Genomic DNA, 144179 nt, shown 5'->3' on the forward strand with positions numbered 1-144179 from the left:
GATTTGTCTGTTTACATTTTCTATTTCTTCATGGTTCAGTCTCAGAAGGTTGTGCTTTTCTGATTATTTGTCCATTTCTTCCAGGTTGTCCATTTTATTGGCATATACTTACTTGTAGTAATCTCTCATGATTCTTTGTATTTCTGCAGTGTCAGTTGTTACTTCTCCTTTTTCATTGGTAATTCTGTTGATTTTAATCTTTTCCCTGTTTTTCTTGATGGCTCTTGCTAGTGGTTTATCAATTTTGTTTATCTTCTGAAAGAACCACCTTTTAGCTTTACTGATCTTTGCTATCATTTCCTTCATTTCTTTTACATTTATTTCCGATCTGATTTCTATGATTTCTTTCCTTCCGCTAACTTTGGTGTTTTGTTTTTTTGTTCTTCTTTCTCTAAATGCTTTAGGTTTAAGGTAAGATTGTTTATTTGAGATTTTTCTTGTTTCTTGATGTAGGATTATATTACTATAAATTTCCCTCTAAGAACTGGTTTTGCTGCATCCTATAGGTGTTGGGTCATCGTGTTTTCATTGTCTTTTATCTCTAGGTATTTTTTGATTTCCTCTTTGGGTTCTTCAGTGATCTCTTTGTTATTTAGTAGTGTATTGTTTAGCCTCCATGTGTTTGTATTTTTTACTTTTTTTCCCCTGTAATTGATATCTAGTCTCATAGCATTGTGGTCGGAAAAGATACTTGATCTGATTTCAATTTTCTTAAATTTACCAGGGCTTGATTTGTGACCCATGATATGATCTGTCCTAAAGAATGTTCCATGAGCACTTGAGAAGACAGTGTATTTGGTTGTTTTTGGATGGAATTTCCTATAAATATCAATTAAGTCCATCTTGTTTAATGTGTCATTTAAAGTTTCCATTTCCTTATCTATTCTCATTTTGGTTGATCTGTGCATCAGTGAAAGTGGGGTGCTAAACTCCCCTTCTATTATTGTGTTACTATTGATTTCCCCTTTTATGGCTGTTAGTATTTGCCTTATGTATTGAAGTGCTCCTATGTTGGGTGCATAAATATTTACAATTGTTATATCTTCTTCTTGGATTGATCCCTTGATCATTTTGTAGTGTCCTTCTTTGTCTCATATAATAGTCTTTATTTTAAAGTCTATTTTGTCTGATACGAGAATTGCTACTCCAGCTTTCTTTTGATTTCCATTTGCATGGAATACCTTTTTCCATCCCCTCACTTTCAGTCTGTATGTGTCCCTAGGTCTGAAGTGGGTCTCTTGTAGACAGCATATATACAGGTCTTGTTGTTGTATCCATTCAACCACTCTATGTCTTTTGGTTGGAGCATTTAATCCATTTACATTTAAGGTAATTATTGATATGTATGTTCCTATGACCATTTTCTTAATTGTTTTGGGTTTGTTATTATAAGTCTTTTCCTTCTCTTGTGTTTCCTGCCTAAAGAAGTTCCTTTAGCAGTTGTTGTAAAGCTGGTTTGGTGGTGCTGAATTCTCTTAGCTTTTGCTTGTCTGTAAAGGTTTTAATTTCTCTATAGAATCTGAATGAAATCCTTGCTGGGTAAAGTAATCTTGGTTGTAGGTTTTTCCCTTTCATCACTTTAAGTATCTCCTTGCCACTCCCTTCTGGCTTGCAGAGTTTCTACTGAAAGATCAGCTGTTAACCTTATGGGAATTCCCTTGTGTATTATTTGTTGCTTTTTCCTTGCGACTTTTCATATTTTTTTCTTTGTATTTAATTTTTGATAGTTTGATAAATATGTGTCTTGGCATGTTTCTCCCTGGATTTATCCTGCATGGGACTCTCCACTTCCTGGACTTGATTGACTGTTTCCTTTCCCATATTAGGGAAGTTTTGAACTATAATCTCTTCAGATATTTTATCAGTCCCTTTTTTTTTCTCTTCTTCTTCTGGGACCCCCATAATTCGAATGTTGGTGCATTTAATGTTGTCCCAAAAGTCTCTGAGACTGTCCTCATTCTTTTCATTCTTTTTTCTTTTTTGTACTCTGTGGTAGTTATTTCCACTATTTTACCTTCCAGGTCACTTATCCGTTCTTGTGCCTCAGTTTTTCTGCTATTGATTCCTTCTAGATAATTTTTCATTTCATTTATTGTGTTGTTCATCATTGTTTGCTCTTTAGTTCTTCTAGGTCCTTGTTAAACGTTTCTTGTTTTTTCTCTATTCTATTTCCAAGATTTTGTATCATCTTCACTATTATTACTCTGAATTCTTTTTCAGGTAGACTGCCTATTTCCTCTTCGTTTGTCTGGTCTCTTGGGTTTTGACCTTGATCCTTCATCTGCTGCATATTTCTCTGTCATTTCATTTTGCTTAGCTTACTGTGTTTGGGGTCTCCTTTTTGCAGGTTACAAGTTCTTAGTTCCCGTTGCTTTTGGTATCTGCCCCCATTGGGTAAGGTTGGTTCAGTGGGTTGTGTAGGCTTCCTGGTGGAGGGGACTTGTGCCTGTGTTCTGGTGGATGAGCCTGGATCTTGTCTTTCTGGGGGGCAGGACCACGTCTGATGTTGTGTTTTGATGTGTCTGTGAACTTATTGTGACTTTAGGCAGCCTCTCTGCTAATGGGTGGTGTTGTGTTCCTGTCTTGCTAGCTGTTTGGCATGGGGTGTCCAGCACTGGAGCTTGCTGTTTGTTGAATGGAGCTGGGTCTTAACATTGAGGTGGAGATCTCTGGGAGAGCTCTCACCCATTGATATTACATGGGACCAAGAGATCTCTGCTGGTCCAATGTCCTGAACTTGGCTCTCCCTCCTCAGAGGCTCAGGCCTGACACCCAGCCAGAGCACCAAGACCCTGTCAGCCACACAGCCAGGTACATGGGGAGTTTCTTGCCTTTTGGGAATTCTGAGCTCTTCTGCCAGCATTCAGTAGGTGTTCTGTAGGAGTTTTCCCACATCTAGATGTATTTTTGATGTATCTGTGAGGAGGAAGGTGATCTCCATGTCTTACTCCTCCACTATCTTGAAGGTCCTCCCAGGAAATAGATCTTTGATAAATGAATTCTTGAACAAGGGACCTATTACTGGATGCAGAAAACAGATAAAAGTTTTCCAGAATATTTAGTAGAAATGGTGATTGATGAAAGTTATTCCTGGCATGATTCAAGTATCTCTAGGCTTTATTAGGTACCCCAGAGGCTGCTCTTGGGCTATATTTAAAAGTAGTGCTACAAAGTAGTTCTGGTTTGTCTAGGACTTTCCTGCTTTTAGTAGTTAAGTTCTGTGTTCCAGGAATGCCCTCACTCCCAGGCAAATAAGGATGATTGGTCACTCTCAGAGAGGTAAAATGTAGCTCTATTCTGGGGAAGGGGGAAGTAGGACTTTTAGAAATTTTGGAATACCTGAAGTTGATCTTTGCTTGAAAAGCCTAGCAGCAATATCAGGGTCATCAGGTGTCAGTGAAAAAACCACTTTGTCCTATTCTGTCCCATCTATTAGAAGGGGTGTGTGTGGGGGGGTGTTTATTTATGTGTAGGGGGGCTTCGTTCCATTTTTCAAGGTCCGTTGTCTAGGCAAGCTAAATAGGCAACCTTTCTTTTTGGTTAGCAGCAAAATTAATATTTACAAAATCAGTGTACCAGCCTCCCTCAAGGAGTATCATGACTGAATTTGGTTTGGAGTACAGTAATTTAAGATGAACATCTGATACATGTTAATATACTAATACATGTTTTAGGGCTACTGTTGTTTTTATTAGAGGTGCAGGAATCATTATTCATCATGCTCATTATTTTGTATATATTGAATTAGATTTTGGGGTTTGATTATGATCACACTCTTCCATTTTGTATAATTAAAATTGTTTTTCAATATAAAAGAAGAATCCTATTAACCACCTCATATTTGACTTTGCTTGTTTATATTTGGTAAGCTTCTCACCAGTATCCTGGCTTTGAAAGTTCATCAGAAATTTAAGTGATAAATCCAATTAGCAAAGAAAATCTCTACCAAATGTTGTTTGATGGAAGACAATAAATAATAGTGCTTGAATTAGAGTATAAGGAATGAAAACACAAAGCCAAAATTCACTTTAAGTCTTTAGGAAGAGGCACAGTAGCCATTTTGTTTTTCAAAATAGTTGAAGCAAATAATTTGGGAAATGAATTTCTCTAGTGTTTGGCATTTTGAGTTTAATTGTTATCAATAAATCCATATATTACTTGAAAGCTGCTGAAAAATTGACAGTTACGCACTAAATAAAAATAGATCAAGAATGTGGGGAGTTACATGTGGCATCATCAGTTTACTTTGAGATATCCCAAGTACTTTCAATGATCAGTTCTCAGATTCTTTGAAATTATTTTAGTTTTGGTTAGTTAGTATATTTAAGTGAGCAGAAAAAGAGTTATATTTTAGTGTGGATGTATGCACTTATGTTTGGCTGTGCGTTTCCTTATTTACTTAGTAGAAGTGGGCAGACGTAGCCATGGACAAGATTAAAAAGATGTATTTTGGTGTGAATATTATGTGCTGAGTTTATTGACATGATGTCTTAGGCCAAAACCACATACTGGGTCAAATGCTAATATGTATCCTAGTGACTTTAAATTGTATACTGAAAACCCAAATTTCTCTATAAGTACCTCAGCGATCAAAAAGTTACGTGGGAGGTGAAGGATCAGAGGTGGAGAGAAAAGACCACGTATGGATCTGTCATATTTCCCTATTTCTATCAAAGAAACACTAGTTTTTATTATGGTAATTACTAACATTTTATTTAGCACAAAGTTGTGTGGTTAAAAAAGAAAAAATAAAGATTTCTACTGTAGAATAATGGGCCTTCAGACACAAGGTATTAGTTTAATCTTGACTTCCTAGCACTGTAGTACTTAAACAAGACATATTTCTCTAATCTTCTAGGAGATAAATAAAAGTAATAATACATGTCATATTTGAAAATTAATTATTTGCAAAATTTACTGAAAACAGTTTAAACTCTTCTTGCAGTTTACATACATCACCTTACTTGTATTTCCGAACCTCTTATCTAATTGTTTCTAACCACTCTTCAGCCAACGAGACACCCTGCCATTGCCAGCATTTTTCATATTCCCCCATCTTTGAAATCTTCTCAGATGTGTGTCCTTAGAGGGGACTGGCATTTTGTTTTCCCTCCTTTCTATCCACCTTTCAAAATCCTGCACATCTTTTCAATTTGACCTTAAATATCATCCCTTTTCTGAAGCTTCTCTGATCACTCTACACGTGATATTTTCCTCCTCTGATAATCGTGCAGAATTTATACGTCTCATGTGGTGTGTTTTTCTCTTTGTTCTATGTTATTTGCATTTGCATAGTTTACTTTTCTAACCTACAATTGTAAGCAAGTTAAGGACCTTAAGGTAGGGACTTTAAGTAAGGACAAATTTGCATTAAAATGTTTTCGTCTGTCTCCTCTTGAAATTGTCAACAACTGTGAAAGATTTGAGGTTCTTACCTTACTTGCAAATTAGCCATTTAGGCTGTAACTTTCTGGCCAACGACATGAGATGCCTGATTCAGAGACAAGAGAGAGTTTACTCTAAAAATAGAACTACCATACAATCCAGCAATCCCACTACTGGACATATACCCTGAGAAAACCATAATTCAAAAAGAGTCATGTACCACAATGTTCATTGCAGCTCTATTTACAATAGCCAGGACATGGAAGCAACCTAAGTGTCCATTGACAGAAAAATGGATAAAGAAGATGTGGCACATATATACAATGGAATATTACTCATCCATAAAAAGAAATTGAGTTATTTGTAATGAGGTAGATAGACCTAGAGTCTGTCATACAGAGTGAAGTAAGTCAGAAAGAGAAAAACAAATACTGTATGCTAACACAAATATATGGAATCTAAAAAAAAAATGGTTCTGAAGAACCTAAGGACAGGACAGGAATAAAGATGCAGATGTGGAGAATGGACTTGAGGACACGGGGAGGGGGAAGGGTAAGCTGGGATGAAGTGAGAGAGTGGCAGGACATATATACACTACCAAATGTAAAATAGATAGCTAGTGGGAAGCAGCCGCATAGCACAGGGAGATCAGCTTGGTGCTTTGTGACCACCTAGAGGGGTGGGATAGGGAGGGTGGGAGGGAGACGCAAGAGGGAGGAGATATGGGGATATATGTATATGTATAGCTGATTCACTTTGTTCTAAAGCAGAAGCTAACACACCATTGTGAAGCAATTATACTCCAATAAAAATGTTAAGGAAAAAAAAAGAGTTTACTACTCAAAGTAATAGCAGTAGCAAGACCATCAGGATTTTCTTGTACATGTTCCCTAATTCCAAATTTCCCCAGGAAAAGGTAAAGAGGCTCAGATGTCTGGTGAACAGTCAGTTGTAATACAGGAGAGGAACCTTGAGCTTAGGGAACTTGATCTTTTATGTTGAATGGTAAGCACGCCATCCCATCGCTCCTAAGGGAGCCACTATCTGTACTAATAGTTTGAAGCAAAGATACTCAGTGCCTCTGCTCATAAGACAAGACAAAGTATGAGAAGCCCAAGGAGGATTGTCTCACAAAAGAAATATTCATTCAGTGAAGTATCTTGTGAGCACCTCATATATGCCATAGTTCTAGGGACCAAGAAAGGTTACAAGGCAAACAGTAAGCCTTTGTTCCCAGAAATCTAACTGGAAAAAATATGAATGGATGGGAGCTTTGGGATATCACATTAACAGTTCAGTGCATCTTTCTGAATGTAGGAATGATTTTTTTCTGTTTAATTTTAGCCTTGTATTATATTTTCCTCTGTGATGGTCACAACCCTCTTGTCTTATTAACTCCTACAGTTACATATTAAGAACACATTATTAGAAAGTGTTATGCAATTTTTAACTACAGCGGTCATGTTTAGCAAGTAGTTAGTACAAATATTACTATACATTTCACTTTAAGTATTTAGATTTTGATCTGGGATATTTGATAAATTTATTTCACTTTATATATGAAAAAATGATTCTCATTATTGAATAAACTAATTAGTGACAAAAATCTGAGGAGCCAACTCTCTCCCCATTTTAGTAGGAAGTTGAACCTGCTTACTACTGCCATAACTGCTACTATTACTACTACTACGAATTTTAAAATTAAAACTTAAAAAAAATTCATTAAAAGGTATTGCTAATTGTTATTGCATACTGTCACAAAATAAAAGATTGAATTTTTTATCTAAATTATGAACTTAGTGTTCCATGTCAGAAGCAAAGCGTCACAATTTACATTATCAACAGAAACATTGAAAATATCTTATTTCCCCATCAATATCTCTCCTTTGTAATGGTGAGACATGGGGCATGACTAATTTGACTGCTTCTCACAAAGTGATCTCCCTTTGTTTCATAGATTCCTTTATTATGGTTGATTGTTAAGGGAGGTGTGATTGCATTTCAGGAAAACAATGCTGCTTCCCCAACAGAAGTATGACCTAGTCAGAGGGTTCAAAAGGTAAAAATCAGTTATTTTGTTTAGCCTGTACTGGGCTGTTCTCTGCTCTTCGAAAGTTTTGCAGGAAGCGAATTAATGTAATAGTTTTTACAGTCTGTATAGTATAAAATAGACTCAGATTAAGCTAGCAGACTTGTTATTTGACAGTTTATAAAATATTTTAGTATCTTTTTGGCAGTAGCAGTTTGAATGTTGGCAAATGTACACATTGCTTGCAGTTTCAAAACCTTGTAATGACTATTTTCCACTGTAAGAGCAGAGAGCTAAAATTTGGATAAACCACTTAGACTTGTGAACTCTGACATGCATGGCAACAATGTCTTTGTAAAAGAATTTTGTCAAGTATTGGAGCTCCTACTAATAGCACATCCATCTTTCTGCACACCATAAATCTTAAGAAAATTTCTATTACTCTGCAATTTGTCTGGCTTATGCTATTTATTAGCCATTTTATTCTGCTGCTTTAAGAAGTAATGTGATGTTCATTTTATTGCTGGTTCAATAAATTGTTAATTATAATGCAGTGATTGCAGCTGACGTGATTTAAAAGCCACATTAGCACTATAGCATTAAGTTTTAACTATTTTACCCTTCAATTCCCTGTTTATACAACAGTAAAAGGAAAATAGCCTTAGACTAATTTAAAAAATGAAGGTACTTCTATCTATTGATCACATGACACATTAGAAACTTTCTTTTTTTTAATAAAGGTTACACTTGAGTCTTGAAAAAGAGGGGGGAAATGAATGAAGAATACACAGTTGAACACTTAAGAGAAGCGTATGATTCGAAGATAGGTAGAACATGAAGAAGTTAGCTATAGTATATTTACGTCCTCGTAAGACATTTGGTCCTGCCCAAAACATCCATAAGATATTTGGTCCATGCCAAGAGGTCCTTGAAATTTGGTCCTGTCAAAAACATCCATGAGCATATTTTGTCCGTTCCAAGTGGTTTTTGACAGGACAAAAAGGACGTTTTGGCATGAGCTAGACGTCTGCTATCTACTCCAAATGGTCAAACATAAAGCATCATGAGCAGCCCTGTTGTATTCCTCTTCAGGCTCAAACTAACCTAGAACTTTACTGCTTGCCTAAAATAATGAATCACAGCCTCGTATTCTACATCTTCAATGATTTGTTAAATCACATTCTCCTAAACACGGAAATTGTGGTATTTGCTATACCACACACATTATGTTCTTCTCAATGTAATTTCAGAGTGTAAATTCTGTCTTTTCATCTAAAGTATGGCTTTTACTCACTAGCTTCAGTTCACTGAAGTCAAGGATTTTGCTCCATGCTTGTTGGCCTCCCCTCTTCCCCACTACCTCACTCAGAATCCTACAAAATCCCAGGCATAATATCAACTCTTCAAATAAATATATTGGTTCCAGAGCCTTTCTCTAAGCCTTTATTTGTGCATTTTGAATCTTGGATGATCTATGATGTATTGACCATATTGAACATGCCATTAATGCCAGTAAATAAGCTCGACTTTCTTTGAATTTGGGGATTCAGTTTGCAAAACAGGGAAAGGAACAAGGAGTTGGATGATTTGAGTGTCTTTGTGCTTCCTCCCTATCCCCCCTCCCTTGACACTGTGGGCACCTGGGCAAATTGATTAACTCTTCTATGATTTGTGTTCAACATTGTGATGTTTTATTCAACAGCCGCATACAAAGGAAGTACCATGTGCCAGGCACTCTTCTAGGTGTGACTTGTGGATACCCTTGGAAAGATTACCTTCTAGTTGGGGTGGTAGGCAAGTAGATACCTAGATTCCTTTGATTTTTTTCCCCCTGCAATAAAACATTGATCCAGACAATTTATAAATCATTATTCTGTGCTTTCTGTAGCATTGAGTTCTCTTTCTTTTTAGTGCCTTGTCATATTATATATATATATATAAAATAACGTGGATGCAATCTATGTGTTCTTGCTTAAATAGAGAATTAAATAATTATTTATAGGGCTGTAAAGTATTGGAGATAAAAAAAGGACATTTAAGGCCATTTAGTTTGTAACTCTACTACATTAGGATAATTTGAGATTTCAAATCATACAGCTCTTTTGGCCCTCCCTTCCAAAATTCTGATTCAATACCTTGGGGTGAGACCTTGGAGTCTGTATTATCTGAACTCTCCCTAGGTAAAAGCCATTGACCTAGCTCACCTCTTCCATTTTACTCCATAGAAAAACTGAGGCCCAGGTTAGGGTTTTCTTGTTCAGCATGTGGCAAGCCTTCCCCCTCTGGATCTTAGCGCTTGCCGTCCTCCCTGCGTGGAAAGCTCTTCCCCTAGCTTGCCCGTGGACTGGCTTTTCCTTCTCCCTCAGATCTCACCTCCTCAGAGAGGCTTCCCACAAAGTGCTCCCTTCCATTCACTGCCTTTTAAAAATTTGTCCAAATTGGTAATTACCTTGTTTAATTGTTGGTTAATATCTCTCCCCTACTGCAATGTACACACTGCTAGGGCATAGCAGGAGACCGCACGACTGCACATACCTGTGGAAAGAATGAATGCATGCATGCATGCATGCTTGTGTGTTTTGCTCAAAGTGGGATAAATTGTTAACAGTGGTAGAGGTAAGACTATAGGCTTAGTGTCCTCACCAACAAGGCCATGATGCCTCCCTTTCGCAATCTCCTGTTGTCTTTTACAGTTGGATGAGATTTTTTAAGTTGCTTGGTCCAAAGTGGTTATTTTTTAGTTGAGAAAATTGTGCCCCAGGCCACAGGGTTTGAATGTCTTGTATATATAATTAGTGGCTTAATTAGGAACAAGAACTTAGGTACTTTATCTGTTGATCCAGTGGTCTCTTTTATGTAATTTAGCCTGTGTTTTATAAAAATATGTTGTTTTGGCAGAATTATTCAGATTTTCCCAATCACTTTATTGAATATAAGGATATAGCTTTTGTCCATAGAGAAGATATGTCTAGTAACACTCTGTTTAATCGTTTCTGTGCGTATGTGACTGTTGAAAAAAAGTCATCTGTCAACTTTTTTTTAGCTTTCAGCACATCTGTGGTCATGATCATGCACTTGTGACCTGCAGATATAAAGCAATAGGTGCTTATTCCTCTCTTTCTTTAAAAGAAGAAACTTCCCTGCAGCTCTGGATTGACAAAGTGAAATGGCATTTCTCTCTCAATAGTGCATTACTCTTTGTAAAATAATCAGTCTCTCTGAAGATTCTGCTAACTCTATATTACTTAACTGTAGATTCAATCTTAAAATTTCTTTTTCAGTAATCCATTTGGAGAAGTCAACCACCCATCTGATAATTTGAATTTTTTTTTTTTTTTTTTTGCGGTACGCGGGCCTCTCACTGTTGTGGCCTCTCCCATTGCGGAGCACAGGCTCCGGCCGCGCAGGCTCAGCGGCCATGACTCACGGGCCCAGCCGCTCCGCGGCATGTGGGATCTTCCTGGACCGGGGCACAACCCCATGTCCCCCGCATCGGCAGGCGGCCTCTCAGCCACTGTGCCACCAGGGAAGCCTGATAATTTGAATTTTTACGTTGATTTAGGAAGCCCTCCTTTTTACACAGTCTTTTAACAGTATCTTCAATATAAAAGCAATATTTATTTGTGTTTTTGCACCTCTGCTTAGGTTTTTCTGTTCCTCTTGGTCAAGTTATACTATTTCCAACTTCTTGTCTATGTAGCATTGGGAAAAGGAGGCAAGAAGAGTACGAAGAAGAAAAGAATTTCCTTTCCTTCATCCCTTGCTCACAACCCAGATCTGGGTTTTAGAATCTGTTTATTCATTTATGATCCCACTTAACCTGGCTAGTATACTCCAGATCATGCAGCTGGCACGTTAAAACAAACCTCCAGGGTTAATACGTGTTAAGATTGTAGACATTTAATTCTAAAATTGGAGATAGTACACAGTGCAGGCAAGAAAGAACACTTCAAAATTCTTTCTTATACAACCATTTTTTATAAGGTGTTTGAATTATATTAGGACAAAATGTCTTAAATGACCAGAAATCTGCATAGACTCTTCTTTTATTTCATTAATCCATTTAAGGAGTTTTTAGCCATAGTGGTATGTCTCAGGGTGATTTACTCAGATTCCGTATAGGTGGAACCCAATACCCATGTTTTTTAAAAGATTCCCAGTTGACACTAATCTCATTATTTTAGGGCATCATCCTGCAGCTTTACCAGATTAGAACCTTTGTTTCTCTCTTACATGTAATTTTAAAGAATCTTTAACTCCACAAACCATAGTCCTGTGTGCTACATAAACCCAGATCAAAATACATCCCTTTGGTTTTGTTTTTTTGTTAAATAGTATTTGTTTGTTTGTTTGTTTGTTTATGCCACACCGCCGGGCATGTAGGATCTTAGTTGCCGACCAGGTATTGAACCTGTGCCCCTTGGCAGTTGAAGCGCGGAGTCTTAACCACTGGACTGCCAGGGAAGCCCCAAAATACAGCCGTTTGAAATGAGCTTGAGGAAGGGTATGGGCATTATTCAGTTAATGGATGTTCCCAAATTACTATGAACAGGCTTTATGTTTTCTAGCTTCCTGTAGCCGCACAAATGGCCATGACTGCTAGGGCGGAAGGCAGGTGTGTGTCAAAGCTATAATAGCCAGTGTCCTACTGCTGTTCATGTGATCTGTACAGAGTATTCACTATGATTTCTTCTTCTTTCTGGATTCTAATTTTATTTTTTCTGTTTGTGATTTCATCTCCTCTCCTAAGTGTGATATGTGTTATCATTTAACTGATTCTGATCTCCAAGTTCCCTCAAGTGTAATACTTCACCCCTCCTTCAAAATTGCTTACATTATTTTCAGTTACTTAAGATGAATAACTCATTTGTTCTTATATAGGCCTCAGAATCCTAAACCTTGGTGGAAACCTCTTGTTATTATCAGCATTATCATGTTCTAATAGGAGCTATGACCGTATCTGGGGTAGATCAGGAAATACACCGGGTACATTATTGGCCTTACATGTTATCTAACTGAAGCCTTATATATATATATATTTTAGAATGATCATTTTGTTTTGCCTTATAGTTGACTGTGTCAGTTTCACTTGCTAGATTGTTACCTTAAAACCATTCACCATGCATTAGTTTTCTTTGTTTAATTGTAAGGTTTTTTTCCTAAGAAATGCAATTTGAGTTTCAAATTTTGGTTGTTAATAATTACTATATATCATCTTGATAATTACCCCCAAGCTCTGCATGTCACCTCTGCATATGCTCAGAACCTAACCAGCACATTTCTTGGTTCTTCTGTTTACCTGGTAATAGGATTGTACCAGGATGCTATGGAAATCAGAGGGAAAGTTATTCACTCTTCACTTTTATGACATTTCAACTGAATGTCTCACAGTATCTCGACTTTAATGTGTTTGGCCCTGGAACTTGGATCTGTAATGTTCCCACTCTGAAATCTTTCTCTGTTTCCATAATCGGCACTAATATTCTCCCAGTTGCTCAAGCCAGAACTATAGTAGTCATTCTCAGTTGTTCCCTAACACCCCATGTTCAGTCCACCACAGAACTCTGTTTATTCTCCAAAGTATATCTAAATTCCAGGCATTTTTCCTTTTTTCAACATCCATAACCTTTTCTTTGATATCGTCATCTCTTACCTGCTAACTAATTCCACTTAATTTCTTGCCCTTTCCTCGTTCATAATCCATTTTCTTCCTGGTAACAAGAGTGATATCTTAAGGTAATAAATAAGATTATGATACTACAATGCTCTGTACAAACTGGCCCCTCATTTCATTGCTCACTTCACGTTGAGTCATTTTCCCCACTTCTCAGTGCACATCAACAACATTTTCCCTTCTTCTGTTCTGAAAACACATTGACACTTTTGCCAGTTTAGATCCTAACAAATGCTGTCTCTTCTGCTTGAAATGTTTTCCTTTTTACTCTTTCTACAGGTAGCTGTTTTCAATTGTTTAGGAAGATTTTGACTAATGTGCGTAGAATGGATTGTGTTGGCTGGCGGGGGAGGAGAAATGGTGGTGTTCTAGCTAAGGGTGGTATTAGCAGATAAGAAAATCACTGAACAAATTCAGAATAAATTCTAAAGCTAAAGTTGATAGGATTTGATAAGAATTAGTTACGTAAGAGAGAAAGAAAAGTTTAAGGATGTTTCCTAATGTTTTGGCTAAAGTTGGTGATAACATTCACTGAGCAAGGAGAACTTGAAGGAAAAGATTTAGGCGATGCTAGTGGTAAAACAAAAGGAGCAAACTCATTGTGAGGAAAATCAACATTGAATTTTGACCTGTTGAATGGGGGAGGTGTGGGTGATGGAGAATTCAAGAGTGAATCCCATGTCTGGCTGCAATAAGATACTGTGTCATGGAGGAAATATTGAGCCAAGGGACACTGGAAGAGGAGCAGTTCTGGGAGAAAGTGATCAATCAAGCAGCAGTGGAAACTTGGCACTGAAGAAAAAGGTTAAGGTTAGGACTATAGGTTGGAGAACGTTCAGCTTATTGATAATAACTGAAGCCCAGGAAATAGGCAATCTTACCTAGAATGCAATGAAGCTTAGGATAAAACCAGAAGGGTTGAGTAGAGAGGAGCCTAGCAAACAAGACCTAAAATCAGGATCCAAGAATTACTAGGATAGTATGCTGATGTTGTGGAATAACGATTAAAACAAAAAGAGTTTTGAGAACATAGACTATAAATGGAATGAAGTCTTCCCTAAAGCAATTCCACCCTAGTTAGGTTTGGATAAATCACAATATAAGAGATGTGATGAAAGGGCTTTCTTTCCTATGATACATGGCAGATAAGGTGCTATTTATGATCCACAGTGTTGATAAAATTTGTTTCCTTTAGTGGAAATGCCCTACAGATTCTGAATGGCATCCATATGGAAGCAAGGTATTGTGACTCTTAATAGGTCATAAAAATGTTCATTAAAAAATATTGGCTGTTTAAGTGAAGTACCTTAAATAAAAAGACAGATTTGGGAGCCAGCTCTGTGTTAGATACTGGGTTTAGATAATAAATAACTCAAACTTCCTTTTCTTCAAGAGTTCAGTATAATGGGAAAAGCTAGCAGATAGCATCTCCATGAACCAACTAAAAATAAATTGTAATAACTTTTATAATAAAGTTATGAACAAATAGCTATCTAAATATATAGGAAAATAATTTTGTCTATGGTAGGGAAAAGCAATTTTGATAGTGGAAGTAATATTCTAGCTGGCATTCTACACACTGGCATATCTTCTTTTGTTTTAAAGTTTTGTTTAATTTACACAGATGTTCCTAAATTGTTTGGGGTAATAATTTCCTTGAGAATCTGTCAAAACATATACCCTCTCTCCATAGGAAATGGACATTTGCAGCCATTCACAAAATTTCCAATATATAAGGACTTCCTGGGCCAATTATGATATTACAAAAATAAATGGAGACCTTCAATGTGTGGTTTTAATTTTTCATTAATTCTAGACTTTAAAGTCTAGAACATTGTGTAACAATGATAAAGTATGGTAGTTGGCAATATTCCTTTATCTACTTATAGAATCTCATCCCTATTGTTGTAAGTTATACATCACTTCAGACTAATATTCCAAAAGGTTCACTTTGATTATATCATGACATTCGTCTATTTTATTGCTATTAATACATGAAGTCTGAAATTCTACATCTTGCTTTTATAGCTCACCATAATTTTCGCCTTCCCTGTAATTCAAAGGTTATTAAATTTTGCTTGTCCTTATTCATTATCACCTTCATTATAATTCATCAAACTGTTATTGAGCCTGGCATTCCATGCCAGGCATTGTGCTGCTATTGGAAATTAAGTAGGAAATAAGACAGAAATTGTACCTGGGCTCAGAGAATATATTTTCCAGTTAATGATACACACACACAGTATGTTCTTGAGGTAATTATGACAACTTGTTATTCTTCAAATCCCCTTGATTCTACTGTGTGACTCTATGCCTGAAATGAGTCCTAACATGGACCTTCTCCATGCCCTTCCTTACATGATTTCAAATTCTGAGCCTATTCAAGTTTCCTTTCACAATGTTTTAGGAAGTCTTCTTTAATTATCCTAGGTGGATCTAGGGCTTCTCTTCTTTACATCTTAGAGCTTTTTATACTATCAGATATTGCTTATACCAATAACCACAGGACAAGTCAATATTTTATAATTTTCCCAAAGTTTATAATATTATAATGTGTAATTATAATATTTTGAGAGGTAAGAATGGCATTTTGTACTCCATTACAATAACTATTCTTGGGCATTAAGCCAAAATATAAATTAATGAATTTGTGAACATGAGATAGTCATAGCTGTCATTTTCAAAATCTTGGTCCATAAAAATTTCCACTAGAGGGCTTCCGTGGTGGCGCAGTGGTTGAGAATCTGCCTGCTAATACAGGGGACACGGGTTCGAGCCCTGGTCTGGGAGGATCCCACATGCCGCGGAGCAACTGGGCCCGTGAGCCACAACTACTGAGCCTGCGCATCTGGAGCCTGTGCTCCGCAACAAGAGAGGCCGCGATAGTGAGAGGCCCGTGCACCGCGATGAAGAGTGGCCCCCGCTCGCCGCAACTGGCGAAAGCTCTCGCACAGAAGCAAAGACCCAACACAGCCAAAAATAATAAATAAATAAATTTATTTTAAAAGACAGAAATTTCCACTAGAAAATGAGTTGTTTGAGTAGAGACAGCATGGCATCCACTTCCATACTATCCACATTACCTTGTACAGGTGCTAAGTAAATATTGACTGAATGGTTGAATGAATGAATGAACACTTTACTCTTTAAAAGATCGTAGGCTGTTAATTTCTGCTTAACTAGATTCCACCCGATGCTTCTATGAGAAAAAATATTCTCCTTTTTCGAACTTCTTGTTCCATTCATCATAACTTTTTGATGTTTTTAAAGTAATCCTTCCAAATATGTTTCTTCCTTCTTCCCTTCTTAGTTTATGAAGACCAGAGGAGTGGAATGGTGGAAGCTGTTTCCCTCCCAGTTTTAATTTAAGCCTGAGGCAAAAAAAAAAAAAGCACAAAATAACGAAAAGCCTCTTGGTCCAGCTGCAATCCAATCTGGTATCTCTAATATTTGTAATAAAACACTTACCACAAAGTAGTCTATTTTATGGGAAAAGTGAGTCGTGTGTCTACTCCCCTGGATCTTTTTATGCTCCCTCATGCTGCCCTGTTCTGTTCTTGACATTGCACAGGATGAGACATGGAATGTAAAGGAAGAATCCAGCTATTTCTTTAGAGTGCTAATATGCTTTCTGTAGAAACTTATATCATTATTATAATTCACTTTTTTAATACGTTTGTAAAGGAACGAATTGCTCTATTGTCTTGATGTGTCCTTTTTTGACAAGAAGATTGTGTATTTTTCTTTTCCCTATTTCCCCTGTCAATAAATTGCCCAGCTTGGCATATTTTCAATAGGAAATTTGTTTGGAGAAATATCTGGAAATTTGATGGTTATTGGAATTTCTTCAGTATACAAAATGTGGAAAGGAAGTTTCCAAGAATGGACTGCTATAAGATTCCTGATCCTCCCCTTCTCTATGCTAAAAGGAAAAAGCACAGTCTTGAAGAGGTGCAGCCCTGCCAGGCATGTCATTGTTCTGTTGGGAGAAACTAACTCGTTCAAAAGTAGAAAATAAAATTGGTATTAATTCTGAAAAACCTGTAAAGTTGCCCTTCAGCCCTTGGCTAAGAAACCTATTCCTGAGATAATTAAGTAACATTGTTATTTTTTCTGTGTTTTCTTCTGCCTAAAGTTAGAAACTAGACACACATGGAGAGTTGAGGGGCAAACGAAACAAGCATGAGGTTTGTTAAATGTAGGTAAGGATAATGTATGCCTAAGGATGGTAAAAGTGAAAGGCATCTGTTTATTCATAACAATATATGAGGGAAGCAGTATTAGGTAGAAGCTAAGAGTTCTAGAATCAGACTACCAGGATTCACATTTTGGTTCTACTTGTTATTGAATTATCACGGACACTTACTTAACCTGTTTGCACCTCAGTTTCTTCTCCAGTGAAAGGCAATACTACTATCTAACTCATAAGTTTATATTAAGGATTAAATGAGAAGCTCTATGAACAAGAGCTCTATGAAGCTCTTGATGAACAACGTTCATCAAGGCCAGTGTGTTGAATGACTCCAAGGGTCACCATGAATATTTTATTTAGGTAGACGATATAATACATAGAATAAAATGTAAATAAGTGTTTCCTGGAACTGTGAAACATGGCAGTCCTAAAAGCACTTAGCAAAATGCCTCGCATACAGTTTTGAGAAATTAGGGCATAATTTAAAAGCTGGTAATAGCAATAAGTATTATTCTTACCTACATACTGTGAACCAGAAAATGTACTAGATGTCAGTGATACAGTGATTAATAAGACAAATGCAGTTCCTGTTCTCATAGGGCTTATAGTTTAGCAGGGAAGACCCATAATTTCAAAAGCAACAGCATAAAATGTAAGCTCTCCAGTAGGAGCTGTGAGAGCAAGTAAGATAAGTCGGGCGTGATATACCTGCTGATAAAATAACTTCTAATTCTGTATTGCTGTATTCTTTAGATATAAATAAGGCTGTAATGAACAACATTCATAACAAGTTTAGAGCCATAAAAATATTTTAGTTAAACATATTTATTTTACAAAACGAAGGAGAAAAGGACCAGAAGTGACCTATCCAGTAGTGCACAGTTGACAGAGGCATAACACTGTTCTTTCTGTAGAAGTAAAATGATTACTTATTGTTTATAATCAATATTTGTAAGCATTTATGATTGGAAATTTCATACTCCTTATACTTCATTGCATTAAAGGCAAAACGTTAAAAAGATTTCCCAGTTTTCTAGAAACCAATGCTCTTCTTAGGTAAACAAAGATGACAGGGAGAGCTATTCAGAACTATAAGAGTTAAATAAGTCATGGAATAGACACATGCATAATTTGATTACTATGAATTAAAAGTTATGCCCTAAAATATTATATTCTTTTAAAATTACCTTGAGGAAAAGGTAGATACAATTGGCATATTACTCATAATAGTAAGTCAAACATTAACAGGAACAATAATTAACATCTTATCCTACTTCACTGTAAGAAAGAAAGAGAGCAAGAGTGAGAGAGAGAAAGAATAAATGTTACCCAGTCCAAGCTCACACTGCTCGCTGCATGATAGGCCAATAAATTGAGAGTTGATGGGGTAAGGGATAGCGGCTTTACTCGGAAAGCCAGCAGACCAAGAAGAAGGTGGACTAGTGTCCCAAAGAAACATTTGCCCAGGGTTTGGATGCTAGTTTTTTTTAATGGAACAAAGAGGGGGAAGTAAGGAGGAGGTAAAGTAAAAAAGGAGAGAAGTTGTCACAAATATTCCTGGTTCTGGCCAGACTCCAGAGGAGATGTGTTAATTTCTTTTTCCTGCAGCCATTCACAGGTGGGCCTGGTCAGGATGTTTCCTGTGAGCTAAACAAAGGTATTTTAGCTGAATGCTCAGGCATGGGAGGCAAGGTTCCTAGAAATGGGCCATTTTGTATGCTTTAAGCTACAGGCAACATACCTTTAGTGATTAACTTGGAGCAAAAACAGCAGAATACAAATATTAAAGTAAAAGAAATAGATCCAATATGGAGTCAAATTTGTTCTTCCTTATTATAGAAGAAGGAGAAAAAAAGAATGAGAAGGAGGAGGAGAGAGTGGAGGGGGAGGTTACATATACCATTTAATTCATACGCTTATCAAAATATAGAATTTTTTTATCAACCAGAAAAATGCCTTTTGTGTTTTCTGGTCAATCCATTCCAAGCCCCCAAAAGAGGCAACCAGTTTAACATTTCATCAGTAGGTTAATGTTTTTGTCTTTTCTAAATAGTTCTGACAACTTTCTAGGTCATCTAGATCATCATATAATAGTTAATCTATTTCTAGGTCATCAAATAAATAAAACCATATTGTATTTGCTCTCTGTCTTCTTTTACTCAGCATAACATTTTTGAGTTTCATCTATGGTGTTTCATGTTTTGGCAATTTATTTATTTTTTTGCTGAATATATATCACAAATGTTTTATTTCTTCTGTTGAGGGACATTTGAGTTGTTTCTTGTTTGGGGCCTTTATAAATAAACTACTAGTATGAGCATTCTTTACAATATTTTTGTGAACATATGTTTTCCTTTATCTTGGGGAGCCACATGATGGAATTGCTAGGATAAGTGTATGATTTACTTTACAAGATGTCATACAAATTTCCAAAGAGTTTGTGTTATTTTATGCTCCCAATTCTCACCAACATTTGGTGTGGTGAAACTCTTTTTAATTTTAGCTATTCTAGTGTGAGTGTAATAAAATCTCCTGGTTTTCATTTGCATATCCCTGATGACTAATGATATTCAGCACTATTTCTTGTGACCAATTATATATATATATATATATTATTTTATGAACTGTCTGTTCATGTTTTTGCCTTCTTAATACTATTCTCCCATGTCTCCCCTCCCATCTTTTGTCTTATCACATTATACATTTTCCTTCTTATTTTGTTTTAAACCTCATAGGGTAGTGTTATTTTTGCTCTCAACAGCCAATTAGCTTTGAAAGAACTTAAGAAACTACAGGGAAAAATATTTATCTTTCAACTTAGCCATCTATTTGTGCTTTTCATTTCTTTGTGTTTTCTCAGACTTCTGTCTGGAATTATTTCTCTTCTGTCTAAATCCCTACTTTTAGCATTTCTTACTGTGTTCGTCTGCCAGTGACCCATGGTTTTGTTTTTTGTTTAGATAATTATTCTTATTTGAAGTGTTTATTTTTTTGTCAAATTTAGATATTTAGAGTAATTTTTTTTTTTCAGCACTGTAAAGTTGCCATTCTGTTATCATCTAGCTTGCATTGTCTCTGAGGAAAAGTCTTTGGTTTTCTTACTGTTGTTCCCCTGTAAGATATGTGTCTTTTATTCACTGTCTGCTTTTATGATTTTCTTTTTGGATTTCATGTTTTCTTTCAATTGATGTATAGTAAATATACAATATTATATAAGTTTCAGGTGTACAACATAGTGATTCACAATCTTTAAAGGTTATACTCCATTTATAGTTATTATAAAATATTGGCCATATTCCCTGTGTTGTACAATATATGCTTGTAGCTTATTTATTTTATACATAGTAGTTTGTACCTCCCACTCCCCCCATATTAACCCTCCCCCTTCCCTCCCCCCACTGATAACCACTAGTTTGTTGTCTATATCTGTGAGTGTATTTCTTTTTTGTTATGTTCACTAGTTTGTTTTAATTTTTAGACAAATACTATATCATATCACTTATATGTGGAATCTAAAAAATAAAACAATCTAGTGAATGTTAAAAAAAGGTTTTTCTTCCTTTTTATTGATTTTCAAAAATTTGTTTGGTATATTATTCTTTGTGATTATCCCAGTTACATTCATTAAGATTTTTGGGTTTATAGTTTTTATCATATCTAAAACATTTTCAAGTATTATTTTTTTAAATATGTTTTATTCCTTAACTCTTTTTCTCCTCTCCTCTAGTACTTCAATTACATGGGTTTTTAACCTGGTTTTCATTGCTAATTTCTTTCAGCCTCTCTGTTTTCTCCTCCTAAGTTTGGATAGTTTCTTTGTTGTTTTACTTAAATGTACCCACTTTTTTTTTTTTTTTTTTTTGCGGTACGCGGGCCTCTCACCGTTGTGGCCTCTCCCGTTGCGGAGCACAGGCTCCGGACGCGCAGGCCCAGCGGCCATGGCTCACGGGCCCAGCCGCTCCGCGGCATGTGGGATCCTCCCAGACCGGGGCACGAACCCGTGTCCCCTGCATCGGCAGACGGACCCCCAACCACTGCGCCACCAGGGAAGCCCTGTACCCACTTTTTATTCTGCGATCAAACTTGATGTTAAGCTGATCCAATGACATTTTCATTACAGATATTTTAGTGTGAAATTTTAGAATTTTCATTCTATTCCTTGTTACAGTTTATGTTTCTCTATTGCTATTTGTGATTTTTCTATTATGTTAGTATTTAACTTTAAATCCTTGCATATATTTATAACAATTATTTTAAAACCCTTATGTTCTAATTTTGTCATCTCTGACATTTACAGTTGGCTTTTATTGATTGATTTTTCTACCTGGTTGTCATGTTTTCCTGTCCTTTTTATATCTAGTAACTTTTGATTTGATGTTGGTTATTATAGATTCTATATTATCATGTCTGGATTGTCTTCCTTAATGAAGTGTTGAATGTTATTACAGCGTATAGTAAACTTACTTGCAGATTAGCCTGATCCTTTTGAAACCTTTTTTTTTCTTTATTATAGTTCATCCAGACTAGCCTTTCTCTTTGGACTAAATTGCCCTGCTGCTTCTAGTATGTGACATTTCTAGGATCTCTACCGAAGGTCCAGAGTGCGTAAGAAGGTCTCTCCCTTTGGCCTTTGGAACTAAGTGTTTCCAAGCATGTGTGAATCCATTATTTATTCAGCTCATGATGTCCTAGAAGTTGTTCATTCTCCGGTGGCATTTCTTTCACCAGTAATGATTCTTTGGTTGGTCTTGTGGAATTTTACCCTGAACATGCAAGGCTTAGTAGTTAGCCAAAGTTGTAAGGGCAGCCTCTGCAGATTTCTGGAGTTCCTTTTCTCCAGAGCTCCCTTCTCTGAAGTACACTGCACCACAAAACCCAGCCACCTCAGTAACCTCAAACTCTGATCTCTATGTCTTCTCACCTCCTGGATACTAATGTGCCCTGTTGGCTTTCCTTATTCTCTATTCCATGGGCCAGAAAGTGTCACCACGCAAAAAGCTAGGGCAATTGTGGGGCTCCCCCTAATGATTTCCCTTCTCTAAGAAATCATAATCCTGCACTGCCCCCTAATGAAACTCATAATTATTTCATATGTTTTGTCCAATTATGTAGTTTATGGCAGGAGGGCTACTCCTTCATGGCTGAGAGTAGAAAATAAAATAGATTGAGTGCTAATATTTTGATTTGACTGTTGGAAAAAAGACATGTTTTCTTTTCCTTCTTCTCTTCCTCCCTTCCCTCCCTTTCTTCCTTCCTTCCTTCCTTCTCTGGATTTGAACCTAGTATATTATAGGCCTAGAGGTGTTATTATCCATCTTTCTGCCACATTAAGTTTGAGAACGATACATCACGGAAGAAGTCAGAACCAAAAAATGAAAGGAGTCAGTGACCTGATGATTTCATTAAACCCAGTTCTACTTGACTTAGATTATCTGGTCTAATAAATTGCTGCCTATCTCAGTCATATTTTAGTCTGTTCAGTTTACTTGCAACCCAAAGAATCTTGATATATCTTATAAAGGACAATGTTTTTGACTAGTGCCCCATGTAAGATTTTACCACTTCAATTAATATCAATTGAGTAGGTATCATAGGTCAAATGCTGTGATAGTAATTAGAGTAAGTTACAATACTAGGCTAGGTGGATCATTTGATTTGATCCAGTGTGGTAATTTGTATCGTTTGGATTTATAATAATAAGTTATTCAACTATTAATAAATAAGCTTTATTTTCTAAAATCGATGGTTATAAACTAATTAGGAAAGCAAAGACTTTAATGCAATTTGATATTATATATCCATTTGAGGTAATTTCTAATGTATTTTCTAATCAAATTTAAAATCTTAATATATTATTTTATCTTAGATTAGCATCAGCAAAGGAAATGAACTCTTACATTGAGGTATAAAAATTGACACTTGTAACATCAATTATTATTTGGTTCATTATTAAAAATTTAGCTTGATACGTATATATGTATATATGTATGTATGTATACACATAATATATTTACTATATATAATATGTACTTTAACATATGTAGTATGTTTGTATAGAATTTCCACATCAATTTCCAGAAGTTTCTTGTTAATGGGTAGATAAGAGCTGCAATGCAGATATTGCAAGTAGAAAACAATGAGAATCTAAAAAGTCTTTGGTACAACATGTCTTTGTTCTTGTATAGATGTAGTTTTGAAGGATGCACTTAAAACTACTATATTTAATCCTTAGAATCAATCTACCTGTAACATGAATCTGATCTAGAAATGGATATAAGCAATGAACTTTTCACGGTAAATATGATACTAGGGGAAAAATTTAGAAATTCTGAGTACAGGTTTAAGAATCTTAGTTGCCTAGAGTGAGTGTTCAAAAGAATAAAAAAAAAGAAAAAAAGAAAAAAAAGAGAGGCAGGCCAAAGACAAGAACAGACTAGGCTTCACTAGAAATGAAAAATATCTTATTCAGTAGAAACATATTCAATACATCTTCTATGAAAGGCACAAGAAGCAGAAATTGTTTATTGAAATACATATGAATATAAATTGTGTATTAGAAAGCTACCAAAAATTGTTTATGTGGCGAACACTTCATTATCCTTCGATTTTCTGTTTAGTTATTTACTTCTTACAATTCCTAGCTAAGGTGCTTTCTTAGGCACACACAGATGACATATGCCATTATCTGACACTAAATTTTAACATTGACTTACTATTTACTCCTTTATTAAAAGAATCTACAAAAGAACTTACATTTTTTCCCCTTTATTTAGAACCAGTAATTAATTGCTCTTTTCCCCTGAAATTATAATGTGAGAGAAAAAGCAACCCATCACAACAGATTTGTAGATTTTTACTATTAAAAAATCAAAAAACATAGGAAATATTAAAATATGAAAATCAGCCACCTGATAAGTTTAACATGGAAAATAATTGAGAAAACTTCATTACTATAGCATATTCATTATACAAGAATGCAGACTTACGTGAGCATATGTTGAAATGATCACCTTTATGTAAACACCTTATGTTTTTTTATGCCTACCAGAGAATGGGGATAGACGCTTTGTGGGGATAATTAGGCATCAAAAAGTTTTATGGTTTATGCAGTGATTTTCTGTAGGAATTGTGAACTCAACTTGTGTTTCTTTCCTTTAAAACTAGAAGTCTTTAATTTATCCAGTCAGTGGATATTTGAATGCCCACTATACGTAAGATGCTACAAATAAAGCAGCATAATGCCTCCCCTCATGGACATTCAGTCTAGTGTGAGAGATTCTCACTAAAAAAATATGAAGAGACAAAAAGTAATTACAACCTATGGCAAGAGCTATGATAAAAATAAATGAAGTTGAATAATATTTTATTGTATGTATATACTACTCTTTCTTTATCCATTCATTCATCAATGGACACCTAGGTTTTTTCTACCTCTTGGCTAGTGTGAATACAACTGCGGTGGCTGTGGGGAGTACTAATATCTCTTTGAGAGCCTGATTTCAGATCTTTTGGGTAAATATCCAGAAGTGGGAGTGCTGGATCATAAGGTAGTCTATTTTTTAGTTTTTGAGGAACTCACGTATTGTTTAAAAATCCTGCTACATGCAACAACGTGGATGAAACTTGAGGACATTATACTAAATGAAATAATCCAGTCACAGAAAGTGGGATAAATATTGTATTTATTCCACTTGCATGAGGTATCTAAAATAGTCAAACTCATAGAAGCAGAGAGTAGAATGGTGGTTGCCAGAGGCTGGGGTAGGGGGAAATGGGGAGTTGCTAACCAGTGGGTATAAAGTTTCAGTTATGCAAGATGAGTAAGTTCTAGAGATCTACTGTACAACATCGGGCCCATAGATGACAGCACTGTATTGTACACTGAACTATCTGTTATGATCTATGTTAACTGTTCTGATCCCAATAAAAATAATTTTTTAAAAGTTGAAAAAAAATTTTTTAAATAGGGTGTTTGATAATAAGGTGATCAGGGAAGGCCTTAATAATAAAATGATGTTAACTAAGACTTGCAAGGTAAGAAACTATCTGAAGGACAAAAATTGAGGGGAAGAGTGTTCTGGCAGAGGAAATACCATTTGCAAAGGCCCGTGACTGTGTTTGTGTTAATTTGTGGTCCCTAGAAGCTGACCTGGAGAAGAGGGTTAATGTGCAAGTGATTTATTAAGGAAATGCTCCTAGGAGAACCCAGTATGGTAATGACAGGGGCAGGAAAGGAAAAGGAAGAAGCCAAACAAGGGTGGGAGAATTAGGAATTCTCACTTAATGGCTTCTAAAAAGAGTAGGATAGCAGTGATCCTGGGGAAGGGAGATTGAGAGAGTTAAAGCTCTGAATTTGCTTGTGGCGAATGGGAGAAGAGGTTGACCAAAGGGAAACAGCGAGACTTGCGGGCAACTCTGGAGGTCAGCTGAATGTGAGACTGCACACATGCAGTGAACCCGTCTCCATGACTGAGTCCTCCAATGAGCTAACCCACAGCTCACTCTTCTCCAGGGTACATGGACACTTCCCAGTCATGTATACCATCATCCTTCCAACTTCCTCTGCTTGAAACTTCCTTGCTGAGTTCCACTTATATTAGAAGCAGGCTTGGTTTCTCATGCCTCCGAAGTCAAATAAACTAACTGAATAAACAATCTATGTTAGCAGATTAATGAAAGCAGGATAGAAGTATTTCTTCTTCGCCAGTGGACTGCTGGAGATAATATATTACAAGTTGTCTACTTTACAGCTGCCTATGTTTTAAACACCCCGAAACTAATACATTAAGGGAAAAGATGCAGTATAGATGGAGATAATCTGTTCTCCATTTTCAAGTCAGTGTTAATACTTGTTCTCTGGGGAGTTGAGGTTTCTGGTCTGTCGTGTAAGAAATGGCAAAAGCAGAGAAGCACAATACTACACTTCGGGGGCCACTTTCCCTTAATGAGTTTAATTGCCTCTTATAACAGAAAACATTTTGGAAAAACAGCACTTGTTTCTCTTTGCAGATCAGCATAGAAATTCACAAGAGTACAGTGAACAAGTTAGTCATGAGCAGTTCTGAAGGACATACTGGCACCTATATGATGCCAGACATCTGGAGGCAAATTTTCATATGAAAGGTGGATGGGGCTTTATATTGTGGAAACATAATGCCAAACACCTGGATATTTGGAAATCAACTCATTGCCTAGCTTTGTGAGGTTGATAGAAATATTTTGTCTTCAGTAGATATAGTCACAGACTCTTTACCCTTAAAATGGATATTGTGATTTATTCTGATGTTTTCTCTAATAAATTTTGAAACTGTGCAACACAGACAATACTGTTAGATAGCTCTTTCTCAAACTTTAAAAGTGCCTTAGAATCAGCTGGAGAACTTGTTCATCCGTATTCTGATTCAGAGCCCCCTGATCCCTGATTCTGCGTTTCTAACAGGCTCCCTGGAGATCGTGGTGTTGCTGGTCCTCAGATCACTTACTGAGTTGCAAGGCTCTAGATCTACGCTGTCCAATATGGTATCCACTTGCCACATGTGGCTATTTCAATGAAATTCGTTCAACTAAATAAGATTAGCAAATCCGTTCCTCAGTTCCGCTAGCCACCTTTCAAGTGTTCAGTAGTCAGATAGAGACCATGTAAATATAGAACATGTCCACTGTTGCAGAAAGCCCTATCGGAGAGTGCTGCTCTAAAAGTATTTTTCAGTAACTTTTTCCACTCACAAAAACTTGGATTTTGCCTGTAATTATATCCTACTTAAAATCACAGAAGAACTCCTACAAAAGTAGAATTCAAGGTTGAATACAAGAGATCACAGTTCTGAGGTCTAGCATTTTACTTTGAAAACTTTTTTTTTTTTTTTTTTTTTTGCGGTACGAGGGCCTCTCACTGCTGTGGCCCCTCCCGCTGCGGAGCACAGGCTCCGGACGCACAGGCTCAGCGGCCATGGCTCACGGGCCCAGCTCCGCGGCACGTGGGATCTTCCCGGACCGAGGCACGAACCCGCGTCCCCTGCATCGGCAGGTGGACTCTCAACCACTGCGCCACCTGGGAAGCCCTGAAAACATTTTTAGTAGCCATGGACACTGAGGTTTGCCTGAATTAGAATAGGTATTTTTTGAAAGTGTTGCAAAATTCAACTAGTATATTTAAATATAATACATCAGAGTGAAAGCTCTGGTATACTTCTGTCCTGATTTATCTTTTGTACTTTTCCTTTGTTTATTTTTTTAAATTAATTAATTAACTTACTTTTGGCTGCGTTGGGTCTTCGTTGCTACGTGTGGGCTTTCTCTAGTTGTGGTGAGCAGGGGCTACTCTTCATTGTGGTGCGAGGGCTTCTCATTGCGGTGGCTTCTCTTGTTGCAGAGCATGGCCTCTAGGCGTGTGGGCTTCAGTAGTTGTGGCATGCGGGCTCTAGAGCACAGGCTCAGTTGCTCCGCAGCATGTGGGATCTTCCCGGACAAGGGCTTGAACCTGTGTCCCCTACATTATCAGGTGGATTCTTAACCACTGCACCACCAGGGAAGTCCCTGTACTTCTCCTTTGCTTTACATCACTACCACTTGTTCTTTTTTTAATTATTATTATTGTTGTTTTGCTTCTATTAGGTGCTTGTATACATACCTGTTAATATTGCTCTACTTAGATTCCCAGGCATGAACAGGCCCCCAAATAAATAAACAAATGCAAACTTATGTAATGAGATAATTAGTGAGGTATCTAGATTTTACACATAAAGCCAGATTACAAGTCTCTGGCCTGACTCCTTCCAGCTCTATGAGTATCACAGGGTCTCTCCAAGGCTCAGTTTCTTCATCTGTGGAGGATAGATGATTCACAAAGATTAAATGAAATAACAAATGTAAATGTCTCTCTAATACTGAATCATATGTACCACATCTTTATCCATTCCTCTTGATGGACATTTAGGTTGCTTCCATGTCCGGCTATTGTAAATAGTGCTACAATGAACATTGGGGTATTATATTACACATACATTAGTGGCCTTTTGTTTCTCGGTTCTCTCACTCTCTGCTTCCACAGACAATGTGTTGTAAAGTTTCAGTGCAACTTAACCTCCCGCCTAAGGTAAGCTTTTTAGGTACGAACTCAGTTGGTCTAAATTTTGCTTGTAAGTATATCCACAGAAGAACCCCTGAAAGTGGATTTCAGGGTGGTATATGCTATAGAAGATCACAGTTTTTTGAGATCTAGCACAAATTAAATGGTAGCCCTGATCACCATTTATATAAATGCACACTGATTATCTTTTTTTTTTTTTTTTTTTTTTTTTGAGGTACGCGGGACTCTCAGTGTTGTGGCTTCTTCCGTTGCGGAGCACAGGCTCCGGACGCGCAGGCGCAGCGGCCATGGCTCACGGGCTCAGCCGCTCTGCGGCATGTGGGATCCCCCCAGACCGGGTCACGAGCCCGTGTCCCCTGCGTCGGCAGGCGGACTCTCAACCACTGCGCCACCAGGGAAGCCCACACTGACTATCTTTTAAACAGATCCTCATGAACATTATTATCAAAATATAGCAGTCCATGTAGAATGATCAGTTGACAATTCATACTTTCTGAAAATTATTTTCAGTGCCGACTAAAAGTTTTTCATGAAACGTGAATGAGTTTGAAACATTATTCATTCTTAAGATTCAGACAAGTTTTTGTTGAAATATTAGAAAACTTCTGTTTAAGATATTGTGACCTTTCTCCCTTCCCTCCCAGTTTTGATTTTTGATTTGATTTGTTTTTGTGGTATTTGCATTAGCATGAAATCTTTATGTTGGGTGTTTAACATGTGAAGGACACTAATGATCTAAAAATATGACAGGGCTTCCCTGGTGGCACAGTGGTTGAGAGTCCACCTGCCGATGCAGGGGACACGAGTTCGTGCCCCGGTTTGGGAAGATCCCACATGCCGCGGAGCGGCTAGGCCTGTGAGACATGGCCGCTGAGCCTGCGCGTCCGGAGCCTGTGCTCCGCAACGGGAGAGACCACAACAGTGAGAGGCCGTGTACCACAAAAAAAAAAAAAAAAAAAAAAAAAAAATGACAGGGATTTTAAATAGATTAATTTGTCTATTTCTCAACGCTGCTTGAAAGACCCTTTTATAGGTCTTAATTTTCCTTCTAGACTTGCCTCAAGCTTTGATCAGAAGATGAGTTTGAATAGAATCCTATCTTATTCTTTTAACCAATACTGGTGAAACTTGGGACATTCAACCCAATACATTTAAATATTACACACAGAGAAAGTGGTATAGGTTTTTACAAAATCTGGAATTTCCTCAAGTATATGTAATCTTTAATCCAAACAGCAGTGAAGTTTATCTTCCAGGAGGTGGTTTGGTCATTTTAACCCAAGCAATTAGTGGATTGAGTTAAAATCCAAGCCTGAAGGTGGTGACTGCATTGGTTCCCATGGAACTAAGTGTGGCCCTTGGTCCAAGAAGCTGGTGATGGATACAAGTCATGTAAGATTCACCATCCCACAAACAGGAGTTTGAGCCCAGAGATCCTTGAGTGTAATCTGAGACTGAATATAGGTCATAGGATATATCTCTGTACACAGGACAAAAAGGAGGATGAGGGATCTGAAAGCAGGTTGAGGGAGCATGGGCTTCAGATGAACCCTGATTCTCTGATGTTGGAAATCACTGAAACTGAGGTGCTAGAGATGGAGAATGAACTAGCCTCTTCTTCCAACCTAAGAACGCATTTTATTTTCTAAAAAATCATCTTCTTAGCACATATCACCTTGTTCTTATCTCCATTCCACTGATACTGCTGTGGTTGGTATAGCTCAACTCTGATTCAGCTGCACAAACAGATTTTGGGAGTTGACTTTTCAGTGCCATCTCCTACTATGTTTAAGTACCAGATCTTGGTAAACAGTGCTTCTATGTCTAGTTGTACCTGAGTGAATGTGGTGCTCTCCTGTCCTGTTTCCTATGAGTGGAGGAGTGATGGCCAGATTCAGGCATTTAAGATGAGACATCATGCTAAGGGGTGGAGGAGTGAAGTCAGCTTAAATGGGGGAACCAAGGCAGAAGGGCTTGCTTCACAGTGGATAGACATATTCAGGATCCTTGGTAAGTGAATTTGGGGTGATGGATTGCAAAAGAAATAGGTAGGCAGGCAGGTAAAAAGACAGGCAGATGTAAAATCCTGAAGGCTAGCACAGGGCTTTTAGAAATTCTTAAGTAAAATTAGAATCACAACAGTCTCTTAATGACAGGTCCCTGAATTTCTGAGAGGAAAAGGTACACAATTATAGTACAAGTCTGCTTCCCAGTTCGTTTTGAAGTATGGAAGCTGAAGATCCTGCACGAGATTTCCAATTTTCAGAAGGTTGGGTTTGTAGCAGCTGCAGCGGAGTTCCCTGCTTTCTCTAGCTGCTTATTCACTCTTAACAAATTGATTTTTAGTAGTTGAGCAGGGTGAGTAAAAACATAAGGTTAAAAAAAAAATCTAGTGAGTATTTTTTCATGTAATCTAATATTAAAATTCTATAAATTCTCAAGAAAAATTATAGCAACTGTAGAAGTTTAGGCAGCCACCTATTAATGAAAAATGAAGAACTGCATACAATGTAATGTGGTTAATAATTTACACATTTCGAATTAGGGTCTGGCAGAAAAACCTAATGGAACTATATAAATGATGGTTTCATTTATTTTAAATTAAATTATTTTTAGATTTATGTTTTGACATTTTATTGACATTAGATTTTTTTGTCTTAGTTGTTGACATTACATAGTTCTCCTAATGCCCCCCAAAAAGGATCAGAGTGGAGAATTTATTATTAAGAATACATTTTGGAGACCATGACCCTTTTAAAAGTTATATAATCCCTTCATTTTGAAAAAAACACTTTTTGAATGGCATTTATGATCTTTACTGCAAAAGTTAGAATTATTTAGATACAAATGCATTTCTCCATGCCCCTCACTTGTAGTTGTTCATACAGGATTAGGGTAATCATGTGACTCATTCTTCAAACTTGGACCCTTTGGGAATGATAGAAAATGCATTGCTGGGACAGATGGCATAAACTGGGACTGTCCTGGCAACTGGGCCATATGGGTACCCTCTTTAGTAGATTGTTTTTGAATACACATCAACAGGCTGAATGCTTGAGTATTTAATCTTGTTTGCTGCTCATTTCAGGAGTAAGGGAGAAAGGGAGAAAGTTGTGAAAGGAAAAAGAAGCATTTGAAAAGCGACTAACCTGATTTCTAAAGAAGTGGCTGGCTTGCTCGTTTGTAACAAAGATAAGATAGTGTTTCTCCACATCAGAATGACAAACAGTTCCCATTAAAAGTTCAAGTCTGCACACTTTTTATAGACCTACGAAACTATGATGACTGAGACTTAGAACCAAAGGGTCTGCCTTTTTATACACTCCCCAGGTGCTACTCTGCACACTTAAGTGCTAGCTAAAGTAGAAGACAGGAATTTGTCCAACCAAGAATATGTCTGAATCAGAATCTGACTCCTTATATCACATAGTCAATCAAGTTAAAAATTTTACTACAGTGCACAAACATGTGAACAATGAAAATCCAGCTAGATTTAATGTGAAAATTTCCGACATACTTCATTTTTGTTTCTGGATGATGAGTTTAGTAAGTTTGCATGCTTTCCTTTTGCCACTGAAGGGAAGGGTAAATTGAATGAAGTCTTGCTGTTAAGAAGGATACCCTTCATCCTACTTAGTCTTGTTCTCTCCCCACCTCATCTGGCCCTTAAGCTAGGCTAGCCAAGATCCTGGCTGCTCTGCCTTTAGAAAACCACAGCATCCACTCGACTTCAAGGTAAATTGTCCAGGATTCTTCTTAATTTTCTCAATCTGATTTTGAGAAGGATTTACTGTCTGAAATAACAGTGAATGCCCAAGATTGATGCCAAAGCATACAGGGAGTGTCCAGAGTAGCAAGTAAGAGTTTACTTGGGGATGGGTAAAAAGAAAAGCAGGCCAGTAACAGAGGTACAAAAATTACATTTAGCCCTTGAATGCTTCCACAGTTGCTAGTTAAATCAATAGCTATGTTCTCCCTTCATGGCATTCTTGCAGCCTTCTCCAAAGAACTCTAGGAAGAGTGGGATTATTAGTACTCTTGAGCACAACTGCACAAAATAGAGAACAATAGAAACCCATCGTCTTCACTGTAGCCTCCAGTTCCAGGTGTCTGGTTTCTCATGCTGTCCTTTATTACATGTTCTTCTCAGCTCTTTTATTCAAGCCTTTATTAGACAGACACTGTGTTAAAAAAACTGACAGTGATGCAAAGAATTATATGCTGTGGCTGCTCCCTTGAAAGATCTTGCAATCTGGTTCATGCTGTAGGATTAGATACACATAAGCATATTTAGACAGTCCTACACAAGCAATTAACCCTACCTAGCACTGTGATAAAGAAAATCAGTATAGAAAAAGTGGTCCAAACCAGATAGGATTTTGCTTTGGGGCTTCTAAAGAGTGAGAATTCCTTCCAACTGAGTTGCCTGAAGAAGATCTCAAAGAGGAAAAGGACCACAAACAGCTTTGAAAGACTGGTATAATTTAGAAAGATGAAGTGGAATTTAATTAGGGCATATTTTAGCTGTAATAAGAGTTCTATCCTCAAAGAAAAGAGTTTACACCTAGCAGAATATCAAGAATTTACCACCAGGAGATTATTTGAGAGATCATGCAGCCTTTCCTATCTCCCAAACAGTCTCCCTAGGTGTGTATTTCCTGTGCTTAGATATCGAGTTACCCCTATCTGGATTTTGAGATCAAGAGCCTCTTATGATGTATACTCCTTCCTGTGTGTCTACGACAGTTAGCATGGCATCTTCCATGTAGCGGGGAAATATTCCTAGTCAGAATAGATCTATAATGATCTACTATGAAAAAGTTTCTCAAATGTTGATGTACATATGAACTACATGGAATCTTATAGGAATGCAAATTGTGATAGATGTAGGGTGGGGCCTACAGGTTTGCATTTCTGACAAGTTGCCGAGTGAACCAGATGCTGCTGGGCCACAGATCACACTTTGAATAGAAAATTCCCACACTGTAATTCAAAACACTGACTCTTAATGGTGTTATTATTCAACTTTTCACTTATGTAGTTCCCTGTTCCCCAATTAGCATTTAAGTTCATTATGAAAGAGCCCATTCCTTATGTTGGTCCCTTCCTCTCAAAAAGAAACTCATTTAGTCTGGTGTTAAGCGATGTAAAATTATCTCACCTATATGAGAAATATCACCTATCAAAAAAGAAACTAATAATTTCAAAAGAGTAAATATGAAAACAAGTTTGACAAATCAACCAGTTATCAGAACTTAGTGCTGCTTTAAATTCTGATAGATTTTTAATTATAATTCATGTATTCTAATTTCTGTGTTTTCCAGATAATGACCTCTCTTTTTTATTAAGATAAGTCAAATTAGTAATATATCACACACACATACACACACACAAAATGATTGGTTCAAAGCAATTTCGCCATCTCTATATATTTTAAAGAGAAGACCCAAGGATCCTTACCCAAAGGTCTATCTATGCTTAGTTTACACTTAATTCTAATGAGATTGGTTTTACTTTCCAAGATCGCATTAATTTAGTCTAATAACTACAAAGAGAGGAGATACTTTTATCTGCTGCAGAAATGGCAATGAAAACTAAAAGCTTTCAATATGATGAGAAGGAAGAGATGGGAAAATAAGCTAAGAAAAGCAGGCTCTCAAATCTTTAAAGCTGAGCAGCTCAGTGTGATTTTAGGTAGAGGCACATGGCCCTTCATAGCCCACAGGCCCTGAGGTCTTCATGCTAATGTAGCTCCGTTAAATAATTGGCATTATTAATACGAACCTGGGGCACCAATACAAGATTGAAATGTATTTCAATATTTTTTCAGAGAAAATAGGAGATTTGTGGTGAAAGTCTGTGGCTTAGTGTTCACATAGTTTAAATTACCATTAAGAAGATAAGTGAATTTTATATTTTGGTGTGATTTTAATTTCAAATGCTTATTTTTGTTTTATGCTTAAAAGATATACATTCCATTATCCAGAATTTGTCATTATGAAAAACATAGGTTTTGATAAAATGCTAGTAAGTACTGGCTAAAGAAATTAAAGCAATTTTTTTTTTTTCATATTGGACTAGCTCTCTTTAAAGGCAGTCATCTCTGTTTGTTAGACAGGATTTATGAATCATTTACCAAAATATCATATGGTTTACAGAACTTAATTTGATATCATTTACACTAAATGGTACATACACCATGTACAGTATAATCTAGAAGTTTTTCAATGAAAAAAAAATCAAACCTTAGGAAAAGAGACAATACAAGTGAAGTGCCTTGAACTCTATTATTTCACATTCATCCTTACAGTAATATCAAATTAAAGTACAATTATTCTCATTTTGCAGTTAGCAAGCACATTTCCTCGTAGACCTTTGTCTTTCACTCTTCTTAATGTAAAACTTGATATACCCAAAATACATATTCCTTTTAAGGAATTGCTTTTAAGGATCTATTGCATAAAGCAAATTACAATGATGTGCCTAAGAAAATCGAATATTGAGGTAATTAAACAGATTCTTAAATATAATTTGGGGAACAGAAGTTACCCAAATTATTATGACTTCTATGTAACATCAGTTTTTAAACGAAACCTTCATGACAGCACAGAGTGAAAAGTTCAGCCTTCTTTTAACATATTTTCTGTACTATCAACCCATTTATCCTCAATTTGTACTTTGGTTCTCTCCAGTGTGCTGCATATTCTGAGTCCCAACCCTTCTCCCTGCGGGTGCTCAACATGAATCTAATGATGATACTTACAGTGATTGCCTTGTGGGGGGGGGGGGAAAGTGTTAATTTGTTCTGACATCCCCAGATCTGAATCTAATGAAATGAAAATGTAGACTAGAGTGGGTTAAGCTCTCTGGTGCTTTCCTTCTCAGAACTAGGGTAGTTCCCTTTTGCATGATTGAAATCATGCCTATATCATCCCCTTAATGTCTGTAGTACAGTGCTTAATGGCTTCATCAGGATATATCACTTTCTTTAGCACAGAGCTGCCAGTGGAGCACAAATCATTTAAAGAGAGAAATTGTTAGAGAAAGATAGGCTGCAGTAGCTGAAGAATCACAGATAAAAGTAAAGAACATAGAGAGAAGCCTATAGTATTTGGAAAATTAAGAAAAATTCCGTGAAAGCATGTTAAAAGTTTTAAGGTTGAAATGGGAAACATAGGGAAATCTTTATATGACTACCTTGACACCAATTTATAGGTAGCATTTATTACTAACAGAAAACCCTCTATATTTTACTTTATTTATCTTTATTATTATCTGTTATCACCACTAAATATTATACAAGCCCTGTGCAGCTGGAGATTTTTGTTTGTATCCCTAAAGAATCAGATCTAGATCACAGCAAATACTATTTGATAAGTAAAATGAATAAAGAGAATTCTGAAATCTGTATAAAGAGAAAAAAAGGAAAAAATTATTATGATTAACCCATAAAATAAAAATTCATATCCTAAAAGGATATGTTAAATGTCCTGTCTTTCCCAGAGCTGCAGGGAATTTGTAATAGATTACTTTTTATTTTTTCCTGAATATTTTCAATGTTTTTATGTCCTATTTGATAATGCACAAGTTATCCTACCTGTTTGTCACATCCTCATAGAATCTGCCCACATCTGAGATAAAATCAAGGTCATAAATAAAAACCAAGTGTCAACATTTTTGAAATAATGAAAATAAAAATTTCCAGGACATGTTCAAATGCATTTATGGATGTCTGCAGGGCACTCATCTTTTCATAAACAAACTAGATTAATATAGATTATAATTGAAGGCTTTGGACAGCCAATTGGCACAAGAGGGAATAGAAGTTGAAGCACAGAGAAAGACTTTGTATAAAAAATAGTAAAGATACACACTTAACTCATAACCAAATAAAATAATCCACTTAAAATACCCACCCCTCTCACTGCAATTTCTTGCTCCGGAAATTGCTGAGCATCTGCTATAGATGATGGTCCCTTAGAACAGTAAGTGCTAAATTATTCATTCTGTTTTGAGAGTGATGCTTTTTGGAGCTCCTTTTGGGAAGCCAGCATATGAGGAGTTTGGGGCTGCAGGAAGAGGGTTAAGCATTGGAGCTCTGTACTGCTTGGAATTTTTTTGTTTTCCTTAATGATGTGAGATTCCAAAGTTTGCTTATACAGTGTTTGAGCTGAAAAACAATGATGTATAAAAATTCACAAGTTAAATATTCATGACAAGTTTAGAAGGCTATCTTCAGATCCATAAATGCTTAATATATATTGGTTATTTTGTAAATATTTTGTAAAATGTAGTTCTGAGACATATGCCAGATTTTCTAGGGATAATCAATTATTTGTTACCCAAATACAAGCTTATAATATATTATTAGGTTTGAAATACACATTGAAAAATAAGCAGTAATCAGCACCTTCGACATAAAGTTCTATGCACAATAAGAAGCCATTGGTTTTCTCCATAGTTTCTTATTTTAATTAAAGTCAATCAACCTTTATTTTGTACCTCTATGTGTCAGACCAAGAGGACTCCATATAATTCATTCATAATTCATTCCTTTACTCAATAAATCAACATGATAACTGCTTCTTATTTTTCCAGAGGAGAGTTTACAAAGGTAACTCACAAGTTAACAAGACCCAAGACTCCAAGGAGCTGCCCAGGTAGTGGGAAAACATAGCCCTTATTGTTTATATAAAACTATAGACAAGTGGGTACAGTATGATTGGAAAAGGGCAGTAATCTAAATTTGTCAAAACCACTATTATAGAGAACAAAGAGAGATAAAACTAATTTTGCTTGTGAGATATCATGAAGGCTTTCCAAAATAGAAAATCTTTTATACTTCAGTTATCTTGGAGGGATGAATAGGGCTTATCACCTACAAAGAAAAGGGAGCAATATATTTAGTGAAATGGAAGAGCGAACGGTGGCTCTGGTCCGTAGGGTATTCCCAAGACGAAGATGAGAGAGAAACTACATGGAGTCTTCTATATTTCAATTTTACTTGGCAGATTACGGAAAGGCATTGTGAAAAGAATAAAAATCTGGGAAACATTTCTGATGACTCATTCACAGGAAGTATATCATGGGTGCTGAGGTGATGATTGAAATTGTGACGTGGATGGGTGACAGGAAAAGATAAATCAGAGATGGGACTGGGACAAGCTGATAATCGAGTGAAAAGGGGACAAAGAGGAGAGTGTTTCTGAAATGTTTTGCTGACTGAGAAAATGGTACTTCCAACAACTGAGATGCAGACTAGAGAGAGAAGAGCAGGTTTGGGGAGTGACAATCTGACCATTACTGCGCTTTAGGATATGACAATTTTGAGGTGCCTTCTGACATTTAGAGATGATAGCTGGAAATAAGGAGCTAAAGATCATAAGAGATGTGGTGTTAGGAGAGAGATGTTTGTATTGGGGACTTAGGCCTTTACTGGTAATGGAAATCATGGAAATATATGAGATTTTCTGGGAGTAAATGCAGAATGAGTAAAAAACAGGATTAAGAAATTCTAAAAGACTGGTAGAAATTTTCAGGAATATTATCATTAAAGAAGTGGAGATGGGAAAGCATCCAGAGAAGAATGTTAAAATGATAAAGGATATGTGAAAAATAAAGGAAAATTAATTGAGCATCTAGTATTTGTGAATATACATATTCTCATTTAATCTAAACATCAATCATTTCTACAGAGCAAAGTTCAATATTCTTATTTTACTCATAAGAAAAGTATGTCTCAGAGTGGATCAGCAATATGGCCAATATCAATTAACCAGAAAATGTTGGAATTGATATTTAAGTGTATCTTGATGATCCCCAAACCCATACTTTAGTATTCCAAATTAGAAATCAGTTTGACAGTCAGTGAGCTAAAATTGGTGTCAAGGATAAGAATTTTATATCATTTATTTCTAACTCTGGAAACTTTATTTTACCTCTACATCATTAGATAAAAAACAGGCAATATTGTAAAACCTTTTGAACAATTAAACAACAGATTTCTATAGATATTAAAACAAAAATTGGCCAAAATATTTAAGGTGTCAGTTCAGAAACAGTTTTAGACATATCATTCATCTTTCAGTTGATACTTTTCTCACTTATCTCTCTCTTTAGCTTTGGAACCTTCCAGACTTTTCTCCTCCAAGTATTTCACCTGAACAAATATAAGATTTTACTAGTAACACATTGGAAAAAAATAATAGGGCTTATAAATCTTCCTAAGGCTTAATTGTATATTCAAAAGAAATGGTAATAGCAACATTACCTAATGGTGTTTAATACATATATTATAATGTTTTTGCTTTTATTGTAAATCATTAATAGGTGACAATGAAGTTTACCTTATAATGTCTCCATCAGGTATGGCTTCTACACAGTCCTACTTTATACTTAAGCTCTTTTCATAAAGTTATGATGGATCTCACTTGCAGACATTCTTGTCATAGCTCTTACTAAGTCAAAATTTTTTACATGACAATATTTGTCAAAATTGCCTAAATGAAACTATGTGCAATATTATCAGGGTTTTTTTTCTTGGAGTATATATATACTTACATGCAAAGTATTTTCTTTTTTTATTATTTGAATAAGAGAAAATATTTTTGCGAAGAATAAAGAGTTACTTTGGGACTTTTGTATCCTGTTTTGCTAAAAAATGAACTTGCTTATAACCTAAGTGCTTGTTAGGACTTCAGTTTCTACATCTTCACAAGGATTATTGAGAAAAATAAAGATGCTTATACAATTTGTAAGTGATCCTTGGGATAAAGCAATGGGTGCTTTATAAATGCAGCATAGACTAGGAATAGAATTAATGGCTGGTGAACACAATTGGCATCTTCCTCCAATTTTTTACTGAATTATGATGTTACAATCATTCCAATTTCAAATGGCCCTGATTTCAGACACAAAAGATGATGTCAAGAAACAACTAAGTAGCAGGGCAGATGAAGTCTTAATAGCTAAAGAGGCTGCTGTGATGCAAATCATTTTTCCAAGGGATGGTAAATATTTCTGAAGTCAACAATTGAATCGAAAATACACTGTCAATAAAAGGCAGATAAAATAAACACAGAAATCATATGCAGTCCTGGAGAATTGTTTTTGAATAAAATGCTTTTCAAAGTCTTCACAAAGTTGTCAGAAGCTCTTTTAAAAATCAAGTAAATGCATTTGGAGCAATTGTTTGAGACAAGACTGGTTGGTAAACGATTCTGAAACTCCATCCAGCTGTTAATTTTACATAGCTATTCACAAAGTATGCAAGTTTTACAAATAATACTTTCAAAACACTGTAACATGATAGGGTTCTTGTAAAGCGTTATGATTCTCTGCATATTTAAATAGTTGCCCCCTTAACTTAAATGTTTCATTTATGGTGCATTTTTTTCCATACATTGATCGACATGATCGTATAATGTTCACTGCCTATTGCTAGTGAATAATAGAGTGTTTATTAATAAAAATAGCCATTATGAAAATTTTGGCAGGACACTGAATTGATTGAGAGTTCCTCTTTAAAAAAGAAAAAGAAAAAAAAAAAACAACCCTGGTTTTAAATAGAACATTGAAATTGGATTAGGGAAATCTATCAGATAACCTCAAAAGAGACCAATTTTGGATTCTAAAGAGTAGAGAAGAAAGAGTAAAACAGGGAAAATAATACAACTAAGTCCCTACCTTTTTAGAGCGTAATTTCTGGTAGAGGAGACAGATCAAAATAAAGTAAAAAAAAGAAAACATGCATCAAAAATTAAGGTAGGGGCTTCCCTGGTGGCGCAGTGGTTGAGAGTCTGCCTGCCGATGCAGGGGACACGGGTTTGTGCCCCTGTCCGGGGGAGGATCCGACAGGCCGTGGAGTGGCTGGGCCCGTGAGCCATGGCCGCTGAGCCTGCGCGTCCCGAGCCTGTGCTCCGCAACGGGAGAGGCCACGACAGTGAGAGGCCCAGGTACCGGAAAAAAAAAAAAATTAAGGTAGATTAAAAATTATGGAAACCAAGAACAGGTTACTGGTCGTCAAGAGTTAGAGATGGTGTGGGGGGATATTGAGGGGGTAGGTGTGACTGTAAGGGGGTATCATAAGGGAGATCTTTGTGGTGATGGAATAGTTCTGTATCTTGATAGCAGTGGTGGTTACATGACTCTCTACTTGTAATAGAGTGGCGTAGAACTATGTACACATTGTATCAGTGCCACGGTTTTGTTATTTTACTGTAGTTATATAAGATGTAACCACTGAAAGAAAGTGGGTAAAGGACACATGGTGACTCTCTGCACCTTTCACAACTCGCTGTGAATTTATAATCATTCAAAATAAAAAGTTAAAAAATAATGTGGATTAACTGATGGACAGACTGATAGATATTTGATAAAGAAAATATATCGAGATGTTAGCAATTGTAAGGTGGCTGCAAGTTATAATAAATGCTGTGAAGGGAACAAAGACAGAGAATAACAGGGGAATTCAATGCAGACTCCTTTGAAGAAGTGACTTCAAGGTAAAAAGAGAACTAGTCCTGCAAGAGTCCAGCTCATTTTAGATTGTGGGACCAGCACGTTCAAATAGGGAAATAATTAATTGTTTCTGACGATAGTAAGAATACAAACATGGTTGGAACTTAGTGAGTGAAGGGTAGATTGGAAAAATAAGCAGATGCCTGATAATATAGGGCAATTGTCAGCAAACTTTTCCTGTAAAGAGCCAAATAGTAAATATTTCAGTCTTAGTGAAGACCTAGGGTCTCTGTCGCAACTACTCAATCAATGTACATAGTGGAAGGCAGTCCTAGACAATACATACATAAGCACAGCTGTGTTCCAATAAAATTTTATTTACAAAATGAGACAGCAAGCTAGATTTGTCCAGGGGACTGTAGTTTGATGACTTCTGAGGTAGAGCTGTAAAGTTAGACATTTGAATTTTATTTTGATGCCAAAGAGAACTAATCGAGTGGTTTCAAGCAGGAGAATTAAGGTCACCTTTGATACTTTGTGAAAAATAGAAGGTGGGGATGCAAAATATGAAATAGTAATTTAAGTGAGGATGAAAGGTGATTAAAGGAATTCATTTGAAAAAGTTTTAGAAAATTTCCGTATTTTTCTTAAATGCTCACACATTTCCTATGAATACTGTGTGTACCCTAACACAGGTAGAACATAATAATCTGTCAGATGGAGTAGTATACAGGCAGACCTCAGAGATATTGTGGGTTCAGTTCCAGACCACCACAATTAAGTAAATATCACAATAAAGCAAGTCACACAAGTTTTTTGGTTTCCCAGTGCATGTAACAGTTATGTTTACACTGTACCATAGTGTTAATAAGTGTTCAATAGCATTATGTATAAAAATAATGTATATACCTTAAATAAAATAAAGAAATACTTTATTGCTAAAAAATGCTAACCATCATCTGAGCCTTCAGTGAGTCATAATCTTTCGGCTGGTGGAGAGTTTTAAATACGAAAGAATTACCAAAATGTGACACAGAGACAAACAGTGAACAAATGGTGTTGGAAAAAATGGCACCAATAGACTTATTCGACTCAGGGTTGCCACTAACCTTCAGTTTGTAAAACAAAACAAAACAAAACAAACCACAATAACTGAGAAGTACAATAAAACAAGGTCTGCCTGTAGTGGTAATGTGGATGGTGTCTGAAGTAAAACTACCTGTATTCAAAGCGTGGAGCCAGGTACCACCTGTGTCACTACACAGTTCATTGGCCTCTCTGTACCAATTTGTACTATTGAAAACGTCCAGAAAGTGTCTTTGTCCTTTGTCGTTGTAATACATTTTCGAATATGATAACCCTAGAAGCAGGACTTCTGTCAGATATTTGTGTAACTTACATGTTTTTCTTGCCATTTAACAAAATGTTGGTTTTGGCTTTCCATGACTATGCTTCACTATCTGTGTGTACTTCATCTCTGATATTTTCCTCTTTCACATTTTCTATAAGTTTTCTAGGTCAATGATTATTTTTAAAGTCTGAAAAAGCTCTGTGGGAATACATTGAATGTGTGGATGGTTAAAAAAATAATTTCAACACAGAATATACAATTTAAAGAATGATTAGCTAATTGAGTTTCTTTTAGGATCACATAGAAATATATACCTAATACAGAAAAATTTTTATGTGTTTATTACTAGAACCCCAAATGCATGATAAACCATTCTTTCATTGTATTAGGTACAGTAAATTGGCTTTAGACCTGTCCTATTTCTTTCTGATTTGCCTTTCTTGCTATACATTCTTGAAAGATGGAATCTGCATCTCCCAGCCTCTCTCGCGGCTATGGTCTGAATATGATCAGGTCCTTTCCAAACAAAGCACTCCCATGAGATTTTATTTGTAACTGGGTACAGTGGGAATATCCATTTGTTTGGCTCATATGATTTGACTCCGGAGCCAACAGCATCATTAGAAGCTTTGTGATCCTTAGGTTACAGCTTAGGTAGCCTGTTCCTGGAGCCACAAGTTGAAGCTGAAATATTTGATTCTCCAGGTTCCTCATCGTGGTAGAATTTCCACTCTCCATGGGGATCACTTTAGTCCCAGTGTTGTGGGAATCATTTCCATACTCTCAGCATATAGCCTGCTCTTCTATTCCTTCTACTTATTTTGTAAATATTCAATTGGCTGGATCTTAAGTGCTTTTCTGAATAAGATACCTGCAGTATCTATGTCATCTGAAAGCGAACTTTGGTTGATATAGTATTTAATACAGATGTGGTTGCAGATAAAAGCTCCTCAAGGATAGGGATTTGGAGTTGGTTAGCTGGCCTGGTTGGGTCATGGCATGTGCAACTTACTGCTCACCAGGTCCTATCAACATGGTGTCACATAGTAGATTGATATGATGCCCTAGTGAGACATTTCTGTGCCATAGGGTGGGAGGTAAGCCCTATGAAAATTAAGGGGCATGCCACTTTTGTGAGATTTCTTGCATCTAGTGGGCTAGGTCATATTGGAATTCCTGCCACAGAGAGAAAAATAAATTACTGAACCTCACACATTCTACCTCTAAGAAAGAAGTATAGCACTTGGTGGATTTGGAGGAGACATTTTGTATCAGCTTTACAGCTGTCATCTTTGAGAAAAGCACAGACTAAGGAAGGTTATCTAACTGACCTAGGCTGCAGTTCAAATAGGTCTGCCCTTTAGCCTTTATGGTATATCAGAACACAGGCCTAGATAAGAAAACACATTTTATGTGTAAGATTGATTGGGCTATGAATGCCCAGATAGCTGGTAAAACATTATTTTAGGTGTATCTGTGAGGATGTTTCCAGAAGAGATTAGCATTTGAATTGGTAGACTGAGTTAAAAAATAAATCACTTTTTTCAGTGTGTGTAAATAGCTGCAGGAGATCCATGGTCAATACAAATGATGGAGGAAAATTGAAAAGAATGTTAAGAGAAAATTTAACAGGGTGTGAAACCATTAAGGATAGTGTGAGCTTGCAGGGCCTGGTCCTCCCGGAGTCAGATCGCTTGGGAATGCTGACCAAGGAGAGGAGTAAACTCCATCGAAGGCTGTATGTAATCTGAATCAGCATACAATATATAGTGTTCTTTCTCCAGTAGCCCAGATTCATGGGTCCAGGAATTAAGGGGTGGAAATAAGAGTGGCCCCACTCACTATTACCGCTAGTGATCCACTAGTACAAGTTTTGCTCTCTGTTGCCTCAAATGTATGGTTTGTTGGCTCAGAAGTCTTAGTGCTGAGAGAGGAGTTCTTCCACCCGGAGACACAGCAATGATTCCATTAAACTGAAAATTAAGACTGCCACCCGGCCACTTTGGGCTTCTCATGCCTCCGAATCAGTAGACTGAGTAAAGAAGTGCACTGTCACTAATGCGGGTGGGCATCATCCAATCCACTGAGGGCCTGAATGGAACAAAAAGGTAAAGAAAGAGTGAATTCGCTCTCTCTGTTTGAGCTGAGCCATCCACCTTCAGGCTCAGACTAAATTACACCACTGATTTTCCTGGTCTCTAGCTTGCGGACAGCAGATTGTGGGACTTCCATAATCGCATGAACCAATTCCTATAATAAATCTTCTCTTATCTGTATCTATATCATCTATATCTATGTGATCTGTATCTATCTCCTATTGGTTCTGTTTCTCGAGGGAACTCTTACTGCACTCTCCTAGAGCATGTATCCAGTTCCATACTATAGTTGTTATATCTCGTTGGCTTCGCGTCTAATTCCAGTTACCAAGGTGCCAGGAATCTTCCATAACATTTAGTACTAAGACTACAGTGACCAATCAGTCCTGCTGCTCAGTACTATCCTGGTTTTGTCTGGCATCCTGGTAAGTCCCTCAGTCTTGGGAATACTAGGATAGTCACTCTACTTCACACACATTCGATGCCTGAAAGAGGTCTAGAAAATGTGTGTTAAATATATTGCTTCAAACATGTTTGAACATAAAACTGGTAATGCAGCACCGTTGTGGTTTTTTCAACATATAGATTAATACATTTTATTCTTCCTCCTACCCCAGCATAGCAACCCAAATAATTACCCCAAACATGCCAGAAGGCTACCCACAGAAATTCCCTGTATTTACATAGAAGACAAGATGGTTTAACCATGTACAACAAATACTCCTTCTTTCCCCCAAAGCATTTCTTGCAGAATCTAACTTTATTGCAAACACACTTTATTTTTATTAACATGGACCTTATCTAGATTCTGAAACACAAGCTGGATAAAAAGTACACTTAGAATTTTGCTATTTTCAAATTAAAAATAAGTTCCCCTAAGATAGTTTTGTCAATTGCTTCTTATAAGAAATATGACACTAAAGACTGTAGTTTTGTTTTTTTTTAATTTGTATGTCAGAGTTTTTTTCTAATTATAAAAATAAGCTCATTACTCTGTTTGGTCTATTGAATTATCCAGATATCTTACTTTCAAATATTGTACAATCCTATGTTCAATTTTGAGCTAGTATTGCTGTAGATTTTACAACAAATCTCACAAAAACATGCATTGATAAACAGTACTGGGGATTCCATTCATATGTCACAAGCCATTTGTTTTTCAGTTGCCTGGTTTTATCACTTTTTAATGATTTGTCACGTGTCCTAAAAGACCATGAAATTAATCTTATGTAGGTTCACTAAATTAGCCTGTAAATAATGTAACAAATCATTAAATTGAAAAGCAAACTCAGAGCATTTAAAAATAAATCTATCATATTGCATTAAAAACCCTAAAGTGTGAATGGCAGCAAAGTGCAGCAAGAACGGAAGCCATTTCCCATTTTGGAAAGGGAAAATAATAAGCATGAAGTACGTGGACTCCCTGAGATTGAGCAGGGGAAATTTTGTTGTTGGTTAAAGCTCAAGCCTTAACTTTGGCTTAGAGAATAAGAGATTTTAATCGTTGCATGGGGAAAGCAAGGGCTCACTGATGTCTCCCAGTCTTAGACCGTACTCCATCTAACTTCATTCTTGTCCCGAGTTCTGAGAGGCAATTCTCATTGGTATTTTGTCTGAATGGTGATATATGTGTGTATGTATGTTCTACTCCATTGATGCACTTTTTCCCAAGACACCGTAATTTCTTTGTGGAAAATTTTGTGTACAACTAAATATTGACTTGACCAGTAGTCTTTGTTTAGGCCAGGGTTTCTCAACCTCGGCAACTAGTGACATTTTGTGTGAGATAATTCGTTGATGTGAGGGCTGTCCTGTGCACTGTAGGATATTTAGCAGCATCTCTAGTCTCTACCCACTAGATTCTATTAGTACTTTATAGTAGTGACAACCAAAAAATCTCCAACATTGGCGTGTTTTTGAGCGAGGGGGGAGGGAGTGGCAAAATCATACCTGGTTCAGCACCACTGGTTTATAACACTTGCAATGTTATATTTTTGAAAATACAGTTGACCCTTAAACAATGTGGGCATTAGGGGTGCTGACCCTCTGCACGTAGTTGAAAATCCATGAATAACTGTACAGTCAGCTCTCCCTTCTGGACTGTGATTCTGCATCTTCAGATTCAACCAATCGCAGATCGTGTGATACTGTTGTACCTAATTAGTGGAAAAACCCCACATATAAGTAGACCCTTGCAGTTCAAACTCCTGTTGTTCAAGGGTCAACTGTATATGCTATAATTGGATTAATTTACTTTTCTCTATATTTAAAAAAATATTACAGAGTTACCTGTGGGAAGCTGTCATAAATACAACCACATCATCCTTTCAAATTATTTAGAAATGTTAGACGTGGTCCTCATACGATTTTGATTATTGATCTAGTATCTAGTTTTTATGGTCCGGCTGGTAAAATACAGTATTCAGATGCTACAGTATTCAGTAATTATTTAGTGTTTACCCTAACTAGGACAGTCTTTCTAGCATGAATATATTTTGGACCATTAAAGGCAAAACTGTGTGGATTTCCCACAAATCCCTGAATTCCTTAGACTCTGTTATGAAGTGATCATCTATGAGTTTGTCTAGATACTTAATGATGTATTCTAAATTGTTTTCAACTTATTTTAAGGATTCCACTTTTTCCTGTTTGCAGCATGTTATAAACTTTTAAGAGAAAGTTTATTTTTCCGTCTAGTTGCTTTCCACAGTCTGTTTCAAAACCATAAATTTTACCATTCAAAAGTTGCGATGGCCTGACTTATTACAGAGCTTTGAACTGATTTTTAAAACAATCTGAGCATATGGAGCTGAAAGAAAAGATCATGGTTTCATCCACACCTCCCTCTAAATGTTTAATGTTACATTTATTCATATTTAAAGTGCTATCTGTATGTATTGTGGTAAAGGAAGTGGAAATCAAATGTTAGTTTCTTGGTGTAATATCTTCATAATCTCTTGGATGACAAGATAGGTCTTTAAAAGAGAGTTGCAAATTGGATAACTCCTTTACAGTACTCTACAAAGGTTTCATTTTGTCCTTATTCTGATCTCAAGAAACAAGGCATCTATAATTTCTGTATCATCTCTGAATATAAATAAAATGAGAAAAAAATTTCTGTACCTAAGAAGTAATCTCAGTTATGGGAATAACTTATTTGACTTGCTTTTTTAAAGGTGTAATGAGGCTGGATTTGGTCTTTTGAGAACTCGAGTAATACAGTATGTACAGTGAAGTTTTTATAATTTCCGTGATATTCAGTATCTTGACTCACATAATTAAACCAACGATTTGTTATCTTACAAAAGTTACCTTCATGTATTCACGTTTAAAACCATTGTTTTAAATCAGATTCATGTAATTATAAAAAAGAATTGGTTAACTACCCTATAGGTTGTTAAAGTAAACATGCCTAAATCAAACATTGACACTAAGTAACACAATTTTATTGACAGAAAAAGCACTAAGATTTATAGTGCTTTGAAGCATATTACTAATTACCTGTTGTATCAGGGTGACTGGGAAACATTCACATATTCAAAACTGGTTGCAAAAAAGCCAGTCCACAATAAACCTATAAATTTTCTCAATGAGAAAAAATATATATATATACACATATGTATAAATATGTAATGTATAAATACATATAATGTGTGTACATATGAAATGCGTATATATTTATATGTAACTATATAGTTATATATCATGTATATACATACATAAATGTGTGTATCTATTGTTCTGTATCTATCTACATCTATATCGTTGATGTGACATATCATTGATGTGGAGGGTAGGGGAGGGTGGTCCACAAGAGTAGAGATTCTCGTATAGCATTCATCAATCAAGAGTTTTCTTTAACTTTGGTTAACTTTGGTTTTAGAGATCCTCAGAGTAAAAGTTCCCTTGATCGTTATAACTTGAAGAAGCACTGCATGAAATATGTATGTCTATCTATCTATCTGTCTAAATATCTATATCTATGTATCCTTTCCTTTCCCCTTTAATTGACAACTTTTAGTATCTTAGAAAACTGGTTTTTTGCAGAGCAAACTGGGGGAAAGTGATGACTTCTATCCTTGATAGATTAGAATATCATAATATTTTCTATTAGTTTGTATGGATTAAGATAGTCTTGAATTTGGAATCAAAATACCTGGATTTTAGTTCTCTATTTTCAACACGATTGACTTTCTGAGACTTGTAATTTTTTGTAAGGATGTCTAGGAAATGAGATACTATTTGTGAAAACCCTTTATAATCTTAACTGTGCTTTACTGGTGTTCATTCTTTTTATTAGCTATTATCAAGCTCAGTCTAAGAACCTCTAAAATGTTACCTACATCACTCAGATTGCTTAAACGATATAATGACACATTCCTTAATTCCCTTCTGTTAATGCTTTGGCTCCCCTCTTGCAAAATAGCAAGAAATGGTTAAATGTTCTAGTTCCTAAGAGGTTGAACACTTCTACAAACAACAGTCAGAATAGGGAAAAAAGAAAATTAACGGTTTTCGGCTAATGACTCATATTAGACCTCTTTGGTGGTCTAAAGCAATGGATTACATCTTTTATCATTTCTTCCATCTGCCTGTCACAGGACTACTGGGGTGATTGCTAGTTTTGTTGTTAAAAATGTCACCCCCATTTTTTCAGAATCTTTAAAAGTAAACACAGGAAAAGTGGTATATACCTGTCATTTAGATCAAATAAAACAAAGGTTGATGGAAACACATTTCTTGTTTGAAGAGGCTCCCCTGCTGATTTTGTTTATCAGGAAATGGCAAGTTTTTGTTCCTAATGGACTGAAATTTAGATAAAATCTGACCCTGGAAATAAAAGCAGCCATTATGACAAAATAAAATTATATACTTTGGAGGAGAAATTGAATTAGAATGCTGACTTTCTTTGGTTAAATTCTTTTACATAAGGAAATGAGCAAGAGAGAGAAAACTGTTGGATAAAGTGAGCTTTTTAAAAATCAATAATTGCTTCTAATTTACTTTTAAAAACTTTATTCCAGACTTCATAGAGTATCATGAATTATACTGAAATTTGTATATTTCCTTTATACAAGAGTTTAACCAAAGCCAAGAGGGCAAACTGATTTGCATTTTGGTAGTTCTTTTTAGCAAAGAGAATTCTCAAAAGAACCAGTATTTTGATTTCTTAAGTCTAATCATTCTTTAAAAACTGGAGTCAGCCTCCCACTAGCTAGCTATTTTACATTTGGTAGTGTATATATGTCCATGTCACTAGCACAGGGAGATCAGATTGGATCTTTGTGTCCACCTAGAGGGGTGGGATAGGGAGGGTGGGAGGGAGACACAAGAGGGAGGAGATATGGGGATATATGTATATGTATAGCTGACTCACTTTGTTATAAAGCAGAAACTAACACACCATTGTAAAGCAATTATACTCCAATAAAGATGTTAATAAATAAATATTTTTTAAAACCCCAAAAAACTGGAGTCATTAAAAGATCAAACAGCATTGGAAAAAACAGACTTGGAAAATGAAGAAAATAGTACAGCTCTTATAGGATTACATTTGATTTCAACTAAAATTCATCTGAGAGGACAAAAGAATAGGCTCTGACATTCATATAATTTCAGAAAGAGTTTTCCTTAAAAGTGTGATGCTGAGTCTCTCAGAATCATTGCCTCCTCTTCTTAGTCTGCTTGTTTTGACAAAATTTATTTTAATTTTAGTCATGTTCAGAAGAATAGTTCTGAATTGACAAAATTTAATACAGTGAGACAATTTTTATATTAAAACACTTTACATTTAATACATTTTGAAAAAATCAAAGTGTATGTCTGCACTTTGAATAGGTACGTTTGTCCCTTAGAAAATAAATGTATGATAGTTGTCATGAAGAACATAGGAATAATAAAGTCATGGAGTTCTGCAGTTATTGGAGAGCGTAAAAGAATGTCTAGTCCAAAGCCTTCCTTTTTTGAATAAATAACTAATATTTGGCCACAATAAATTATTTATCTAAGGCTACCTTTATAATTTGGCACAGATCAGAATAGAGTCAACAGCATGTAGTGGAAAGAAACAGTCTTTGTAGTAGGACAGGTCTGAAAACTAAGCCCATCTCCTCTATTTATTAGCTATGCCAATTTGGACACAATGCTCACCTCCTCGGAGTCTCAGCCTCCTTTTACAGTACAATAGTCCCCACCTTATGTGCAGGGGATACCTTCCAAGACCCCCAGTGGAAGCCTGAAACTTTGGATAGTACCAAACCATATATATACTAGGTTTTTTCCTATTCATGCATACCTAAGGTAAAGTTTAATTCATAAATTAGGCACAATAAGAGTTTAACAACAATAGCTAATAATAAAATAGAACAATTATAACAATACGCTACAATAAAAGTTATGTGAACGTTGTCTCTCTCTCTCTCAAAATACCTTGTACCAATTTAATGCCTTTTCCATCTTAACTAAGCACTTATGATGCACTGTGGCCATAACTTGTGCGGTTTGAGGTACAATAGCAAAACTAGCAAAATTTCTTTTTCCCTTCTTCACAATTTCACAGATAGGAGGTTTGTTCTTACCAAGGATTTTAGCCACCTCACCATACAGTTTTATTTTCTTATTAGGTCGAGAACTTTCACTTTTTCACTTAGTGGAAGCACTTTATGGCTTTTCTTTGGCATATCCGAACTGCTGGATCTCTGTTCTTGTGCTTTCCGGCCAGTATTAAGTAAAATAAGGGTGACTTGAACAGAGGCACTGCGATACCACAACAGTGGATCTAAAAACTGAGAAGGCTACTAAGTGACTAATGTGCAGGAAACACTGGCCAAAAAGGTAATTCATGTCCAGGGCGAGAAGGAGTGGGATGGTATGAGATTTCATCACACTACTCAGAATGGCATACAATTTAAAATTTATGAATTTTTTATTTCTGAAATTTTCCATTCAATATTTTTGGATCACAGTTGACCATGGGTACCTCAAACTGTGGAAAGTGAAATAATGGATAAAGGGGGACTACTGTATTTTCCCATGAGTTTGTGTTGAGGATTTGATGAGATAATGTTTTAAAAATTACCTGGAGTGTATTAGATGTTCAATGGAGTCATTAAACAAATATTCATGGAGTAAATAAAATGTATCAGGCTTTGTTCTAGGTGGTGAGGGTGTTGCAAGAAAAAAGTATTAATTTTGCTTTTATTCTTATGGAACTTCTTGTCATTTGGATGATCCAAGACAAAACAATAAAAATAGACAATTTGAGAACCAGAAAAGTACTGGGAATACTATGGAACTAGATGTAGTGATAGTAAGAATATAGGGGCAGGGAGGCTACTTTCCATGTGGTGGTCAGGAAGATGTCTCTCAGTGGAGATTCATGCATGGGATGCAAATGGTAAAAAGTATTAATTGAATTTGAGTTGAGCATGGATTGGAATAAGGTACAATGGTAGCCATTAGTATTTTCATAGACTTTAGATCTATACATTCCCAGAACAGTGTTGTCTATCATTCCATTATGCCCTTATAAAAGAGTACTAATGGAAGTATTTGTGCATTCAATACTTGTTTCAGATTTGTTTTTTTCTTTTGAGATAAATCAGGCAGTGAAATTAGAAAAATAGCATTCTGATGACCTGTAAATTCACTTATATTTAATTAATATAGTTAGATGAATAAGATTTGATGTTGTGGGTAGTAAAGTACTTTTGAGTCCTCATCTGAAAAGACATATCCTCTAGGAGGATGGATTACAAAATATATTTACATAAAGTCACTACAAAAAGGTATTTATATAATACACTGAGTATTTCAAAGGCAAGGAGTATTAAAACACCATTCAGTTTCTCCCTTTTTTATTTTCAATGATTTAATTGACACAGTGTATCTGTGACTTGCTTAGGCAAATCCAAAAACCACCTAAATGATATCTGAGGAGTCCAAAGTAAACTCCCACTGTGGAATTTGAGAGTGTTTAGAATCAGGTATTTTTGGACCCCAGCCCATATCATTTTTGGAGTTCATGCCCCCAACCTGTTCTACTCCTATATCCTAAGGGATCTAGTGATTCATAATCTTTGGTATGTTTCCAAGGGTTGCATCTGGCCCTGCAGGAATCTTCAAATCCTTATTTTTGCATGGCAGAGAGAGAAGACTGCTAAATAGGGTTATCCTGCAGAGGAAATGGCTTGAGAAACAAGGAAACTGATTATACCCCATTGTTTCCTGCAGAGAGGAAGTTACACAATTCTGGGAGAACAGGCAATCTTTGTTCTACCACAGTGAAGGATTCAAAATTATGATTTGTTTTCTCCAAGGATTTTTGTTTACAAAATGCAGGAGAAAAAAGACAAACACTCCAAACTCCATGGAATATATTCCATCTGCTTTAGAGGAAGTAGAGAGCTGAATATACTTATAGTCTACAGGACTGAGTGTTTACTCACACAAGGAAAAAGTTTCCTCACCTCTGTGACCAGAGTTGTGTGATGATTTTAATCTATAGCTTATAAATTCCTTAGGATCCACAGAAAACACCACAGCTAATCCAATTAGCTAATGCCTAAAATGCTTTCCCTGCGAATTCCGCTGGTTTCGAAAGTACTTTCTGAAAACCCAATTTTTCATCTACTTGTGTATCAGTCAATTCTTGTGTGCATCCAAACTGGGTATGCTCAGATTGCTTCAAAATGGACCGTTTTTTCTCCCCACTCTCACTCACATGACCCATTCTTAATGATTAGATTCCTAGGGCCAACATTCTAAAGGGCCACCCTTCTGTGTGTGCAGTTAACACATTTTCAAATGCCAATTGGCATATGTGCCTTCCTGTGGGGTAGTTAGGCATATAAATATAGTAATTGCATATGCAAATTTCCCAGCCCCCCAAAGTTGGGAGGTTTCAGAATTCTATCCCAGAGTAGTCTCTCAACATTTTGGGGGGAATTCCCTTCATTTAAAGCCAAGACTCATGATGGGATTCCAACTAATGTTTATCTGTGACAACTTTTGTGACTTTTGTATTTTTATATTTCAGAATTTTAAACGATGAATTCCAATTTAAAAATGTGTACTTTTCTCCATCCTCCACATTGAAAATCTTTCAGTATAAGCCACAGGGAGTGGGGACGTAGCTAAGGGGTAGTTGTACTCAGTGATCAGGATTTGTGTGAGGTGTGTGCTCTTAAGATAAGGAATTGCCGTAGAAGCTAAGTAATTCTGCAGTGAGTGTCAAGAGACCAGAGTTCACATCTCAGCTCTGTCACTAACTGTATGACCTTGAACAAGACACCCTAATCTCTCTGAGTTACAGTTTTCTTATTGTTATAGGGGGAGTTTTGTGGTTGTCTTGTTTTGTTTTACATTATCTTGCAGTCCCCTTACACTTTAAAAAATTCTATAGACTGTAAAAATAAAGGTCAAGTTTTTCAGTCATTTTTCTTTAAACACAGAGGGCTGAGATTTCCTGGTGGCATTATCAGCATGTCTTCTAAGTGGCTGAGGTACTGAGGCTCTTCAAGTATTTCAAATGCTCTTTCATTCAAGCATCATCTCATAATCCCTGGATTCTATCCATTTTCTGTTCTTTGAGGCTTTACTCATTTGCTTTTTTTACCCATTTGGTTGTCCTAGAGAAGAACCTTCATATAACGTTTTGGTGAGTCAGTTGGTAACTGTGCTTGGGGGTCACGTACACACCTGTACCAGACAGGACCTTAAGAACTATTTAGTCCCAATTTGTTGTTTCGTGGAAAGATAAATAAGGGCTCAATTAACTAGTTAATTTAATTATCTTTCTCTTTTATTGGTTGACTTGTTCTTATCTCAGAAGGCAACTACTTCTATGGCTCATATTTCTTTTAGTGGGTTTAAGTTTTTCCCAATGTTTATTTTTATTATTTCAGCATTAATACAGATTTTTAGTCATTTTGTCCTATTATGCCTCCTTCATCATCATTAGTTTCACAAAGTTAGTCCATCCTGGATCAGAGCTGCCTAAATATACTATCTTTGCCAAGATTATAGCCTGTATCATAAATGTATGTGTAATATTAATGCAGAAACTGTTATTTTAATATACATAAATTTTTGTTGCTTTAAGCAGTCGTATCTCTCATGGTTATGGGCCATCCAAATTTACCATTGAAAAATACTTTTTTTTGTTTTTTTGTTTTTTTTTGCGGTACGCGGGCCTCTCACTGTTGTGGCCTCTCCCGTTGAGCACAGACTCCGGACGCGCAGGCTCAGTGGCCATGGCTCACGGACCCAGCCACTCCGCGGCATGTGGGATCTTCCCAGACCGGGGCACGAACCCGTGTCCCCTGCATCAGCAGGCGGACTCTCAACCACTGCGCCACCAGGGAAGCCCCTGAAAAATACTTTAAAATTTTTACTTTTAAAAATATATTCAAGATATTAGACACCTCTACTTCGAACATTCAAGGAATATTAACATTAATGTCACTCTAGAGTTTTGTCCTTTGTCCTGATATAACATGCTGCTATGATATATACTTACTGAATGTGGAAAGCCCACGCCAAAGTAGCTGTTTCTGTCATATTTGTTTAAAACTAATGCCATCTAATCCAAGGTGTTCTATTGCAAACCATCTCCAGCTAACTCTGGTGAATAAAGGGGTTTACTAGTGGGTAATCTGAAAGATACACATTGTGGAAAGTGTTGCCAGGAGTCACAGAAGCATCCCCTCTTTGGGGTCACGAGGTCCTAACCTCTCTCTGCAAATCAGTTTCATTCTCCTTTTTCCCAAATATTTTTCTCTGCAGTCTCATAATCTCGATTTATATGAGGAATATTTTGTCATGATTTTACACAGAACGTCTTAGATGCTCAAGTCCTCCACTTTCTCCCTGTTTCATCATTGCAATTTCCTGCTTGCTTTCTCCACTTACATTACCCTGGACTCCTTGCTGATGATATTCCTGGAAAATGCCAGCCTGACTTTTATTGTTGGGAGTTCCTTCTGCCTGAAGCTCTTTCCATTATATATTTGCTTGGATAAAACTTTCTTATATCTTTCAAAGTCTTTGTTCTTGTGTCATCTTGCCAGATTAAAACTGACTCACCTCATCCCCACCCCAGCAATCATGTCACCCCTTATTCAGTTTGTATTTTCTTTGTTTCATAGGATTTATCACTTTCTCATGTATATTGCATCGTCTTATTTATTAAGTTTATGGTTTATTATCTGTATCTCCCCTAGATCATAAGCTCCTAAGGGTTGGATCTTCACCTCTTTTATATGCTGATGTGTCCCATTTGCTTCAAAGAGTGCCTAGCACATAGCAGGCTCTCAACAAACGTTTGCTGAGTTAATGAATAAATGATGCCGTCTCTCTGTTTAACTCCACACGACCTTCGAAGTCCTGAACAGGACTGTCATCTCCGTTTAAGTTATCAATTAAAAAAAATACAATTCACTCTGCCTAGCCAGTAAAACTTTCTTTCCTTAAGTGTCCACTCGTGATCAAATCTGTTGAGGCCAAAATAACTGAATTCCCTAGCCCAGCTCCCATGCAGAAGGTGCTGAGGGCAAGGACATATCCTCTGAGAAGCAGGTTGTGAGGAACTGAGGACTTCCCTCCTGCTGCCATTCCTCTTATGTCAAATATCTGTTATATTAATATACTTCCACAAAAAAAAGATCATATTTGACCTAAGATATTAAGACAGGGATGAAGATTCATCAAATGAGTGCTTTATTTTAATGATAGAGCCAAAATAGATAGTCCATGAAAGAACCTGAAATGATTTAGTTGCAGTAATATGTCTATTGTATTGAATTCATTCCTAAAAATGTTCTAAACATCTTCAAAGAATATTCACTTGGAAATAGAGAACTCTAGGTTCTAACCTTTGTTTCACCCCATTGTGTGACCTTGTACAAGTCCTCCTGTCACTTTGCTGGCTTTCAGTTCTTCATATGTAAAATGTGAGTGTTAGACTAGGTGATGTTATCATTCTACATATGAGTCTATGATTTACACCATTCCTACGAAAGGAGAATATAATTGGTTCAGGGAATTTTATGACCTATAATTTGTTAGATATCTATTTCCAAAATGAGAGTTGTCATCCATCATCACCATTTTATTATATGATAAAATAAAGTATAGCAATGGTACCACTTGGATAACTGGTCAAATACTAATTTCAGTGGTGATATCCATACTGTTCTGATACTTATGCAGTTGGCTTTGATAAAGTTGACATTGACCACAATTAACTGAACAAATGCATATAGAGTGAAATGGAAAAGGATATAAGCATAGAAAAAAGAGATACATATATTCTTAATTTTTCTTTAATAATATTTCATCCAACTTGGCTTCTTAATATAAATATCAATGAATATATATTGCTTCTCCAGCTAGATTATAATATTTCTTAGACTTCTGACTTTACGACGTCTCCCTCAAGTGTGTCATTCACTGAAGATATTAATAAGATTAGTGATGGAATAATATTCCATGAATTAATCGTAACTCCCAATGTGCTTTTGCTATTCCCGGATCCTTAATTGTTGTTAAAAATATTATTTGTGTATATCTTTGACATTCTTTTATTCAGTCTTCCAGTGAATATTTATTAAGGCCTAAGTGCTAAACATTGGGAAACTACATGAATAACACAAAATTCTTACCTTCAGAGAATTTGCATTCCAGTAGATAGGTCTGAATGGTAAACAAATATCAACTCTAGACATAGCTAAACAAATTTCTAGGAACAGTAAAGGGGGGATGGATGATTAAACTTTTCCTTAACCATATGCCAAACATAGGAGATGATGCTTTCTCAGAGTCAACCCTATAGATCAAAGAAGCAAGGACTGGCTGGCTAATCAAGGCAGAGGGAAGGGTTGTTTGGAGGTGATGACAGGAAGCAGGCTCAGTGCTCAGCATTTCAATGCGTGGAGTTTATATGTGTGCATGACAAGGTTGTGCGAAAGGGTGGGAGGCACGCACTGACAAGAGAGGCGTTAGCAGAGGGCTTACAATGATTTTGCAGAAGGGAAATTCTAATCAGTGGATTAGCTTCTTCAGGTTTACATTTTTTAAATATCACTTCGTCAGGGTGTTAAGAGTACCCACTTAGAGCACTCACCCACCTCTTAAGGACACTGATGAACCCAAGCTTTGTTCACTAAAAGGCTAGCTGAAACCAGTGTGCTTTTTGTTAAACACCAGAGAATGCAAAAGTTCTGAATAATCCCATCTCCATCACCCTGCCATCCCTATGCATTCACATGTTATGCTTAACTATTTAAATTGATTGTGTTAGATGGTCTCTGTTTCTTAAGACTAATAAATCATTATCACTGTAATTATTAATAGAGTTTAGTAACTATTTATAAAGTTTTAAAGTATATAAGGTATATCATTTTCATCACGATGCCTATTATATCTCATAATATGAAAAAAGCCTTAAAAACCTATTATTTTTTAATTGAAGTTTAGTGGATTTACAATGCTGTGCCAATCTCTGCTGTGCAGCAAAGTGACTGAGTCTTACACCTATATATACATTCTTTTTTTAATATTCTTTTCCATTATGGTTTATCCCAGGAGATTGGATATAGTTCGCTGTGCTGTACAATAAGACCTTGCTGTTTAACCATTCTAAATGTAATAGTTTGCATCTACCAACCCCAGCTTTGCAGTCTGTCACTCTCCCTCCCCCACTTCCCCTTGGCAACCACAAATCTGATCTCTATGTCTGTGAGTCTGTTTCCGAAAAACCTTTCTATTATCTTATTACTAGAATTCCTACTCTTGATTCTCTCTTACCGATGGTGTCAATAACAGAGTGATTACCTCTTACTTTATGTGATTCAAGTTGCAGAACAAGAGTGAAAAAGAGGCAGACCTACCACTCACCTGAAAAAGCTCCAAAGGAGTTCTGGGTGCCACTCAGGGGAAGGTAGGGGAAATACCTTAGCTGCACACTCTAGTAAATTCAAAATCCAACAAATTTTCTTCTTCTTCACCATTCTGGTTATTTCCTTCATGTGGTTACTAAAAAAGCAGGCTAGCTTTAAAATTTAAGAAGTATTTTGTGAAACCTCCTGCAGGTGATTGTAACGTGTATCTAAAAATGAGACCAATCCCTGTGCCAGTTCAATGGGTCTCTGTCTCTCAACCTGAATAAAACTTCTAGCCCCTCTAAAAAGCAAACATGCAAGGAAAAATCAGGTACATTTCACACTACCACATTTTTTTTTGGCTCAGTGACATTCAGTAATTGCTAGTGATGATAACGATGATGATGTTCTTGATGATGGTGATAGTGATGATGGCAATTATGACGAAGATGATATTGCCATCGTAATGGCAAAAGTTGACCTTTCTACTTGATTTTGGGCATATATCTTTTTCAAAATACAATTTAGTGAGCCCCCATGAGCATGCTTAAACAATCCTACAGCTAATTATGATAACCTTTCTTTTTGAACCATAATCGTAGCTGGAACAACATAGTGCTAAAATACCAGTTGAAAGCTTCCAACTTTTAAACCCAGTGTATATTATCTCAGGTTACTATTTTTGATGATGTCTTAATTTGCACCTACCATAAATGGGGCACACAAAGTCAAGGTAATATTTCCTGCGAGACCAAATATTTCCCACTGAGTGCGTTTTCCACCCAGAGTTATGTGTGTTATGCCTGTGTGTGCACTTGCATGTTGGTTTTAGTTTGGTAATTCTTTTTACATCTTTATTTCCCTCCTATTGATTCCCTCTACTTATTGGAATCAAACCCTCTTAACAGACATGGGACCTCCCACGGAGCCTGGAATGGTTTGACAAAAAAAATCCCAGCTTGTTGTTCAATAGGGCTTTGCCAAGCCAACACAGCTCTAATTGCATCTTTCCACTGGTTTACCCCAACCACTCCCCTCCCCACACTGCCTCTCCCTTCTTCCCAATAGTCTTTTGTGTGTACTGAAAAAATATTATAATGAGTACTGTATGTTTACAGTGAGTTTCAGTGGATTTGGTAGCCAAAAATATGTAGTTTTTTTATTAGCAGTAGCTCTCCAATGGAGATAATATTTATAGAATGACCTTGCTTGTTTGTACTTTCAAAGATAAATAAAATGAATAATATCCAAACATGATAATCAACAAGTGAGTTTCCAAGTACATTGGCATTTAGCATGAATGCTTGTTACATACTTATTCTGTAAAGAGTAAAGGATAGGCATTAGTACCAACTCCCTGGGGAATGGTATTTTCAGCATTATTTCAATATGAACAATTTTCTCTTGTTTATAGCAGATATAATAAAACCATAGGAGGAAAATGAAGAATTACAAATGCATGTAAAGTTTTTATCAAATCCTTCTGGCATGAGAATAGTTTTGTATGTTTTTTGTTTCCTGTCATTTAATCCTCTGAGTCATAGAATATATTTGAAGGTGAATTCTTTAGCATTTCTCTCATCTTCTGCATTCTCCAGAAGCTTTGAGTATTTGTTCATTACTTAATCTGTTTTTGTTTCTTTCTTGAGAAGGACACATGATGTCTGCCCCCTCCTGATTTTTCAGATGCATACATACATGTGTGTTCAAATTCTCTAAGATAGCATGAGGATTTTAGGTTACTGATTTCCTAGGTCTTGAACTTTGATGAGAGTCAAGTACCCTGAGCTTCTGTGTGTGGCTTGTGGAAAAGAGTTACTGCTCAAGAAGTCTGTCCTAGTTGAGGATCCAGACTCTACCACTTCTCAGCTGGATGACCGTCAGAATAACATAAGCCTTTATAAACTGCAATGTATGCATTTGTAAAATGGGAATATGCCACGTCTGATTGTAGTGAGGCTTGATGGAGATGATGTAAGTGGAGCAGCTTTCACATAGCGAGCTCTATATACACACTAGATCTCTCTACTCATCAACCCTTCATCCGTGGTTGCTTGAAAGAGGTTGCACATGACCTTGTACTGATGATGTCAGTGTTATCATCACAGGTAATATTTAAAGTCTTTTGATGTTCTATCCCTAGGTAAGTTATTGTACAAAGCAGTTTGCCATGGTGTGCTGGTAAATCTTTAACAAGAGGCTGTGGGGAAGGGGGTGGAGGATGGGTGCTCTGTTTTGCAATGTTAGCTGATTTTTGTCATGTAAATGCACCCACCTCAGTCAATTACAAGCTATTAATGTGACATCACTGAACACAGAGCTGGTAAGTGGTGCCTAGTAGCATATCATTTTACAGCATTTCCACCATACAGATAAAATACACTTAAATAATCTCAAGAATATAGATAATAGTGAAATGTAGTAAAATAATTAGGAATTGATGAATTGTATTTATTACTTTTGTTTTTAATATAATTTATTTAAGTAAATGTTTATGTAATCAGTTAGTTAATAATGGTGGTATCTAAAAATTGGCTTACAAAATTCCTGAAAATTTCAGTTTCTACTCTCACAAGCCAGCACAAGCAGAATTCACCGTACCTCTGCCTATTTACCAGCAAGTTCCTAGTCCTTTGAGGTTAACTATATGCGATAGAATTAAAGCCAAGCATCCCTCTAAGGAGAGAGTGCACTGATGCAAAAGCTAAGTAAATCATTTACGTGTACAAACAGTTAAGGAAATGTGAGTGGCGTGGTGTTAAGAATTGAAAGTTTGTGTGTAGATACAATGACCCCCGTGGGAAATCACTACCTCTCAACTAATTAGTTGAGGACAGATCCCACTGGCCAGAGTGCATCCCCAGTGAACTGGCCTTCTTGAGAAGACCCTTATGGAATATTCTGACCACGCTGCCCTGGAAGAATCCAAGGGAAGAGTGTATAGCCCACTTGTTTAAATTGATCTGTCTCCAAGGGGTTATGTCTTAGGATAGTGGCTCTTGAAGATGGTATTTTAATTTGTTGTTTTAATGAATTTAATTTTTCTTGTTGTATATATCTCTGAAAGTTATTTTGCTTGTTTTATCTGTTTGTTTGGCCTTAAAATTGTGCTTGCATGTGTATTTATAATGCAGGTTATACCTATTTATAGATCAATAAAGGCAACCTAACTAAGCAAATTATCTTTTTTTAAATACATATCAACGTGAATAAATCTTGTTTTGGTGTACAAGAAGTAAGTACTGATTAAGGGCATTTAAACAATTCCACTTCTCAGAGGATGGAGTGTTAGTTTTCATTATCTAATTCTTCTGAGACATTTTCCTGTACCATATTGGACACTCAAACCACCTGTCTTCCATGATGATGTTGCTTAATCCCTTAGAAAGGTAATGTATCTTTTTCTGGGCGTGAGTTTCACCTCCCAGGGTTTCAAAGTATGTCCAGGCCAAGATAATTGATGACCTTATTACCGCTATTTGAGCTCTGCTGGTGGCATGCTGAGACTTATTTCCTTCAGGCAGAAAACCTAATGACCCTCCCCTTCTATCCTGAATCCAGTGGAGACTTAAAACTCTGTAAATCATAATAATAAAAAAAATAGTTACAAAATGATTCTCTAAAAAAGAAATATACATTTGCATATACCCATTTGCTGGACTGGTAAACTGTGGCAGAGGAGATCACTTGAATAAGATTCTGAAGCTTGATTTTCATATTCTGCTCCAAATATTTGTACAACATTACTTTTTTGCTCTGATTATGAGAGAATATATTCCCAAATTCTCTTTAATTTTAATTACTTGTTAATTGTTTCTCACATTCTTAAACTTGGTTTGGTTGGGTGGCAAGTCAGAATGCTTTTTTAATTCGGTTCTTATTTTCACTGTGAGACAAAAACAAACTGTTTTTCCTTTCTACATGTTCTGAATTTCTTTAAAGTACACAGAGCTCCCTTCAGTTAAATCTAAGAAAAAACATCTACACCAAATTTCCATTATTTTACTGAATCCTTCTGATCACAGCTGCAATGACTATGTTTTTAGTAGATTTTATTAGGTTAGAGATGACAAACTATTTTATAGAATAGAAGATATTTTATTTTTTAATCTCAAGGAATCGTTGAGATTATCTAGTACCTTGTTCTCAATATGTATGGGATAAAATTGAGACTCATAAGAGGTTCAACATTCCAGCCAAGATCACAAAACTTTTTAGTATAAAAATCTGAAATTGCACAAATCTCTTCACACCATCCTCCTTCACATTGCTCAAGCCTCCAATTTCTTCCCTTCACAGAATCTTCACAGGGACTGTTCCTTTTGACTGGAGTACTCCTTCCCCTGGCTGCTTGTCACACTCAAGTCCTATCTGGAGGAGTCTACTCCGTTGTTCTACATCTCTGTCCCTTATATTTTTCCTTGACAATACTAATCATAATATCTGATTGCTTTCCTTTGCATTTGCTTGTTTAGCTCTTTATTTTCTTACCATATCCACTCTAAGCTTCATGTCTACTAGGCCAAGGTCTGGTTAGTTCATAACCCCATATCAGGCTTCCCTCATAGTACAATAAATAATTGTTAAGTGAATGAAGGAATGAATAAATGAAAGAAAGGAAGGAAAGAGGAAGGGAAGAAGGAAGGAAGGAAGGGTGGGAGGGAGTATGGAAGGAAGGAGGGAAGGAAGGAAGGAAATCATAACTTTCATCAAATTACTGGTTAAGAATTTATTGGATACATTCCTACATGGAAGTAGGGAATGTCTAGGGAGAGTTTGTTAAGTGATTACTTTTAAACTGTTTGATTTCAGTCATATAATTGCGTACAATAAAGATGGTAATGCCTGGCAGATGCAATGCCTCTTTCTCTCTCTCCACCAAGGGCAGACATTCCTAACCTATTAATAAGAGATTTTGTTCCCAAACACAGACTTGAACCAGAGTCTGTCTCAAAACAGAACTCTAGGCAGTCATTCTAAGTGGATCTATGAAAGCTATTTGACATTTTTGATCTATGTGATATTACTGAATAGTTTTGTTTGTTGACTTTATTTTTGTTTTCTGTCTTTTCATTTTTAGTAAGATGATCAACTATAATGTAGACAGAAAGATCTGGAGATTTTTACATCTGGATGTCTTTGATAATTGTCATTAAATGAGATAAATGAAACGTATTGAATGAATAACCATGAGTTTTAGAGACATGCATATTCCTAATCACTTATTTATTCTGTTCATGTACACATTCTTCTATGGGTGGGAAGAAAGAAAACTCTAATGCAGGCAATAAATGAATTTTAGACAGTTCAAAATTATAGTAACCTGAATCTGTTTATAAAACACATTTGCACATGTGCAATCAGGCTGAATTATAAATCTATGGTACTTCGCTCTTTTATACCTCTGATTTCCTGAATAAGCAAAAATCTTGGGTATTTCTCCTGTGGTGCCTTACTTCCCCTTTTGACAGCGAGCAACCTCTGTAAGATTTGTGCTTCCTCATCCCTCTTCCAAAGCCCTAGTAGAATTCAAGGAAGTGTCCTAAATCCAGCTTTCTAAGAGTAGTACTGCATTTGCCATACCACGCTTCCTACTAAAACAGTTTTGGGAGGTACTGCTGTCTTCCTGACAATTTGTTCTTTCTTTAAATAATACCATTCTGTCATATGATCCATCCCTAGAAGGTTATTTAATCTTTTTCTTTAGTTCCCTATTTCTTTATTGTTTCTCACTGTTAAATGTATCATATGTACAAAAGAATATATATAGCATAGCCCTGCAGCATAATATTTAGAATAAACATACAAATGAATAAATGAAAATAAATAAATGAGTTAATATGTACCCAGTACCCAGATGCATATACAGAAAATTACCAAGACTTGCGAAGAACTCTATTTGTCCCTCTTCCATCCCAGTTACCATTATTCTGCATTTGTGTTAATCAGTACCCTGCGTCCTTCATAATTTTGTTAGATATATGTGTGTTCAAACACAACAAAAATTGTTACTTTTTAATCAGCTTTATGAAGGTATAATTTACATAGCCTCTCAATTTATGTTTATACTTTGTTGAATTTTGATTAGTGTATTCAATATGTCTCTATGTCAAGATGTAGAATTTATCCTTAACCATGAAAAGTTCCCCTGAGCCTCTTTGCCAATAATCTTCTGCCTCCACCATAGACCCCAGCAACCTTTGATCAACTTTCTGTCATTTTAGTTTTGCTGTATCTAGAATATCATATGCATGGACTAATACAGTATATAGTCTTCCATGTCTGACTTCTTTTGTTTAACATAACACTAATGAGATTCATCCATTTGTGTTTATCGGTAGCTCATTTTTGAAAGTGTTCAGTAGTATTCCATTGTGTGAATATACTGTAATTCATTTTTCCATTTTCCATTCAGTTGGCAGCCTCTTTGGTTGTTGCAGCTGTTTGGCTATCATGTATAAAAATGCTGTGACCATTTGCGTACTATTTTTTGTAGGGACATATGTTTTTATTCCTCTTGGGTAAATACCTCAGAGTGGGTTTGATGAGTAGCTTGGTAAATATATGATTAACATTAAAAAAATTGAAACTGTAAAATTGTTTTCCAAAAGGACTATACCACTTTTCCTTCCCATCAACAATGTGAGTGTATCAGTAACTCCAAATTCTTGCCAGCAGTTAGTATGATCTTAGTAGTCTTTTTTTTTTTTAAAGACATCAATTGTACTCGAACATTTGTTACTTTTTTTTTTCTTTTTTTAATTAATTAATTTATTTATGGATGTCTTGGGTCTTCGTTTCTGTGCGAGGGCTTTCTCTAGTTGTGGCAAGCAGGGGCCACTCTTCATCGTGGTGTGCAGGCCTCTCACTATCGCGGCCTCTCTTGTTGTGGAGCACAGGCTCCAGACGCACAGGCTCAGTAGTTGTGGCTCACGGGCCTAGTTGTTCCGCGGCATGTGGGATCCTCCCAGACCAGGGCTTGAACCCGTGTCCCCTGCATTAGCAGGCAGATTCTCAACCACTGTGCCACCAGGGAAGCTCTTAGTAGTCTTTTTTATTTTGACCATTCTAGTGACTTTGTGATGTTATCTAATTGAGAATTTTATTTGCATTTTACCAACCTGAAATGATATTAAGCATATTTTATGATGTTTATGTACAATTTATATATCTGCTTTATAAATTTTACATCTTTTGCACATTTTATTTTTAGTCATGTTGTTTGTCTTTTTATTACTGAGTTTTAAGAGTTCTTTATATATTCTGGAAAGAAGTCACTTATCAGATATGTGTTCTGCAAATATTTTCCCCCAGTCTTTTTCTTGCCTTTTCATGTTCTAAATAATACCCTTCAAAGAGTAGAATTTTTTACTTTTGAGAAAGTCCTATTTGACTTTTTTCTTTTATGGCTAATATTCTATATCTTATCTTAGAAATATTTGCTTTCTTTAAGGTCATAAGATATTCTTCCCTGTTTTCTTCCAGAAGTTATATAAGTTTAGCATTTTGGTTTAGATCTAAATATGATCCATTTTGAGGAAATTCTTTTACATGGATCAAAGTAAGTGTCAATATTTATTTCCTTTTTTATATGAATATTCAGGTCTTCCATGCACCCTTAATTTTCCTTTTTCTTTGAATTTACTATCATTTCTCCATTGAATTACCTGGCTTCTTTAGTTAGAAATCTATATCTAGACTCTCTCTTCTGCTTCAGTGATTTATATGTTTATCTTTATACCAATACCACCTTAGCTTGATTATTGTAGCTTTATAGTAAATCTGTAAATCAAATACTCCAAATTTACTCTTCTTTACTGAAATTGTTTTGACTGCTCTAGATTTTGCATTTTCTTGCTAATTTTAGAATAAGCTTTTCAATTTCTACCAAAAGATCCTATATGGATATGATTGGAATTGTATTGAATCTAAGATTGATTTTTTTATGTTAGTAAGATATACAATCATAAACTTTGTCATTTTAACCATTTTATGTGTACAGTGCAGTGACATTAAGTACATTCACGTTGTTGTGCAACCAGCACCACCATCCAGAACTTTTTCATCTTCCCAAACTGAAACTCTGTACCCATTTAACAATAACTCTCCATTCTTTCCACTTCCAGTCTTTGGCAGCCACCATTCTACTTTCTGTCTCTATAAATTTGACTATTCTAAGTACCTCATATAAGTGGATTTATGCAGTTTGTGTACTTTTGTGTCAGACTTATTTCACTTAGAATAATGTCTGAGGATTCATCCGTGTTATAGAATATGTCAGAATTTCATTCTTTTCAAGGCAGAATAATATTCCATTGTATGTATAAATCACATTTGATTTATCTATTCATCTGTTGATGAACTTTTGGGTTGTTTCCACCTTTTGACTGTTACGAATAATGATACTATTAGCCTGGGTGTACAGATACTTGCTTCAGTTCTTGCTTTCAATTCTTTTGGGTGTGTGCCCAGAAATTGCTGGATTGAATGGTAATTCTGTGTTTAACATTTTGAGGAACTGTCATGTTGCTTTACATAGTGACTACATCGTTTTACATTCCCACTAGCAATGCAGAAGGGCTGCAATTTCTCCACATCCTTGCCATGCTTATTTCCTATTTTTCTCTTTTTTTAATAGCACAAAATATTTTTTTTCTTTTTCAGTAAAATTTTTATTTTAGATCAGTTTTAGATTAACAGAAACATTGCAAAGATAGTACAGAGTTTCCACAGGCCTCAAACTCAGTTTCCCCTAGTATTAACATCTTACTTTAGTACAGTACATTTGTTGTAATTAATAAACCACTATTGATATCTTGTACTTAATGACCTTTTTTTTTTTTGTTACAGGATCCCATTTGGGATACCACATTACATTTAGTTTACATGGCTTCTTAAGCTCCTTTTAGGTGTGACAGTTTCTCAGGCTTTCCTAGTTTTTAATGATCTTAACAATTTTGAGGAGTAATGGACAGGTATTATGTAGATGGTATCTCATTTGGGATAGGTCTGTTGTTTTTCTCATAATTAGACTAGGAATATATGGTTTTGGGAAGGAAGACCACAGCAGTAAGTATCATTTTCATCACATCATCTATTGTTTTACACTCTTATTCTAATAAACTATACTGATATTTTTTGGATTCCTGCAATAAAACCTGATTTATTATTATATATTACACTTTTAAATATATATTTCTGGATTTGATTATGAAAATTAGGTTACAAATATTTGCACCTATATTCATGAGGAATATTGATCTGTAATTTCCTTTCTTTGTGAAATCTTTGCCTGAATTTTGAATAAGGGTATTGATGGTCTCATAAAATCAGTTTTGAAGTGTTCTCATTTCTGTTTTCTGGAAGAATTTGGGTAGAATTACTATTATCACTTCCTTTTATCTTTGGTAGAATTCACCAGTGTAGCCATCTAAGCCAGGTAGTTTCTTTGTAATAAGGTTTATAACCAGAAATTCAATTTCATTAATATACATAGGGCTATTCAAATTATTTGTTTCTTCTTTAGTCAGGTTTGATCATTTGTGTCTTTCAAGGAGTTTCCATTTCATATAAGTTATCACATTTATTGTATAAAAATTTTACGCTAGTTTCTTAGTATCATTTGCAATTCTGCAGAATCTGAAGTGATGTCAGATCTTTCGTTCCTGATGTTTTGTTGTCTCTCTTTTCTTTCTTCTTAATTTTAATTTATCCATCTGTTTAGAGGTTTATCAATTTTGCTGATCTCCTGACATATTCAGACTTCTGTTTCATTGATTTTTTTGTCCTATTTTTTTGTTTTCAGTTGTGTTAATTTCTATGCTTACCTTTATTATTTTCTTCCCTCTGCTTATTTGCTTTTGATATGCTCTTCCTTTCCTAATTTCTTAAGATGGAAGCTCATGTCATTGCTATAAGGCAGTTTTGTTTTTTATAAAAGCATTGTATTATGAGCTGAAATGTCTTCCCTCTACCATCCCTGTGAAATTAATACGTTGAAGTCTTAACCCCCAGTACTTCAGAATGTGACTGTGTTTTGAGATAGGGCCTTTAAAGTAGTTACTAAGATAAAATGAAATCATAAGGTGGTTCCTAATCCAATATGACTGGTGTTCTTATAAGAAGAGGAAGTTTGGACATAGTCCCTGTGATACTATGATTTATACTAAGAATGTACATTTGGTTTTCATCCCTGTTCCTGGCACAGAGATCTTAAAAACCTTGGAATTTCCTGAGATGAGAGTAATAAAGGTGTCTTTTGTTGTTAGTGAGATGACTTTTGGAAAACACATAAGGTTGGAGGCTGGCTGGTTGCTAGGGGAGCCAACCATGTGATTAGAGGGTTGGCACTGTCAGTCCCACACCCTTGAGCTCCAGGGAGGGGAAAGGGGCTGGAGATTGAGTTTAATCACCAATGGTCAAAGATATAATCAATCATGCCTATGTAATGAAGCCTCCATAAAATCCCCAAAAGATGAGGTTCACAGAACTTATGGGTTGGTGGGTTCATGGCGATTCTGAGAGAGTGATACACTAAGAAAGAGCATAGAAGCTCCTCACCCTTTCCTCATACCTTGCCCTATGCATCTTTTCCAACTAGCTGTTCCTGAGATATATTCATTTATAGCAAACTGGTAATCTAGTAAGCAAAATGCTTCTCTGAGCTCTATGAGCCAATCTAGCAAATTAGTCAAACTCACGGAGGGGGTTGTTGGAAATTCTGAAGCCAGTCTTTCAGAAGAACAGGTGACAACCTGAACTTGTGATTAGTGTTTAGGGATGGGGAGGAGTCTTGTGGGATTGAGCCCTTAACTTGTGGGATCTGACACTAACTCTCTAGATAGTGTTGGAATTGAGTTGAATTGTAGGACACCTAGCTGGTGTTCAAGAATTGCTTGGTGGTATGGAAAAAAACACACATTGTAATTGGTGCCAGAAAGGAGGACAAGCACAGAGAAAATAGTACATGAACATAAAAATGGCCATCCACAAGCCAAGGAGAGAGACCTCCTTGAAACAATCCTGCCAACCCTTTGATCTCAGACCTCTAACCTCCAGAACTGTGAGAAAATGAGTATCTGTTGTTTAAGCCACCCAGTCTGTGGTACTTAAGGAAGACCTAGCAAACGAATTATTTGTTATATTGTGTTTTCATTTTCATTTAGTTTAAAATATTTAATTTCCTTTTCAGTTTTTCCTTGACCCATGATTTTTTGGTTTGTTTAGAAGTGTGTTATACAATTACCATATATTTGTGGGTTGTCTTGATATCAAGTTGTTTTTGTTTGCTTGTTTTTGGTGTGTTTAAAGGAGCATACATTATATTCCTTACTTTGTGGCCCAGAATATGGTTTATTTTGTCAGTATTTTATGTTTACTTGTTAATGTTGTGTATTCTGCTGAGTCTAGTGCTCTACAATGTCAACTAGGTCAAATTGGTTGATACATTGTACAAGTTTTCTCTATTAATACTTTATTTTTGACAACATGTTCTACCAATTACTGGGAAAGAAGGGTTGAGATCTTAAATCATATTTGTTAATGTACTTCTTTTGTTAGTTCTGTCAGTTTTAGCTTCATGATTTTAATTCTGATATTAGGTACATAAACATGTAGAATTACTATGCCTTTTTGATTAATTGACCTCTTTTTCATTATAATGGGTCCTTCTTTATTTTTGTTAATATTTTTTACTTGAAGCTTACTTTTCTAATGTTACTAAAGACTTTTCAACTTTCTTTTGTTTAGTAGTTGTGTGGTATGCAGTTTCCAAGCTATTATTTTTTTAATATTGTTTTTATATTTAAATGTCTTTGTATACATTTTGTAAAAACTTTGTTTATAGCTGAGTCACTTTTTTATACAATCTGAAAATTTCTGTTCTTTGTTTGGAATGTTTAAATCATTTCACTAATGCAAATGTTGATATGGTTGCATTTAAATCTACCATTTTGCCATTTGCTTTCTCTGTATAAAATATGTTCTTTCTTCTTTTTCCTTCTTTTCCTGCCTCCTTTTGGATTATTTTAATGTTTTATAATCACATGTTATCTCCACTATTGGATTATTATCTATGCCTCTCCTTGTGATTTTAGTAGATCTAACAAGACAGATTCTTAACTTTTAGTTTATTTTAACTATTATACCACTTCACACAGAGTGCGAGAACTTTTAACAGTATACCTCTCTTTTATCTCTCTTATCCTTTGTGCTTTTTGGTCATATAATTTACCTCTAGATGTTATAAAACTCAAAATACCTTGCCATATTGTTGCTGTTTTTTTTTTTAATTTAACTAGTTGACTATCTTTCACAGAGGTTAAAATGAGAGAAAAATTTTTGCATGTGTTACCACTTATTTACCATGTGTGGTCCCCATTGTTGCTTTATGTAGATCCAAATTTCCATCTGGTATCATTTTCCTTTTGCCTGAAGAATTTCCTTTAACATTTCTTGTAGTTCAGTTAGCTGGTGGTAAATTCTCTCAGCTTTTATTTTCTGAAAAAGACTTCCTTCACTTTTGATAGTTTGCTAAGTATAGATGTCCAGGTTGACTGTTGTCCATTCCACCCTCCCCCCAATATTTAAAGACGTTACTCCATTACCTTTAGGCAAACATAGTTTCAGAAAACACATCTGCTGTTATTTTTTATCTTTGTCCTGTGTGCTTCATGTGTCTTTGTTCTCTGGATGCTTTTAAGATTTACTCTTTGTCATTGGTATATAGGAATTTGATTTTGATATGCCTTTAGGTGTTTTTCTTTGTTTATTCTGCATGAGTTTTGATGAGATTTTTGGGTGTGTGGGTTTATAGTTTTTGTCAAATTTGGAAAAATTTTGATGATTATTTCTTCAAATATCTTTGGTTTTCCATCCTTCCTCCTGAACCACAGTTACTCATGTATTAGGTGACTTTATTTTGGTTTCTATGGTTCTCAGAAACATGCTTCCCTGCCATGACCATATCCTTATCTCTAGAATCTGTGAATACGTTCCTTGCATAGTAAAAGGGATTTTCCAGATGTGACCGTGTTAAGGACATTGAGATGGAAATATTGTCCTGGATTATCTGACTGGGCTCAGTATCACATAGTCCTTTAAAGCAGAGAAACTTTTCTGACTGTGATCACAAAAAAGAGATGTGACCATTAGAGCAGTGGTCCCCAACCTTTTTGGCACCAGGGACCTGTTTCGTGGAAGACAATTTTTCCACAGACCAGGGCAGGGGGATGGGGGATGGTTTCAGGATGATTCAAGTGCATTACATTTATTGTGCACTTTATTCCTATTATTATTACATTGTAATCTGTAATGAAATAATTATACAACTCACCATTATGCAGAATCAGTGGGAGCCCTGATCTTGTTTTCACTTGCCACTCACTGATAGGGTTTCGATATGAGTCTGCAAGCAATTGATTTATTATGGGCTCTGTGCAGTCAAACCTCTCTGCTAATGATAATCTGTATTTGAAATCTGTGTGTCAGAGGGATATGAAATGAGGATTCAAGCCACTGTTACTGGTTTAAAAATGGAAGAAAGCAGCTATGAGCCAGGGAATGTGGGGAGCCTCTAGAAACTGTAAAAGGCAAGTAAATAGATTCTACTCTAGAACCTTTGGAAGGAGTGTAGTCCTGCCTACACCTTGATTGTAGCCCAGTAAGACCTATGTTGGACTTCTAACCCACAGAATTGTAATATAACAAATTTGTGTTGTTTAAGCCACTAAGTTTGTGGTAATTTGTATGGAAGCAATAGAAAACCGGTGCAGTCCCGCAGATTTCTAGTGCACCATTTATCATTTTTCAGCGTTTGTTTTTCTCTGTGCTTTATTCTGAATAATTTTGATTACTGTGTCTTTAAGTTCAAATTTACTCTTCATTCCTTCTGCAGTGTCTAATTATCTGTTAATCCCAACAAATGTATTTTCCATTTAATATATTTATTTTCATCCTAGAAGTTCCAGTTGAATGTTTGTATCTTCATTCACTCTCCTCATTATATCCATGTTGTTCTTAACATCCTAGTATAACTTTTATGATGGTTAAGATTCTTGTCTCCTAACTCTATCCTCTTCCTAAATTCCAGGTCTGTTTCTATTAAATTTTTTTCCTGCTGCTTCATATGCTTAGAAATAATTTTTGGATGACAGACATTCTAAAATTTAATTTGTCCAATGCTGAAGTTCATAATACTTCTTTAAAGAGTGTTAGACTTTGTTCTGGCATTCTGTTAAGTTACTAACAGATAAATTTCATCCTTTTGAGCCTTCTTTTAAAGATTTATTAGATAAAAAGCAGTACAACATTTATTCTAGGGCTAATTTAGCCACTAGTGGAAAACTCTTCTGAAGATTCTAACCAATGTTTAATTTTTTTCAATGAGGTTTTAACAATCCTGTCTAGTGATAACTTGAAGTATTCCTAGTTTGTTTTTTTTTTGGTTTTTTGTTTGTTTGTTTGTTGCTAAGAATCATTAGGTTTACCCCAATCTTGTGAGGTATTATGCCATGCATGTCCAGATTAGTTCAGAGCCAGAGACACTCAGTGAGACCCTACTGATCATACTGTGTGTATTCTTCTTCTATTTCTCTTGCTCAGTATTAAATTTAGAGATTCAAAGATGTTGTGGCATTAACTATCCTCATTTGTTTTCTTCTCTATAATATTATACTGTATGAATATATAAACAGTTATCTATTATCCTCTTGTTCACTCCTCATACTTTGCTGTTACAAAAAGATCTCTACTAACATTCTTAAACATGTCTCCTAGTAATCTGAACAAGAATTTCTTTAAAATATATTCTTTGAAGTATATTGAATAGAACCAAGAATACAGTTCTTCCACTTTACTAAGTATTGCAAATTGTTTTCCAAAGTGGTAGTCCCAATTTATACTTCCACTTGCAGTGCATAAAATTTGGTCTGATTTAAAATTTTGACAATGTGATGATTTGAAATAGTTTGTTATTGAAGTTTTAACTTGCTATCTCTGATTATTAAGGACATTAAGCATCTTTTCATATATTTACTGATTATTTTTTATTCTTCTTCTGTGAAATGTCTTTTTATATTTTTGCCATTTTTTCTAATGGGTAGAATCTTTTTCTTATTAACATGGAAAATTACCCTGAATACTAACCATTATTGTTTGGTATTCCAAATATCTTCTCATTTTTTTTAAATCTACTTATATAAATTTTGGTAAATACAAATGTGTAATTTTATTAAAGTACAATTTATACAAATTTAGCTCTATAGTTTTGGGGCTTTTGGTCTTCCTTGAGAAATTATTCCTTAGCTCAAGGTCATAAGTATATGATATATCTAAATATTTTCAAATGGTACTTTTACATTTTAGGTTTTGGTTCATCTGAAATAGCATTTTATAAGGTCGAAGTTCATTTGTGTTTTTACATTTTCCATCATTTCCAGCCATGATCTGCAATTGCAACCTTATTACATAAGTGTGTGCATATAAACACATGTATATGCACATATATATACACAGATATACATATGCACGTATACATATATAGTGCATGGGTTTATATATTAGCTCTTTTGTGCAATCTTCCAAACCTGTATTAATATTGAACTCTTAATTAACTCTTAATTAATTTATGGAACCCTAACTCTTGAAACCTAAGTCAAGCTTTCCTTTTTTAAGAGTGTCTTGGTTACTCTTATGGTTTTCTCTTGTATATTAAACTTAGAAAAACATCTATAAAGCTAAAAAAAAAAAAAAAACTCTTGAATTTTCTCTGAAATTGTACATGATCCATAGGTAAAAGTAGGGAAAATTGATGTTTTTATAATGAGCATTCCTATCCAATGTATTCTATTCCTTAATATGTTTCATTATTATTATTGTTATTTACATTAAAAATATGTGATATCTTTCATGAAATTTTGTACAAATTACATTATAGGCCTTCAAACTATTATAAATAGTAACTGTAGTAGTTGACATTAGGTTCAGCTACATGTGACAGAAAATCCAAAATAATATTTCTAAATAAGATATAAATGTATTTCTTTCACATGTAAAGAAGTCTGGAGATAAATTTTTCCAGAACTTAGTTCTCATTATCACAAAATTTTATCCTCATGGTCCAAAATGACTGCTAGAACTCCAGCCTTTAGGTCACATACCAGGCAGTAGGAAGGAGACCAAATTGAAGAAAGATAACTTTTTTTCCTTTTAAGGCCAGTGCTCAGAAGTTGCACAAGAGCTGCTGATTATATCTCATTAAATGAAACTTGGTCAAGGGTGACTGGGAAATATATTCTCTGTCCAGAAAGCTACATGACCAACTAAGAATAATGCTTTCCATTGCTACTATAGACTGAATGTTTTTGACACCTCACAATTCCTATTTTGAAATCTCAACCCTCAAAACGTTGGTGTTAGGAGATGGGCCTTTTAAAGATGATTAGGTCATGAGGGTGGAGTCCCCATGAATGGGACTTTTATATGATGCCCCAGAGAGGTCCCTTGCTCCTTCCACCATGTGAGGTCACAGCAAGAAGTCAGCTGTCTATGGACCAGGAAATGGGCCCTCACCAGACATCAAAGCTGCTGGTGCCTTGGTCTTGGACTTCCTAGCCTCCAGAACTGTGAGAGCTGAATATCTGGTGTTTCCAAGCCACCCTGTCCATAGTATTTTGTTATAGCTGCCCAAAGGGACTAAAAGAATTACTAAAAAAAAGAAGAGACAGTAGTGTAAACCCAATAGTACTTGTTCCTTAATTTTTCTTTTAATTGAACCATCTAAGTGTTGGAGAATTGTTATACATACCCTAGGAACAGCACCCAGCCAACGACTGATGGAAATAAGACTATAAATGCTAGGTTCCCTTGCCCCATGGGTGGATAACTCCAAGGTGCACATTACATCGACCCCCAGATTTCCTCAGCAAAAGAAACAACTTGCTTGATAATGCCTACTTTAGTGACTGCCTTCTCTTCCCTATATCACTTTTGCTTTCTCCTACTAGTGATTCCTGGCATTAAGTTCAAAATAAGCTTCTCTCTCTCTCTGAGAGAGACATATATGTCTATATGCATATATATATATTAAATTTGTACAAAGTACATTATAGGTCTTCAAACTGTAAACAGTAACTGTAATGGTTCTATATGTCTATGTGCATATATATATATTATATATATATAATTTTTCTATGGGAAAAGTAATCTTTAAAGCTTAATTTTAGAGAAAAGAATAACAACGTTAAGAATCATTACTTTAGTAGGTGTCTACACCCTAAGTGGGTTTAAAGAAAATTTCTTTTTTTTTTTTTCTCAGTTCACATTTTTTCAGATGAATTCATTACGATTTTCACATAGATCAGATACAGGCCCACCACAGCGGCTTTCTAGTGGATAATTAATTTCTTAGTAGAGTGCTCGAAACAAAAGGACAGTAACATTCAGAGGATCTTAGCAATAATGGCCAGAGTGATGCTGGTGATTTAGAGCCAAGAGCGTTCTGCTCATTAAGGTACTCATAGCAGAAAACAGCCATCTTTTCCCATGAGCCTGGTTTTGTAGGTCCCTGGCTTCTCCTGTGGCTTTGTTAAACACAGTAGTCTTAAATGGGTTTATTGACTTTTCCAATCCATATTAGCATGTGTCTATTGTAAATAGCTGGTAGTAGGGACTTGCAGCCTTCCGTGGTGGGCAACTCTTACTAAAATCAGTAATAGAGCAGTGGAAGGAAAATCACAGAGGGGTAGAAAGCAAGCACACTGAAATATTAAAAAGTCCAGCTGTGAAAAGCTTTCCAGGGTGTTTTTTTCCATATCAAAATGTGTTTTAAACACTTTTTGAGTATTATTATAATTAACTATAGTTGCTTTGTAAGCAGTTCCTTTTGTAAGTGAAAAACCTACCATCACTTAGAGGGTACTCGTTTTTGACATTGAGCTCTTAAGTGGATAATTATATTTATTGAGAGGTGATGCTCACTTGACCACTTGGTATTTTGGTTTAGGCCAAGGGGAAACAAGGCAGGTGAAGTGTTTTTATTTATAAGGAAACAGATATTGCTATTGTGACTCCGTTTCTCAGGCGCAGTTTGTTAACTAAATCTCTGTTTCCAGCAACTACAATGTTCTTCTCTTCCTTGTTCTTGGAAAATTAAAGGCTTCTACCTTAGAAAAGTGAGTGATACATTATCCACTCGCTCTAAATTGAACCCATTTGGAGCTATTTGCATCTTGTAGAACCTACAGCTGAGTGCTGTGCTCAGAGGTGTAATGAGAGGTTGTCACAACACACTGGAGGTGGCCCCGTAACAAAATGATCCCCTGTCAATCCCCTCACAGGAAATGCTTTGGCAACCTGTAATTCGGCCCCAGTATTAACATCCTGCCTGGGTTTTGTTAAATGGCACCTTCTAGGAAGTAGAGCTGGGGAACTTGTGTTTAATAATGTTTTAAGAGGAATATTTGATGGAAGTTTTAGAAAGCATCACATGGGGTTAACAGTGATTTGTCATTTGCTTCTAATTAAAGGACCTAATCTCTTATCACTGAAGCAGTCGTTTTTTTATACTAAAGGCACAGATGTGAATGGAAACATATTAATGAGATGTCATACTACATAGTCATTTAGTGTTTTGTTTAACTTAAACATAGCAGAAAATGTGTGTCTAAGTAGACACATGTAATGACATCCTGATAGAATTATAATTTCCTGCATTTGCATAATCTTCAGTAAAATTCAAACTAGGTTCACCTTGCATTGCTAATTTCAGTTCCCAAATCTGCCTTTTTAGAAAATTAAGGCTAGACCTAAGTACTAAAGAAGCAGAAAGGGCTTATTGTTAGTTTCCTTCAAATTAAAACTGGAATTGTAATTTAAATGTTTGAGTGCCAGGTGTTTTAAAAAGTGACAGGAACCATTCAAATTGGCAGAAAGTTGCATTTCCTGAAGCTATTTAAAATCTTCTATGCGAAATCATCCCAGGAGCTTGGCAGGTCTTTGGTCTGAGCTAGAGCTGAAATGTGACGTCTGGGCCTGGGAAACTGTGATTGATCAAGTGCCCTGGTGTGTCCAGGTCCAAAATTCCATGAACTATAACTTCCAAGAGTCAGGTAATTAGGCAATGAGAGAAGCAGCAGGAACAACCATATTTAACTACCCCCTGACGTATACCACGTGACTCCATTAGCCCAGCAAGACAGCTCTGGATGTGAGTTAAAATCAGGTAATCTCAAAATAGTTTAGGGATGTGGAAAGACATTGAAATTGAATACCTCAGACATTGACAATGAATACCTCAGATTATTAGTGTGGTTGCCAGTAGGAAAACCTAATTATTCTAAGGCCTGTTTAAAAGGTATTTCAGAAAATATCTTCCAAGTTCTGTCAACACGGCATATTGTGCTTCAGGGATCCCATTCATTTAGTGAAAAAAAAAAAATTCATTGAACCTTACCATCAGCCAGACATTGCTAGGAACAAAATGATGAGTTTCTCTACTCTCATACATAACAACAAATTTTTTTTTACATGAGTAAGTAACTTTCTACTAATACAAATAAAATGAAAGTTGTTTTTTCAGAAAGATGAGAAACAATCAATGCAATGGACTTTTTTTTTTTCCTTTTTGCAAACCCTGTCATCCCTTTAATTGTTCTTAAGCTCAGCTAGGGTCTAAACAACATAGTAGTTTTAAAGGTCTCACTTGGCTACACACAGGTACTTACCCATGCCCAGTTAGATACAAAATAACCTAGCAGATTAAAAGGGAATAGATTTTACAGTTTAAAAAGGCAAACTATATATGAAGTGCAGACTACAGTTGGATTAATTTTGTAAAAGGTGATAGCCAGCAAGGATAATTCAGGTATTCAAATGAGTAGTTGTGAAATTTCACTGCACAGAAATTGTACATAGAAACTTATAAATGTAGATTCTTCTGCCTGATCCTAAGGGATTTTAATTCAGAAATTTTGAGTCTTGACTGGAATTCGGCCTTTTCCACAGGCTCCAAAGATTATCATGAGTTAGCACATGACCAGACTTGAAATACTCTGTTTGGTTATCAATTTTCATATTAAAGTTGTTTGGGGCAAACTCACTGTAAACTTTAATATTACTGACAAAAATGGTCTTTTATTCATACATAGAGAATGAGAGCTAATATGTGTTCTTTTTCATTTATTTTAATACATTAAGTAGAGTTTAAGTTCACATTTGTAATTCCCAGAAGGCAGATAAAAATTTTTTTGGTGATTTTCCTATACATTTTGCCATTTTATTTTCTACAGGCAAGCCCTAGCAAACGTACTATCTCCATGGGACAAAGGTGCTACTTAATATCAGAAAAAAAAATTAACTTGGAAACCAAAAGCAATCAACTTTGTGATTGACAGTTGTGGCAGATTTTCTTGATCCTTTTGAATTTTTTAATTTATTCTTTGAATTTTAATGAAAGCCAATGGTGTCTTAGGTATACTTGTGGAAGCATCATATTTTTAATTTATTTTTAAATTATTTTTATTTTACATTAAAATTGTTATTGATATAATTGTAAATTCACATACATTTGCAAGAAATTAAACAGAAAGATCCTGAATATGTTTATCTAGTTTCACCCAGTGGTGATGTCTTACAAAATTATAGTAACACACTGTAACCAGGATATAGATATTGGTACAATCCACTGGTTTTCAGATTTCCCTGATTTTGCTTGTGTTTATTTGTGTGTGTGCATTTTTTAATGGTATCCCATTATTACACATTTTTTCATGTTTGACACTTTGTACTACTTTTCTGTCTTTTGAATTAAAATTAGACGAGAATATAAACTAACTTAACACATGAGAAACCACCACTCAACTCTAATAATAAGGTTGAAATTCATTTGTGTATCCCTTATGTATTCCTTCTCCTTCCTCTCCCCTCGGAGGTAAACATCATCCCATATTCAATATTTTAATATTTAACTACATATATAGTTAGAAATAAGCAATACATGTTAAAGTTTTGCACGTGTCAAACTCTAAACAGATGGTCATAAAATACCTATGGTATTCTGAATGTAAGCATAGCCTTGTGTATGTATGTACCTTGAGTTGAGCCTTGAGGTTATTTCCATTTTACCATGATTACAACTGAGGCTTCAATGGACATTCCAATACATGGGTAAATGTTGGGGAGTTTCTCTGAATGTATGAATGGTAGTGGACTTGTCAGATGATAGGGCAAGGGCGTCTTCAACTTTCCTGAATATTAGTAAATAGTTCTCTATACTGGCTGTATATTTACACTCAATAGAAGTGTACTGGAGTTCTGGTTTGTCTACATCATTGCATTGTCTAACTTTTAGATTCTTTCTCAATGAGATAGGCTCTGTACTTTTCAATTAGAAAACTACAATTCCCACATTTGTAAAATGAAAGGAATAATAATACCTATTTCATAAGTTGTGATGAATTCTAAATGTGAAAATACATATGAAAGCACTTAGCACACTGTCTGACACCCAAAAGAAGTTCATATGTTTTATATCAAAATGTGAAAAAGTGCAAAGTGTTCTGCTTTAAACTCAGTTGATCAGGATGTCTTCTTAGGTGATATGTTTGGTGATGCTTAATTATAACCCCTTGCATTGGGGTTGATGGTTGAACATGATATTTAATGACAGCAGGCTCATGCAATATAGCACCGATTCTGACTGTTCTTGGAGCTTAAGCGAACAATACTCCTCCAACCCCCCAAAAGTCTATGACCTAGTCCTACCTTAGGAGACATGAGACTGTCAGAATTATAAAAATGCTAAGACCCTGTGAGCATCTAGAAGAGGTGGTCCTCTAACAGGAGACTGCAGGCAGATGGATGGAAAGACAAGGATAAATGAATGAGTTACAATGTTACCTTGAGATTCTAGAATCCTCTCACATCCTGAGGACATGCCAAGGGCTAAGCTTCTGGGGGCAAATTAGGTTTGATCTCCAGCCACATTTTTGGCTATCCAGGATTGCCTTTGTTGTCCTTAGCAGAGTGTGTGTCCGCTGAAGAGAGAAATGAACATCTTGCAGAATTAATGTCTGACTGTGAACGTGAGGTTGGTGAATAGGGTCTAACAGCTCAAGCTATTAGAATGATTAGGAATCTAGTATATTTTCAAAGATGAGCAATAATATCTTTGCTCAGAAATTAGCAGACTTCATCAGAAAATATTTTTCTGGAAGTAGTCAGCAGAAAAATAGGCAGGCAATATGCAACTGTTGTTAAGAGAATGACCTCTGAAATCAGAAAGCTTTGCCAACTACCAACTGTGTGATCTTGGAAAAGTTATGTAACCGCCTTTGTCAGTTTTCTCATCTTTAACAGTATTTACAATGTGAGTTTATTATGAGGATCAAGTAAGATATTTTATCAAAAGAAAAAGGTACACATGATATATTTTAACTTATCTATGAGAAAATTCTCCTGAAGGGGAATGCCTACACTGTACCAGAATTTCAGTCCACAAGGAGTAATTCTGTGGTGACTTGAAGTGACAAAAACTGAGAGAGAGAGAAACCAGCTGAGCCACTTTAGAGTTCAGAATAACTCAGCCAAATGTGAGAGACTTAAGTGTGGCAGAATGGACAAAGTGAAATTTTATGCATTCGGAATTTTAAAACCTCAGAAGGAGTGAGGTAGAGAAACTCTCCCAGGAGCCAAGCCCACTTATCAGGAGGTGATCAGTCAGGTTCCTGGAAGGAAACCAAAATCACCCAGCTCTGGGGTTTAAAGAGACTTTATTTACAGAGGTATGAGTAGGGTTAAAGGAATTCTCAAAGAATGGGGACAGGAACCCAGGGAATAAGGAGAGCAAGAAACCACCGCTATCCCTGGCCTGAAGTGGCAAGGGAGGGACTGGTGTTTCCAGAGCTTAGGGAGAGCTAGAGCCTCCAGAAAAGAAGGCTCTTCCAGAAAGGAAAGCCTGACGGAAGCTGTGGCTGAAAAACTGCTCCTCGGAGCTCCATGTGTTTAAAACTCACCTTGGGTTATTGTTAAAGGGCAAGTTCTGTTTCTGTCTCTCTATGGTATTTGAGCCCATATTCTGCAGTTTTAATAAGCCCGCAAGTGATTTCCATGCTACCTGTTCCATCCTTGGGCCACGCTATAAAAAGCAAGGTCATAGAGAAACTTAGTCACTGCCACATCCAGGGCATCCAAGCAGAGAAGCGTCTGGAAAAGAAGTGCCCCTTGTCCATGGGTTAATAGCTGATGATCTTTTTTCTCCTATATCCTATGGAAACTATATATAGGATATAGTGTTCCGGTATAAATTGTATTCAGAGTAGGTGAGATCAAATGTCCCTTTTCTTTATATAATACTATAGTGTAAGACTCATTAAACCAAAACTAAAATTACATTTAGGGAAGTGAACAGAACATAAAGAAATACATGATTACAAATGCAGTCTTAAGACACATTGCCATGAGACAATCATCATGTCTTCAAGACTTACTACAATTAGGCTTAGTGACAGAATGGAAAATATAGACACCAAAATACTGTTGTGCCTATTTCTGGATAATAGTGAAATAAGTCAGACAAAGACAAATACTGTATGTTATTACTTATATGTGGACTCTAAAAAAATAAAATGAATGAGTATAACAAAACTGAAACGGACTCACAGATTTAGAGAAAAAGCTAGTGGTGACAAGTAGGGAGAGCCAAGATAGGGATATGAGGTTAAGAGGTACAAACTACTATGTATAAAATAAACAAGCTAAGAGAATATATTGTGCAGCTCAGGGAATATAGCCAATAGTTTATAATAACTTTAAGTGGAGTGTAGTCTACAAATATATTGAATCATTATGCTGTACATGAGAAACAAATATAATATTTTAAATCAACTATACTTCAATTAAAAATGAACATGTAAAAGGAAAGCAGAATAAGTGGAAAACATATATTATGTTCCTAGATAGAAAAATTTAATACATGAAATGTCAATTCTCACTAATAACACCAGTCTATACATTTCTGTGCTATTTCAATTGAAATAGCCACAGAATTTTTGTAGCCTAATATTTTGATTCAAATTCCTCTAGAAGAGAAAATACAAGCCAATGATAATCCATGACAATATTATAAAATTATTTACTAAACACTTGTATAATGTGTATTATTTCCTTGTCATTATTCTAAGTGATTTATAGAAGCTAACTCTTTAAAACATAATAGATTTATGAGGTAAGAATTATTTCCCTCCATTTTAGGGATTATACACATATAGAAGCACATACATATGAAAGACTTCATGACATATTGTTAAGAAGAATAATCAAGTTACAGGAACATACTGATTTTGTAATGCCTCCATATATATGTCCATTATTTGAAAACACATGTTATATTTGTAGGTTTAAACACACACATACACACCCAAACACACATATGCATGTTGTATCCGTTATATCCACTACGTAAAAATACATACACATATAGATACATACAAATATATACACACAAAATACATGCACTTCTTTTTACATTTAGAAATGATAGGAGGGATGTTTAGTCAGCAAAATTCAGAACTTAAAATCATCAAATCTTCCATTGAACAAAGTCTTTTTTAAATTCACAAGTAGCCAATTTGTATTTCCAGATGGGGAGCCTGTGATCAGGTAATGGATAGTCCTTAGGAAAGAATTGAAGGTATATATACCTAGAGACCTAAGCTACAAACTTGTGTTTTCTATGAAAACTAAAACCAACATATGTCTCTATCCTCTATTTAAACAATCCTATAATCAGACATATTTTGTCCCTTTTGTGTTTCTATTATAAAATTAAAAAAAAAAAAAACTTAGCTGCTTGTTTCACGTAATACTTGTTTCCAAGAGATAATAATGGGAACCAACTAAGCAGCTTATTTTTCAAGATTGACAGCTTACTCATCAATACCCAGGGCTCAGTGCCCATGATCCATAGCTCTAACATCATAAACCCTGCCCATCCCACCCAGGCTCTGTCTTCAAGACCTAGCCTAGAATCCTCTGGACCAGGCACAAACCCTGTCAAGGTACCATTCTTTCTTACTGCACAATCTTAGCTTTTTTTCCATCAGCAGGTGTTTCTGGTAGTCCTTTAGGGAATTGATGGTAGACACCCGGTCACTGCAACACCAAAAGGCCCTTGATATGAACTGATGCCTGGTAAGACTTTATTACCTATGAAACAAGTGATACATCATTATTCTTTCAGTAACAATACGTCTTTTCCCAGCTATAGACACTGGGAAGGCCTCTTTCCTTCTTTTCCATTAACACTTCATTGGTCTCTACCTCAATTGCCTAATCACTGTGATACATTAATAAATAACATGGTAACACTACAATTGGTGTATCTAACATCAAATTCGTCAGTTCATAATGAATTTCATCCTTCCTACTGAGTTCTATATTTTCTTCTGTCTTATTCTCAGATCTCAGATGTGTGGTGATTGGTTTCTATTTTGTCCTATTTCTAAGAATTTCTCTGCAGGAAGGTGTGATTCTAAATATCGGTCAAAAGACATTACAAGCTAAGACTGTGTGGTGTCAGGCACCCATGAAAATATATACGTTTTTCTTTTCTGGTAAAGGAAAACATAACATTTGTACCTATCAGTACCCCAGCTTGAGGTAGTTGTAGGATGAGAGTTAGAGCCAACCATCATATTTCTCTGTCTGACCTCCCCCTACCTCCACCCAGTGTATAGGGTGGAGTTCTACTTGTCTCTAAAGCAATTGCTGGGATTTCCACAGGGACATCATATTAGGAACCACCTCATACAGCCAGCCTGTGGAATGTAGATCTTTTCCATTGTTTCTTTACTGGCTCATTGTGATGATGCTTCCATTAACTGCCAGTAGCTAAACAAATCACACCAATATCTGCATAGGTTTCAACTGCTGCTGCTTAGGCTCATATAAGTCAAGAGAAGGCTGCTATTGCCTAAGGCCAGAATCATGGATACCTTTGCCAGTAGCTCACATTTTCTCTAGCCCTAATCCTGAAGGGATCACTGCCATCCCCCGCATAGCTACTGCAGGCAGTAATACTACGGCCATCATCTCTAACTCGGCCATCTGCCATTGCCAAGCTTACTTCAACCATAAGACGTCCACCAGTGGTGAGATAGTGCTTTCAGTGTCCATGGGAATGATAGAGAAATGAGGCTTATTCATTCACTGTACCCCTTCCTCAAGAGTCAGGCCTGAGTGCACAGGAGATAGGCCAGTGGAGATAGGGGTGAGCTATATCATTTCTCTGTGAATCACTCTTGGTGAACACAGCCTTTTTCTTTCTTTCTTTTCTTTTCTTTTTTTTTTTTTTTTTTTTTTTGCACCAGCTCTACTCTCTTTTAATTTAAGGTGTTCACTCTCCACATACCCACATTCAAACAGTCCATCCAAATTGACTTATAATTAGCCCATTTGACCTGGCCTTCAGATAAGTGCAGATCTCCTTGAAATCTAAAATGATGTACTGTTCAAGCTGAATATTAAAAAAAATGGTGGGGAGAGGAAAAGGAAATATAGGAAATTGTTTTCTATCTGCTTTTGTATTTCAGAAACTGCTCTCAAAATAAGTTCTAAAGGAAAAAAAAAGGAAGAAACAGACACAAATATTAGTATCATGCTGAAAATATTTTTAAAAAAATGATTGTACATACATTAGGTTTATAGTAGAATTTACAAAATGGCAAGATAAAGCAGCTACAAGACGTTCTGCCAGCAGGCTGCACAGTGCTGACTTCTGCAGTGCAGGTGAGTCTGTGCAGCAAATCGTTGGGAAAGAGAATGGTGGGGTCTAATGTTAGCAGTGGTGGAGCAGTCCCCTAGGGAAAGACTATATGGTAACACAACAATAACTGTATTTGAGAAATCTGTATTTGAGATCAAATACAGAAATCTGTATTTGAGATCAAATACAGAAATCTGTATTTGAGAAATCAATTAGGTAGACCACAGCAAAACTGAAAAAAAGAGTTGTTTGATATTTTAGTAGATAAACTCACTAGGAAACTTGAAGTTGAGTTTAAGGAAAATGCTATTGAGGAAAAATATTACTTTAGTATTAGTATACTAATATACTAGGAAAAATACTATTAGGAATTTTAGGAGGAACTGAGTCAGATGTTAAGAGCAAGATATTTATTGCTTATGTAAAAATGGCTTGAGGAACACTGTTTTTAAAAATAGTAAAAATGATGGATCAGGAATTAGAAGAAGGCTTAGAAATGAAGCCAAATTTTCTTTCTTTGAGAGCAGTCATTCTCTGGTTTTCAGAACTGCAATTCTTAAGAATTTCTCTAAGCTGGGTGTTGGGAGAGTTTGGAGAAATGGTTGTGAGAATCATTGCCAGACAGTAGCCTTCCTTCTGAAAAGCTCTTGCTTCCTTTGAGCTTCTATTTCTTCACCTATAGAGGAAAGAGCATCTAATTTTCAGATTTGTTTTGAGAGTAAACAGTGTACCTAAAACCGCGTAAAGCCATCTCACACTGATTTCTGTTTGAAAACAACTATGCACTAAAAACATAATGGATTTTAAATTTTTAATTATTTTCCCAAGTTAGTATTTGAAAAGTTTCTATCCTACAGGAAAGTTGAAAGAGTGGTACAGTAAACACGTGTAAACTCTTCACCAAAATTCAATTGTTAACATTTTGCATTATCCATATTCCTTTCACTCCATTGTGTTGTCATTAAAATACCTTAGGATGCATCTTCTAGGAATAAAAATCTTCTTCTTCTACATAACCACATATGTTAAAATATTCCAGAAATTTAACATTGATCCAATTATCTAATGTTCATCCCATATTCAATTTTCCCCCATCACCCTAATAATGTACTTTGTAACTGTTTTTGTTGTTTCTTTGTATTTTCATTGTTTTTGTTTTGTTTTGTTTTTATTCCAAAAAGCAATCAAGGATCACACACTGCATTTATTGGTTCCCAGCATTTTCTAAATTAATACCACTGATATTTTAAGTCTCCAAGCCCACTATCTTTCAATTTGGATTGTCTGATTGTTTCCTCATGATTAGATTCTAATCACAAATAGGATCTTGGATTTTGGTAGGACTACTACTTAGATAATGTGTCCTTCTCAGTCCATCAATAATGGAGAGATTGTCCCATTATCAGGGAGATTGAATGATCACTTAATTAAGGTGGTGTCTGCTAGATTTCTTAATTATAAAGGTACCTTTGCCTTTTGTAAGTAATAAGCAATCTATGGGGATGATAACATGTTTTTCATAAAAAGGATATTATGAAACTGTTTAAAAGATAATTTTTTAAATCTTAGAATATCTAGTAAGTAGGTACACTTTCATCCTTAAACATGTAGACAGAGGATTCTTAAAATATTCAAAACATGAAACAAGTCAGTTTAAATATTATCTTTTACTCTCTCTGCCATCCCCCTAACTGAATAAATGTAACCCTTGTAGCCCTAATCTCTTGACATACCTAGGGAAGACTACAAGTGCCAAGGCCGCCTCTTGCATGGAGATACTAGAAACTGGAATGAAAGTGTTTTCTGCATATAGGAGGTGAAATCTTGTTCAAAATTTATCTTTCTAAAACAAATACATTTGTGAGTTCTTGAATATTTATTTATTTATTTTTGGTAATGATTCAAAATGTTGGTGGTAGAGGTGAGTGAAGCTGGCAGCTGCAGCCCTATTTCAGGGTCCTTTGGGATGGGTAATGCTGTGGTCATGACTCAGAAACACAACTTTCCCAGCCCCACCTCCTTCAATTACATGAAACGGGAGCCTGTTTTATATCTTTGTGACTGCCTGAAAGTCCCACTACTGTCAACACCATCTAGCCACCCCCCACACAATCGTTAGAAAATAATAAGACTCCACATCATTCTGCTAAACCTATATTTTTTCCTGCTGGCTGATAGCAATAGCCTGTAACTCTGCCTTAATACATAAAAAATAATAATAATAATAATAATCCCCAACAAGTGCTGCCTGTCATTGGTAATTTACCAAAGTTTCCATCTCTCTTTACTTCCTGTTCCTACTCTATCAAACAGTGAGTCAAATGCAATCCAAAAGTAAATTAAATAAATGTATATCTCTCTATATATTTTAAATTAGAGAATATTCCTCACTTGTCAGTGGATTATATTGTAAAGCAAATTTAAAAATATGAATATCAAAACTGGAAAAATTAATGAGTGAATAGTTTTTTACAGTTTTTATTGAAATATAATTGACATATAACACTGTATTAGTTTCAGGTATGCAATACGATTTGATATTTGTATATATAGTAAAATGATCACCACAATAAGACCAGTTAACATCCATATCCGTTACCCTACATAGTTACAATTTTTTTCCTGTGATGAGAACTTTTCAGATCTACTTTCTTAGCAACTTTCAAATATATAATACAGTATTATTAACTATAGTCACCATGCTGTACATTGTATATTTGATCACCTTCACCCATTTTAGCCACCTGACACCCCTCCTCCATCTCTGGCAGCCACCAGTCTGTTTTCTGTATCTAAGAGTTCGGTTTGTTTTTGTTTTTTTAGATTCTACATATAAGTAAGATCATATTTGTCTTTCTCTCTCTGACTTATTTCTGCATAATCCCCTCCAGTTCCATCCATGTTGCAAATGGCAGGATTTCCTTTTTTATGGCTGAATTTTATATATATATATATATATATATATATATATATATATATATATATGTATTTCTTTATCCATTCATCCATTGATGGACACTTAGGTTGTTTCTATGTCTTGGCTAATTCTTTGCTTTAGAAGTATCTCTCAAAATAATACATTTCTCTCCATCTTCACTGCCGCCACTTTTTTTTCGAGTTTCTCTAATATCTCCCTGAGACCACATCAGCCTGCTACTACAGTCTCCTCTCCAATCAATTCTCCATAACGCACAAAGCCATCTTTTTTAAGTCTAATCTAAGTATCTAAAATTCATCTTCCCCTGTCAACCTTAAATCACTTTAATGGATTGAAATAGATTTATCTCGTTTCTTTTGAGTTAAAAATAGAAATGAAAGTCTTAAATATGGCCTTCAGTTTCCAACATGCTAGGATCCTGCCTACCCCATCCAGTCTTACCTCTTAGTATCTGTCCCATACACCTGTCCTTCTTCCAGTTTCTTGAATAAGTTTTGCTGTCTCCTGCTAAGAGATTTTACACACGTTATTTTATCTTTTGGAATACACCTCATTCCCTCCTGCTTCCTACTCTCATCTGGATAAATGGTCTCTAAAGTTGTTATAGATTTTTTTTTAATGACTACATCGCCAAGATTTTAATTAATTAATTAATGGTGACATCAGTAATATATTAGAACTAGTTCAAAAGAGATTTCAAAGAACACACCATACACACACATGTGTATATATACCTACATATGTATATATGTGTGTGTGTGTGTGTGTGTGTGTGTGTGCGCACGCACTTGCAAACGTGTGCACATGTTTATGGAGCAAAGCAGGCAATGAGGAATGCTGAAATGAATTTATAAAATGATGTAAAAGTGATCAGTATCCACAGGGCAACAATCAGTTGCATTCCACTGGATGAAATCTGTTTGTATTTCTATGGACAAGAATCATTTGTATTACTTCTTGTGTTCTACAATTTACTTAATTGTAAAATGGCTCAAACATAATGAAAGGTGTAGATAATCTAGAGTGGTGCTCTAGTCATGACTTCCAGAGATCTCTTATGCCTCTTTTCAAGTCCCAGCTCCACCATCATGATCATAAATTCTCAAAGTAATAAGATTAAGATATTGAGATTACTGAAGCCATGAAGTAAATTCTCTCTGAAAGTTTTTGTAAGGAATCTCAGATTAGATTTTTAAAAGCCTGTATAATTTACTCTCCCAAGGCAAGAATACTAAGCCCAAGAAACTCTACCAGGTTTCTCCAGCCCTACCTGTAAATTTTGATGAATGCTTTCCTTTCCGATGTTGCCAAATTTACTAATTTTCATGGTCTGCCTAACTTTTCTTAATCCCTGTAAGGCTGGAACCTGGTAAACCAGGTACCAGGCCAATTTCCCTGAGAGGTCTTTGTTGACATTAGCTCCAAACCTAAACCAATCTTGTTTTCTTAAAAGTGCCTGTACTACTTGACTCACTAAACATAATTCTCAAATATGATACTACAGATAAGGTCTTGGTTATGCAGTTGATTCCCCCAATTGTGTCATGGTAAAAGGAGGATAGATTCTTTTTGACCCCAAATAAATAACTATATTGCCAAAGTAATAAAAAGTAAGAAGATTTAGTAAGAGATTCTTGGGATCCGAGTCAGATATTATTTTTAAGTATTTCATTTTAGTTTATAAAAGCATAATTGGGGGTTCAAGATAAGTTAAGTAGAAAGAGAAAAGATGGCTTTTTATATCCAGATAAATATGACATTGAACCAATATCAACCATATTCAGACAAACAATCACAATAAAATGTCCCTCATCAGCTCATTCAGTCCTATGTAACTGAGTGTTCACTTACTGGATATTTGGTTAGCTGTCTGTTTTCATAAAACCCTCTGCTTCTGGACTAAAAAGCCTGATGCAGTCCACTGGTATGGTATGAAAGTTTTATAGTTGATGTGAGCTCAGAAGCCTGTATTTGAGAGTTTATTCTTTGAAGCATCAAAAGTTCAAAGTACCTGGTACAGTAATTTCTCACAGGCTCTGAGACTGTCCTTGGTTGAAGACAAACTCTAACCTAAAGCTTATATCAAAGCCCTCAAGCAAACACTAACTTCAAATGAAATCTCATTTTAGAGGAGAGATTAAATGGCTGTGGTTTATTTAATAGTATAATCCAAACTACCAATATGGAGGAGATCACAGTTCTCTTTCAAGGCAGAGGATAATTCAGAAGACTTTTGATGAGTGTTTCTGCAGGTAAGGCATAGTATAGTCAGCAATGCATTGTTAAATCTGCAGGTAATTCCTGTGGAGGCATACAATTTGTGAAGTATGTACATTAATTTACCTACACAAATGTAACATAGGTAGATGGCTTGTCTCTCCTGATTTGACAGATTTGCCCATATAACACTTTACAATAGTAGCATAGGAAAGAAATCTAATTATTTCTAGCATTTCCCTGGGAAATTTCAAAGATAGTTTTAGATGTTAGAGTTATGCTGAAACTTTCATTTTATTTTTTTTCCATATTTAAAATTTGATATGGAGAAGACAACTCAAAATATTTTTCAGAAGAAATTTTGACACTTATTAAGATAGGATCATTCTTGCCAAAGACCTATTTAATCACAGTGACAAGAAAACATTTAACAATAAACATGGACAGTAATGTGATTTTAAAGAACCCTAGATCTTTCATAAGTAAGGGAATTTTTATTTCTTTTTCTTTGATATCAAGGGCATAATTAATTCAACATAAAGCATAGGAAAAGTATTATGGTAAAACATGAAATCTCTGCTTTCAAAGAAGATTAGGTAAAGCAGGTAAAAAATGTTTCACAATAGTAGCCAAAGGCATTAATCAGTAAACCTAGGAAGTTAAGTCTAATAAGATTAAGTGAACTTTGACAAAGTTTTATTTAACACCTTTCCTCACTTCTTTACAGTCTTAGGTATTATATACCATGGCAAACAAAATTTACTTTCTAAGCTTTCTCTTTCGTTAGTCTCTTTCATAGTCTAAAACAAACTGGCTTTACTTGAGGACAGTGGTTCTCACTCAGGTCTGAGGGTTCAAAACTATTTTCAAGACAGTACCAAGATGTTTTATGTTAACAGACAATGTGTTCGTCATTGTTATCTACAAATGATTAAATAAATAAAAGTGGTAATAATTTTCCATTTTAATATCTGATTAGCTAAATATTGAAAGTTATAATTCCTATAAACAAAAGCGCTTTGGAATCCTTAGAAAGTTTTAAGAGTTTTGGTTCAGAGACCAAAAAATTTGACAACTGATGCTTTAGGACAAAACTTTTCTTTTTTCTTGAAAAACCAAAAACGCACATACACACAGTTTGATTTCTTGGTCTTTAATGCTGTTAGTATAGCTTCAACTACTTATACTAATTATTACTTGTTTTTAAATTGGAGTACAATTGCTTTACAATGTTGTGTTAGTTTCTGCTGTACAGTGAAGTGAATCAGCTATATGTATACCTATATCCCCTCCCTCTTGGAACTCCCTCCCACCACACCCGCCCCCATCCCACCCATCTATGTCGTCACAGAGCACCGAGCTGAGCTTCCTGTGCTTTATAGCAGGTTCCCACTAGCTAGCTATTTTATACATGGTAGTGTATATATGTCAATCCTAATCTCCCAGTTCGTCCCACCCTCCCCTTCCCCCACTGTGTCCACACGTCCGTTCTTTAAACCAAAGTAAATAACCGCCATTTCACAATCAGGGCACAGATACTTGAAAAAGCTGGCAAATGACAGCATTCTAGGAGACCAGCAGAGCCCGTGAGCATACACGTCTTGCCTTTCTACAGCTGCACACATCCAGTTCTCACCTTCTAAATGTGTCAAATATACACACTTAGATTATCCTGACTGAGAGCTGTAGTCTGTCTATAACACATAAAAGTAATAAGCAACAAAGTATATAAACTTAAAATTATACTCAGTGAACAACGTTTCAGTATTCTAGCTTACTCAGAAAATAGGTTATTTAGTTAAAAGAATAGACTCAGGAAATCCACTTAACTGGGTTGTGTATTTGCTTTATTATTTCTTTTAGTTTTTTATTGGAGTACAGTTTATTTACAATGTTGTATTAGTTTCAGGTGTACAGCAAAGTGAATCAGTTATACATATACATATGTCCACTGTTTTATTTTTTTTTTTAGATTCTTTTCCCATATAGGCCATTACAGAGTATTGAGTAGAGTTCCCTCTGCTATACAGTAGGTCCTTATTAGTTATCTATTTTATATATAGTAGTGTGTATATGTCAGTCCCAATCTCCCAGTTTATCCCTCTCCCCCCATCTTCTGGTAACCATAAGTTTGTTTTCTATCTCTGTGACTCTACTCCTGTTGTATAAATAAGTTCATTTATGACTTTTTTTTTTAAGATTCCACATATAAGCGGTATCATATATTTGTCTTTCTGTGTCTGACTTACTTCACTCAGTATGACAATCTCTATGTTAATCCATGTTGCTGCAAATGGCATTTTCCTTTTTATGGGTGAGTAATATTCCATTATATATATATATATATATATATATATATATATATATACACACACACCACATCTTCTTTATCCATTTTTCTGTCGATGGACGTTCAGGTTGCTTCCATGTCCTGGCTATTGTAAATAGGGCTGCAGTGAACATTGTGGTACATGACTCTTTTTGAATTATAGGTTTCTCAGGGTATATGCCCACTAGTGGGATTGCTGGGTCATATGGTAGTTCTATTTTTAGTTTTGTAAGAAATCTCCATACTGTTCTCCATAATGGCTGTACCAACTTACATTCCCACCAACAGTGTAGGAGGGTTCCCTTTTCTCCACACCCTCTCCAGCATTTATTGTTTGTAGATTTTTTGATGATCTCCATTCTCACCGCTGTGAGGTCATACCTCATTGTAGTTTTGATTTACATTTCTCTAATAATTAGTGATGTTGAGCATATTTTCATGTGCTTTTTGGCCATCTGTATGTCTTCTTTGGAGAAATGTCTATTTAGATCTTCTGCCCATTTTTTTTGATTGGGTTATTTGTTTTTTTGATATTAAGCTGCATGAGCTGTTTGTATATTTTGGAGATTAATCCCTTGCCATTTGTTTTATTTGCAAATATTTCCTCCCATTCCAAGGGTTGTCTTTTCATTTCGTTTATGGTTTCCTTTGCTGTGCAAAAGCTTTTAAGATTAATTAGATCCCATTTGTTTATTTTTGTTTTTATTTTCATTACTTCTAGGCAGTGGATCAAAAGAGATCTTGCTGCGATTTATGTCAAAGAGTGTTCTGCCTATGTTTTCCTCTAAGAGTTTTATAGTGTCCAGTCTTACATTTAGGTCTCTAATCCATTTTGGGTTTATTTTTGCGTATGGTGTTAGGGAGTGTTCTAATTTCATTCTTTTACATGTAGCTGTCCAGTTTTCCCAGCACCACTTATTGAAGAGACTGTTTTTTCTCCATTGTATATCCTTGCCTCCTTTGTCATAGATTAGTTGACCATAGGTGTGTGGGTTTATCTCTGACTTTTCTATCCTGTTCCATTAATCTATATTTCTGTTTCTGTGCCAATATGATACTGTTTTGATGACTCTAGCTTTGTAATGTAGTCTGAAGTCAGGGAGCCTGATTCCTCCAGCTCCATTTTTATTCCTCAAGATTGCTTTGGCTGTTTGGGGTCTTTTGTGTTTCCATACATATTGTAAAATTTTGTTCTAATTCTGTGAAAAATGCCATTGGTAATATGATAGGGATTGCATTGAATCTGTCGATTGCTTTGGGTAGTATAGTCGTTTTCACAGTATTGATTCTTCCAATCCAAGAACATGGTACATCTCTCCATCTGTTTGTGTCATCTTTGATTTCTTTCATCAGTGTCTTATAGGTTTCTGAGTACAGGTCTTTTGTCTCCTTAGGTAGGTTTATTCCTAGATATTGTATTCTTTTTGTTGTGATGGTAGATGGGATTGTTTCCTTAACTTCTCTCTCTTTTCTCTCTCTCTCTCTTTTTTTTTTTAATTTGGCTGTGTCAAGTGGCTTACGGGATCTTAGTTCCCTGACCAGGAATCAAACCTGGGCCCCGGCAGTGAAAGTGCCAAGTCCTAACCACTGGACCACCAGGGAATTCCCAGGGTTGCGTATTTGCAATTTGCTGAAAGTGAATCAATGAATAAGTTTCTCTATTTCTTTATTATGTGTTCAAGTACCATAGACCCAGAGTCAGAAAACTTGATGCAACTCTGTTAGAAATGAATTAGTTATCACATAATCAAACCATTTTAAAGGTAAAAATATGGAAATCCAGAAGAATTCATAATTTCCCATAATTACAGTGCTTGTTAGAGAGGACCTTCACTGCAGCATATCAGTGTGGCATCATATAACAATTCTCAGAATGCCAAAGGCTAAGATTTCAAACAAAATCCTTCATTTTGGGATTGGTACACAGTATAGTATGGCTGTCTGAATGTTTTCTCTCTAGTTATACAGTGCGTGACCAACTAGTTGGGTGAGGTAAGTTTAAAAAGGGGTTTTTTTCAGGAAAGTTTTTTTTTTTTTAATAAAAAGGTGTATAATCATTGGAAAATATTTGTAACTTACAGGAGTATATATAAAGAAGAACATAATCTAATCTGTAATCTTCCTGCCTTTAGATAACCACTCTAAACATGCCAGCATTTCTTTTCTTTTAGTTTATTATTATTTTTACAAAACTATTGTTAGGGAATTCAACATTCATTTATTTAATAAAGGCAAGAGTTGGGAGGAAGGTACATACCTATCTCATTAACACTTAATTCTTGACATTTTCATTTGAGTTTCTAATGTTTCAAATGTGAGAAGCTGACTTTGCTGCTTTAGCATTCTTTAGGGCAGAAGGGCAAACAGTTTGTCTTTTGACTGTTGATTTATTACTTCACTGTTGTAATTACCTTAGCTGTATAGGGTATAAACCTCTTTACATTGAAATGTGCTCCCACCACACACACAAATACATTTTATTTACTTTCATGTGGATTTCAGAATTATCTTGTCAAGATGCATAATATAGGCCCACTAAAATTATAATTTCTATCACATTGAACCTATAAATCTTGAGAAGAATTGTAATGTTTATATATTTGTTTCTTCTAAGATTTAGAAAAATCTAGATTCTGTCTTCTATTAAAATATATTTGTTGGTATTTTTACAGAAGTTTGTTTTTAAAAAATATTTTGGACCTATGCAAACATTGTTAAAATTATTTCTAGAATAATTCTATTCATTAAATTTTGCCATTTTAGCTTTTTATTTTTTTCCTGCTGTTGCCACATAACTAGTTATTGTTGATGTGGAGAAAAGTTTCTGGGAAAAAAACAAAATAAAACACAGTAACACATCATTTTCTCCAGTATTTATACTTCTTTATTTTATGATTTGTTCCTGTTATCAGAATTTCTGAAGCAGTATTTTAAAATTCTTTTTATATAATCTGTTCAATTGTTCTTGGTTTAGAGTTTCACCAATCAGCATGGTATAGACTGTAGATTTTAGATGAAAGATTAAGCCTAGTATTTCATAGTGATTCTTTTTTCAAGAACTGGTATTAAAGTTTATCATATTTTAAACATATATTAATTTGTATGCTTTCTTTTTGTGTCTGTTGATGTCATGTGTAAATATAATTAGTGATCAGTTTCTTCTTATTAAAATCCTGTTTTTCTTGGAATATACTCACTTTGATTGTGATGATTGATGATGACAGAAAGTGACAGAAAGGAGGAATCCTTGATTGAGAACTCCATGATTTAACATTTTCTTTTTTTGAAAGGGAAGCACACCTTTCTAAACTAATTGTACAGAGGAAGGATTCTATACTAGGAATTGTGTTTTCTAATGGCCAGATTTTCTGGTTCTTGGGGCATAGCCAAATGTGGAAGCCTAATTACTGTAACCACAAAACCCACAGAAATAGATTTTTGGGCTGATGCGGAAGACTTTTGTGTATGAAGTCAGTGCCAAGCATTTATCACTGAATTTTTCAAGGTGCTTTGGAAGCCAAAAATATTGGTAGTTGTGACTCAGGAACAATAAATGTATAATTTGTTACATGAAGAAGAAGTAGTCTAAAATACCTTTTAAACTCTTACTTTATCCCTGACTGGTCATCTGCACATAATTTTGCAGAAAGTAGGCTATCAAAATGAAGCATTTAAAAATAAATGAATATAATTTATATTAATCTTTCATTTGCCTTTTTAGCCATACCTACATTTATCTATTTGATCTAACGTGCTTTAATTCATATTATTTCTCAATCACTGCCAGCAGTGGTAACAGATTATACAGTAGCTCAGGCAGAAATACAGTGAGGGCATTCTAATTTTATTTGGTGGTGGTGGGTGGGTGTGGGGATTTTCTCATCTTCATAAATAGAGTTGTGGACATGAGAGCCCTATTACTTTTATTCTCTGTTCCCCTACTTTATTCTCCCCACAGCAAGCACAATCTTTGCTATTTTATGCCTACAAATATTTTTAAGACATACCTCTATAAGAGCATACTTCTGTGTTTTAATAAGAGTAAAACTTTTTTATAGCAGGAATTGTCTATACAGCTTAAAGCATACACTATTCTTATGTCTTATATCTACAAGTTAGTTTTTAAAAAATAGGCATACTTATATTTAAGCAGTGTTTTGTAATTTATGAAATATCTTTGTTGGATTTAGAGCTAAAAAACACTTTAAAGTTCATCTAGCCCAAATTTACCTGAAAGACATAGCAGAAAGACCACCAAAATCGAGGCTTCCTACTCTGGGTGTAGGTCTTTTAACCATCTCATTCATATGTACTCTGTCTTCTGCCGTGTTCTGATGCACTCCCACAACAAACAAATAAGGTGATAGATTTGTGTGCATTGATAGAATCTGACATGTTATGTGAAGGCTAGTACTTCCTAGATGACCCCCATCATTTAAAAATTCTACATGCCTGTCTCTTCCAGCTACTTGAGGAAGAGCTCTCTTCTATTTTGTCAGTATTAAGATGTACCAATTGCTTTTGGGACTTGATACAGGAATTTTAGGAGGAGTAGATACACTGATACATTAAGTACAGACATCAGTTTGATGATGTATTTTATTTTCCGAGAAGTTCAATCAAATGTGGGGAAAAAACCCCAATATATTGTAGTTTTTCATGTTTTAAGGATTCCCTCAACCTAATCAGATCATAACATACATTATACTACTTTTAATCTTGGTGAGATGTGTATTTTGCCATTAACCTCATTTTAAAAAATTGTATGATACGGTGTAACATGTATAAAATGTTAGCTCAAAGAAGACATTCAAAAAATCGATTTTGTGTTCTATTTTATTATTATCATTACTACTGTTGTTATTAATTTTCACACTAAGTGCTAAGCTTTTAATAACATTTCCTCCTTTTTTACCTGGAATAAGCAACTAGAAAAAATTGTGGGGTTTTCTTTCATAGAAAATTTAAACTCAAGATACATTCTACATTTTTCTCCAAAATACTCAATTAAAATATCAAAGTGCTGTGTTTGGGATGCTCAGTTAAAATGTTGGGAAGCTCTTGCTCTTCCGGACACATGAGGAAGTAAATTTTCTATCAAAGCTCTGTGAATGCCTTAATAGAGAAATGGGTTTCCATTATTTGGTAAGTGTAATAAAATATGCCACTAGGGAAAAAAAAAAGTCTCTTTGGTTAAGTTCAGTGGGCTAGTTCTTCAATTCTGATTTCGCTATGCCTCTCACCAGCTGTAAAACCTTAAAGAAGGAATATCTTTCTCTCCCTCTTCAGCTACTCTTTACAACATCCAGAGTGAAGGGGAGCATGTTTGTATCTGCGAATTGCTACAGAGGTAGAACGATTCTGATTGTGTTGGAAGTGATTGCTAATATTTCATAGACGTTTTCAAGCTTTCTGAAATAAACTGCATATTTGAATCTTTCAGACAGATGTCAGTTTTATTAATTTTCCTCCTATTGTTATCTAGTGTGAAGTCATGTTGGTTTACAATTTATGCTATGTTTTTATTCATTGTAAAGATAAGCAGGGAGAAAAGAGGAGCTTGACCCATTGTGATTGTTCTTGTCTTCTTTCTGTCTGAAACACATGAATTTGGGTGCCTCACAATTATTTTTCTGAGGTCTATGGTTAAAATGGTCTACATTTTAGTCTTTTGACATCAGTAAGCATTTATTTATAGAGTATTTTTCAAAATTCTCGTCATTCTCTGTTCCTCTTGAAATTAAAAAAAAAATTACTAGTAACTGGAAATAGGGCACAGATATCCAGGAAATGTAATTTGGCAATAAATGCTGTTTTGAAGTACACTGCATAGTTTGTGGATAAATATTTCTTTAATGCATGTAATTACTGGATCAGCCGAATAAATGTGGTCATGTCCTTGTAATTAATACATTGTCAAAAGTTCATTTAAGTATAATAATTTTACTGGGAAAATGCTGTCTATGTGTTTCCTGCAATAATTCGTTAAATTAAGTGCAATAAATATAAAATTACTCTCAGAAATTTTTTTTTCAAGTTCTTTTTCACTAGGTGTCACATAATGCTTTTAAGAAAGCTTTCCACACATCCCCTTTACACTAGCCCTTACCTCTTCAATTTAAGAACCCTCAAGCAGGGGTAAGGGTAGACACTAAATATTACACTTGACTTTTCTAAAAATTTCATTTTAGCTTTAGAATATTATAACATAGCATATATTACAGCTTAGGTGGAAAATATTTAGCCAGGAGTCATGCAAACTGCCAAGTGGTCTTGCCTTTAATACAGGATACTAGTAAAGCATGGCTGTCCCCCTCTGCATTCAGCTGACCATTTAGCTCTGGAGGCTGGAGTCATGGCAACACAGAATTCTAGGGCTGGACCCGTGCAACCCCTTCATTTTATAGTCTTGTCACATTGCTCCAAGCCCTCCACAGAAGGATGCTGGGCTCTGCTAAGTGAAATAGCTGTGGGCACTCAAGGAGGACATGATAAATTAAAGGTGCTTTCTTTTTAATGTTATGGCCAAAGGGCTGCAGGGAAGCATGGTTTCCATTGCCTGACATTTTACCTGTGTTGGGAATGTAGCTGGAAGTTCTATAAATAAAGGGCAGTGAGGAAACCAGAGATACTCAACAGGGTTGGGAATAGAGTGCACTGTATGGTAGGCATGGCTAGAAGTGGTACGCAGCTAGCAGAGACCTTTTTATCTCCGCTGTACCCAAGTAATTAATGGATGAGGAATAAAGGACAAAAAATGTGTTAAGGGTGGTAGGGGGTAGAGGAGGTGGGAAGGAGAATGGACAGTTGCTAAGTCTGGTATAGACTGATACATTTTGGCCACTTGATAATGTCTTCATGACCTCTTTGCTTCCAGTTTTCTTTTTAAAAAATAGTTAAAAACTACGGCTCCAGAGCAGCATTTCAAACATTATACAGTTTTATTCAATTTCCCCTTAGATTTCTATAGGCCTTATAATCATCTTGCCAGTCCAACATCTAACCTTCCTCAGAGAATATAGCAACTTTGCAATTAAATCAGGTTCTTCCTATTTTACTGTTCTACCTTGTCCCGTAATAGACTACCCATCCTCTGTACTTCCAAAGTACCACTCATTTAAATTTACCGTTTGCACTTGATGTTGACGGAAGAATGGTAAATAGGAAAGAGTTATTAGAACTTAGTGAAGTAAAACAAATTCTTAAGCATCGGAATACGTAGAAATGTATTACCATTTCCCATCTTGAAAATCATCTCACTGATCGTTTCTCTCTTTAGAACTTTGGCCTCTCCATGTAAAACTTGGGCTTTCCATTCACACCTGGTTCTTCTGTACACCTCCTTCTTCCTTTACCCTTCCTCTCTTTCTGTCTCGGGCTGCTTGTAGAAATATTCTTCTCCTATGATGATATAGAATCATTCAATTCTCTCTATATATTGCCCTCTTCCCCAAGATCACATGCTGATGGGCTCATCTTATACACATAAACAGACATCCAGCAAGATTCCTAAACAAGAAGCCACGTCCTTTTATGTAAATTATATTACTCCCTAATTATAAAAAAAAACAGCACAATATATTCTTGTACTAAATATTTTTTTCCCTTTTGACCACTTAAATCTTATTTGAGTAACCAGAGAAATCATATAAGGTGGGGGAAGAAGGGAAGCTTTCACAATTCGTTGGAGGAATTTAAAATCTAGTTGTGAAAGTATGTAGTGGATAGGATGGATGGATGGATAGATAGATAGATAGATAGATAGATAGATAGATAGATAATGTAGACAACTAGCTGGGAAGCAGAAAATAACCAGACCTTTAATTATAAACAAATAAGCATGAGGTACTGTGTAACAATATGAATATATGAATGCTCAGAGAGTAAAGCATTCAGAATTCAGAAGCTGAGTTGGTAGAACTTTCTGGGTAGTTTTCGTGCATAGTCATGGCACATGGACATGGGTGAGTACAGTTGTTTTAGACCCAGTGAACTGAGGCAAATTAACTTCAAGGTTAATTAACCTGAGCTTTTGGGCTCTTCACTTGCATGGATCCCTGGTACTGGTAGGGGCTCTGGCAACATGCTCATGTAGTCATATATTTGCATACATGGTCCAAAAGTTACAAAAGTAGGATAGTTTAACCATAATTAAAACTGCTAACTCTTTAAACTGTTGCCTATTTCCCCTCCATTTTCCTCTGCATTTCCCTTCCCCTTCATCAAGTGGTGTTACAGTGGCCATAAGCTGTTTGGGGATCTTACTCAGGGGAAGTTTAGTTGCTGATACATTAATTTGGTTTTAGTGGGTTAGGTTTATGTGTTTCACAGCCCTTTTTGCAAGATTGCCAGGTAAAATTCAGAACACTAGTTAAATCTGAATTTCAGATAATGAACAGATAAGGTTTTAGTTGTAAGTATGTCAAAAGAAATTACCAGTTGTTCATGTGAAATTCAAGCTTCACTGGCCATCCCCTATTTTTGTGTGTTAAATCTTGCTATAGTCCACTTCCATGTTTGGTTCTGCTATCATCCTGGTACAGAACAACCACCAGGTGTGCTTCTCATCCACTGTACCTACTCTCCACGCATCAGGACCCAAAGGTGTGGGCTCAGAGGTCATATTACAAAATGGCCATGGCCTGTGCTACCCTGGCACTGGAAGAATACCAGTGGTGGAAGAGAAACAAGGTTCAGAATCTCCTAAATCAGAAGCTATATTGTGAAAAAATTTTCCCAAATCTTACAGCTCATAAATTTAAAAAAAAAAAAAAAAAGGATCTCACAGAAGTTTCCCCAAATTTGACAACAGCCCTAAAAGTTCACATGCTCTTACCAACAGTGACCTGTGATCCTAAAAATAACTTCTCTAAACTACCAATAAAGAAAAAGTCAAATATACTAAAGGGAAGATTAAAATTATAATCGTTAAGAAATTATAGTTCTATGAAGAGACAATCAAAGAATGTACAAACCAAAAATGTAGGGGAAAAATGATTACAGAGGTAGGCCAGGTGGTCAATTGAGAAAAGTATTACTTTTCAAGATTTTGTGATGCTTACCATACCCAACTGCCTTAAAAATGGTATTTTGGTGAGCTTTCTCTTTCTGAATAAATATGTATGTATTTGGGCTTCCCTGGTGGCGCAGTGGTTGAGAGTCCGCCTGCCGATGCAGGGGACACGAGTTCGTGCCCTGGTCCGGGAGGATCCCGCATGCCGCGGACCGGCTGGGCCCGTGAGCCATGGCCGCTGAGCCTGTGCTCCGCAACGGGAGAGGCCACAACAGTGAGAGGCCCGCGTACCGCAAAAAAAAAAAAAAAAAAAAAAAAAATGTATGTATTCATAATTTTGTGTCCTTCTTCTTAAAGAGGATTCTCAAAATTGTAAAAGCTTTAGGTTTGGTGTGATGACTTGAGCATCATCCAGAGATTCATAGTTATTTTCATACTGTGTTTGGTCTGTCTTGTAGATCTTGATTCTTTTCAGTTAAAAAAAAAAAAGAAGAGCAACTGCGATTTTGAGTTAGTTACCACCTACTGTGGCATGATGGTTGGGAATTATCTGTGGTATCACATTGCCTGTGTCCAATCCAAGCCCCTTTGTCTTTTTACCTTTATGACCTTAGGTAAATTACTTAGCTTTCCCTGTGCCTCAGTCCTAACAATAAGATTATTGTTAAGACTAAGTGAGATGATGCTTGTGATACACTTAGAATAGCTGACACATAGTTTAAAGTCTTAATAAATTGTGAACGTTATTACCAGTATTATCAGTGTTATCATTAGACCAAAAATTCACCCCATTTAATTCATTAAAAAGCAGCAGGGGGCTTCCTTGGTGGCACAGTGGTTGAGAGTCCGCCTGCCGATGCAGGAGACACGGGTTCGTGCCCCGGTCCGGGAAGATCCCACATGCCGCGGAGCGGCTGGGCCCGTGAGCCATGGCCGCTGGGCCTGCGCGTCCAGAGCCTGTGCTCCGCAACGGGAGAGGCCACAACAGTGAGAGGGCTGCGTACCGGAAAAAAAGAAAAAAAAGCAGCAGGTACAAATGGGAGCATGTTAGGCTTAGTTTCATGGATCATTTAAAAGTTATTTCATGAGATTTTCTACATAAAAATAGGTAGGTTTTAATAATGGAACTTTTTAAATAATGGAACTCAAAGAAAGATGTGTGACCACACATGTCCCTTACTGTACAGCCATCCATAGACTTATGGGTTTATGTTCATGCTGTATTTGGTCTGTCTTCTGGACTTTGGGTTCTCTTCAGTTTTAGAAAAAATAGCAGCTGTGATTTTTGAGTCAGTTACCTACTACTTATTCTCAAAAGGCAGACATTCTGTAAAGGAGATTGTCTTCTCAATGTAAAGGAGAAAAAAAATATCATAGCATATGAGTCTCTCCTTTAGATTGTCAAAGTGATTCAGAAAAAATCATAGCACTTAAAGTCACATTTGCTCAGGTCCCACTCACACCACATCCACAATTGAGCCATATAATCAATGTGCTCTTCACCAGGAGAAAACAGAAATTGGCCATCAGTCTGGCTGGTCTTGTGGAAAATCAAATACTTGCTGACCCTGAACACTGCTCACAAACTTCTCTGACATCCATTAATTCAGTGTAATAATTTGATGGTGGGCATTCAAAATAGATTCAAGTGCATGTTTGTGAAGTAAAGGAAAAGTCATTTTACATGTAAGGAAATCATCATAGATATTTAAGAAAAACAAGATAGGTTGTCACACAAACTGAATGTTATGGACTGAATAACGTTTTTGTCTCCCTAAAACTCATATGTTGAAGCCCCTAACCCTCAATATGATAAAGATGGGGCTTTGGGGAACTAATTTAGATGAAATCATGAGATGAATTTAGATGAAATCATGAGAGTGGGGCACCCCCTTGATGGGATTAGTGTGCTTATAAAATGGAGAGAGACCAGAGCGCGCGCTCTCTCTCTCTCTCTCTCTCTTTCTTTCTTTCTCTGCCATGTGAGGATATGGTGAGAAGTTGGCCATCTGCAAGCCAGGAATAGGGCCCTCGCCTGGGAACCAAATCAGCCATCACCTAGATCTTGGACTTCCCAGCCTCTAGTAGTGTAAGAAATAAATTCCATTGTTTAAACCACCCAGTTTTGTTATGGCAGCCTGAGCTAAGACAGTATGCATTGAAATGTATCCTGTATTATTCTAGGAGAACTGAGTTGGCCTAGACTATACTATTTCTTGTGACACGATGTCATTCTTTGTTAAGGTGGCCTGTGCTAGATTTCCCTTCAGTGTGCTCTCTCCCATCATGTTGCTCCCAGTATGCTCTTTCCCACTGCATAGCATTTATCCGAGTCAACTGAAATTAGATTGTCTCCCCACTGGTTTCTGAGATCTTTTAGGTCCCCATTTTTCTGAATCCCTAGTGCCTACTACCATGCCTTGTACAAAGTTATGCTTTCAATGTATTTGTTTATCTGAAAGAATGAGATGGAAATACATATGTTTTACTTTCCTAATATTTCACTTGCTACTGTCATATCTGCTGACTGCCAATAATAGTTACATTATAACTGTAGAAGTAATTCACATTGGACCTTTCCACTGTTATTTAAAATTCTTGGTCCCATTTTGAATGAGAACTTCATGCTATGGATTTTGGAGAATGCATATCTAATACATAAGTATTTCAAATAAAGACACAATGCATATGAGCCACAACTAAGCATTGAACATGGAAAAACATCAGACAACCTTGATCTTCTCATCTCAGAACATGATTCCAAATTCCCAGTAAAGTCATAGAGAGTGGAGAGTTATCACAAAAACTTATATCCTCCTGAAGTCTGTATTTCACTTTTCTAAGTGTTTACTGCCCTGGACCACTACCATTCTCGAACACATATCGAAGAAGCACAGAGTTCTTTACTGAATTTCAAACATCATCAGCTCAGGGACAAATGCTTAGCTAAGGCTCACATCTATCATTCTGGTTGGTACATATGGTAATTTTCTCTAAATTGGCTGGCTTTCTCAGGCTACTGTATCATCCTGAGATATTAAGTTTTTAAATTGGCTCTTCCCACCTCTTTTAAAGTTAGATGGCTGATTGCTGTCACATAATTTAATGATCTAGTCCAATCTATACAATGACTGTGTAACATGGGCAAGATAATTGTAGATGAATTGCATGCTATTAATCAGTTGGCTTTTTGTTCTTACATGTTCCATTGCTTATCATTCAAGGAAGAAAATTGTCTTTTGACAGGGGTCCCATTGCAGCCTTTTTACTGTCCAATAACATCAAGGCTGAGATTTCAAAAGATAAATGAGAATAAGTGTTGGGGGGAGAGACTTAGTTAAAAGGCCTGTTTATCTAAGAATTATTTTTGGAGAAATTAGAAATTTGCCTGTATTGTTAGAGAATAAGTTGTAGAATGTTTTTATATTAAAAAAAATAGAAATAGTTTAAATAGATTTTCTCATTAGAGATTCACCAGTTTATGCGAGAGACTACCTTTCGTTGTGAAAAGGATAACACCAAAGCTCTAACTCTCGGTAAGCATCCCCTACTCTTTCCACCCCCTAATAAACAATGACTATATTGGCAATGGAACTTTATCTAAAGTGATGGCCTAGGCACTCTATTCATTGTCATACTTTACTCACAGATGAGAAGATGAGAGAGCATGCCTTTTTAATCATGTGTTCCCAGATGAGAAGCATGCCTTTTTAATCATGTGTTCCCATAGCCTAGCTCAGCTATCTAGAATTTATTAGATGCTCAATTAATGTTTCTTCAACTAAACCAATCTATTTTTGATCTCGTAAAGCTAACTCTGCAAATAAAGAGTTATTATTAGGGAAATAAATCAACATGAGCCTTCTGGATGGGGAGTCAACACAGTGAGGAAATAGTGACATTTCCAACTGTACAGAATGTGCAATTAGCAGTTTGAATGCAAGGTAAAAAGTCCCGTTTTGGATTCAACATGTGTCCCAGCATTTTTTAATTTTATTTTATTTAATATTTAATGATGACAACAAAATCAAATGAGAGTTCAAAATGATCTCTTATTAGACATTATATCCATATAATTATATTTACATATACATGTACATATACTTATATGAGCAAGTATATGTTTTCTTTTGCTTTTTTTTTCCCCCTTAACTCTAGGCTTTATGAGTTAAATAAACCACTGACTGAACCACTTGTAGTAAACTACTCCTCTAATGCATCTCAATGCAGGGATGAGGGAAGGAGATGGACTTTGCTTGTCTTGTAGACAGATTTTCTTGACATTATACCAGATGTTCTTAAATGTGCTCTTTGTTCCTCTTTTTTGACTGTTTCCACTTGCATCCTCTGGGGTAAAGCTGTTTCTATGGGAATGACTGTCAATCAGGAATGTATGTTTCTTGAAAATAACTTGAAGGCAAACTCTTAACTGTTGTAAAGAGACTGATGGGGGCTAATAGTCATGGAAGCAAAGTTAAAAATCTAGTGGGAAACATTATTATGAAGTTATTTCAGCATTAACATAAAATACTATTTATTTCTTTTAAGCAGAAGATATTTGAATAAATAATATCTTACAAATGGCATTTATTTTATTAAAGGGAAACAGTATTTTAGGGAGAAATAACAGCAAAGAAAAAAACGATTTCTCCTAGTGTTTTCTGGCTGCATCTTCACCTATACAAATCTTTGCCTATCCATAACTCCTATTTCTTTATCTTAAAAACTTTATTTTAGTATAAGCTGTAAGATGGTGCCTCTTGATGAAAAGCAGATGTTTTATTTGCTGTTTCTTTTTCTTTTCAAGAGTGTTTGGACTTTTTCAGTACAATGTATAATGCTAACTCTTTTTAATAAGCAAGAACATAGCCATGGCACTTAAGTGAAAACAGGGCAGAGGGGCTGGCAGTCATATAAGGAGAGCTTCATCAAACACCAGGACCTATGAATGTATAAGAATGAATGATCAGAAGTGGGCATTAAATCAATTTTATATTCACCATTTCAACATCAAGAAGAGTTGTTAGTTGTAAACCAATTGTTATTCAACTTAATGAACTAATTAGGAAAATCAGTCGCAATAATAGTATTGGTACAAACTGATCTGAATATAAAAAGTAGAATTAGAATTCTAATACCAAACTTTCCAAACTAGAAAGACCACATAATACTGTTGATAAGATCTTTTCTTTGTAAAATTAATCATAGGCAGTTCTTCATTTACTGAATTTTATTTTTACAATCCATACCTCTGTAACTGTGATACACCACACTTATACTTGTGACATTTCTGTTGTGTGTATATGTCTTGCAATCTGCCAGGATGATCTAGTTAATTTCTTAAATACTTTGGGTAAACTGGCTCCATTATTATTTTTCCTATTCCTTTGCTTCATTTAGTTAATGAATGGCTGTCATCCAGAGATATAAAATATCAAGACCTCTACCCAAAGACCACACTTGGGCTGGCAAGAATGCCACAACTGCCCAGTTGAATCACAGACAGAGCTGGAGCATACGGGAACAAATTCACAAATAATAGAGAAAAGTCATCTGAATATTGCTTAGACCATTTTTAACAGGAAATTTTCCAAAGATAGAATCATAAACTCCAGAAGATATATGCTAGTTGTCACTCCTATCTTTTGTTCCCTAAGTTGTGCATTTTTAATATGAATGAAATATTTTCCTCAGAGGTGACTGGGTAATTGTTTTGATAGTTACATAATTTTGTATCTTAGTGATGAAATATTTATGCATGCAATTCAAGTTATCAGTTATAAAGGGAAACTATTTAACCATAGTGGACTAATGGTACATGGGGAAAATGGGTGTCAAAAGGAAATTTATTATATCTTCCAAGTACTGCTTTCTGTGATAAAATACAATTTGTATGATTGTGAAGTAGCATTGTTTATTTTTCCAGTCAAAAAGTCACTGTCAAAAGTATGTTTGGGGAGGGAAAAAATGGCCTTAAAACAAATGTATCACAGGGAATATCTAGGTTGTTAAAAAAAACAAAAAAAAACCTAGGGCAGCATGTTAAAAATGAACATTTCCAATACAATTTGTCATCCATGCATAAATCTTGCTGACATTTTCAGTCACTTTAATAGCCTGCCCATTTTATAAATCAGTATGAACTTGCACAGTTGCAAGAAGTGTGTATTTTGAACATCTCATTTGCATACTTTACCAGAAGCCAATGAGGCAGTGGGAGCAGCACTGGTGATCACAATACGTGTTTGGGGAGAGGCAGAGGAATCAGTAATGGCTTTGCCTTTAGGGATTGCTGTACTCCATAGGGGACGAAAATGAGAAATATTTTTCAAACAGCAGGGGTAAAGGTTTTAAAACTAGAAACACATGGAGTGATAAAGATGTTAGTGCCACAGGGCGCATAGCAGGAAAAATTTACAATGTAAAAACTGTAATTTCAGCATTAGGAAGTAATAATCGTGTTTCATCATTGTTATTAAAGCATGACCCTTAAAGTCACATAAATTAGATATAAGTTTCAAGAGAAGTTTATTAATCTTTAGCAGGAAAATATTAGGAAAGTTTATTATCAGATAAGATTTTCAGGGGGAGGCACGTTCTTCTGACTTTGTGTGTTTGTGTTGTGTGTGTGACTTCTCAGGGAAGTCTGTATCATTTCAAAGGGTAAATAAAACTTTGCTCACTATCAGCCAGTGGGTATAAATAATGCCTACTGACAGATAGCGCTTGTTCTTTTAAATTAGCAATTTGATGAGTTAACATGATACACAAAGAATGGGGACTGACCTATCCAAAATAGTTCTACTTGTCCAGAATAAAATAGTACATGAGAACTAAAGCTTACTTTTAATACAGAATGTTGCTTAGATGACGTTGATGGTAAACCAATGTTGCTAGCATAATTATTAAATTAGTAAAAGATTTAGGGTTCTTGGAATATTGAAAAATTTATAACTAAATGATGAGGTTTTATTAGTAGCTCTGTGACAAAATTGGTGAAAATTTATACTTTAGAGAAGGGCAAGAACCAATAATTATCAATGGACATTAAAGAACTATTTATGTAAAGAGGGTAAATTATTTGATGATGCGTGTATTAATTTGGAAGTGAATATCTAGATTATGGGTGAAATATTAATTTTTACCAATTAAGACTTCCTTCAAAAGTCTGGTTTTAGAAGTTTTGAACTAAACCTGTGTGTTTGCATAATTATTTAGGTGGAACTCAAATCTTGCCAAGTTAAGGGGAAAAAACTTGCTCCTTGTTCTTTTTTTTTTTTTCTAATAATATGTTTCAACATTTATGGAATAGGGTGATGAGTTGTAAAACACAAATTTTATAAAGCATAATTTTAGAACAGCAAACACTCCTCAAATACATTATAATCCGAGTCAAAGCAAATTTATATTAATGCAACATCAGAAACACATTTTGCATGCAAGTAAAAATTGTTGTAGAAGATATAAGAAAATATAAACAAGCATAAAGAATAACTTTTCTACAAAACAAACGTAGCCACTTTTAACATTCTCATATGTACTATTCCAGGATTCTTTCTAAGAATATGTATTTAATCTTATAATTTTATTTTATACATATTATTATAGAAATATACTTTTAAAAATGTATAAGAATATTATTATTTGGGCACGTACAATAAATGAGCTATTGCTCAGCAAAGTGTGTCCAAGTAGAAAGCATATAGAATTTGATAGAATGACAGTTCAGGATCATTTAAAATTAGATTAATTAAATGCAAAGGATTTCCATAAGATATTAAGCTTGTGTAATAGACACCATCTTAATAATATCTGCTACTGATTTATTTAATAAGGCCTTCTCATTCATAGCTATCGCTTATATTGTTCTGTTATGAGTATTTATTTTAAATGTTTTGTGACATATTCAAAATGCTTTCAGATACATGAAAGTGATATTCATCTTCTTTAAAGAGCAGTAGTCATCCATAGCAGTAATTTGACCGATAGTCCATAATCCATTGCAGAATCATGCAGTAAGTAGTTTTCATTGCATTTGTTAATTTGCTGCTGGGAAAACAAAAAGACCCAGTGATAGGGAATTCATGTGAGACAAGATGAAGAAACTACAAGGACCGAGAAAATAACCATTCTCAGTGTGCTCAAACTCTTTTTAACTAGAGGTTATATAGACATAGGAACCAGATTACAGTGGAAAGAAATAGAGTGAGACTGAGTTGCAAAGTATTTGCAGAGGAAAAGGACGTGATATAGTCTGTGTTATACTTAACCCAGTTAGAGTGAGATAGGAAAAATAGAGAGGGAGAAAGTCAGTGAATTGAAATAAAGACGATGCGGCAATGCTAAGTCTTTGGGAAAAATAAACCACAATTAAACCAGGGTATGAAGAGCACTGACAGGCTATAAATGACAAGAGTAGAGTAAGTTCAGACTTTGATTCATCTTTAAGGCAGGTAGAATTTGAAAATAAACAGAAATAATGAAGAATGCTATCTATGCTTCAAGAATAAGTCGATGAGATTGCTTTCCTTTGAGAAATATTTTCATGTTGTTCTGTCATCCGCTATATCCATTCTATTTAATACATATCATAGTAATGCTATGTCAATGAAATGTTTATTCTATTCAGCAAAGAGTGATATCTTAAGTTTGGGTTACGTCCATGAAGAAATTCACATTGCAGAATTTACATATCAATGTACTCACCCTATAGAGTGAGAGCTCTTCTACTGTGTTAGCTTTTGCTAGGTTATGTTGCATTAACAAATCACCATCAAATTTATACAAACATGTATTTCTTACCATATTACAGTCTGCAATTGTCCATTTTCTGTGTCTCTGACTTAGATTCCAGGTTGAAAGGCCAGTATGAAACAATAATATGACTCTTAAATCCTTCTGTCTAATCATCTCATATTTTATTAGTCAGAGAAGGTCACAGGGTATGCTTGATATCCATGCCTATCCAAGTAGCATCCCACAAGAAGATTCTGCAAATAGCTAGAAAATGGGTTGCAATGTATAATAACCCTTTTATGGTGAATAAGGGATAATTTGGGGACAATAACAAAATGTATTATGTTGTAAATACAATAATATAATTTACCACGTTAGTAAGCTTTGACATGAGAGTCTAATTGCAAAAATTTTTTTCTTCAATCAGATTTTGCAGATACAGTTGTTTGTTTTTTTTATCCACAGTAGGTTTTTAGATTTTATTTGGTCTTACTTGATTATTTTTGTTTCTGTTGTCTGTGCTTTTAGTGTCATATCCAAAAAAAATCATTGCCAATATAGTTTTATTCTAAGCATGAGATTGGGTGGGAGGTGGGAGATACAATAGAGTTGGGGAGATTGGAAAGCAGTGTTGATAATTTCATTGACAAAACAACTGGAAAGGAGAAATCAAAAGAAGTCACCAAGGAAGTCTTTGGGGACTCACTTTCCCATAAAGAGTGGAGTTGTTAGTATCTGTGGTGCTGCCTGCTAGTTGCTCAGCATAATCTGTGTTCTTTTTCTTCCGTGGTAATCAGTTTGCCCCTGAGATGTAACTGCCAGCCAGGCAACTGAATTTCCAGCCTCCTCTTCAGTTAAACAGGCCACATGACTAAGCTCTCTAAGATGGAATATTTGGAGGTGTGATGCCTGCCACTTTCATATCTGTTTACATAAAAATTCCCATGTGTTCTCCTTCTTGCTTTCCCTCCCCCCTTCACTGAAGATGGAAAGAAATGATTATGCTGTCTTTGAAAGCCACATGTTGAAGATAGAAGAGCCACTGTAGCCTGTGTCTGTGAATGTGGCAGAGCCTCCCCCGTGCCTAAGCACTATCAGGAACACCTGCCCTGCACTGTTACAGGAAAGAGAAAGAAAGTTCTATTGTGTTTGAGCCACTGTTATGGGATCTATTTATTACAGGAGTTTACTTTTCCTAATACAGTCATCTTCTTCCAATAAATTTTCTTCTTAGTGATATTTTCTATAAACTTGCCTTTTCTCTGTTTCTTCACTGCTCAAAAAATCTTCAGTGGCTTCCTATTGCCTACAGAATAAAGTTAAAAATCTTTAGTATACCTTTCAAAGCCCTTATCAAATGTTCTACATTTCTGCCACTTTCCTACTACACATTCTGTAAATAAAAAATGCTTGCTTAGTTTCTCTAATACTGTGAAATTTTCAGCTTCTGTGACTTTGATTATTCTATTCTCCATTCCGGTAAAGCATCTCAACTTTTTGAAAACCTGTTGATTCTTTAACTCTGCCATATCCTGCATATATTGTTCTCTCAAAACAAACACTAAGAGTTATTTCCTGCCACAGGAAAAAAAATAATACATTTATTAGCCATGTCCTATATCGTAGGAATTAGTATAGTTTTTCTGTGTTCATCTCCTAAAAAACAGACTGTTTCCTCTTCGACTGTATATTCTCAACACAGTATCCAGTTTTCAAGTACTTGTGTATTTTAATTGTAAAGTCTATCTTGAAAGTTGACCAGGGAATTGATAAAAATTGGTGGATTCTATACAATTCATTGATGATACTTTGTCTCAGAGATTCAGTTAAAGCTCCAAGGGGTATAAATAGACAAAATTGTGTCATATTGCATATAAACAGTGATGGGTGAAGATGATCATTGACTGTAGTATGATGAATTAGAGTATTTTCTTGAATTTTGAAAGACTAGGTGCTGCTAGAAAGAGATGTCGCTTTCATGCAATTAAATGTCTTCTGTTTTCAAGAACATCATCCAACTTTCAAGCAATGGATAGCATGTTTTCAGGCAAAAGGGAACATATCAATACTGAAGGTGGAGGTCTCCATCAGTGAAAGGCAGAATTTGTGTATTAAATATTGGTTTCTCTATTGATACATAAATTTCACTTTTCTCAACTCAAGTCAGTTATCTCAGTGATTTTGTCAGTTCATCTGTGGTCATGAAAGATTTTGACCACAGGATTTATCTAAGATTTTTGCCAGTGATCCAAGTCATCCTGTGATTAAAGATATTACGTCTTTTTAAAAATAACTTAAGCACCGGGCTTCCCTGGTGGCGCAGTGGTTGAGAGTCCGCCTGCCGGTGCGGGGGATGCGGGTTCGTGCCCCAGTTTGGGGGGATCCCACATGCCGCGGAGCGGCTGGGCCCGTAAGCCATGGCCGCTGAGCCTGCGCGTCCGGAGCCTGTGCTCCGCGGCGGGAGAGGCCGCGGCAGTGAGAGGCCCGCATACCGCAAAAAAAAAAAAAAAAAAAAAAAAAAAATAACTTAAGCAGTTATTTTATAATTTCTTTGGGGTTTTAATATCTCACTTTTACTTGTAAGGTTTTTTTAAAGCATTTATAATTTTTCCATATAATGACTTATAAAGCAGGTAATGAAATACGTTAGAAGAAGGGATAGTCTCATTGACTTTTTTTTCTATAATACGTTTGTGGTTACAAGATGCTATGACAAAAAAAGAATGAGATGTAACTTTATGAAAAATCTGGATTGCTTTTGACAGAAGATTTTTTATTATGCATGAATGTTTACTAAAAACTGAAGTTCTACTAGTTTACTCTGTTTTCTTTTTTCGATTTATTTAATTACTTTTATTGAAGTATAGTTGATTTATGATGTTGCAAAGTGATTCAGTTATATATATATTTGTATATATTTTTTCAGATTCCTTTCCCTTATAGATTATTGCAAAATACTGAGTATAGTTTTCTGTGTTATACAGTAGGACCTTGTTGGTTATTTATTTTATATATAGTAGTGTGTCTATGTTAATCCCAAACTCCTAATTTATCCCTCCACCCCCTTCCCGCTTTGGTAACCGTTAAGTTTGTTTTTTATGTCTATGGGCTTATTTCTGTTTTGTATATAAGTTCAGTTATATCATTTTTTTAAGATTCTACAGGTAAGCCATATCATATGATATTCGTCTTTCTCTGGCTTACTTCACTTAGTCAATTTTCTTGATAGTAAGCAAATATAACATCTACTACAGGATATTAAGATAAGAAAGAAATCATGTAATGACTCTGGTTATTCAAGATAATAAGAGAGTAGGAGCAAATTTGTAATTTTTCAAAATTGAGACAAGATTTCCAAACTGGAGGTTAAATATGGCAATGATAGTTATCTGACTCTTGAGTTAAAACTAGGATGAAATATCACAGGCCTTAAAGTTTATGAGAATCAATCACAAGTTGTCAATATGGATTTGAATTTTCAGTACTGATGTTGACACTGTTCTATTGCTTTTGGTAAGATTTCTGAATAAAGGCAGAACACTCTCTAATAAATTTGCACAAGTAATTCTGGACTAATTTATTAAACAGAAATGGGTCTCATCTAAGAATCCATAAGTGATCCTCTTGATGTGGAACACATATATTGGCTACATGCAGATGATTATTTTTAGGAGGAAAAGCTATATTCTTTGGATCCATCATTAGCATATAACTTTCACTGATATTTCTGAAAACAAACTATGTTATGCAAACTTGGTTTAATTGATTAATTAATTGATTCATTGAAAACATAATGTGTGTCAACAATTGTCCTAGGTATTAAGGATAAAAGCACATTATATATTTAGTATCTTTAAAAAATCTAGGGAGGGGCTTCCCTGGTGGCGCAGTGGTTGAGGGTCCGCCTGCCGATGCAGGGGACACGGGTTCGTGCCCCGGTCCGGGAGGATCCCTCGTGCCGCGGAGTGGCTGGGCCCGTGAGCCGTGGCCACTGGGCCTGCGCGTCCGGAGCCTGTTCTCCGCAGCGGGAGGGGCCGCAGCGGTGAGAGGCCCTTGTACCGCAAAAAAAAAAAAAAAAAAAATATATATATATATATATATAGGGAGGAATGTAATGCTCTGTGAGCATCTTCAAAGGAAACAGATGGCACATTCAAATTAAGATTATTCAATTAATTAATAAACAGATTAATTCAAAGGATCAGGCAGAGTTTAGGTAATCCAAACTCTGCATGGGGCATGGTGGGTAGGTCTGCCACCCTTAGCTGTTAAAGAGCAAGAGGAGAGAGTGGTTGCCAAATTTAAAGTCAGAAAGGGCTGTTGTGGAGGTGGACACCTTTCAGGTGCCAAAATATACCAGCCCTCTTGACCCTGCAAAGCACTCCTCATGCCCTTCCCTCTGCCACCCAATCTCCAAAATCCAATGGTTAAAGGTAACCAGAAGACAGAGGGCAGAGGAGCTCATTCAGGTCTTTAAGATCAGCCTCAGAAGGCAAAATGAAGAAAGGTGGAGGGAGAATGGGAAAAAAGACATCTAACACTGGTTATATCCAGTTTACAGATGAGGAAACTACAAAAGTCATAACTGGTAAGCGGCAGAGCCAAGATTCAAAGCCAAGTTGCCTGATTCCAGAGCTTTTTCTACCTTGCAGGAATGTCGTAAAAATGACTTCTGCTCTCAAGGGACTTGCAGTATTGTAAAGAAGAGGCTAAACTACAGAGGAAAGAACAACACAGGTGTCGTCAGTATCAAGATGTCAGGTAGGTTTCCCAGCCCATGACCATGGCTTACCTTTGTCCCCTCAAAGATGTAGGAGGAGGAACGACCAATTCCTTTAATCTGTGAATGGGTTTAGAATTGACCCTCTGCCCAGGTGAGAACTTTGAGAAGGTATCAGAGGAGCATCACTTAAGTGTTGCAGCTATTCATTTCATGTTGGTTGCAAGAGGAAATCAGTCTTCTTAGTCCCATACCTTCTCTTCCTGCTATGTCCAGAAATGTAGTTTTTATTTTGGCATTTGGGGAAAATTGATGGAGGCTACCATTACTTCAACTTCGGAATCTTTAGACTATTGTTGTTGTTGTTGTTATTGTCTTTGAAGTTCCAGGTGGTGTGAATTTCATCTCTATTGATAATACTCACGCTTCTATTCTTCTAAATCTAGAATTGCCATAAGAATACAAACCTTGTCAGATGGCAACATTTTAAATGATCTGAAAGTACTTTGGAAAAGAGGAAACCTGCTCCTTCCTCGCAGGCCTGCATGTGTGGAAATAGTCTGTAAAATTCCAGTGTCAGCATCAAAACATTATAAAGGATGCCACTGTGCATTCATAAAACCCCTTACATTATAATATGAGATCATTTTCAATCGTTGTTACTGTGCTACAAAGGACAGCTTAATAACTCTGGTCTAAACTCTTGTGATTACATATACTCAGATGCTAATTTGATATAATTGAGTATGTTCTTTTGTTGGATTCTACATTCAGTTTGTGTTTAATACGTGAAGACTATTTTCTGTGGTGGTTATCAAGGATAGAATAAGCCCGACAGGTGTTCCCCCACACTCAGGCTTCTAAGTCACCTTTTCCATTAGCTGCTAACATTGTTAACAGCTGAGGCAGCTGGTACAGGAACAAGAGAGTTCTGCATTTCCTTTACTTGGGACAAGATTCATTTAATCCAGATATGAATGCTCTATTTCTATGGCGCATCTGTTTGGGTGACACAATGTATACATTTTTTAACATCTTAAACATTTTGAATTTTGTAAGATTTTCTGTAAAAAATCAAATTTTTTTGACTTATCAATTATTAAATGTATCATTTAATTCTTAAATCCCCAAATACAAGATTCATACATATTTTGTCACCAAACGTGGGGAGTTTTGAGTTTTTAACTTTGTTAATTCTGAATGATTCTATTTTTTCTTTGTTTTGAGAGTTACACAGTTTCAACTACATATTTGTCTGCAATTTCACTATCCTAGCATGAGAAAACAATAAAACTTAATCTATTGCAAGTAATATAATCATTGTTTGAATGACTCCCTTTCAAGGGTATCATATAGCACCCAGGTTTTTTTGTTTGATTTCACAATTTGTCTTCTTTTTATTATTGACCTTTCCTCACAAACATAAAAACATATTTTTATTAAGCTTTCAACTTGATTATAATATTCTTAAAAGGGTTAATAGTTGTTTATTATATAAATAAATAAAATACACATACACACACACACACACACACACACACACACACACACACACTCACTCACTCATCCTGCCTGAAAACTTCGGATCTAGTGTTAACACTGTTTCACATTAATTTTGAAACCATGGGCTATGATAGATTGTGTTACTATTTGAAATCATTTGCTTATCTCTGGCCAAACAGACACATAGGATTCCAGCCCATTTGGGGGATTTGGTCATGTGACCTTCTTTATTTAGCCAATTGAATGTGACTAGAATTGGTATCCATTGTGTCTGAGCAGATGCTTTAAGAACTATTAGGTCATTTCATTTTCTTTGTGCCATGAGAGTGGCATATTCTAGATTGTGATTGCTCCTTCTGCCTGTATGACTCCTTCAGATTGCTCCTTTCATCATACACAAAAAAGACAAGTGAACCAGAGATGATTTCCAACTTAGATACAGTGCAAGCAAGACCTAAATCTTTATATTCTTTAAACCTTTAAATCTTTACATTCTTTAAATCTTTACATTTACAGTCTTCACATGTGTAGTTTGTTGCTGTTCACAACATACCTAGGAAGAGATAACTGATATAAAAATTGGTACCTATAAATGGGACACAGCCATGGCAAAAATCTTAAAGTGTATGGCATTGGCTCCAGAGCTCTGGGGTTGGAAGTGCAAAAACTCTTAAAAGAGACTGGATAGAATTCTCCTGTGAAACCATCTGGTCCCGGGCTTTTGTTTGTTGGAAGATTTTTAATCACACTCTCAATTTCAGTACTTGTGATTGCTCTGTCTTCTTTTTCTCTTTCTTCCTGGTTCAGTCTCGGAAGGTTGTGCTTTTCTAAGAATTTGTCCATTTCTTCCAGGTTGTTCGTTTTATTGATGTATAGCTGCTTGTAGTAATCTCTCATGATCCTTTGTATTTCTGCAGTGTCAGTTGTTACTTCTCCTTTTTCATTTCTAATTCTATTGATTTGAGTCTTCTCCCTTTTTTTCTTGATGAGTCTGGCTAATGGTTTATCAATTTTGTTTATCTTCTCAAAGAACCAGCTTTTAGTTTTATTGATCTTTGCTATCGTAGCCTTCATTTCTTTTTCATTTATTTCTGATCTGATCTTTATGATTTCTTTCCTTCTGCTAACTTTGAGGTTTTTTTGTTCTTCTTTCTCTAATTGCTTTAGGTGTAAGGTTAGGTTGTTTATTTGAGATGTTTCTTGTTTCTTGAGGTAGGATTGTATTACTATAAACTTTCCTCTAAGAACTGCTTTTGCTGCATCCTATAGGTTTTGGGTTGTCGTGTTTTCATTGTCATTTGCTTCTAGGTATTTTTTAATTTTCTCTTTGATTTCTTCAGTGATCTCTTGGTTATTTAGTAGTGTATTGTTTAGCCTCCCTGTGTTTTTTACAGATTTCTTCCTGTACTTGATATCTAGTCTCATAGCGTTGTGGTCAGAAAAGATACTTGATACGATTTCAGTTTTCTTAAATTTACCAAGGCTTGATTTGTGACCCAAGACTACCATATGACCCAGCGATCCCACTACTGGGCATATACCCTGAGAAAACCATAATTCAAAAAGAGTCATGTACCACAATGTTCATTGCAGCTCTATTTATAATAGCCAGGGCACAGAAGCAATCCAAGTGTCTATCAACAGATGAGTGGATAAAGAAGATATGGCACATACATACAATGGAATATTAGTCAGCCATAAAAAGAAATGAAATTGAGTTATTTGTAGTGAGGTGGATGGACCTAGAGTCTGTCATACAGAGTGAAGTAAGTCAGAAAGAGAAAAACAAATACCGTATGCTAACACATATATATGAAATCTAAAAAAAAAAAAATTGTTCTGAAGAACCTAGGAGTGGGACAGGAATAAAGACACAGACATAGAGAATGGACTTGAGGACACGGGAAATGGGAAGAGTAAGCTGGGACGAAGTGAGAGAGTGGCATGGACATATATACACTACCAAATGTAAAATAGATAGCTAGTGGGAAGCAGCCACTAGCACAGGGAGATCAGCTCAGTGCTTTGTGTCTACCTAGAGGGGTGGGATAGGGAGGGTGGGAGGGAGACGCAAGAGGGAGGAGATATGGGGATATATGTATACGTATAGCTGATTCACTTTGTTCTAAAGCAGAAACTAACACACCATTGTAAAGCAATTATACTCCAGTAAAGATGTTTTAAAAAAAAAGAGACTGAAAAAATGAAACTTTGTGGAGTGGTGGTATAGTTGGTAAATCTGCTTCATGCAATAACTTGAAAGACAGATAATGTACTTAAAAAACTTAGAGTTTTAGATGAAGAAGTTGGAAAAAAAATGTGACTGATGTGATTTGTTTGCTTTTGGCAACATTAAAATGTTATTAAAAGAAAACCATGAGCTTAGAAAACTGAGATTTAAAAATAATGAAAGGAAAACATAGATCTAGACATTTCAAAATTTACAGGTTCAAAAGATGCAACTGTTTTATTTTCTTCAACCAGTAAAAATAAAATTGAGAAATGCTTTGAATAACAAAGGCTGACTGAAGTTTGGCCTAGGGCAAAGATCAAATCAACTCCTCAGTTCAAGTCCATGCAGGGATTAAATTGGCTTTCAGAAAATCTTTCCATTGGACAAAGTGGCTTACAGAAAAAAACAAAAACAAAACCCAAACAGGTTCTCTGCTGAAACCTGATAATCTCAAGATATTGACAGTTAAGTCTAGGGAGAGAAAGGTGCATTTCAAAAAGAATCATGGGCATATTAATGGAACATGGAGCTTATTAGGATCATATAGATGAAGATTCTAGAAGTTAGAAGTTTGTACTGCTGAAATAACTCCTAGACTGGACCAAAATCCAAAATACAGCAAAAAACCCAAAACTAAATGTGAGACTTAAAATGACCTTGATCTCCCAACCTACTATAGGCAAGATACATCTATTAATACTAATTAGCCCCCAAGGAGGGTATAAAATTTAATACTTTCTTTAGATGTGTCCAGGGAGGTTGAAAAAGGAAGGATCTGTTTGAGGTGGAACTGTAACCAAGAGAACCTGGTGATATAATCATAAAGAAGAACTGAGGACTAATCATGGAAGGTTCCCTATCCCTGAAGTAGGTGGGCACTCAAAAATGTTCCTGAAATAATTTCAGGCTTCCTATGTACCAGTTATTTTGTGCTTCCCATTCTCCTTTCCTAATGCAGTGTTTATTGAGACTAATATGTCCCTGTTCCACTACTAAATATTTGGTGTGCAGGGAGCAAATAACTTGTCTTTGTAGTTCACACACCTTTGAATCAAGAGAAGCTGTACTCATGATGTAGAGACAAGCATACGACCTTAGACTGGTGTCTAATGTCATGGTTGGTTGGGATGCCTTCTTTGGGGTAGAATGTGTTTATTTTGTGTGCAGAGAGAAAGTGAGTGAATATATATAATTAAGAGGGCGAGATATAATAGATTGTATTATTGTTCCCAATTACTGGCTTCCCATCAGTAAAAGGGCTGTGCATATCTTCCTATTGCTGTGTGAATGAAGGTGAATCCCTCTGGGTGGCATTTATGTCCTTGACCCATTGATATGAAGCACAGCCATCTGATTTAATCTGGTCAATGCGATAAAGGCTGAAATGCTCACTCCATATCTGAGCTGCAGCCATGCAGAAAAAGAGCCACTCTCTTTTTCTTCTGCCTTGGGAGCAGTATGTCCCAGAATGCAGCTGCTTCATCAGCCTGGATCCTGTAATGTAGTCTTGGGAAGCGAAGAAGAACCACATCTGACGCACAGCCAATATGTAACAGGAGTGAGCTGTAAACTTTGGTTACTACAAATATTCTGAGCTTTGAAGGGGTCACCTTGGAAAAGCTGAGCGTTAAATGAATATTTTAAACTCTGTTTTTCCTTTCCCATTTACGTTTGGTAAGGGTGTAAAAGGATAACGAAGGCATTTGCCAGTGAGATGTTAAGGAAAACAGCTGGGCATTACCTACGATAATTTGGATGCATGACAAGGCCAAGTAATGGAGAAGAGAGAGGTCAAAATCAAGATACAGCCAACAGTTTCTTAATTCCACAGTTTAAGACATATGGGAGGATGTTTAAGTGAGGCCCCAAAGTACAGGTTTCATCCTTTCAACTTTTATACAACACTCGCTGCCCTCCATATTGGTGATCACACCTATTATTGTATTAAAATGCAACCATTTTCTTGACCAGGGGAGGTATTCCTTCACTTTCATCTGTTTTCTCCAAAACAGCCTCAGGTAATGTTAAGGTTCCCTTGCTTTTTGAGTTGTCCACACAGTTCATCTTTGGCATTTGAATAGCTCATGTATTTTACAAAGCAGCCTTCCAACTGTTTTCACCTTTTGATAATGTAGCTTATAATGAGGTTAGCTCATCCACCATACTGAACTTGACACAAAGAAAACTAAGATAAAATACTGGTCATCAAATCTAAAGATTCAAATTGTACTATTGCAACATTACCCAAGAATGTACATTAGGAAAAATTGTCAGAGGCTTTTAAGGTGTCAAAAAGGGCAGGACCTGCATGGATAAATTATGAAAATTTTTTCTTTTTTTTCTATTATGCCAAGTAATGCTACTACCAGTGTGGTCTTCTGTATTGTTGATCCTAAACGTTTGAAATAAGAAACCCTGAAACTTTCTAAAGCATTTTCCTATTTATACAGGTTTTATTTTTATATATTTATGTTTCTGAGCATGTCTTAATTCATTCACATTTCCATCTCAGATATCTGTGCATTACGATACCAGTCCTGTGTTTGACTATCCAGCATGTACATTTATCAAGTTTTTATGGAAATTCAATTTCAATATAAATAATATTATGTTGTGATGTGAGTTGCTTAGAGAAACACTATTTTAATGTTATAAGGAGTGTTAGTAGTTTTTAATGTTAATAGGAAAATAATTTTCAAGATATTACCAAAAACGAGGGTTTTGTAGGAAGAAGTAAAGAATTCTATGGTAATGTTGGTACTCATTATTTCTACTAGATAATAACAAGGATAAATATCAAATATTTTTTATAGCCTTTGTTGTATGTCATGTATAATTCTAAGGTCTTTACATATATTAATTCATTTAACCTTAAAACAATCCCAAGAAGTGTCTGTTTTACAGATATATCTATTTTACATTTGAGGAAATATAGGCACAGATAAATTAAGAAACTCACCCATGGACACACGGCTAATAAGTGGTGGATTTATCAAATCCAGGCAGTCTGAACCAGAGCTTCTCTTTTAAACTATCATAGATTCACAAATGCCAACATTAAACTTTTGATTACCATGCATATATTCTCAGTCTTCTACTAATGTACCATAAACCACAAGGCTTTAGAGTTTTGTAGGGAAAAGATCATTAGTTGGATTTGTTATTCAGTTCCTAATCTAAACCTTATATTTTGGTAGAGATGTTTGCCAAAGTTTGTGTTTACTTTCCATACAATATAGTTTTGCTATCTTAAGTTATCTTAAGTTACTGAATATTTTATTTATGGGTCTTACTCCCTAAATTAGGAGTTTCTAAAAGGTAGGGAGGATGATTTATTTATCTGGCTGACTCTGCATCATCAGTGCCTGTCTTTGCAGCCTCTTGTAAGTAAAAGACGCTATCTCATTACTTATGTAGGTTCATTTTTCTTCAGTTTAAGTCAGCCCTAACATCTAACATGATGGGGTGGTTTTCTTGTTCTTATTCCCCATATATGGACCAATTGTGCAGAATCACAGTGCAATCATCCACTATCTCAGGGCAGGCCCTCTGATCACGCATTTGGCCAATTGTTTTGAAATAGAAACAAAATATTTTACCTATGGAGTGAATGGAGTATGTTTTTTCTTTGCCTGTAAGGAATGAGCACTTGCAGAAGACTAGAAGAAAGAGATTCATTTTTATTTTTAAAAATATTATAAAGTATTTAATTCATTGATTATCAAGGAAGAATGATCAATTTTCATGATTAGGCATTGGATTCCAAACCAATACCAACAATGGTACTTTTGTTGGAGAGATTAATTAAGCAATTAAGGCATGTAAAGTAATAAACAATTATGTGATTCATAAATAACCTATACTCAGCAATTTAAGATAACAGTATAAGAAAACAAAAACACAGAAGAGGAAAAGTAAAAATGGTTGACCATCTTCTAGCACATGGAATAAATATCTGAGCTAATTACTGAAGAAGGGGCATGAGAAGGGTCTGGGCAGGGCCAAAGTCTAGACTTAATTCTTCTTTTGTATTGTTTATAGATAGTGAGAGAAAGTCCATGGTGTAGGCAGTGTCTGGAAATATATAATTATATTCCAGGATAGCAGTTAATTTCAAGTATGTATGATAACTTATTTTCTAATGGACAAAAAAAGGAGGGCAACAGGGAGTCCCAGGGAAGTTACTATTTAAAGCTCAAGCAAGAAGTTGGTGTCTGGACTGTCCATAAAGTAAGAAGGCCTTGATCTTGGACTGTGACTCAGCTACAGAAATCCATTATCTAAGAGGGAAAAGTTCATGGACGTAGCTGGGTTCTCTACCTAGAGGGTCATGAACATTGATTCAGAACACTTCTGCCCATTAGAATCACCTGGCAGAACTTTAAAATATCCACATGGCCAGAATCCAATGCTAGACCAATTAAATTGTAGTTTAACTAATTGTTCTGGAGCGGGATTTGAACATTAGTTAGGTGTTTGTTGTTGTTGTTTGATGTTGTTTGTGTATATTTTGGTTTTAGTTTGTTTGCTTTAGATTCTTGGTGGTTCTCGTGTACAACCAGGATTGTGAGCTACTGCTTTAGTGTGTGCAGAGCTACTGGGGATTTTGTAGAAATGCATATTTTGACTCAGTAGCTTGAGGCAGGGCCTGAGAGCCTGCATTTCTACCAAGCTCCCAGGTGCTACTGGTTCACACACCACACATAGGCTCATACAGCTCTTCCCTTATGACAACAACACTTAGACACAGGGGAAGAAAGGTCCCTTATCAGAACCAGATAAGCACTTCTTCTAGGGAGCTCACATTTCAGAATTAGGGTCTAAAAGTGCAAAAGGACATAACTTAGGCTTAGGCTATCCATCTGATCTGTCCTAGGGGAAAGTTTTAAAATCAAGCTTCACATTGGTGTTTCTCATTTTTAAAAAAATCCTGATCTCTGTATGGCATTTGACTCGCTCCTTATAGTTTCCACAAACAGGAGTATTTTGTCAAGCTTTATTTTCTGGAGTTTGTATTGTGAATTGATAATTTGTTTACAAAATATACGTATTTTCTCGGACATGCTAATATTCTGCCTCTTGCCACCCTGTTCCTTATGATTTGTACCACCAGAATACAGTTTGTTCCCTATTTCTTTAAAAAATCCTTGAACATTATGTGACAAGATTTTACTTATTGGAAGTGTGAGTTTTTAAGTGATTTTTTTTTTTATCTTTTTTTTTTTTGCGGTACACGGGCCTCTCACTGCTGTGGCCTCTCCCGCCGCAGAGCACAGGCTCTGGACGCGCAGGCTCAGCGGCCGTGGCTCAAGGGTCCAGCCGCTCCGCGGCACGCGGGATCATCCCAGACCGGGGCACGAACCCGCGTCCCCTGCATCGGCAGGCAGACTCTCAACCACTGCACCACCAAGGGAGTCCTTAAGTGATTTTAATAATTGTAGCTACCAGATCCATTTCAGAAGAATCATTCCATTAACCTAATTTTTTTTGAAATAGCATTAAGGAATAATTAAAATTTGATATAATAAATTATTTCTAGAAAAATTCAATAATAAAAATTAGAGAACAAGTTGTCAAAAAAGTAAAATTTGCTTTTTTGGACATTGCTGCAATGTTTTAAGGTATCAACTAGGGTCATGAATTGCTGATAAAATATGCACTGTCGTCACTATGCTTTTTTAGTAAGTTAGAGTAAGCAATGGCCTTCTTCTGAATTCTGATATTTGAATGAATGTTCACTGTACAGTGTAAGTTAAGATATTGTATTAGGCATGGTAGAAAGGTGTATCAACACTTTTAGTCCACCTACTTATTCTTAACTGAGCAAAACAATAGATTTTAAAACCTGTGTGTTGCAGGTCTGTGTTCATGAATTTAATATTTTTTTGCACATATTCAGTGTTGGGGTTTGAGAAAATATGCATGCATCTTAGAATAGATTTGATCTCTTTATTAATAAGATATGTGGGAAGTCATATGTATTTGTTTTCTATTGCTATGTCCCACATTATTACACCCTTAGGGGTTTAAAGGAACAAAAGTATAGTGTGCTAGGTTAGAACACAGTTCCTGTGGTCAGGATTCCTGCTATGGGTGAACTGGGTCCTCTGCTCAGGTTTTCACTAGGATGAAATCATGGTGTCATTTAGGGCTGTGATCTCATCTGAGGCTTGGGGTCCTCTTCCAAGCTCATTTGTTGCCAGGATTCAGTTGTTGCAGTTATAGGGCTGAAGCCCTCAGCTCTGAGCAGGTACCCATATTCTCTACCATGTGACTCTCTCCAAAATGTGACTGTTTTCTTCATCAGGGCTAATGCGAGAGCACATTTGACATGTGAAGTCTCTCTGACTTCTTCCTGACTCTGACTTCTAGACCTTCTTTTAAAGGGCTCATCTGATTAGGTCTTGCACAAACTTAATATTCTCACTTTTTATTAACTTGAAGTAAACTGATGAGAGGCCTTACTTCTGTCCGAAAAATCCCTTCATCTTTGCCATATAACATAATCTAATCACAGGAGTGATATCTCATCTTATTCATAGAACCACAGGGGCTTGACCCCCATCCTGGTCTGTTGAGGTGGGGCCTAGAAGGTGGGGGCATCCAACAAAAAGGGAATTTTCTGGAGTCTCAATATCTGATGGATTTAGGATTTTAGACTTACTTAGGGCCCATAACCGCTTTCTTCCTCACAATTTTTCCCTTTTAGAGACTGCCTATGCTTCTTCCACCATTGTATCTTGGAAGCACATAACTGGTCTGGTTTGACAAAATCACAACTAGAGTGGGATTTTGCCTCAGGATGAATTGGATCTCAAGTCTTACCCATGATTCACCTTAGTAGGGACTTTAGACTTTAGATTTTAGAGTTGATGCTGGAATGAGTCAAGAATTTGGGGACTATTGTCATGGAATTCATATATTTTGCATGTGAGAAGGATATGAATTTTGGGGGCAGAATGTTATGGACTGAATGTGTTCTCCCAAAATTTATATGCGGAAGCCCTAACCCCCAGTATGGCTGTATTTGGAGACGGGACCTCTAAGAGTACTTAAGGTTAAGTGAGGTCATAAGGTGTGGCCCTGATCCAAAAGGATTAGTGTCCTTATAAGAGACACCAGAGAACATTGCCCCTTCACCTCTCTCTCAGTCTCCACCTGCACATGGCAAAGAAAGGCCATGTGAGCACACAGCAAGAAGACAGCTGTCTGCAGTCCAGGGGGAGAGATTTCACTAACTTGACCTTAGACTTTCAGTCTCTTTAGAACTGTGAGGAAAAAAATTCCTATTGTTCAAGCCACCCAGACTGTGATATTTTGTTATGGCAGCCCAAGTAGACTGATAAACTAAGTCATACAGTGTATTTGGCTAGCTAAAGCAGATGATGTCAAACTGTTGCAGAACTTCTACTAATGTGTTTCCACCAGTAGTTTATCAGAATTTTCAATTGGTCCACATTCTAGCTAACACACAGCATTTTCTTTCTTTTTAATTTCAGCCATCCTGGTGGGTAGGTAGTGGTACATTAAATAGTTTTGTTTAACATTTCAGTAATAACCAATGAAATTAAATACTTTTTCTTACTTTTACTGGATATGGAAATATTTCTTTTGTTAAGTGTTCAAGCCATTAGCCCATTTTTTTAAAGATGGGCTGTATTTCTCTTATAAATTATTAGTCTTTTATATCTTGTACACAATATAACACATCTTTATTAAGATATATGTTTTTTTGCACATACATTCTTCAAACCCATATATGGTCTTTCACTCATTAATACTTTAAATTAACATAAATTCTTAAACATATTCTAATTAATTAATATTTTATTTTATGGTTAGCATTTTGGGGTTCTGCTAAAAATTCTCTGCTTACTCTGAAGTCATGAAGATGTTCTTCTATGTTTTTGATTAAAATTTAATTGCTTTACATTCCCATTAAGAATTACAGTCTATATGGAATATCTTTGTGTTTTTGCTGTAAGAAAGGGTCTAAATTCATTTTTTCCCATATGGATAAATAATCAACTTAGCTCCATCTACTGAGAAAACACCATCTTATCTGCACTAAACTCCATGCCACCTTTGTCATAAATCATGTGACTGGATATATATTCATCTGTTTCTGGCCTTCTTATTCTATTCCACTGGCTGTTTTTTTGTCCTTTGGCTAAAACCCTGCTATATTAATTAATATTAGTTACTAAAGCTTTTTATTAATGCTTGATAGCTGAGAAATCTCTAGCTTTATTCATCTTCTATATCACTGCCTTTCTATTCTTGGCCTTTTGTATTTTCATATGGATTTATGAGTCAGCTTCAGTTTCCACAAAAATACTCAATTATATTTTGAGAAAAATTGGGTTGAAATCATAGATTAATTTGACACAAAAGGACATTTTTTAGCATATTGAATCTTCCATTCCAATCTACATTCATTATATGGTACTCCATTTATTTAAATCTTTAAAAATTGTATCTTAATAATATTTTGTATCTTTAGAGAAATAGAACACAGCTTTTGGTAGGATGCAATGTTTGTTTGTTTGTTTTTAACAGACCTTTATTAGAGTATAATTGCTTCACAGTACTGTGTTAGTTTCTGTTATACACCAAAGTGAATCAGCCATATGCATACATATGTCCCCATATCCCCTCCCTCTTGAGCCCCCTCCCATGCTCCCTATCCCACTGCTCTAGGTCATCACAAAGTACAGAGCTGATCTCCCTGTGCTATGCTGCTGCTTCCCACTAGCTAACTATTTTACATTCAGTAGTGTATATATGTTGATGCTACTCTCACTTCGTCCCAGCTTCCCCCTCCCACCCTGTGTCCTCAAGTCCATTCTCTATGTCTACATCTTTATTCCTGCCCTGTAACTACTATGGAAGACAGTATGGAGGTTCCTTAAAAAACTAAAAATAAAACTACCATATGACCCAGCAATCCCACTACTGGATATACACCCTGAGAAAACCATAATTCAAAAAGAGCCATGTACCACAATGTTCACTGCAGCACTATTTACAATAGCCAGGACATGGAACCAACGTGAATGTCCATCAACAGATGAATGGATAAAGAAGATGTGGCACATATATACAGAGGAATATTAGTGAGCCATAAAAAGAAACGAAATTGAGCTATTTGTAATGAGGTGGATAGATCTAGAGTCTGTCATACAGAGTGAAGTAAGTCGGAAAGAGAAAAACAAATACCATATGCTAACACATATATATGGAATCTAAAAAAGAAAAAAGGGTGCAATGGCTTTGATGCTAATGTAGTTGTTAGCTTTTTAAAGAAGTTTATTTTCAGTTTGCTTGCTGGTATTTAGAGATACAATTTTTATTTGTTAATCATGTGTAGAGCAAAATTGTAAAATTCACAGATTTATTCTAAAGGTTTTTCTGTAAATTAAAAAAAAATTTCTTAGGTACAAAATAATTTCATTCCTGAGTTATAAGTTTTTATTTCTTCCCTTCCAATTGTTATATTCTTTCTTCTTTTCTCTTTCTTTTCTTTTTCGTGTGTGTGTGTGTGTGTGTGTGTGTGTGTGTGTGTGTCCACTAGTACAATATTTAATAGAAGTGGTGCTAGCACCCCATAGAAGCAGATGGACACCCCACCCAATATTTGATTTGGATGCTGAGACTGATGATGCCATACACATACCAAGAGGTTATGAAAAGGTGTATAACTTATATAATGATGCTTTATAGGGAAAGTAGGGAAGACTCTCATGCAGGTCTGAAAATGGCTTAAGAGAGAGCTGGGAGAAGTGACTGTTTTAAAGCATTATATTTATTTGTGGGTGTTGCTGGAGTGAGGGCTCCCTCACACAGACTGGATCTTGGGTAGTTTGAACTCCTCATTAGAGCCAAAGGAAAGAGCACTGGGGCTTTCTTATCAGCTTGCCCAAATATGAGGCAGAAAGTGAAGCAGGGGAAGTGGGGTTTGAAATAGCTCAGCAGTCAAACCTAAGCAATGGAGTCAGCCTCTATTATATTTGTTTTATTCCCTAACTTTGAGGTAAATTTTCAGATATTTTGCAAATGAATGTAAGATTTATTGAGTTAACATCAAGTAAATTATGTGTCCACATCTGGTATATTGGTTGCATATTTTGGGAATTTTCTTTATCTGAAAGAGAAGTGTTAAACTCTCCCATTATTACGGCCCCCAAAGTGAGGTGTTGGGTGCAGCAGTTTCCCACAAGGAACTCTGTGCCAGGTGCAAGGCCTCTGCACACAATACCCTATGAGCAAGTGGAACTAGATGAATCACAAAAGAAAAGGAAAAGAAATCTATGAAATGGAGCCTCTCAGAGCTATTTCACTGCTGCTACATTAAAAGATGTCTTTTCCCTCTGCTTGGTGTGAAAACTGAACTCACTGTGAAGAAGGAGAAGTCCATTAGAAGTCTATAAATATACATGAGGAGTAGAAAGAAAGAAAGCCATGTGGCTGACGGGGTCTTGGTGCTCCAGCCAGGTGTCAGGCCCGAGCCTCTGAGGTGGGAGAGCCGAGCTAAGGACACTGGTCCACCAGAGACCTCTCGGCCCCACATAATATCAATCTTCAAGGGCTCTCCCAGAGATCTCCATCTCAACGCAAAGACCCAGCTCCACTCAACGAGCAGCAAGCTCCAGTGCTGGACACTCCATGCCAAAAAACTAGCAAGACAGGAACACAACCCCACCCATTAGCAGAGAGGCTAACTAAAATTGTAATAGGTTCACAGACACCCCAAAACACACCACTAGATGTGGTCCTGCCTACCAGAAAGACGAGATCCAGCCTCATCCACCAGAACACATGCACCAGTCCCCTCCACCAGGAAGCCTACACAACCCACTGAACCAACCTTACCCACTGGGGGAAGACACCAAAATCAATGGGAACTACAAACCTGCAGGCTGAGAAAAGGAGACCCCAAACACGGTAAGTTAAGCAAAAGGAGAAGACAGAAATATGCAGCAGATGAAGGAGCAAAGTAAAAACCCACCAGACCAAATGGATGAAGAGGAAATAGACAGTCTACCTGAAAAAGAATTCAGAGTAATAATAGTAAAGATGATCCAAAATCTTGGAAAAAGAATGGAGAAAATACAAAAAACATTGAACAAGGACCTAGAAGAACTAAAAAGCAAACAAACAGTGATGAACAACACAATAAATGAAATTTAAAATTCTCCAGGAGGAATCAGTAGCAGAATAACTGAGGTGTAAGAACAGATAGGTGACCTGGAACATAAAATAGTGGAAATTACTATGATACCACTGGTAATAATACCACAGAGCAGAATAAAGATAAAAGAATGAAACGAATTGAGGACAGTCTCAGAGACCTCTGAGACACCATTAAATGCACTAACATTCAAATTATAGGGGTCTCAAAGGAAGAAGAGAAAAACAAAGGGACTGAGAAAATATCTGAAGAGATTATAGTTGAAAACTTCCCTAATATGGGAAAGGAAATGCTCAATCAAGTCCAGGAAGCACAGAGAGTCCCATACAGGTTAATTCCAGGGAGAAACATGCAAAGACACATATTAATCAAACTATCAAAAATTAAATACAAAGAAAAAATATTAAAAGCAGCAAGGGAAAAGCAACAAATAACACACAAGGGAATCCCCATAAGGTTAACAGCTGATCTTTCAGCAGAAACGCTGCAAGCCAGAAGGGAGTGGCAGGATATATTTAAAGTGATGAAAGGAAAATGCCTACAACCAAGATTACTCTACCCCGCAAGGATCTCATTCAGATTCAATGGAGAAATTAAAACCTTTACAGACAAGCAAAAGCTAAGAGAATTCATCACCACCAAACCAACTTTACAGCAAATGCTGAAGGAACTTCTCTAGCCAGGAAACGCAAGAGAAAGAAAAGACCTACCATAACAAACTCAAAACAATTAAGAAAATGGTAATAGGAACATACATATCGATAATTACCTTAAATGTAAATGGATTAAATGCTCCCAGCAAAAGACATAGACTGGCTGAATGGATACAACAACAAGACCTGTATATATGCTGTCTACAAGAGACCCACTTCAGACCTAGGGACACATACAGACTGAAAGTGAGGGGATGGAAAAAGGTATTCCATGCAAATGGAAATCAAAAGAAAGCTGGAGTAACAATTCTCATATCAGACAAAATAGACTTTAAAATAAAGACTATTACAAGAGACAAAGGAGGACACTACATAATGATCAAGGGATCAATCCAAGAAGAAACTATAATAGTTGTAAATATTTACGCACCCAAAATAAGAACACCTCAATACATAAGGCAAATGTTAATAGCCATAAAAGGAGAAATGGACAGTAACACAATAATAGTAGAGGACTTTAACACCCCACTTTCACCAATGGACAGATCATCCAAAATGAAAATAAATAAGGAACCACAAGCTTTAAATGACACATTAAGCAAGATGGACTTAATTGATATTTATAGGACATTCCATCCCAAAACAACAGAATTCACCTTCTTTTCAAGGGCTCCTGGAACATTCTCCAGGATAAACCATGTCTTGGGTCACAAGTCAAGCCTTGGTAAATTTAAGAAAATTGAAATTTTATCAAGTATCTTTTCCAACCACAATGCTATGAGACTAGATATCAGTTACAGGAAAATAAAGTAAAAATACAGACACATGGAGGCTAAACAGTACACTACTAAATAACCAAGAGATCACTGAAGAAATCAAAGAGGAAATCAGAAAATACCTAGAAACAAATGACAATGAAAACACGATGACCCAAAACCTATGGGATGCAGCAAAAGCAGTTCTTAGAGGGAAGTTTATAGTAATACAATCCTACCTCAAGAAACAAGAAACATCTCAAATAAACAACCTAACCTTACACCTAAAGCAATTAGAGAAAGAAGAACAAAAAAAGCCCAAAGTTAGCAGAAGGAAAGAAACCATAAAAATCAAATTGGAAATAAATGAAAATGAAATGAAGAAAATGGTAGCAAAGATCAATAAAATTAAGACCTGGTTCTTTGAGAAGATAAACAAAATTGATAAACCATTAACCAGACTCATCAAGAAAAACAGGGAGAGGACTCAAATCAACAGGATTAGAAATGAAAAAGGAGAAGTAACAACTGACACTGCAGAAGTACAAAGGATTGTGAGAGATTACTACAAGCAACTATATGCCAATAGAATACACAACCTAGAAGAAAAGGACAAATTCTTAGAAAAACAAAACCTTCCGAGACTGAACTAGGAAGAAATAAAAAATATAAACAGACCAATCACAAGCACTGAAATTGAAACTCTGATTAAAAATCTTCCAACAGGGCTTCCCTGGTGGCACAGTGGTTGAGACTCTGCCTGCCGATGCAGGGGACATGGGTTCATGCCCCAGTCCAGGAAGATCCCACATGCCGCGCAGCACCTAGGCCCGTGAACCATGGCCGCTGAGCCTGCACATCCGGAGCCTGTGCTCCGCAACAGGAGAGGCCACAACAGTGAGAGGCCCGCGTACCACAAAAAAAAAAAAAAAAAAAAACTTCCAAAAAACAGAAGCCCAGGACCAGATGGCTTCACAGGTGAATTCTATCAAATATTTAGAAAAGAGGTAACACCTATCTTTCTTAAACTCTACCAAAATATAGCAGAGGGAGGAACACTCCCAAACCATTCTACAAGTCCACCATCACCCTGATACCAAAACCAGACAAAGATGTCACAAAGAAAGGAAACTACAGGCTAATATCACTGATGAACATAGATGCAAAAATCCTCAACAAAATACTAGCAAACAGAATCCAGCAGGACATTAAAAGGATCATATACCATGATCAATGAGGTTTATCCGAGGAATGCAAGGATTCTTCAATATATGCAAATAAATCAATGTGATACACCATATTAACAACTTGAAGGGTAAAATCTATATGATAATCTCAATAGATGCACAAAAACTGCATCTATCAAACTACCAATGGCATTTTTCACAGAACTAGAACAAAAAATTTCACAATTTGTATGGAAATACAAAAGACCCCATATAGCCCAAGCAATCCTGGGAAAGAAAAATGGAGATGGAGGAATCAGGCTCCCGGACTTCAGACTATATTACAAAGCTACAGTAATCAAGACCATACGGTACTGGCACAAAAACAGAAAGATAGCTCAATGGAACAGGATAGAAAGCCCAGAGATAAACCTATGCACATATGGTCACCTTATCTTTGTTAAAGGAGGCAGGAATTTACAATGGAGAAAAGACAGCCTCTTCAGTAAGTGGTGCTGGGAAAACTGGACGGCTACATGTAAAAGAATGAAATTAGAACACTCCCTAACAGCATACACAAAAGTAAACTCAAAATGGATTAAAGACCTAAATGTAAGGCCAGAAACTCTCAAACTCTTAGAGGAAAACATAGGCAGAATACTCTATGACATCACAGCAAGCTCCTATTTGACCCACCTCCTAGAGAAATGGAATTAAAAATAAAAATAAACAAATGGGACCTAATGAAACTTAAAACTTTTGCATAGCAAAAGAAACCATAAACAAGACCAAAAGACAACCCTCAGAATGGTAGAAAATATTTGCAAACGAAGCAACTGACAATGGATGAATCTCCAAAATATCCAAGCAGCTCATGCAGCTCAATATCAAAAAACAAACAACCCAATCCAAAAATGGGCAGAAAACCTAAATAGACATTTCTACAAAGAAGATATACAGATTGCCAACAAACACATAAAAGGATGCTCAACATCACCAATCATTAGAGAAATGCAAATCAAAACTACTATGAGGTATCACCTCATGCTGGTCAGAATGGCCATCATCAAAATATCTACAAACAATAAATGCTGGAGAGGGTGCGAAGAAAAGGGAACCCTCTTACACTGTTGGTAGGAATGTAAATTGATACATCCACTATGGAGAACAGTATGGAGATTCCTTAGAAAACTAAAAATAGAACTATTATACAACCCAGCAATTCCACTACTGGGCATATACCCTGAGAAAACCATAATTCAAAAACAGTCATGTACCACAGTGTTCATTGCAGCACTGCTTACAATAGCCAGGACATGGAAGCAACCTAAGTGTCCATCGACAGATGAATGGATAAAGAAGATGTGGCACATATATACAATGCAATATTACTCAGCCATAAAAGGAAATGAAATTGAGTTATTTGTAGTGAGTTGGATGGACCTAGAGTCTGTCATATAGAATGAAGTATGTCAGGAACAGAAAAATAAATACCGTGTACTAACACATATATATGGGATCTAAAAAAAAAAAAAAATGGTCCTGAAGAACCTAGGGGCAGGACAGAAATAAGGACGCAGACATAGTCCATAGAGAATGGACTTCAGGACACAGGGAGTGGGAAGGGTAAGCTGGGACGAAGTGAGAGAGACGCATTGACATATAGACACTGTCAGATGTAAAATATATAGCTAGTGGGAAGCAGCTGCATAGCACAGGGAGATCAGCTCTGTGCTTTGTGACCACATAGAGGGGTCGGATAAGGAGGGTGGGAGGGAGATGCAAGAGGGAGTGGATATGAGGATATATGTATACTTATAGCTGACTATCTTTGTTATACAGCAGAAACTAACACAACATTGTAAAACAGTTATACTCCAATAAAAATGTTTAAAAAAAAAACCTCTCCCATTATTGTCGATTCGTTTATTTCCCATTTCAGTTGTCTAAATTTTTGTTTTATATATTTTGACTGTATGTTATTGGGTACAATATATTTAATATTTTAAAAAATTGGATTGACCCCTTTATGATGAAATAGTCCTTTTTATTTCTATAATACTTTTGACTCTAGGTGTGTTTGTCTGATATTAGTAGCATCATACAGTATTTCCTTTGGTTATTATTAGTAAGTTCTTTTTCCTTTCACTTTCAAACTTTCTCTCTCCCTACATCTTGTAAGCAAATTAAATGTATATGTATATTTTTTAGTAGACTTGAAAATTCCAGAGTTTTACTTGAAGTATTTAGTCCATTTATATTTAAATTATTATTTATATATACCCACAATCATACTATGAATTTTCAGACTCACTTAATTTTCACTTTGTAATTGTTCTCTTGCCTTCTTTTTGATTAACCAACTTTTTTTCTTATTTTCTTCAATTATATCATTATAATTATTTAATTATTCTCATAGTGGTTACTCTAGATAACAATATTTGGTATTGATTTTCACTATCAAAATAGTTACTTTATCTGTAAAATACTGCTAGAACATCGGAGCATTTACAGTCTGTCTTCCACAAATTCCCAACATTTTACAATATTGTTGTCAAACATGTTAGTTTTATTTATTTATTTATGTCAAACATGTTAGTTTTTATTTATTGTTGTCAAACATGTTAGTTTTATTTATTTTTTAAAATCACATCAAACCTTACAGTTATTGTTTTGTATAATCGCTAATTATTTATATTTCCCCACATATTCACTTTTTAAAAAATCCTTCTTTCCTTCCCCCATTTATATGTTTCTTTTTAGGACCTTTTCCTTTGCCTATAGATTTAGCCTTTTTTTTTTAGTGAAAGCCTGATAGTGGCAAATTATCTCTTTGTCAGAAATTGCCTCTGTTTACCTTCTCTTTCACAAGAATATTTTCATGGATATCTAGGTTAGCATTTATTTTCTGTGAGCAGTAAGATGTTGTTCCACTCTTTTGTCTTTTATAATTTATGTTGATTAGTCATCTCTCTGTTTTGTTGCACCTGTTAAGATAATGTATCTACTTTTTCCCTAGTTGCTTTTAAGATTTTTAAAAAATGCTTTCTGTCATTTTCTTGGTGTGGTTTCCTTGGTATTTATCCTTCTTTGATTTTGCTAATCTTCACAAATCTATAAATGGATATCTGCCAGTAGATTTGAAATCCTTTGCCTTTATCTCTGCAAATAGTTTGCCACATTTTTTTTCCTCTTCCTCTGTGACTCTCATTACAGGTATATTAGAATTTTTAAACACGTTTTACATGACTTTTATGCTCTGTTATTTTTTCTTTCTCTGCATACGTTTTTATATTTTCTATTGACCTCTCTTTCAGTTTACAAAACCTGTGTTTTTCTACTTGCAGTCTGCTGTTCCATCCACCCGTTTAGTTCTAAATTCCAGATATTGTATTTTTCAGTTATAGAATGTTTTTCTGTTTTTATATGTTTTAATATTCTGTTGAAATCTCTTTCACTTTACTTATTTTTTTATATTTATTCTCTATTCTCTTAAACAGTAATCATGAATATTTAAAGTATATGCTTGCAAGTTCTAACATCTATGTAATCTCTTGGTAAATGTCTTCTGTTGTCTCTTGATTTTTTGGCTTAAGTCTCTGCCTCTTCTCAGGTCTAGTATATAATATTTTTATTGTATGGCAGATATTATGTATAAAGGAAACACAGAAGTTCAAGATATTGTTACTCTCTACCTTTTCCCTCTGCTAGACAGATAGGAAAAAGCTGAAACCTCAATGAAATCATAATTGATTTGTTGCAGAACTTGGTTGTAACTTTAATGACTCATTCTATCTTTTGTTTGCTTTGTTTCTTGGGCCTGTCCCTCTTGAGATTTGATTGAAAGCCTGGATTTTCTTCTCTGTCTTTATCTTGATGAGATTACAGCAAACTGAGTTTTACCCTCTGGAGTTTCCCAACCCAGCAGAGTCTATAAGACTCTAGGAAAACTTTTGCTGCTTTTTAGAAACTTTTAAATAACTTCCCAGTCCTTCTGCGGTCTTGAAATTCTGCAGTATGTTTTAGGGAACACTAGTCTAGTGATGAGGCTTCTCAAATTTTAAAATTGTTACTCCTGTGATGCTTGAACTTTAAGAGTTTAGCTGATTTCTCTTTGCTCCAAACAAGTAAGTTTAAGGTAAGCTAGAACATCAACCTATGATTAGAAAATGCCCACAATTCAGTAAATTCCTCAAGGGAAAAATATCTGATGAACATGAAATCCCCTTGGAGACACTCTCTGCTTTCTGGGCTTTTTGTTCATCTAATTTTTGTTTCTTTAAAAGTTCATGCCTGGACTTCCCTGGTGGTGCAGTGGTTAAGAATCCACCTTGTAATGCAGGGGACATGGGTGCAAGCCCTGGTCAGTCCAGGATGATCCCACATGCCACAGAACAACTAAGCCTGTGCACCACAACTACTGAGCCTGTGCTCTAGAGCCTGCGAGCCACAACTACTGAGCCCAAGTGCCACAACTACTGAAGCCAGTGCACCTAGAGCCTGTGCTCCACAACGAGAGAAGCCACCACAATGAGAAGTCCGCACACCACAACAGAGTAGTCCCTGCTCACCTCAACTAGAGAAAGCCTGCGCATAGCAATGAAGACCCAACGCAGCCAAAAATAAATAAATTTTTAAAGATAAATTAATAAATAAAAGTTCATGTCTGTAAAAATAATTTTTGAAATACATTCAGCTTTTAAAAATTCTTTCAGGGAGAGCATTCCTATTGCAACCTACTGCATCCTTCTCATAGTGGGAGCTCTCAGTGTAGTTTCTTTTCCTTTTTTAAGTCAGATGTATTGAAAGTACAATTTAATGCAGTTTAAAATCGACTGTCTTTAAGTAAGTGCTTTAATAAACTTAGACAAATGCATACAGCCATGTAATCACCACAACAACCATAATATAGAATATGGAGTATTCCCAGCACCTCAGAAAGTTTTCCTGTGGATTTTTCTGTCAATGACTTCCTTTTACTACTAGACCCTGACAGACATTGAGTCCTCTTCCTGTAGTTGTGCCTATTCCATAATGGAAATACAGTATAAACTGGATCACAGAGTATGCAGTCTTTTGTGCCTGGCTTCTTTCACTCAGCTTAAGGTTTTGTCGATTCATCCACATTGTTACATGCATCAGTAGTTCATTCATTAATATTGCTGAAGAGTATTTTATTGTACATGAGTTGACAGACATTTGACCTGTTTCTAGATTTGGTGACTATGAATAAAGTCACTATATCGGGACATATATTTCCAGGCCTCTAGGAGTGGGTTGAGGGCGTTTATGTTGTTTCCAGCTGGTATTGGCATACAGGTATTTGGGTAAGCAAGTTTTTACTTCACTTGCATAAATATCTAGGAGTGAAATTATTGTGTTGTGTGTATGTTTGACTTCATAAGAAATTGACAAACTGTTTTCCAGCAGAGCTGTATTATTTTGCACTCCCCACTAGCAATGTATGCAAGTTCCACTTGCTCCACATCTTCACTAACACTTGGTATTTTCCATTTAATTTTAACCATTCTTGTTAGTATGTAGTGGTTTTAATTTACATTTTCCTAATGTCTACCAATGTTGAGAATTATTTCATGGCTTATTTAGTATTCATATATCTTTTTCAGTGAAGTGTCCATTTTTTTTGCCTGTTTTTATTGGACTCTGTTTTCTTTTTATTGAGTTGTAAAAATCCTTTGAATGTTCTGCATATATGTCTTTCATCAGATATATACTTTATAAAAATGTTCTCCCTATCTATAGCTTGGCTTTTACATTTTCTTAACAGTGTCTTTGTATGTATGAAGGTTCTCATTTTGATAAAGTTTAATTTATATGCATATATATGTGTATAAAGGTTTTTTTGTGTGTGTGTATATATACATGTATATATACATATATATGTGTGTGTGTATATATATATATATATATATATATATATATATATATACATACAAATGTAAATACATGTACTAAACAATCTTTCCCTAGCAGAGTGATATTAGGATTTTCTACCCTCTTTCATTCTGGAATTTCTGTATTTTACCAATTGCATTTATGTCTATGATCTACTTTGAACGAATTGTTATATATTTTACCAAGATAAAGGTGAGAGTAGCTGTTCCTTTTTTGTCCCCTATATTGTGATGGTCATTTCCAGCAGTTATCCTATCCCTGTCCCACCATTGTATGTTGAATGTTTGCGGAGCAGATAACTTTTATCGTTAATTTTATAGGCCTGATTAAGTGGTATTATACTCTAGGAGTTATACTTAAGGAGCTAAACCTGAGGTGCCTCATCCACATCTGGTCCTAATATAAGTGATAAGACTTTAAGCTGCTACAGTAACAGATACAACTTCTACAAATCTGGGGAAGGGGTGAATGTAGTTTTACACAAAAGGGACATGAATCAGGAGGGCCAGAGGGTGGACTGTGGTAGGCTGCTTCTAAAAATGGCTCTCAGTAATCCCTGTTTCCAGGTATTCATACCCATGTGTAGTCCCTCCTCTTGAGTGTGGGCTGGACCTCGTGACTTTCTGCTGATGCATAGAGCACCGTAAAAGTGATAGGATGTCATTCCCATGATTAGGATACAAGACTATAATTTCCTTTTTGTTCTGTCTCTCTCTCTCTCTTCCCCCATCTCTGTCTGATATCTTGTGACCTTCTCTGATGGAAAAGTCTCATATGGCAATGAACTCAGACCAGCCTCTGGCCAGTAGCATATAAGGAACTGAAACCCTCTGTCCAACAGCCTGTGAGAAACTAAATTCCGCCAACAACCATGTAAGAGAGCTTGAAGCAGTTCCTGTCTTAGTCTGTTCAGGCTGCCGTAACAAAACACCACAGACTGGGTAGCTTATAAAAAGCACAAAAGAAAAAGTGTTGCCTACAGTTCTAGAGGCTGGAAACCTGAGATGGGAGACGGCCCTTTTCTGGGTCACAGACTTCTTGTATCCTCACATGACAGGAGGAGATAGAAAGCTCCGTGGAGTCTCTTATAAGAGCACTAATCCCATTCATGTGAGCTTCATTCTCATGACCTAATCATCTCCCAAAGGCCCCCACATACTAATACCATCTCCTTTGGGGGGTAGGATTTCAACATATGAATTTTGGGGGGACACAGACATTCAGACCATAACAGATCCTTTCCCAGTTGAGCCTTGAGACAGCTATGGCCATATCTGGCACTTTGCTTGCAGCCTGTGGGAGACCTTGAGACACAGGCACTCAGCTAAACTTCACCCAGATTTCTTATCTACAGAAACTGTGAGATAATGAATATTATTATTTTAAGCCACTGTGTTTGGGGTCATTTTTTTTGCATCAATTAATAATCAACATCAATTAATAATCAACATATTTATTATTTATTTATTTATTTTTGGCTGCATTGGGTCTTTGTTCCTGTGCGCGGGCTTTCTCTAGTTGTGGCGAGCGGCAGCTACTCTTCATTGCGGTGCACGCGCTTCTCATTGTGGTGGCTTCTCTTGTTGTGGAGCACAGGCTCTAGGTGCACGCGCTTCAGTAGTTGTGGCACACAGGCTCAGTAGTTGTCAGCTCTAGAGCACAGGTTGAGTAGTTGTGGTGCACAGGCTTAGTTGTTCTGGGGCATGTGGGATCTTCCTGGACCAGGGCTTGGACCTGTGTCCTCTGCATTGGCAGACAGATTCTTAACCATTGCGCCACCAGGGAAACCCAGCTGGGAATGTTTTAATGTAGAGATATGTTATCTAGATAATTAACCAATAATTTTGAAATTTTACCTGTGGACATCACACACAGTGAAGATTTCACAAGTTTAAGTGGCTGATTGAATACCTGTCACAATAAAAAAATTATGCGCCTCTGACTCATCAGAATATCTTTCATACTGATATACCAACTGTGGAAAATAGTAAGTACCACTTGAACACAACTAAACTAGGGTGAAAAACAAAACATAATTGAAACATTAAAAAAAAAAACATTTTTTTGGTTAAATATATATTTGGTTCTCAAGCCAAAGACTTTTCTAGTGAGAACTAGACCACCAAAGGCCAACGTTTAGACACTTCATCACTATGTGTGTGGGGAGTGTGTATACAAACATGTATATATATACACACATATATATATCTTTAATTTTCTGTCTATATGAGATTATGGTTGTTCACTAAACTTATTGTGATAATCATTTCATGAAGTATGTAAGTCAAATCATTATGCTTTACACCTTAAACTTGTACAGTGCTGTATGTCAATTATATCTCAATAAAACTGGAAGAAAAGAAAGGATTTTGATAAAATTCAAAAAATACATTAACATAATTGCAAAGTCTTTCTCTTTAAAATGGCTTGTCTACTAGGGATTTAATAGATGAAGGATTTTAAAGGGGTTATAAAGAATTTTTTACTATAGAAGGAAAAGTGCTGAAGGTATCACAGAGCCTCATAATTAAAGAGAAACTTACAGCTCAATTAAATTTAAGCATCATTAGGCATAAAATATCAGTGAGTACCAAGAGACTAATAAAAAGAAGTGCTGTTGATGTTAATAGGCAAAAGGTAAGAGATAATAATATAGATTGGACCAGGCATTACAGAGATAGAGTCAGAAGAAATGTAAATAATATTAGAAACTGGAATTTAATACTCTCTCTAATAGGCTGATGAATATATTCTCTACACAGAAGAGCTATCTACTCTTTCAAATACATTAACTCAAGTTTAAATGAAATACTATGAATAATTATTTTTATTTTGAATGGATTGGAGATATTGGGATATGAAAAATAATCTGTATATATAAATTATTCAGAAAAAGAGAAACAAGTGACACCTATGACTGATTTATTCCAAAGGAGGGCTATTTTAACTTTCAGGATTCATGACATAGAAAATGTTTTAAGAAACATCAGGTTGAATATTTGCTGTGAAAGAAATGGTGGGTTATGACATAATTAGAAATCTTTCTTCTTTAGAAGAACTAACACCATGTTAAAATAGAACTTTATAATTAATCCATATAAATAGGTAAATAGGTAGTTAGGTAAATAGATAGATAAATAGATAAAGCTCAGACATAGATATGTTGATATAGTTGTAGATACAATATTTGTAACTATATCCCATCTGTATCTATATCTTCCATCTATATCTTTTCCATTTTATGTATCTGTGTCCTATCTATCAATCTATACCAGGGGTTAAGAAATTTCTGGATAAGAAAGTTTAATACCTCTGGGTCTTGGTTTTCTCATATGTAAAATAGTGAAGATGGGCTACGTGATTTTCAAAGTCCTTTTCCACTTCAAAAGTCTTTGAACTTTGATATTTATCTAAGACAGTTTGTATTGCAACAACCTTTCATGAGTATCTAGTTCTTACAAATGAATTTTATTTGATGATGGAAAAGAAATTCTATTGCTTAAACCAAGTCTTTTTGGGTATTGCCAATCAATGCTGATTTTATTGAGTTGTTTTCACCACTGTCCAGCACCTGGTTTTTGGCATAAATACATTATTGGAATTCTATGAACATTGAATATCTGGCTTCTGTCTGATTTTTTTAATCTGGATAGAATTCATGCAATTCATAGTAATTTTAAGATGTATAGTGATATCTACATTTGTGCTCAAGTATTTTCCTCAGTACTTGTCTTATCTTGGATACTTTGTGTGTGTGTGACATGCCACCTAATGTTTCCCCCCTTCCCATAATAGTATTGATGCAACAGTAACCACCTTGACTTTGAATAGATTAAAGTCAGAATCACTTCAGCCTCTCACTTTGCTCTGCCTACATAAGGGAATCTTCATTTATTTATTTATTTTTTCTGTCTTCCTCTTGTAAGCTCTCTGTCCCTCTTCAAAAAGACAGATGTCTTCATTTTTTTGGAGAGCCTCCTTCTGTTACTGGCATCTGTGCTAATTTACTGCTATAAAAATTGAGAGAGGTTACAGAAAGAATATGGTAAGGTAAACAAAATTTACAAATTTGATTTAGAGAAAGAATGTTAGTTGAATATTATCAGAATTATCATCCTACAAAGACAAGTTTTAACATTCTGAGTTGGATGTAACAAAAGAATCTACCTGACCAACTGATCAACATATTAATATTATATCAAAAGTATAGCAATATTGGATTTTGTTTAGCTTCATTTCTCACATTATCAATTTTTCTCTCTTCTTTTTCTCCCTTTTTATATCCCTCCCTCACTCCCACCCTCACTTCTTTCTCTTCTTTAGTTTTCTCTGGACCTGACTTGGATTCAAATAATTAATGTTATAATGGACTGGAGAAAAAATTCATTGTGTCACCTCATATGTGCAAATTTAACTACATTTTGCATAATGTTTGTATTATTTCTATGATAGTGTGTGAAAAAAATTCCGCATTTGTCTGTGCTTTTCTTTAAACCAGAAGAAACTTAAAGTTTTACATTTAGGTTAACTGAAAAACTTTGAATTGTTGTGTCAGTTATCCTTCTTGTAGCTGAAGTTAATTCTGATAGAAAAATGTAGCTTTCTAAACTGGTAATTAACTATAAAGGCAGGCAGTTGGAGTTTTGTTTGTATCTCATGACTAAAGTTACATCTTGGTTACTTTTGACTTCAATCTAACATTTTGCTTTGACTAAGTAAGCTAGAAAATAAGCTTCTTTTTGGAAAAGGAAATTTCTTAACACCAAAAGGATGAACATGCTGTTTGGTTTCAAGGATGGCATAGGCTTAGATTTGTATTCTTACAATATTATTCCTAATGATTTCAAAGGACATCAAGGGTTGGGACTTAAATATCATCCCAACTTTTACAGCTTACTGTTACAGATTTCTTCATGAGTTTGTGTTATTTTTCATCTTAAAAATCTCAAAATATTTTACTGAGGTGTAATGGAGAGTAAAAATAACCAAAATCATGAAAATGAAACAATTAACAACAAGTCTTTCAAAGGATCAGGTTGAGGTTGAAGGGCTCCACAGGGCTCTGAAGTGGTCTGAAAGTAGAGGGAAGGGACAGAGGGGCACACTTATTTTATCATATTAGGATTACAGTTAAAATATACAGATCACAGTTCTCACATATTCACAATGAACACTAAGATTGTTTTATGCTAAAATCTTTCAGATTTTTCTGAAGACAAACATCAACATTTCAAAATATGTTGAGAATATACTAAGGTTCTATTGTTCTATGCTCATTAGAAATATATGTTACATATAAACATTCTTTTTCCATATAAATTTCATGAATAGTTAAAAGGAGCATCTATGTGCCTAAAAGCTAATATTATTACAAATAAATTATACGTATTATAAATTATACAAAAAAGTATTACACATAAAGTTTGTAAAATATTTTAGATAATTTGTTATACTAAGGGAGAGGCATTGCATTTGAAAGTTTAATCAAAGCAGCATAAAAAAGGAAATTATAGTGTCATGTCTAAAACCTTTAGATAAATATTTTCATATAAGCATTCATATTCTTATCTTTAAATTGGAAATATTTAAATTACCTAAAATTTGAATAGGTCCACTTATATTAATTTTCAAAGTAACTTCCCCAAAGTATAGAATTCTTTGAAGACTGTTTTCATTTTCAGAAAAAAATGAATACTTCTTCATTTTTAATGTCATTAAAATGATGCGTAAGGTGACATTGAGTCCATATATGCTACACCTATAGTAAGAATCATCTTTTACATATTTCATAAAACTATTTTCTTTGTTAAAGTCTGTTTTTTCTAATATCTAGCTATCTTTCTTTCTTATTAATATCTCAAATATGTATACGAGTTAAATTTAGATATCTTATTAA

The 144179-nt window shown here is 35.7% G+C and overlaps 1 non-coding gene across 1 annotated transcript; it reads right to left on the bottom strand.

Moving 5' to 3' along the window:
* Positions 1-93927: 93927 nt before the first annotated feature.
* Positions 93928-93999, bottom strand: TRNAE-UUC (transfer RNA glutamic acid (anticodon UUC)). The gene has a single exon. It is a non-coding gene; the product is annotated as a tRNA-Glu (tRNA).
* Positions 94000-144179: the final 50180 nt, after the last annotated feature.

This window comes from Aethalodelphis obliquidens, unplaced genomic scaffold (assembly GCF_003676395.1).
Source record: "Aethalodelphis obliquidens isolate GAN/ISIS:26980383/991018 unplaced genomic scaffold, ASM367639v1 scaffold2, whole genome shotgun sequence".
Taxonomy (NCBI): domain Eukaryota; kingdom Metazoa; phylum Chordata; class Mammalia; order Artiodactyla; family Delphinidae; genus Aethalodelphis; species Aethalodelphis obliquidens.